Here is a 140,937-nt window from a genome sequence, read left to right as displayed (position 1 = left end):
GGTGCACCCGGTCTCACTCCCGACACCGTCCAGCATCTCCGCTTCTTGCGAGCACCTCTCGCTTTTTCTGGCTTTCCTCCATGATGAGTGGAGACTCCGTCGGTCAGCGCCAGCACTAGAAGTTCTGATATCGGGCTCCATCCCTAAGGATTCAAACTTGGAGCCGAGGGGTCGGTGCTCTTCCTTGTGTTGACGCTTTTCCTCCTGATTGATGCACTCCGTTGTCCAACATCAGCACTAGGAGTTCTGGCTTCCGAGCTCCATCTTGCGGGAATTCTTCTCAACTTGGGCCGCAGGGTGATTGGAGGATATTTCACCACCCTCCAGGAGGCTGCCTACAGCCGTGGACCTACAGTTTATAGTGGAATCCGAACCACTTCGGGCTCGGGCTCGACCTCACCGAGCGAAAAATCACGAATGAAATTTCCCTCAGTGGGGATCGAACCCACTCCCTCAGCACAGCGTTGGTTTAGCAGATAGGTGGCCCAACGCCTCTACCCACTAGACCAACTGTAGCAGCTGGCCCAAAACAGCTGTATCTCGGTGAAAATAAGGCCGTTTTTAAATCTGAATACGGCGTTGGAAAGGTAAGGAAAAAACCTATCAAACAATGCATTGATATTTTTTCAATAGGTGATCGTGCTGAACTGTTGTTTTGAAGAACCAAATGCACTTTTCTCGATTTACACAAAAACCACGTTTTTCGGCACAAAATTGCTCATAACTACTGAAATAATGCACCGATCTCAATTTTGATGCCGGATTCTGAAAGGTGATAAAATTTTGCATCAAAATACATGTCGCTCATAGTTGTAAAAATTGTTTAGAGTTATCTCAAACATTCAAAGAGATAAAATATATTGTCAAATCTTATTTAAATCAGAAATCTACATGCTCGTTGAGCGACCAGTTAAAATTATTTAAATGGGCTAAAAATTTTTTGGGGTTAATTTTTAGGCACATGGAAGACATTAAGATTGTATAATCGAGGTTTTGAAAAACTTCGATTTTTTGAATCAGTCTAATATACACACACGTTGTATTATGTACTCTCTATCATCCTGTATTATATTATTATCATATATATTAAGCCGTCGAAGCTGCTGCGCTGCTGGACCAAAAGCGCCCGCGTGCCGCCAAAATTTTTAATCTTCGTTATCATGATTTTTATCCTGCTATCTTGTGCTTGAATGAATACGTATTGTTTTCGTGTAAATTGTTATACTCACTAGACTGACACTAAGAATAAAAATTTTTTTCTTTCGGCCCACCCTGTACGGAAAGATGATTGTTACCCTAAAAAAATGATCTGTGCAAAATTTGGGGACTGACAAATGATTTTAACTCGTGCCTCCACGAGACTTTATGATTTTAATTTTTATGGATTTTTTTAAAACTACAGATTTGACGGTTGCTAAACTCTAAATAATCTACTGTTTTAAATGTTTGAAAATCATAAAACATATGTGTTTTAACGTAAAATTTCATGATCTTTCAGAATGTGTCATCAGAATTTTTATTTAAACCACGTTAAAGGTCTTTGGACTACAATAGTTGTGTTTAACTGTTTGAACTGTTTAAATGGACAAAAAACTTTCAAATAATCTATTGAAAAAGGATATCATATCTATTTTTCATAAAAAAATATTTTTTCACTTTTAAAGTCTTTTTATTACTGTAGCATTTTTTTTATTATTTTTAATTTAGCACTAAGATTTTATTTTCTATAATTTTCTTTAAAATTTTTCAAGATTTTTCTTATTTCATATGTTGATGCTTTCATTATCAATTTTAATTCAAATTTCAAATTTTTTTAGATTTTTCAGATGGTCTAAAATCAGAAAAAATCCCTATTTTTGGAAGGAAATCATTTTTTAAGATACCTGAAAAGGGATGTAGAAAATTTTTACAGATGATGGTGTGCTTATCAATCAAAGAATCCAATACTTATTTTTTAACTTCTTTTATTTGAATTACTATATTTAAAATATCCACATTTAAAAAGTATTGTCAACAAGCTTATATATCGTCCCAGAGGCATTTCGTCCAAATTCGCCAAACAAACGCGATGCAAGTCTTTGTTCTTTAGATTCTCGAGGAGCCTTTCGCAGGAGAGATCGGAATAGTCGTCGCCTTTCAACTCCAAAAACGCATCCAGTGCCCAGCGCAGAAAAAATCCTCTCGTCAATTTTTCGCACAGACTCAGAAGGCAAGCCTTTCTGGATACTACGGAGAAATTAGAAAATCTGTCCGAGTGCGCTAACTCAAAGTAGTCCATATAAGTGAGTCGTTTCTCCAGCTCTTCTTCTCGTAAGCGGACCACGTCGCAGAGTGAAAGGTCCGGCTTCAGCATTATTTTTTTCGCATCGACGGCGAACTGCACGTCGTCGTACCAAGATTGTTCCAGATCCGCCGACAGGAACATTTTTTCCCTGGTCAATAGTTTCATGAAGGCATTGCTCCGGCTCAATTTGTAGCCTCTCCTCTCCAGGCGTTCGACGCAACTGAGAACACCCGAGGCCAGTCTCAATTTCGAATTATCCTCGTGCAGCCTGCACAGTCTGAGTCTCTCGGTGAAGTGAGCGAGCGTGGGAAAAACAAAGCACGACAGGCCGGCGCCTCGATCCAGGAGTATATCCACCAGGTCTGGGAAGATATTCGCCACGGCCACTTCCAGTGGCGTTCGCCCCTCCTCGTCGCCATCGTCGAGCTGCAACTTCCGTCCGACGTCGTCGCAAATCTTGAACAACGTCTTGGCCAAACTTTCGTCTTCCTTTCGTAGGCAGACGTGCAGAGCAGTAAGTCCATCTTGGTTGATCTCGTTGGGATCGGCGCCACGTCTCAACAGATACTCGGCTGCCGTCTTGTTGCCGCTCGAGCGCATGAAAGCCAAGTGCAGCGGTGTGTTGCCCAGTTTGTCTCGTGCATCGACCAGAATCTTCCGATCCAATTCGTCGTTGACTGAAAAGAACTCGTCTATGAAGCTGTATTCGTCGTTTATCTTGCAAATCATATGCAAAGGTGTCGTTCCATCCATGTTAGTCGAGTTCGAATTGGCTCCGGCTCTCAGCAGCGCTGCCACAACGTGTTTGTTGTTCCCCAAGGGAGCCAAATGCAGCGGCCCATCTCCCGTGCAGTAAATATAAAGTGAATATCAAGCATACCTTCTTGGAGGTCGGGCATACACAAAATGAGGGAGATTCAGTTCACGCTAGAATTGAAAAACACTCTAGTGAAAAAAAAGTATATAAATTTGAGGAATGGGTTAGTATCGTGGAAACAGCAAGAATTGATGTCAGTCAGTATCCCCCGTACAAGGTCCAGCTTGTTAAATTCAACATGATTATAGATTTTAATGATCTAGCTGATAAATTAAATTGGAGTAAGACAGCGATTAAAGACGGCAAAAAAGTTTCTGTGCCTCTCGGAATATCTAAATTAAAAGTAGTTCAGATTTTAGCTGACAACACGAAGCAAATAAAATATAAAACTGCATTTGAGAATGAATTTGAAGTTCATACAACAAGAAAAGAAAAACAAAATGTAAATGTAAATAAATATCAATCAAAAACTGCATATAATGCCGTACAAGGCATTACAAAAGCTAAAAAAAAAGATTTAATTACTCTTTGTAATACTAATGTAATTCCACGAGATTATCATGAAATTTACGAATCTTTAACGATAAAGATAAACAACGAGCCAGATAATGACGAAGAACTGTGAAATAATTATTCTAAAATTTAGTTATTGTTGAAGCTACTATGAAAGATTGAAAAAAAATAATTTTTGTATTATAGATCATAAGTACAATATACAATAAAAGTACAACTTTTTATTTTTCAAGCATTAGTGAATGTATCTTTTATAACTAACTCTATTCAATAAATTATAATTTCAATAACTTGTATGAGATTTTTAATATATTAAAAGACATCAATGCTGTGATACAGCGAGCCTGTATGTAGCGCCACCTATAATCTAAGTTAAAAGTAAAGTACATGTACGCTGATAGCGAGATACAGCTCAGCTCTCGACGAGCTAACACCTATACGCTTGTACGTTGAATAATAAATTATTTATACACATAAGTTGTATTTCCTTATATATTTTCACTTTATTACATTGGCGACGAGGTAAAAAGTGAATCGTGTGCAGGTTTATTTGTTTTTGGTGTCTCAAGAAGCACGGTGCTAGACAAAGAAAGGTTAGAAACGGAGCCGCATAGTGGTTATGACCAAGTTTGGTCTAGAGGACTCTTTTACTGAACCAGGAAATCGAACAGCGGACGCAGCAGCGGTCCTTGTGCAATCAGCAATGACGAACGACGTGAATGTGGAAGAATTTGTTCTTAAAAAGACATCGTACGGTACATTCGTATCGAAAACGGGGTTAGAATTTGTCCGCGCGGCTGACAGTAGCTACGTTCTTGGAAGTACGCTAAATTCTCAGCAATCAAATGCGCCGGGCAACCGATCCGTCGTAAATGTGAGTGGCAATATCGGCAAAATAGAAGAATTCCAAGGAGGATCGGACTGGAGCATTTACAACGAGCGTTTGGAGCAATACTTCAGTGCGAATTTTGTCGAAGACCAACGCAAAGTTTCAGTGTTACTAACGTCGGTTGGATCGACTGTCTATAAAACACTTCGCGATTTGTGTAGTCCAACATTGCTACAAAACAAAACCTACCCGGAGTTGTGTGAAATTCTCAAAAAACATTATTCGCCACGTATTGCTGTTTATAAAGAACGTAGGCAATTTTATCGACTTACTCAAGGACCAAGTGAAAATATTAGTCAATGGTATGCTCGTGTTAAAAAAGGCGCTGTCGAATGTCAATTCGGTGCGGAATTGATAATCGCATAAAGGACCAATTCGTTAGCGTCCTAAAAGAGGGAAAGATTCTCGATCGCATTTTTGAAGAAAATCACACAACGGCGTTAGCAGAAACGCTGGAGATTGCGTTGAAAAAGGAGGCATCGCTCATGCTATCTACGACCGCTGCGGAGATAAACAAGGTTTATCAAAACAAGAGTCAACCGGCAAAGTCAAGCTCGGATTCCAAGAAGTCAAGTGGCAAGAGCGACAGTTCCAAGCAACAGCATCAGCAGCAGAAGCAGCGGCAGGTTTGCAACGCATGCGGTGAGGACAATCACGATTTCCGGAAATGTAAATATAAAAAGTACAAATGTAAAGCCGTATGCTAATAAGTCTCATGAATTACATATTGAACAAGGATTAGTCCTATGGGGCTACAGAGTAATTATTCCTAATAAATACAGAGAGTCATTATTAAAAGAAATTCATGTTACCCACTTGGGGTCGAGCAAAATGAAAGCTCTTGCGAGGCAATACTTTTGGTGGCCAAATTTGGATTTAGAAATTGAAAACTACGCAAAAAATTGTGATACGTGTAATACTGTCGCGGCTAATCCAAATAAGTCATTCTTGATAAAATACGAGCAATGTAAGAAGGCACTGAGCATGTTCACTGCGATTTTTTAGGTCCGGTGTATGGCAAGACGTATTTTATAATTATGGATGCTTACTCCAAGTGGCCTGAAATCTATTGTATGAGCAGTATAACAACTGAAAATACTTTAAATAAGTTAAGACCCTTATAAAAATTTCCTATAGGATCTCGCGAAATTCCTACAGGAGTCCTATAGGATTCCAGTAAGAATTTCGCGGGATCCTATAGGAAATTTTTATAAGGGGAAATTTTTGTGCGAGATATGGCTTGCCGAAAGCGTTGGTATCAGATAACGGAAAGCAGCTTGTGTCAAACGAATTTGAAAACTTTTGTCAAATGAATAAAATTAAACATATTTTGTCTGCTCCTTATCACGCATCCACAAATGGTGCGACTGAAAACGCAGTAAAGTCATTTAAACTTGGACTGAAAAAAGCCCTTTTAGATCCTAATAATAAGCAAGTTCATGTTGACACATTAATTTCGCGTTATTTGTTCGGGTACAGAGTCTCGCCTCATTGTACTACTGGAGAAACTCCAGCCAAACTCATGCTTGGTAGAGAATTAAGAACTCGTTTTGATGTACTGAAAGAAAGTATGACCGAAATTAAACATGCTAAACAAATTGACAACTACGCTGGTAAAAGGCAAATCGTTTTTTATGTCGGGGATATTGTGTGGATCAAAGATTATAAGTGCCCTAGTAAACCCACTTGGGTCAAAGCCGAAGTAATCGAATGCTTAGGGCCTAGAAATTATTTATGTAAAACTTTAATTGAACGCTTAATTCACAAAAGACATGTGGACCAAATGCGAAAAGGCTCTTTGTTAATAACAGATGAATTTACAAAATTACATAATCATTATGATGAAAAAAGTCAAGAGATTGAAAAAAACATGCCTAGAGCAGAATTAAGCGATCAAGCTGTCTCAAGTGTTCCTATAATAACATATACTCCTAATGTGATTCAAAATAAAATATTAAATGAAAATAATGAGAGTGAAAAAATATTGTTAATCGAAAATGATGCGAAGATGAATGATGAAAAGAGTGAAAAAAATGAATCGCAACCAGTACAGCTTGCAAGCAAGCCTGACACGGGTGAGAGTATGTGTGTAAGTGAAACTAGTGAGAACTTTGAAGCAGTTAAAAAACCAGAAATAAAGTTAAATATTAATGAGCGACCAAAGAGAACTGTAAAGCCAGTCAAACGTTTAATTACCGAATGTTAAACCAAAAATTTATAATTTATAGTTGCAATCTAAGGGTAAAGGTATGTGATACAGCGAGCCTGTATGTAGCGCCACCTATAATCTAAGTTAAAAGTAAAGTACATGTACGCTGATAGCGAGATACAGCTCAGCTCTCGACGAGCTAACACCTATACGCTTGTACGTTGAATAATAAATTATTTATACACATAAGTTGTATTTCCTTATATATTTTCACTTTATTACAAATGCAAGTAAACATAACCGCAGAATACACGATCGTACACGGCTTCGAGGTAGCATCGCGCAGAACGCGGCCACGAACTAGCATCTTGCCGAACGCAGCGCCGAAGTAGCAGCTTGCCGAATGCGGCGCCGAACTAGCAGCTTGCCGAACGGCGCGCTGAAGTAGCATCTTGCTGCTAGGAGCCATCGAGAAGATGATGAAGCATGAAACCTTTTTAGGGCGTAGAGTAAATTTTTTTATGATAGCATTGCAGCGAAGAGATTTGAGTGTAGTGAAATATTTTCAAGAGTATGTCAAGTTGAAAATCCACGAGGTCAGATTCAAAGATGGAAGATGTGCGCTTCATTATTTATTAAAAGAAGACGAATATAGCATGGAATACGATGTCAGTGGCAAGTTGATCAAGGAAGTTGGAGACTATTTTTTGGAAGATTCAGTGGAAAATCACCAAGACGATCACGGTTACACCTACTTTCACGCGGCTTGCATGACGGGCAACGTGGCTGCAATCGATCGATTTTTGAGCCAAGGCGTTGACGTCAATCTCTCGACGTACACGTGCTCGCCGTTGCATATAGCGGTCCAGTACAAGCAGACGGACGCTGTGAAAATTTTACTGGATAAAGGAGCAGGTTCGAATGGTCTAGAGAGCAATAATCAGTCGAGGCCTCTGCACTCCCTGGCTAGGCCTAGCTATCTATGCGAGTGCCCGCATTATTGCCATTCTTGTGATTATAAAAAACCAGCCGATGAGATCGTTGCCCTGCTCATCGAGAGAGGGGCAGATTTAGAGGCACGAGACAGTCAAGGAGGCACTCCACTACAGGCGGTGGTGTCGTGTTTCGACCTGGAACTCACCAAGGCCCTTCTGCAGCTCGGCGCAAGTTTGAGTAGTTTGAACGGGCGCCGAATGTTTGGCATGCGTTTTGAATCACATGCATTCAGGTACAATGATTTAAATTTGAGAATAATCGATATGATGAAATTACTGCAAGTAGCCGGCTACAAAGTGGATTTTTATACTAGATTTAGGATGATGAAATGTTGGATGAGAGTTAAAGGAAAAGAAGCCGACTATTTAATGCCCGACCTTGGTAATGAAAAATCTTTGACCCACATCCTGAATAAAACAAATGTGTTAGTTTATTTAATAAATGGCATTTACATGGAAAAAAAAGTTAAACGTTTTTTCTTCTCAAATTGGACAAAAGTGGACTGGAAATTCTTTGGCCGTCACTACAGTGAGCAGTTAAGCGATGAAGTTAGCCTTGAAAGAGCACAGTTGAAGAGCATCATGCTGAATGAAAACGTCTCACTCTACGATATTTGCCAAATGAGATACGACAAGGGTTACTCGATTTTGAAAAAAATTAAGAATTTCCAGATACCACAACAATTGGATGACTTACGTCATTCTAAATTTCTTGTGAAAAGACATATAGCAAATATTTTAATAAGGCCTCAGTTGGAATTGTTGGCAGCCGATGTGTTCATGACTGATTATTTTGGATTAAATTTGCCGTACACTGTTTGCCACATTATTGCCAGCAAAATGAGTGATAATGATCTATTTCGTTTATGCAAAAAAACAGACGAAGAAAATTTAATTCCGTCTTTGCCAAAGCGAAAAAGACGACGCATGTGTCGAACGAAGCAGCAATACAAACAAGAAATATTTTAACAATTGTACATATGTAGTTGTTTTACATTTTGTTGTTGTGTAAAAATAAAATATTAAAGAAAAAATTCCTATATGACCATTTCATTTTCGTACCCCAAACTCCAAAAAAAAAACCTAGAGATCTCTAGAATTTCGTGTAAGTTTCGTGTTCTTTTCATTTGGAGTCATTAACTTTCATAATATTCGGTAAATCTCTACATTTTTTTCTTTCATGATAACAACAACAAAAATCATGAAAATTCATTCATTTATACATTAAAAAATCAAGAAAAAATTTAAAAAAAGAGGCTTTCAAAACGATAAAAAAGCCATAACTTTTCAACTACAGTAGATGCCGCTTATATGAATCTCGCTTAATCGAATCCGCCGTTTATACGAATCAAAACGCTTGGTCCCGATTTCCCTCTATACTTTTACATGTTAATTAAAAGTCCCGATTTCAGTATAATGGAATCAAAACCCGTTTATACGAATCAAACGATATTGAACCGTCATCAAGTAAACAAATATAAAATTCGAAATTCACCATGCCTAAAAAAGATTTAACGTTGCTCCAGAAGAAAGAGTTACTAAAACAGTACGACTTGCTCGAAAAGTGCAGTCAACGTGAAGCAGCAGCAAAATTAGAAGTTTCACAGACGCAACTCAATAGGATTTTGAAAAATCGTCATGACCTAGAAGCGGCTAACATTGAAAACGGAAGTTTAAATCGTAAAAGAAAAAGGTGTGGAAAAGACGAAGATGTTGAGATAATTCTTAAAGTCGTTCAAAAAATAGTCCGCACTAATAAGAAGCAATCAAAAATTGATGAATTTTTTGTAGTAGCTTCCTCCAAGCAATAAGTATTCCATTGACGAGTAATAAAATTTGAAAAACGGTTAAATTTGACAAACCTATAAACGTTTTTTTTTATTAATATTTACAATTTCTTACTACATCGTTTAATTGAATCAGCCGTTTATACGAATCAAAACGTCTGGTCCCATCGTGATTCTTATAAGCGGCATCTACTGTACTCGGTGGATTCTAAAATAAGCCGCGATTTACAGCGGGCCAAATTTTACGTTCGATTTCGTCGTGTACACGTGGCGCTCGAAATCGGGCCCAAACCGTAATGTATGCGTAGCCTGTGCAGTCTCGCACATGATTTTACGTCTGTCTCTCTTTCTTTCCTGCGATTTGCCGAGGTCACGTCACTGAACCTGTGACAATAGTATCGCGTATAAGTACATTATATTTCATATTGGCTTTGCGAGAGAGAGCTGACTCGTGCATTACAAACCTCGTACGAAACTAGATTTAATTTACTTTTTCACGCGACCTTGTGTAACTGGCCCTGCATTGTGGCGGCACGAAGCTGGCCGAGGCGTAATAGTCGAGAAATAGTGCAAAGTTACAACGATTGTCCAATATTCTTTTGGAGAAGGTAAGAAATCGGTATCCAAACTGAATTTTTTTCAGTATCCTTTACAGACGAGGCCCGTGCCGCGAAATAATGCAGAGAAAGGGAGAGAGAGAGAGCCGGTTATATTCACGCTCTCGAGTATATATATTCGTCCCTGATCAATTAAGCAAAGCTCGAGTTATTTCGCACAATAGAGCGCGCACAGCTATAGCTGTATAAATATATGTGTGGAAGGCAGAGCTGCATACGACCCTTCTATTTATCACCGGTACAGCAGCCTTTGCTGCCGAGGCAGACATATATATAGCTGCACATCATACACATCACACACACATACACACACACACACACACACACATACATAGACACACATATAGACTATTACTTATTTACTTATTCATAAGCCATTCTTCATCCATCTATAAGCAACGTTAATACGGCGCGCGTGCACATACGTATACATGTAGTGCACACAGCTTCTTCTATGTCTAAGTATCTAACTCTCTATATACATATATTCGTGTGCCGCCTGCCTCTATTTATCATTCCCTCTGTGTTTAGCAAACTTGAATCGTCGTCGTCGTCGTCGTCGGTGCTTTTCAGTCTCTTCGCTGCTATACGCCAGAGCTAGCTATACCGAGAGAGAGAGAGAGACAGAATGAAAGCTCAATTTCAAGCGAGCTTTTCAGTCCAAGTCACATACAGTGGCGCTGCAGCGTCGCCTTGATCATTCATGATGTTTGATGATTTCTCTTGCTGTGCAGCTCGCGCCTCGACCCCCTCCCGATCGCGACCAACTTTTTCTTCCACCCTGTAGGTATGTATACTTGGCTCAGCTGCTGGGTCGGATCCTTGACAATGCGCGAGCGAGCGAGCTTTTACTGCATATCGCATTATTATGTGCTCGACGCGCTTTACGATTATTTAAAGGGCGCAATTATTTCGTTGGATAAATACGATATTCGCTGGGCGGTCGAGAGTCATTATTCGGATCGTTGAGTTTGCTTGCAACTTTATTTTTTCCCCATAATTCAACGAACGCTTGGAATTTTGCTGGAACTTTTTTTTCAACATATCAAAAAATTCATTTTTTTCCCGCGTCCCGATTATTTCTGATTATATACCAACCATGGCAAACGGATTCTGTTTTTTTTTCTCCTTTCGGAACGAGAGAGAGAGAGAGAGAGAGAGAGAGAGAGAGCTAGAGAGAGAATCGATTCGTTTTGGGAAGCACGGGCGAGCTCGCGCGGCGCAAGCTGCAGTAGTCGATACTTTAATTCCCCAAGAAGATCCAATTTCATGCTACGAAAGATTCATTGTTCAATTTTTTCGGGGCCAAAGTCTGTGTGAATCTATTTTCATGCTCGGCAATTAAAACTGGTCTCAGCTCTCTCTCTCTGTTTTAAGTTGCGAAATCTTTTTTTTTTCCTGAAATTTTCAAGCTGCTTAGAGAGCATAAAAGCGCGACGATTTTCATGGCCGAAAAATGAAGGATTGTATTACTCGACTGTAAACAATAAACTTCGTGATGCCGATACAAGTCTGTTGCACCGGGAAGAAAGTCCCAAGAAATCCCCCTTCTCCTTAGCTTCGAGTTTTTCACGCCATATATAAGGAATACGTCGAGCGTGTGCATTTAGCGTGGTGCAGGTGCAAAGAGCACGCTCCACTTGACCCTAATTCCCGATAAAATTAAAATATCACGCAATGCAAAGCTCATACAGAGTATCAGTGTGTGTGTCGTGTAGCACGTAAAAACGTTGTCTTGCTAGTTATACATCGATACACACACTAGATGTATTCCATCAGGGGGAGCGAAACTTTATCGTTTCAGAGCTTTAATGGCCCCCCCCCCCGGCAGACGAAACGCGGGTCAGGCAAGAGTGTCGACGCGCCTGCACGGGCGCGTCTTCTTCTTGTCTCTTTTATTTTCAAAAGCTTTATGAATTTCTCGCTCGTCGCGTCGCGAGAGAGAGAGAGACGCATCGAGGCGCGAGCATACGTCGCTTTATAAACGGTTATTAGTTGGGAAACATCGGGTGCACCCGACTAACTGAACGGAGTGAGCTACGTACATGGAAGTCGAACCGAAAATTTCGAATAAAACGTCGTGTCGGACTTTAGCCGCGAGACAAGAAGAAAAATCGCGTTCGAGGCACACTCGATTTGACAGAGAGAGAGCGAATAATACATTTAACGACCAAATAATTTAACGACTATGCGCGCGACGCGTGCAGCAGCGTCGCGGGGTCCGCAATCTAATCGCTCCAACGACGCGCGCAGTTACAAATTATATGAAATAATGCATCGTTCGTATTATATATATGCTAGGCTCTATTTATTTGTGCTCGCGCGTCTAGGCTACGTACATACGTATAATATACCCAACGACAACGCGAAACAACGTCAGCGATGAATTCGAAACAACGCACACAAACGCACAACGGCCTCTGTGTGTATACATGCGGTATATAGTGCAGCTGCACACTGGCTGTATAATGGCCGGCTTTGGGCCAAGTAGCGGCAGTAGTAGTGGTAGTATCGCGCTGCAGTGCAGCTGAAAATAAACGTTACAGTAATCAATAGCTATCGTTCTCGCGTGCGTATGTACACGTTGTATATAATGCCCTCGTACTCCTCCTCCCGCTCGGTTTTATGCCCGCGCGCACGACCGCCTACATGAATATACATAAATAAGCGCGAGGCATATACGGGGATTCGATAGATGTGTATTATACGTATAGTACAGAAGAGAAACGTCGCGACCGATTCGCGTGCAGTCGGTTCATTGAAACAATGAAATTTTTATCATCGCTTTCGTTGTGTTTATGTTGATCGTCGGATCGGCCGGCGTGGCGATCGTGTCGTTGGCGTTTAATGTATAATTTATTATTATTATTCTTTCGAGCCAATAACGATGCCGAGGCTGCTGGCCAACAGCGCTATTACAATACGATCCCGCGTATCATCGATCTAACGGGCCCGTTCGAATTATACATATACGATTTGTCAACACAGCTATTGGTTTGATTCGATGCCTGATATATTCTGAATTAATTTCAATTTATCTGGTAACGTCGTGTACATTTTTTTATTCAAAGCGACTGAGGAAAGATACGAAAAAATGGGATAATTGATTTCCAGTAGCACCTCCCCTGATGTGTAGTGCGAAACACCCGTTGTAACTTACAAAGGTGCAAAAACCGAAAAAACAAATATAAGAAAAGAGTATAAGCGCACGCTCTCAGCGGAGTTTGACTCGCGCCAAAAAGAAGGGATTGAATGGGATGGATTTTTAATGGCTCCTGGGTCTCCTTCGTAGAGAGAGAGACAGAGACAGAGGCTTTAGTGCAGCAACGGTGGTAACTATGTCGCGCGAGTTCAACCTGGCCTGCTAAAGTTGCCCTGGTAAATTGCATTTCATACTTTTTAGCTTCCTTCCTTTTGTTATTCCTCGGCTAGATAGCTCGTTGTAGTCGTCGCTACTGCTGCTACTGCTGCTATGTATGTGTGTGTGTGTGTGTGTGTGTGTGTGTGTGTGTCTTGCCAGTCCTCCTTGGGAAAATGAATAAAGTTTGAATACTTCTCAAATGACTTTCTAGATCCTGGCATCTGCCCCGGCCCCGCCGCGCTTGGATATCTTATCTTGCCCGGCGCACGGCGCGGCGCTTGTTTTTATTTTTATCCGTATCTATATACCTTTAGCCCGCGTAGTAAGCTTCGCAAGATTACTCCGCGAATAAAAATATTTAAAGAGCGTAGTAGCTGTAAAAATACTATTTCTTATACTATCCTCGCTCTATGTATATATGTCGTCCTCAGCCCCACCGTATATACTTTATTATTAAAGTACAAGCGAATGTCTTTTACTGCTGCAGTTTGAAGAAAATCTCTCTCTTACTCTCTCTCTCTCTCTCTCTCTCTCTCTCTTTCCAAGTAAACAAGTCACTTTTCTTAGTTCAAATAATGCACAATTTTTTGCACTCGCCTTTGCGAATCAAACACGAACGCGAAAAAAAAACAATGTATGAAGTACGTACTTGGACAATCGATACTTCATTAACAGTTATCGAAACTGCTGCTGCTGTTGCTGCTGCTCTCATCTCCGCGCAAATAATTGATCAATTAACTTCCCCGCAAAAGGTACTACCTGCGTGGGAGCGTAAATTCCATCGAGGCACGCGCATGATAAAAATGATTGTACATTTTTTTGAAGAGCTTGCGACTCGAGTATTTTAGCACCAATTTTGAAAAAAAATATCTCATTTCAACTTCGCGCTAAAACTGCGTAGCTCTCGAGTGTAAATCATTTCGTGGATTCAATTGTACTAGACTATTAGGTTGACGGGAGAGGAGAGCGTACAACGACTGAATTGCTTAATGGACGCGCGAAACGAGCTCCTCGATAAAATTTCAAGTTAATTTTCACATAAATTAAATTTTGTAAGTACATAGCAGTAAAAAGAAATAGAAAATAGAAAAGCTTTGGATATAATTAACATTTAATTTTTTGTTAGAATAAAATCAAGAAATGAGTCGTACGAGAAAACTGCATCTTTTCAATAATTTTAATATTTGAAAAAGTAAGACTTATCAATCTTTTTTTTACTCAGGGGTACATAAAAAAAATTATAGTCATGATTTAATACTCATTATGTAAATATTTATTTATTAAAATTTAATGAAACATTCTTTACTTCGTCGTTTAAAAAATATACTTTATATTTAAAATTCTGTTTACTTTAAAAATACAGTCAGTTTCGCGTTTGATTTTAAAATAATCTATACAAAGATAGAAATCCACATTTGTTTTCATGATTAAAATGAATATCACAATATAAAAAACTAAAGAATATCTCAAACATGTACACGGTACAAAAAATATTTTACAATGACAAATTAAAATTAAGAATCTGCGGTAGTTTCTTCCGAAGAATTAATTCTCTGCGTATAAAATTGTTCTCCAAACCACTCTTTGTTGTGAATTTCTAAATAGCTCAAGAACATATCCAAATTTTTCAAAACTACTTTTAATTTCTTTTCTGTAATATCTGATGCTTGAAGGAGTTCAGGTAACTTAACTAGAAATAAAATCAGCATTCAGAATTTGTGAATTTATTATGAAAATATAAAACTTACCAAATAAACGTGTTAAATGAATTGCCCCATAAATCATTGACGGTTTCGGTTGACTATTAGTATTATTTGGCATTAACCTCCATTTATTTGATTCTTCTAATAAAGCATTAATTTGAGCTGAATTAATGACAGGAACATTTGATATTCTCAAACTTACTCCTCTTGGACTTGAACATCTAGAACTTGTACTTGCAAGACTAAAAAAAATTATTAGTTACTTCAGCTAAAAATTTTTTGAAATTCATGATGAAAAGTAGTTTTTACCTTGACAAATTTCCAGTTTCTTGTTTTATTTCTTCGGCTCTAGGAGGCTTTGGTTCTTCACAATATAAACGACTCGATCGTAGCTTACGTTTTGTACTACGAATGGCTGCCTTTTCCTGTTCAACTTCTTGCTCTTTGAAAGGAGGTAAGTGAGCAAATTCCGTTTCTTCTGTTGCTTCTTCTTTTACATTTGTATCAGAGCTAAAATTCCAATGGAAAAAGTCTAGGAATAATTCATTTTTATTTAAATGAAAATAAATGGTAATAAATGCTCACTCTGTAGTTTCATCCTTTGTTGACATTTCTGTGGGATTGGTGACTATTGGTAAAAGTTTCATTTGAGCATTTTGGTCTTTTTCAGGAGCATACAGTAAGAGGTCACTGAGAGTGAAATCAAAGTATACTCTCAACCCATCAGCTACCTCTCTCACAAGATTTATTTCTGTAATTGTTTTTTCCAATGTATTTTGTATTTTATTGTTTCTTGATGGTTTGTCAGGAATGTTCGTTAGATGAGTTGTAGTGTAATGCTGTACCCATGATTCTAAAATTGTAATAACTGTTGGTTGTGCTGGTAATACAACTAGCTAAAACAAAAAATGATTGAGAATTGTAATTTGAATTACCATTCAAACCTATAAGTTTAAATATTGAATATAAGTGAACAAACCTTATTTTTATTATGTATCAAGTCATAATCTTGTTCCAATACTTTTTTAAGAGTATTACTTATGTCAATGTCCACACCAGGTCGTGTACTTGCGCCTGATTGACTGCCTCCGTTACTTTCATCATCACCAGATGATTCTCCATATTCTGAACTACTTTCAGAATCTTCTGTAACAATATCCTTGGGCATGATAAATTATTATTAAAATGTGGGAAAAATTATACTTATATGTGGTAATTATGTTCAAGCACTGAAGGTATTCGTGAAATTCACTTCAATTTATTTGTATATAGTCAAGCAGAACTAAGATAAATCAGTACATCATTTATTATTGTTTATATTCTTACCTCTGTATCATAATCTTCATGCTGCCCAGAGCTGCCATCTTCAGATGATCCTGTAGTTCCAGAAGCAGCATGGCTTCCAGTACTTCTTGCTCTTCTCTTTACTTCAGTACCTGATTCTGAACGATCCGAATGTTTATGACTCCGTTTCTTACGTTCACGTCTGTACAAGTATGCTCCTCTAAAACAAAATTTTTGAATAATTTTGAATGCAAATTCTAGAATAGAAATTATAATTAAAATGTACAATTGCAATTGAGCTTTTTGAGCTAAGTCCCTTTGGAGTTGGCGATTTTCTTCAGTATCTTTGAGCACATATTCTTCTGTTACACAACGATCCCAAGAAGAATTCCATCCCTAAATAAACAAATTTTTCCAATGTTTTATCCAAACTTTTAATCAATACAAATAAAGTTTACCTGAAAGTGTATAAGATATTCAACAGCTTTTCTTCCTCTTTGGTCTTTATTAACAATAACATCAAGAACCTAGAGTTTAAAATTTTAATTACTTATAATTGAGTATTCATGGTAAACTCAATTAAAAAATTTTACAACATTACAACATCAAAAAAGCGGAGGCTTGCATTTTAAATTACGCGGAAAATAATGTTGTAGGTTATTTACCTTAGAGTCGTAAAGCACTTTAGCTTTAGTAGGATCAGGTTCGTAACACAAAACTTTTTCGCCGTCGGAAAATTTAAACTTAAGACCGCGAGTCGACACCATTTTGACACTTACGAAATGTCAACGACGATACCCAAACCCGATCGTAAAAAACCAAATAAACAACGATCAAGTTGTTGATATTTACATAGCTTGACAGTTACATACTGTCGAGGCTTAAAAAAGCTAACCAATGATATTTCGACGCGGCTGTATGCACTAGGTGCGCTCTGCTGCACGATGCAGAATGCGCATCCTACCCTTTCATTACAAGCACGATTTTAAACTTCGGCCCCATTTCCCACGTATAGATGGGAATTTTTTTGAATCTATCAATTTTGACTTTAAACTTGGATTAAAGAAAAATTGTAATTTAAAGTTTTGAAAACTTTTGAAACAAAAAATTGGAAGTTTTTGAGAAAAAATTACTTTTGGGATAAGAGAACTTGAAAAATTAATGTAAAAAAATATAATTTTTTTACAATCAAGAAACTTTTAATGACCCGAGGGTCAAAGGTTTGATTATTATCTAACGATAAAGCAAATTATGCGTCACTCATTTATTGCAAACATACACGCCCATTCAATTAAGGTACTACCTATAATTATTTCGTGGTTCAATTTATTTCAACGGAATATAGTTAATATTTTTAGCACCGGTGATAAATAAATAATTTTACATTAAATTATATTACCAGTGCTTTTTAAAACTAAATTTTGTCACGATAACTCACTTTTTAACAATTACTCGCTGCGCAGCTCCTGAGCAACAATGTAGATGAGGCCGATTTAAATATATAGAAGTTTCATGTCCGGTCTCTCTCTATGGGTTCGGTTCGAGTCGGGGAGTAAAAGCATTATCATCATCATCATGTAGCACTGCGTACGCACACATACGGACAGACGCAGTTATCGCCCGCAAACCGAATTATACTAAAGTTGACAGTACAGCTTTTGTGTACCCACATTCCAACTTATAATGGCATTCGATCGCGCTCGTCCGTGACTTGATGAACGCATATTTTTATACTAGTTCGTGTGTAGTTCTTTGATATCGGAGTTTTTTAAATAAACGATCATGGCTGAATTGGCCACGCTCCTCCACCAGGAGATCCCCGAGGGAAGACACAATCTCGCGGACAGTCATTCCAATCTCGAACGAGTAGCCGATTATTGTGAAGCCAATTATTTTCAAGCCGAAAACAAACGGATCGCTTTGGAGGAAACAAAGAATTATACGACACAATCTTTGGCAAGTGTCGCTTATCAAATTAACACGCTTGCTTACAATTTTCTTCAATTGTTGGACTTGCAATCCACTCAGCTTTCTGAGATGGAAAGTCAAATGAATCATATTTCGCAAACTGTCATGATTCATAAGGAAAAAGTAGCTAGGAGAGAAATTGGAGTACTGACTGCCAACAAAATGACATCCAGACAATACAAAATCATAGCTCCTGCCAATCCAGAGAAGCCAATCAAGTACGTCAGGAAGGGTATCGATTACAATATATTGGATGACATAGGACATGGAGTGAGAAGCGCTGGTACACCTAGAACTAAACAACGAGGAGGAAGCCAAAGCAGTGTGCAAAGTGTAGGATCATCTTCGGCATCTGCCTTGGCCCCTAATTTGGTGGGCCCAGCACCAACTACTAAGCCCCCTACACCACCTCAAGCAGGAAGAACAGGAACTTTGAGCAAAAGTTCTAAAGAATATCGCACCCCTCCAGCAGTTGCACCTCCTCAAGTGCCAAGTCATTATGCACCAAACTATCCTTTGGGTCACCCACGAAGAGAGAGAGGTCCAGGTTACAGTACGCTTCCATTACAACATACTACTCAACATAATAATAATGCCAATGCAACTATGCATCATATAAGTACACAACCACAAGTAGGAACTGTACATCCTGTCCAAAGTCATCCACAGACCAATTCAGTAAATGTTCACAGCATAAATGCAATGCCAATAAATAACACCTATACTCAAGATCACGTTAATATGCCTCCTCCACCTTCACCATTGATTACTAATGAAGATATGTCAGATTATGGTAGACATGGCACTATTCATAGATTTTCTCATCAAAGTAATCGTCATGAAGGCAGCAGTCCTCCATTACCTCCACCTCCTCCTCCAGATCAAGATGAAATGTCACAGTTTGGTAGATTATCTCATGGATCTATGAGAGCGATTGTTCCTGAAGAAGATGATCTTCCAGGATGGGTTCCAAAAAATTATATAGAAAAAGTTGTTGCTATTTACGATTATTATGCAGATAAAGATGACGAGTTGAGTTTCCAAGAAAGTTCAGTAATTTATGTATTGAAGAAAAATGACGATGGCTGGTGGGAAGGTGTTATGGATGGTATCACTGGATTGTTCCCTGGAAATTATGTTGAACACTGTGTTTAATTTTTAAACATCTCATCAATAAAATGGGTGAATACACTTAGACATTCATATCTATGCATTTATATTATAGTAAATTCATTTAATATTGTATCATAGCTTATTATTATAAAATTATTACTTCAAATTATTCATAAGAATTAGTTTAAGTGGTATTGAAAAATATTTAAACAACTGTTTACTAAAAGTATTATGATAATTATACAGAAACTTTGGTAATAATACATTTTTATTTACAATCAAGTGACATTTTCAAGATTGAAAATTGATTATTCTGAATGATTTATGTAATCCCATATGTACTGTGTTAATAAAAAACTAAATTATCAGTCTATAAAATAAGTCTATATTATTTTAGCCATTTTCCATGAAGTTATCTGCATATCTATGAAATTGCAGATAATCAAGTTGTTATTCATGTCCAGAATGACTTTTTTTTCTTAAAATTGTTCGTAGTTCTTTGATCTTTTTTTAGTGGCCTGTATAAATATATATTTATTGTTATTTTATAGAGTAAAATGAATTTTATATACCATACTTTTTTATGAATTTCCACTCAACCAAGTAAACAATCCCTTCCAATGTTTAACTTGTACCCTTTATACTCAAAAATGCAAAAAATTATTTTATAAAATATTTGTGTAAGGAAATCATAAAAATGTCCTGAAAATTCTTAATGATACATTGATCAAAAATAGATTTGGCCGAATTAAAAAAAATGATTAAAATATTAGCTAATAAATATAGACTAGTATAGATAAAGATCGTAATAAAAAAATCATACACAATTTCTTATTCAATCATCTTTATTCTAGCAAAATAATAGTTGATTCAAAACGTATCTTTTTAGTTTTTACTAAAGAAAGATTAAACAACGTCTAGTTAAGAAATACGTAAAGCAGCATAAGCAATTTGTAAATTGGTTTTTACAATAATGCCGCCAATGAATATTTTTATTAACAACTTTTACATTCAACCAATTCAATAATTATATTCTCTGGTCAAAAATGATACAAAACTTGAATGCATAAGAATTGAAAGCTGTAGTTACTTTATCTTAAACCCACATGACACAAATTAACAAAAATCAAAACTACATGAACATTATAATTCGTGAAATAAACGTGATGCGATATTTTGATGACTTCGTTCGTCACCAAAAAACAGAATTTTTAAAATAATACTCACAATTATTTTCATATAAATTGAACATAATACAAGTATCCACTGCAATTATTATTAAAAAAAAAAAAAATACTAAACATATACATAGTGATGACCATTTTTTATGTAACAAAAGTTGAGTGACTTATTTAGCATTTATAAAAATGACATATATTAATCATCTCGTACAATCACAATATTGAATTATGAAAATTTTTCCCATGATCAAATTCATGATCCAAAACATTTTCCAAAGACATAGTTTTCTAAAATTTCACTACCATGTTTATTACTTTCAACATCTTATCAATACAAATCAAAACAATATTTTATTTACAAAAATGAAAGATTTACAGACCCATTTGAAGTTTTTTATTTACAAAATATATTCCTCCAACTACGTAATTCGCCTATTAACTTCAACATTTCATTACTTATTTATAAATTTTTATTTTCATTGTTTCCTTAATTAATCGTTTCACTCTTTTTACTGGGAATAATTTTTTTCCAATATTCTTTTTTTCCATACTTTTAGAAAATCATTGGGTTTCTAACTTCTTTTTTAACACATTAAACCTAAAAAACTAGTATCTTTCTACAAACTTCAGATAATAAACTCTTAAAATTTTTAATTTTGTTATTATCATACGTTTATTTCGAACAAAGTATATGAATTATACTCTACGCAACTCAGCAATTTGATCATACGTTCCTTTTGTATTTTTTTCTGTACAAAGTAATGTGTACGTCGCATTTATTATTTCATTCATTATAAATTTCTATCTTATTTATCTCTTATTTATAATATATATATATTTAGATACTTAAATTGTAGATATCAAACTGTACATCTAGCATCACGGCAGTTAACAGTCAAAATTTATTATATGAATTTGGCCTTCTAACGCAACACTGATATTTCATGATTTTTTATGCAGTGAACGCAATTTAAATTTCATGTTTTTAAAATACCAAAAAATTGAATTTTCATCTTAATTGGATATTTTAAACAAAATTGATGAAAGTTATATTTTTCGTGAAATCAAGATCTTATTGATGCTTCGAAAAAATTAAAAAAATGTTTGATCTAATTAATCTAAAGGTATGAATTTTTACAGATCATGAATCAGAGATTGACTTAAAAGAAATTAAGACAACGATTTAATGGAGATCTTACCTGCACAAGAAGATAGAAAAGCTTCTGTGACTGATCACAAGCAATTTAATTACAAAATACATTCATTTTCAATTGCCAAGCAAGCATAAACATTATAAAAGTCTTTCAACAAGGTATTTTTATAGAATATAGAATAATTCTTAATATATTATAAGATTAAAATGAACAACTAGTTCAGCAAGTCTCCATATATATTTTAATATAATTATTTATATTATTATTCTATTTATGAAAATGTATTACATTCATAAAACATAAATGTCTGTTTTCATTCTTTTTACATTAAATGAAAAATGTTAAATCATTTTTGAATAATTCAACATATTTCGATAATAAAAAATAACGCAAATGGGTATATATCATTATTTTTATAACACGGAATTATAAGTAAAGTAACAAACAATCATTACAAAGATTTTCTCATAACGATTGACCTTAAGAGAAATTTTCATTTCATCTAATGATAAGTATAATTTATGTAAATTGTCAACAAGTTAATTCCATTTAATTATGAATAATATAAATTGATAATAATTGTAATAATTATAATGCAGTATCAATCTTTTTGAAAACTGCAATCATTCATCCGTTGTTTCACAAGTCATGATGAATTCGATTTGGTGCTTTTTAATATATTTACACATAATAATAATCACCAAGTGTTATCCGACCACATGTGAAGAACATAATTAGTTGTAGTAGCAGTTGGTAATAGTTGACTAGCCTTGACAAGTGAGACTAGCTAATCACTGTCAAGGTCACTATCCGATGGTCATTTGGGATCTCGAATAACTTTCCGTCGTTTGGTCTGAGGTTCATCCCCTGCAGCAACTAAAAAAAATTTTTTCCACCACATTTTATCATGGGTATTCAAGTGCAATTTTACACTATTATAATTCCTATCATTATTTATTTTAAATATTATTAGAATTAATATTATTATTTATATTGTTCTTTTGATAAACGTTTTAAAACAATGTTCAAGAAATCAATATTACTGTGGAATATTTAAAGCTCAATGTGTTTCTGAATAATAAAATAATATCAAAAATTACTTGAATGAAAATAAAATTTGTGTAATAAATTGAGTATTCGATTAGTTCATTAATGGATATGATGGAAATACGGTAAGATTATGATGATAATTATGAACAAGCACGTAAATTGCTTGCAGAAAAAAAAACAATTTCATGAAAATATTTGTTTTAAGATTATATTTAGAATTAAACAGAATTGTTTTTTACATACATCATTACAAATAACATTAGAATTTACTCCACTACAAGATTTTAATACAAGTTGACGATTAAACTAATAGACTCAAATAAAAATAAAAACTTAAAACAAATATATATGTTTTTATTTATTGATGTCAAATGCTATATTTCATGATTTCAATTATTGCAAATGAATATTCGATGGTATGTTTTTTTCTAATGTTAAAATATTTATCGCACATCCATCTTTTATATTAAATATCGTTACTTTGAATATCATAAATAAAACAAATTAATGTTCGTTTTCTTCAAAATCTTGTAGAACACGGATATGTTTGTACAATATATTTATATATACTCTACTAAAAAGAAGACATACATAAACATTTATCTTGCCTTTATGTCTGTACCTCAACAGTCATAATGCTAAAATTCTTTCATTTACTTAAAAAATTTGATCCATGCATAGCAATGACTGCTATCAAAGGACGTAAACTGTCTCATTACAATGTTTTACTTTATTATATTTTATTTATTAACTAATATATGCATATTTTATATATGTTAGTATTATGCAAATGTTATACATGCGCTTCATACGATAACGATACAAAGTTTGAAGCAAATAATTAAGATATATAATAATTGTTTTAATTTATTAACTTCAATTTGATTTGCAATATTAATATATAGCTAATATTTACGTTCAGTTTAGTAAAATTTCACCTATAAATGTATTTGAATGAATTTAAAAAAAATTTTAAATTTAATCTTTATTTACACAAGGATTTAATTTAATTTAAATTTAATAATTTTTTGTGGTCAACACATTCATTCCATAACATTTTTGTATCAAACTTTGTCGCGTTAGAGTTAACCAACGTACAAACTATCATTGGGAAAAGTCACGGTTTTTGATCGGTAAATGTTTCAATGATAATGCATAATGCATATCTGTGTCATTACATTTCCTTTCAAATACACATAAATATCTCTATATTGTATATCGTAGCACTTTGACTTTTGAATGCACATATATCACAGCAGAAGTACATGATTTTTTGAAAGAAAAAAAAAATGAAAAAATTGAAAAATCTAACAGAAACTGACATGCATCTGGTGGAAGTGATGGTGGATAGATTGATAATTATTCGATTCTTCCATTTAAATAATATTTACAAAAATAAATTAAAGCTAGCTAATTTTATATTATTATATTACACCATAAAACTGAACATTCTATGCAAATTGCACCTACAGTAATAACTTTTACTCGTTCTCTTTGATCACTCCTTATGTAATAAACATTTAGGCTAATAAATCTAACTTATACAAATTTTCAATAGAGGTTTGTTAAACATATTATTTGTCAACTAATAATATATTTTGTAGTTATTAGGTATAATTATATGTACATAATTTTACTTAGTAATTCATTTAAAAAAATTTGTTCAGTTGCAAAAATTTTCATACAACAATCTAAGCTCATTGTGATTTCTAACCATTCTTAATAAATTATTGACTCTATCCTTCATTATTTCCACCAATAAATGCATTCAATTTAACCGCTCTTTAATTTATTTACATCGATATAGCTTCTTTTATAATGAATGTGAGCATTTACAAGCTTTTTTAATGTCTCTTTTATTCGCGTCATCGTTATCATCATTATCAGTATTACTCACCGGCAGCACCACTCCTGGTTTTTCTGCGATTGGCTTCCTCAAGAGTACTGCTGCGAGAAGTTGCACCTCTTGTGTTACCAGCAGGTGGAGCCGCCAGAGGAGACGCCGTGCTTTGACGTACCGATCTCCTAGTGGCAGCGACTTCAGCTGGTTCGGAACTGTTATTGCTGCCACGTAGACGGTCCTTCATTACTAGACCACCACCAGGATTACTACTTGCAGTAGTTTGATGATGTTGTAGACTTGGACTATTGCTTCTTGTTTGGTGCTGCGTTTGCTGTAAAGCACTTTGATGTTGAGATTGAGCTTGTTGAGCGTGCTGTTGTTGCTGTTTGGACAACAGCAAACGCTGGGCACGTTGAGTTACTGTATTGTTTTGCTGAGTGCTGTTGGTGACGTTGAGTTGGACGCCCGTAGCTGCACCACCCGTACCTCCAGTTCTGAAGAACAAATTACAATTTTAGTGTTAATTCAACAAACTTAAATTATAAATATACACATTTTTGGGAGTTTTCAACGAGATCATTTTATCAACAAAAATAAATTAAAAATAATTCAGAAACGTATATAGCTATAATAATCAAACTTATATACTTTTGATCTTTTGGTTTAGGTGATCCTGTACAGGTTTCATCCAAAACTTTCGATTTTGCTTTAACTGGATTTTCGTTATTATGCTCATCATCAGATGACTCAATGTCCACAAGCATTGGCCCTAGAAGAATTCAGGAATTTTTTCTATTAAATATTTAACTGTACTCATGGTAAAACTAACCAATTAAACTTTCTACTATTAAAATGATGGAACAAAAACAGTAAAAAATTCTACAGTCTTATAGATACATCAAATGTCATCAAAATATATGCAACATCAATACAATATTGAAAGGTCCTTTTAAAGGTCAACTATACATGGTCTGGCTTGAAAAAGTTTGAGTAAAAACGATTTTAATGAATCAAACATGAATTACCGTTTTTCATCTATCAATAAAAAATTGAAGTTATTGCCAGATATTTCCATCTGTGTATAAAATGATTACTAATTTTTACAATCTTTAAAAATATGAAGATGAAATAATGTATTCATGCTAAGTATAAAAAAATTCGAATTTAATGAGATACTAAGGATTGGTATAAATCAATTCCAGTGCTTGATTTCTGTAAAATTACCCCAACCATAGCAGAGCTAACTGAATTTTTCATTAAAGTGAAGTGAGCGTGGGAAATGTAAATGATTGGGTACTCTTACAAAACATGATATTTAAATTTAAAAAAAATTTACGTTTTGAATTTTTTAATTTATGAACTGTGCGTGAATACTTTTTTTGAATTTTTCAATGAAAATTTTATTTTTAAAGATGACAACTAGGAAAGATAGACACCTTTTTTGCTTTTAGACAATATGTTGATGCCCTTTTTGACCTGTGTGTCATCCTTGCCAGTAGTGAGTTGCCTCTTAACAGGACCTCCTGCGCTCTCATCTACGCCCATGCAAGCCTTAATAAGTCCGGCTGCGTTCTCCGAGCATTTCCGTTTACCTGTCCTCGGTTGTTCCTCACTATTGGAAGTCCCGCTGCTCTCACTTTCCTGCCGCCTACGTTTGCCGCCCACTTTGGATGGGATTGCCGCTGAAACGTTGGCCGTAGTCAACCCAACAACTTTGGTTGCCGCTTGATTCACCAATTGTTTCGTATTCAGCTTTGCGTAAGGTGATATACTCCGTCTCTCACTTTGTACTTTACCAGCTCGACCTTGCTCCACCGATTTTTGAGATCTAGTGCGCAGAGATCGTTTTTCCCCAATTTGAGAAGGAGTTGCTGTATCGTTATCGATAAGCAGTTGCTCTAGTAGCGATGGCTTGTTATTATTGCCTTTCTTATTTAAAACAAATTCGTCGCTGTTAACTTGCGTTTCTTCAGCTTCTTCGATACATATAACATCTTGACGACCCTCGAGTTCTTGTTTTCTCCTCCTCTTACGCTTTAACTGTTCTGGAGTGGTTGTAGTACTTGGCTCTGAGCTGCTCTCTAATTCTCCGGAAGTTTGAGGAGCTGGACTTGGGGTATCGTCTCGCTGCATGACAACCGGGTTGGAATACGTATAAAGTGGCGGTGTAATGCGTATTGGCTGAGGATCATCGTCGCATGACGGCGACGCAGGAGCATTCGATTCGCAATTACTGGTCACATTCTCACTAATCATTTTTGTAACTAGATCTTCTGTTGCCTTTTGAAGACTTACAGGTGTTGCCAAACTTTCGTCACTAGTACTAGATGGTTCTTCGGTCGTCATCTTAGTATCTTCTGTTTGGTTATCGTCTGGCAATTTTATCTCAACTTTTACTGGAACTTCTTTTTGTTCTATCACAGGAGACTCTGTCCGAGGTTCCTGCCTCGTATCATCAATGATTGAATCCTCCTGGTAAACTTCCGTTTCAATTTCGATTTTAGATGGAATTTCATCGATTGCTGCTATTTCTGATTCTTCATGGGTCTCCACTTCAACACTAACATAATTTTCTATTGTCTTTGCCGTATCCTGATCTTCTTTTTGATTATTGTAATTACTATTTTTAATATTATTATTATCGTTCACACCTTCTACTTTTTCGATACTTTCAACTTTCACAATTTTATCTTCCTCTTTTGTATCTATTGGTTCAACTTTGATTTCTTCAACTTTCAACGATTCCACTTTTACCGATGTAATATCTACACTCTCAACTTCAGTTTTTAACGAAATGTCAGCAATATCAGGCTTTATATCTTCCGATGTTGATACACTAGGTTCAGAGACGAGTATTTCACTTGCAGTTTGCGGCTCGAGTTTTTCATCAAGATGATTTTCGGTGATGTCTTCAGATAAATTAATATTGACACCAGAACTATTATTACAATTACTGCTACTGTCAAGTGGTAAGGAAGGCACATCGTTGATTTCTATCGCAGTTTCTGTAGATTTCACAGACGCTACTACAATATCTTTTTCAGGTGTTAATCGTGTTGAAGGTACTGTGGAAAGCGGACTTGGTTCTAAAGCTGTTTGTGAAACTGATGAACCAGTAGGCCTATGTATGGGAGATTCCCCCTGATTAGGAGATTTTTCCGACAAGGCATCCATCGACTCTATTCCGCTGTCTTCAGCAGCTGTTCCGCTATTGGGTTGAACAGTGACTACTCCATCAATGGATTGATTTTCGATTAATTTTTCTTTTACCTTCGTTTCAGTCGAACCAAGATCATTTATGGGCAATGTTGATATTTTATCAACTGAAATTTTTTCCGGTTCATTTGAACTTGATTCTTCTGTTTTGCTTGTTACTGGTAGCTCAATAATTTTATCCAAGTTTGGAGTAGTTTTTATTAAGGTTACTCTTTGAACAGTTGCTTCAATTTGAGTGGATCTATTACTAATAATTTGGTGATTTGGTAAAAGTTTTTTAGCTTGTAAGGCCGTGACTGGTGTGAGTTTACTGATGTCGTTCTTCGCCACGGTTGCTAGTGTATGGTTTTTCAGTTTCTGACCACTACCAACTAGAAGTTTAGCCGTTTCAATATCCGCTTTGAGCTGCTGTTGTGACACAGATGATTTTTGTTGTAACTGTTTTTGTGCCAATGAAGACTTGTGTTGTTGGAGTTGAATATTTAACTGCGATTGAGATTGCGATTGCGGCTGCTGTTGTGGCTGCTGTTGTGGTTGAAGTTGTGATTGTGGTTGCGATTGTGACTGCGATTGCTGTTGCTGGATAATGACTTTTTTCTGAATTTGCTGTTGTACAACGATTGTCTTTGGCGGTTGTTGGGTTGAAACTTGAGGTTTTTGTTGTTGTTGTTTTTGTTGTTGGGGCTGTGGCTGCTGCTGTTGTTGTTTTTGTTGTTGGAGCTGTGGTTGCTGTTGTTGTTGCTGTTTCTGCTGCTGTTGCAGTTGTTGTTGCTGCTTCTGCTGCTGTTGTTGTAGTTGCTGCTTCTGATGCTGTTGTACCTGTTGCTGCTTCTGTTGCTGTTGTACTTTTTGCTGCTGCTGCAGCTGTTGTACCTGTTGCTGATTCTGTTGCAGAGGTTGTTGCGTTATATTTTTCTCGCTAATAGATACTTTGTTGTCTACATTTGTTGAATCAGTAATCTGCAGAATATTCTTTGGTGGAGAGGCTGAGACTTTTTCTATTTCGTCTATCGTAACACTCGGGTTCGTAACTTTAGTTAAAGAAACAACAGTCGGATCCAAGCCTGCCAGCTGACTCGCCAACTGCGATGTTCCAGTTTTTTGAGATTCCATTTGGTGCAAATCTGACTCATCGAGCAAACTCAATTTTCGTCGTTTTGCTTGGGTGGCGAGATCTTTTCTTAAACCATTTGGTTCTGGTTGCCGAACACTTTTATCACCAATTACTCTACTCGGTGTTTCAACTTCAGTAGATGTTTGTTTTACTTCGGTAATTTGTTTAATGGATGAATTAAGTTCGTTGGTGCCAGCAGGTGCGGGCTCCATTGATTTTATTGATGTAGTTGCTGTTGTAGTAGATACCGTCGATGTGGGTGGTGAAGTAGTTGGAATTTCATCACTACCCTTTGACGAAATTTTACGCCACTTAATCTGACTATCGACTAATCCACCTCCTGACAATAAGTTTTGCTCACGTTGCAAACCGTCACCACTTCCTTCAGGGGATATCGACTTTTTCTTTGTATCTCTTCTTTTCGTCTTACCTGAAAAAAACAAAAAATTAATATTTTAGATAAATATTCAATTTGCTGTCATATTAATGAAATTGTATACTTTACCTCCTCCAATTTTATGTTCGTTTGTATGATTAGATAATTCTGGTTCAACCACTGAAGATTGCACTTGAATAACATTTTTGATTATTGGTTGACTTTGCGGCGAAGTCTTGAGCTTGGGCGGAGATGGTACTCTACTATTGACGGTAACTTCATCAACGTCACCGATAACTTTTGTAGGGCTAGATCTCAATGTTTGCTGCTGAGGCAACTGTTGTTGCTGTTGCGGAGACTGTTGTCGCTGCACAAATTGTTGCTGTAGCTCTAACGGCGAACGACTACCACTATTGCTGCTTGGACTGCTTCCTCTACTGGTGTCTTGTGTAGAAGAATTAGCCTTTAACATATTTGTATGAACAGTATTATTTATTTTTAACGCGTTACTCAAGCTATTCATTGTAACATTCGCCACGGGCGTTTTCGAAGCCGATGTCGTAGCCGATGTTATCATATTGAATGTCTTTTTTTGTAACAATTTGTTTCCATCTGTTGTCTCTTTTAATTTTTTTAATTTTCCTTTTTTCTTTGTGCCAGCGTCACTATCACTACCACTTGTGTATGCACCCGAAGAAGACGCACTGCTAACTGTGACAATCCCACCAACAGTTGCATTAGAAAATTCCTTTTTCTTTTCTTTTTTGCCAATTTGTACTACTGATGCATTTCTTCCTCTCAAAGAGATATGCAAAGGAGGTACCCGAGGTTCTTCGCCGGAACTTTGTGACGATGGCGACATATTGGCTGACGTGCTTGTTACGGGAAAAGTCAACGCAGTTGACATCGTCGACGAAGGCGATGTTTTTATGGACGATTTTTCAGCTTTACGGCTTGGCGATGCATTAACAAACGATACATCAACTTTGTATGCTGGCATCACTGGCTCTGACTTTTCAAGCTTCAATCTGCAAAAATACAGAGCTTAAATGTAATTATTTTTTCTTTATGAAACTTTTGGCTTGAGAAAAAAATTTTTACTTACCTCAATTTGATTTTTTCAGTCGGCATAGGACTGTCTCTACTAGATTTTATCCTATTGAGTTTGAGACTGTTTTCACTTGCAGTGGATTTAGCTGCATTTTCCGAATCAGATTGATCAGTATTAATTGCATCATTACGTTTTGATAAATTACTGTCCGCATCGTCATCAGAAAATACCGAATTCGATCGATCATTTGATGGTGAAGGCAGGGGGAAAAATTCATCTTGATTTTCTATTGCACTTTCAGGTTCAGACTCAGAAGACTCGCTCGGCATTGGTTCCATCATGCCAGTCAATGGATTAATTAAATATTGACGAGGTTTTCCTGACGACGTCAATTCAATATCCGTTGATGACGTCGAACTGGCTGAATTTGTTGTTAACGATGTCGAAGACGTATTAACGGATGCTTGAACAGGTGAGCTTACTGAAGTGGTAGTAACTACAGTAGTTGATACGGAAACATTGGTAGAATTTGTAGGGAGGCTCTAAAAAATGTATGATATGATTTATAAATTTTTTCCAGACGAAAATATATCATCGACAATAATTTTAATTAACATACCAGCGACACATTTGTGCTTGTCTGAGCAAAGGCACCGGTGGAAGCCGAATGTATAGTAGTTGATGAAGTTGTGTTGGGAATGTTTTGGCCTGACGTGGGTAATTGAGTCCCGTTGACTTCCTGAGGATTTCGACTCAATATGTTTTGACTTTGACCATAACGAAATTCATTCGTCGATCCCTGATTGACATTGACGTTTTTTACTTGATTATGGTGAAGTTGCTGCTGAATATTAGTATGCTGTTGGTAAGCAGGCTGAGATTGCTGATTTGCGACAACAGGCTGAACTGTATTTTGCACTGGTTGCGGTTGCTGCACCGTCTGCTGTTGTATCTGTACCTGCGGCCGAGAGTACTGTTGAGTCGTTTGTTGGTTCACTGTTGTACTGACTGACTGCATTGTTTGCTAGAAATAAGCAATGTTTTATTGATAAAATTGTTACAAAAATGTATGTTATTCATACTCTTGTACATACTCTTGCCTGCTGCACTCCAATTTGAACCATTCTTTGTTGATTGACATTAGCTCCCACAGTAGTTTGTTGAACCACAGGATGCTGTTGCTGTACAATTTGTTGTCCACTTTGATTCAAAGAAGATACTTGCATCGGTTGGGATCCAACAACTGGTTGCTGTTGAACAGCTATACTTTGTTGAGGTTGAGACGGCCTTTGATACACCTGTGTTTTAGCCTAAAACATATTTTATTTATTAATTATCATGTATCAAGTAGTATTTGAATAAAGAATTGATTTCATATAAAGTTGATGTACCGGTTGACCATTCACAGGAATTTTAGCAGCTGAACCTTGTATTTGCATTTGTTGTTGAGACTGTTGTTGGACTTGCTGAGGTTGAGATTGAGTTTGTTGCACAGAAACGCTCACGTGAACAGGAGTGGATACAACAGGAGTACTATTAGTCATTTGATTTACACTTTGGACAGGTTTATATGCCACTTCTTGTCTCACAGGGAATTTCTGTGGTGTTTGTACTTGAGCGTGAGTATTAACCGTAGCAAAAGCTGAAGGACCATGGCCTAGCTCAGCGACGAGAGGCGCACTCGAAACAATGAGGTCTTCAGTTCGCAAAGTGTCAAGACTCGTTGGTGGTGAAGGTTCTTTCCTTCGTACTGTTGGTTTTTTCTGTGGACGTATACGATTGACCATCGTTGAACCTTCTACCACTACAGGAGGCAACATTTTCTGTTGCTGACTATTTGCATGAACATCAGTATTCGTCGAAGTTGACGGCACACCATCATTTTGAAGCAAATTAACGAGAAGAGGACTCGACAATGCTACTTGGTTACCACCAAGAGAGGAAGCTTGATTTGGGATAAAGGTAGAATTTGTGTTTGGCGATGGACTAGATGCCATGACATTCGGCGCTTTGTACTGATTTGTTCCCATGGCAGCGACCTAAAAGAATGTAATAATCAGTTATAAAGTGATTTAAATTGAATATTACAGATAAAAATTTATTAAAGATTTGTTTTACCGTCTGTGGTACTGTATGATCTGCTTGGGAAGATGTGACGGTCTCTTGAACAGCCGGATAAGGTGGAGGCGGTTGGCTGTGTTTGAGCGGTATCGTTGGCGTTTGAGGAACAGCTGCTACCGCAGGGGCATTTTTATTTATTGCTTGTGCTGCATGGGTCATGCTAGCAAATGGGAATGGCCCATAGCTCGACCGCGACGTACTTCCGCTTGTACTCGCAACAGCAGATTGAACAACGGAATTAGCGCCTAACGCAGTCGAAGCTGTCATTTGTTTTTGTTGATTTGCAGGTTGCTGCTTATTCAAAAATGTAGGAATAGGCTCGCAATCTGTCGGCGCCACAACGTTTGGGGATCGAAACTGGGGTTGTTTTTCTGTAGATGGACCTATAAAAAATGAATAATAAATTATTTTTAAATGTTTTTCAAAATTGCTTTTATGAAACAAAATAAAAAGTTGTTTAAGCATACCTGCAGATATAATTTGAACAACATTCCGTAAGGCCAATGAAACATTAGAAGAATTACTAGGACCTGGTAAAGAAGTACTACTGTCTTCTGTACTAGATAAGTTAGAAGAATCATTTTGAGATTTATTTGCACTTTCTTCTGATGATCCTGAATTTAAAACTATCTCTTGAGGTTCACCTCCATATCGGCCTGCTATTGTTAACGATATCACCTGTAAATAAAATTTGTCATGAAGAATTTATTAAAAACAATTTTGTAATGATTATAGATTAAACTAGCTAATTAAATACTCACTTCGCCTTCTACTTGTACTGAAAGTATCCCAAGTTGTGTAAGATTGGATGAGCCTTGAGCTGCAAGTTCTCGCAACCGCAAAGCAGCTTCTTTCGGAATAGAAAATGTGACTCGAACTGAGTTCCATGGTTCAACTTTGTTTACTATCAAACTTTTTTCCTTATCTATATTAAAATAATACATGAAAATAATTAGAGTTATGCATTCAAAGTTTTTTTTTCTTTTTTATAAATTCTTTGTACCTTCGCAGACAAGGGAATTAAGTTGGTCAACAATAACTTTGAACTTGTCTGGAAATTCTGGATCATCAATATTACCTTCACAAGTTATTATTGTTGTGATTAAATCACCATCACTATCAGCCGCCATTTCTAGAATATAAATTATTATTCAATTTAGATAATATTATAAACAATGCCATTATTATTATAAACAATGTATTTGTAATAATAATATTAATATTCATATTAAAATTGTTTACTCACCAACGATAAATCACATAACTACATATGTAGTCTTGAGACTTTTATATACAAATGTTTGTGTCTCTGTATGGAGAGATTCTTCTGTCACAAATAGTGACCAACAAATCCAGCAATATATCCACCTGGATTATTTTTCCTGCAACCAAAATTGTTGTTTAATTAAATATTGTAAAATTAAATTGACATGGCTCAATTGTTGTATTAGAAATTATTGCTCCAATTTTTATCATAAAAATTAATTAACTAGCATTCATTCACATTTACTCTAAGCTTAATGCACATCATCATTAGGTTCATTATATAGCGAAAAACTATAAATCTTGGAGAAAATTGGTACATACAAAATACAATGCCTAACAAACTTTGGTAGGTAAAAAATAAGCTCAACAAGAATAACCTCTATTCACACCGATGCTCTGGACACGGAGAGCAAAATGTTAGCGAAGTCGGCGTAGCACACTCATAGAAGCAACAGATTTAACGTCACCAAACACCGAAGAGCGATGAGAAACTCTAATGCACGGCAACCAGCTAACGGTAGCACCGGTCTGTCAAAAACGGAGCACGAAAACTTGCAGACAGTTGACGAAGTCCAAATAACGCGACACGCGCTACGCGAAGTAAGGACACAACAAGCACACCAGGTCGCTGCTCGCTATCCCATATATACACTACTTACACGAAAGCATCGTGTACTTTATGCATATACACACAGTCACGAACTCTAGACCACCACACAGATGCGTATACACAAGGATTGTGATTATATACCGAGAGTAGAGTGTAGGCTTCCGCGTAAACATGCGCCACGAGTCGCCTCGAAATGCAGACAACCAACGGATTATTAGAAGGCGAATTTTGGGCAATTTCAAAACGGAGCAATCGGACTTTTCATCGATAGCAAAGGCTCAAAAAACTGCACCTTTCAACGGGATCATCGCAATGCCCGATCGAATCGGTCGATTCGAAACGAGAAAAAAAAAGAGCAAGCAGAAAATAAAAGTTTGCACAAAGCGCATATACAGCGCGAGTGCAGCGCGAGTGAAAAAGGATAGCGATATAGCAGCAGCAGCAGCAGCAGCGCACAGCACGTGCGAGAGTGTGTGCGCGCGGCAGTTTCTTTGTACGTGTGAACACGGACGTGAGCCAGAGAGCAACATACACAATCATCAACACACACGCACGCATACTCGCGCGCACTTTTATCGTGTGTGGTGGTATACCGAGCGTGTATACACGCGAATGTGCGTATGTATACAAACGCAAGCCTCGAGTACGCACACACACATTGGCGCGTAGGTATACATACACATAACACAATACACATACGCAGTAAGTGTATACGCACGCATACACCGACACATAGCCGCGAAGAGAGCGCACAAGCTGCATAAGAGTCAGTGTACGTGTGTGTGTGCGTGCATATAGACAGAGAGTGAGCGAGAAAGAGATCGGGGGGCCACCATTTTGTACCGTCGGTCCGGGGGAGTACGGAGGGTTCTCGGCTCGCGGAGTCTCTCGTTTACGTTCTCTCTTTCTCTCACTTTTTGTTTTCTCTCTCTCTCGCTCGCTTATAAACTCTCCCTCTGCGTCTCTCTCTCTCTCTCTCTCTCCCTCTGATACCATATACTCTTTGGCTTTTTCTCTCGCTCCGAAACATAACATCAACACAAATTTAGAGAGACTCCAGGTTGACACACCGGACGTATTGAACTCTCTCTCTCTCTCTCTCTCGCGACAGAGAGTACGAGAGTAAGACAGAGAGGCGAGATCGTGTAATATATACGAAGCCTTTGCGTGCGATTAGCGCCAAGAGGTTACAGTACGATATCTAACGAAGGAATAATTACCCCATGTTAAATGGCGTAGCCAGTGCTCGTACATGCAACAATATATTACGCACACGCACGTCGCGCGGCGTATACACACATGCATATTTGCGTGCACACAATCACGCACGCAGAGACTCGAGACTACGATATACATACATGCATCGGGGTACAGCGTAAACGCCAAATATTATGTGGGCACACATAGCAAGGGAGACAGGAACTAATTAAAATTGGGTGCACGAGCTGCCAAGGATGCTGGCTGCAACGAGCCCGAAGCCACTCCGAGAAAGAGAGGCAATGCAAGTGCTGCACACGCAATTATTCGTTATATGCATCGGCCACGAGGATGACACAATGGGGGAGCGACGACGACGATGGCTCTGTTATTTTTACGCACCTTCGTCTAGTCCTCTATTGGGGCTTGAAACGATCGACGGGTTTCGTCGAAGAAGACGACGACGACGACGACGACAATGCTGACGAGCCTGCAGTGGCAGCGCAGTAGTGGTACAACATGTTGCTCCGATGTATACACTCGGAATCGAGAGAAAAGTTATAATATCATTATCCCCCTTGCTTCTCTCTCTCTCTCTCTTTATATTAGCAGCACTGCACTACCATAGCATAACGATTATATTATTATTATTGCAACGAGGAGCTTCGGTCGAGCTTCGATGCGGCGACTACTGCGATCATCGTCGTGTGTATCGTCATTCATGAAAAACAAAAAATCGACGACGACTGCGAGCGCCCACAACAATTGTTTTATCAAAGTTTTCGTTTGCCAATTGTCTACAGCTGAGCCAGTTGCATCAAGTGCAGCCTATGGCTTGCAATGTTTTCAGCTGCTGCTGTTGACGGCAAAACACAAGAGCGCGCTCCTTTCGCGGTATCTCGCTCGTAGTTGCCTATTATATCGAAGCGACACTTTTTTCCCCGTCGACTGACTCGACCTGCTCACCGCACACACACACGCGCACGCACGTTTTCGTCCGAGATGCGTGTCAGGAAAATACGCGGGGCTTTCCTCAGCTATCCGGTATACATGGACAAAACTGTCCTCGGAAACGCTCACTCGTCAGTTATCAACACGCACACACGGACACACACGGACACACACCAACAACTCACAAGTCACTTTATGAAGAGTGTGTATATGTAGCTAGCTGTGCTGATGCCTGTGGTGCTCTATCGCTGTTGCTGCTGCTACTCCTCTTTGGGCTGCGTTAGCACACTTACGCGTAGCTGCACGGCTCGCGACGCCCCGTAGATCCCGCGTTCCTCGGATGTCAGCCGCGGATCTTTTGATCGAGATTGACCACCGAACTTAGCGATCGTTGGCCCTTTTGCACATTATAATCTGGTCGCGAAACGACGACGAACGAACGCCACGGGGGGACAATAACAAGGTGCCGCCATTTGCCAAGGCGGCCAACTGACATGCGCAAATCAATCGCCCGCGCCGCCACCACTGCCGACGACGACCACTACCGTAAGCTCACGCCTTACATACACACTCGTACACATGCGAAATTTCGCACTCACCGATTGACACACACATACACAAGCCCGTACACATACCCGATGCTCCTCGACTCGACTGCGTTTTTGCGGGCCAAGATATGGACTTTTGCATGCGCCTCGACGCGAAATGCATCTGCGCTCGTAGGCCTTCTGCGTCGTCGTCGTCGCGGTGGACTGAAATTGTTGAAACGTCTGAAAGCAATTTCTGAAGGACCGTCGTCGTGCGGTCGCTGCTGCTATCTCGCGGCGATTTTGCTCATCTCTATGTTCTCTTCATGTGCATGCAATATTGCAATATGCAACTTGCATATCATTCATTACATTATTGAGCTTTTGAGATTGAATTTTCATTCAATTGTAGATGTATTCAAAAGTAAATTGTTCAACATTATTGCTTAGATTCTTGGGTTTCATGATTGATATTAGATATTGGGTCCTTAAATTAATACAATAACTTGAACAAAATTCCTCTTTATGGTCTAACAAGTTACAACTCCTGTTACTTTGTTAATTAATAATTAAACTTATTCTTACTTTTCTAAATAAAACTGGGTTTTAATGCTCCAAATAAAAGTAACAGATTAACCCAAAATTACAAGAATTAAATCACCTTTTATATTCAAATATATCAAATGCCAATTTCCAATGCAATTTCTAATTGTCACACCTAGAGCTTGTTGCGTTCATTTGAAAAAGAATTAAATAAAATCTTTTGAAATAAAATTCAACTGGATGAAGCTTAAATATTTTTATTTGTATCAATAATTAACATGTTGTCCTGTTCATTATTTGACAACCTTAATCGACATTGAATCTAGCAAAATAATCAAAATTGTAAAACAATATTACATTTCACTATATATTTACATTCGGATAAATAATATTAATTGGGACCGCAAGATTGCATGAGACCAGCATCGCACATAATTTTAAGCTGCTTTTCTGCATCATATGTTCTGTAAAAAATATATTTGATTATTTAAGTTTTCCTTTGTAAAACAAATATTATCAAAATCACTTGTAGTAGAACTCACTTATAAAAATCAGCATATGCTTTTTTCCTAGGAGCCATGACTAGACCATACCACAAAACTCCAGAAAGAGCTGTTACTGCGACAGCTCCGACCAAACTGGCCTTAATTTTGGCTTCCAAAAGTCGTTTCAATTGGGGCTTTGGAATCGCACCAGCCATCTATAAAAAATTAATAATCATTGCTCTTTCAATATTTTGTCAGAAAAAAACCAATATTATATTCTGGCACTAATATTATTTAACCACTCAAGTAAATACATATATACGTAATATATATAGTCAAGATCAATAAAAATGCTCAACTTTTGAAGAATATACACCAAGTACTTTATACAAAACTTCAGTTTCTTCGTGTCAAGAAAACAACGAAACACTCAAACATGAAATAATAACTAACTGACATTGTGAAACATTATGAATGTTTCCAAAAAAAAAACCTCAAAAATGTATACAAGTTACGTAATAATTTATCCGTGCCATGTTGATAGTCTTTATGTAGATGAGTCAAAACGACAGTATAAAAGTATAAAATGTTTATAAACCTACCTTTAATTCCTTTTTGATAATCAAACACAAAAATTTTCGACGATGAAAAATCTACTGTGCAGAAGGCAGACAGTATATACTATAGATAATAATTGAGAATACAGACTACAGCTGACACACTTGAAGTTGCTCGAAATTGAGGTTAGACGGATTCGATACATCGATATTCGATACTCTCGAAAGAAAAGATGTCAGTATGAATTAAGAGATAAAAATTAATTTTTAGTTTTTAAGGAAATAGTCAATTTTTTAACAGTTTAAATAATTTTCACCATATTATTTTAAAACTTTTTTTATTTTAAAACTAATATTATTTTTTTTATTAAAAATAAATTAGACGTTCAATCACAATTTTAGCTTGAAAAAGAGCACGATTTATAGTTTCAAATGTTGTTTTACTAGTGCATTATTGTATCATCCAACTCAACAATTTAGACTGCTCGAAATCAATTCAATACTTCATTTACGATAGATTACAATAGACCTTGAAAATTAAAGAAAAAACTAACAACAACTTATGGTATATATAATAAATAATTTATTATTATAAAATTTACAGTATCTTATTAATTATTAAATATCATATAAATAATTCTACAAATTTTACATGAATGATGTTTTTGTAGTTCTGTTACAAAGAAACTAAAAAATAAGTTTTTAATCAATCCAAATACTAGATTTTTCATTAGCTGCTGCTTGATTTTCTCTTCTAATTTTAGATGATATTGTTGATTTCTTCAAGTTTTTCTTGATCAAGTCTTTCCTCATTTTCTTCTGTAAATCTCCTCTCACTCTCTGTTTGATTTCTTCTTGAGTAAGTTGGACTTTTTTACGATACCGTTTGGAAGTCTTTTTCTTTGTAGAAGTTTCAATTTTTTCATTCATTTCTTCACCAGAATTATCTTCTTCATTTGATTCATTACTATGATCTTCTTCACTTGATTGGTTATTATGATCTTCTTCATCTTTTAAATTTGTAGCATCAATATTTAAGCCCCCAATTTTTTTTTCTAAATCTTTTTCATCAATCACTCCATCTTTTTCTTGAGACTTTTCTGATGTTTCTTCATTTTCACTACAAGATTCTTCTTCACTGCTATCATTTTTATCCTCATTTTCCTCAATTTCTACCTCGGATAGATTTAAATTTAATTTTTCTTCCGCTTTGCATTCTTTTATCAACTCTTGGAATACTGGATACATTGTAGATTCGTAATCAAATCTTCTTCTAAAGAAATCTCGAACACCTTTGACATCTCTGTTGAAATACATTTCAGCTTCTTCGTTATCAATTGATATCATTTGTGGAAAATCAATCATAATTGGTTTCCCATCATCTGTGATCATTATATTAAATTCATTGAAGTCTCCATGAACGACACCACAATAAGCTAATTTACAAATGATTTTCATGAGGGCATCGTAAAGCTCGTCTTTATTTTCAACATCCTTTACATTACATAAAGGTACTCCCTCAATAAGTTCCATAATAATACAATGTCTATTATAATCTATAGGTTTTGGAACTGGAAATCCTCTATCATATAAAGCTGTCATGTACAAAAATTCTTTTGTAGCTGATACTCTTGAAAGGTATAACCAAGACATGTAACTTCTTTTTTCATGATAGTATCGTTTGTTTTTGACTTGCTTGAAACATGTTCTACCTAATCTATGAAGCTTTAAACAATAAATTTCATCGCTATCTTTTTTAGAAACTGTGTAAATGTTTGACTCTTTTCCAACGCCAATTTGAGTACCAAACCTGTCTATGAGATCTCTTGCTGCCAATGCTTTCAAAGCTAAATAGTCGTAGCCCTTATTAGTTAGTCTATATCCTTCGTATCTTCTGTTACGTTCAAAGCACAATAGTTCATGTTTCACTAATTCGTGAAGAACTTTTATTAGTCCACCACGAGGAAGATTTGCTATTTGAGCGATCAAAGCCAAATTGACAAGTTCGTGATTTTTCATGCCCATTTCAATAGCTGTAAGCACTCGGAAATCTTCTCGAGATAAATATCTCATCATCTTCACGTCAAGCTTACCCATGATTGCTGAACAATTTTCTTCACTTTGTAGGAGTTAAATAGCCCTTTATGACCAAAAAAAACTGAATTATATTGTTTTAGTTTTAAGGCCGAACACGTGTTCTGTTTGATGTTCACAACTCGCAACTCGAACTGGTTTTAACTTGCATGGCCTGAAAAAAGGCTTTCTCTTTCCAGCGCCGGACCAACGCTGCTCGGCGAGATTGTGACAGTCACAGCTCCTTTAATATGAACTGACTGTCTTGAACGCTGCGCGGCTTATATGTTTTTACTTTTTACACAACTCTGTTAGGCTACGTTTTTTTCCCAGAGTATGAGGTATAGTGAAGTATACAGTTACAATAATAAAATTCAATGCTTTACATTTAAAATATGTTTTATTTTATTTTTTGAGCATTTAAACATCTTATTGAGATCTTTATTTTAGTCTTTACTGCATTATTAACATTAATTTTATTTTTTTCTGACTTATAAATATATATTGTTATATATCTTTATTCCATTTATTATTTTACACTAACTCACTATGTACAGTAAAAAATGTATTACAAATAATTATTACAAAACTGCTTATAATAATAAAAAATATGCAGGAGGAATCATCATTGATGTATCACTATCATGAGGTTTTAGATATAAATATTTTTAGTTAATTGGAATAAATTCAAACGCTACCTCTCAACTGTCTAGCAATTTTTCTAACAACACGTTGTCTGAGGATGTTTTCTCTCCAAAATACTGTAATACAAGATAAAATTGCTCCTACAAACGTAAAACTCTGAAACTTCCAAAATGTTCTTTCTTCGAGCCAGGCAACTTTGTCACAACTGAAGAAATAAAAGTAGTCAAAAGATGATGCATTGTCATATTGAAAACAAAAATTTGCTGTAAAACCCTTACCTTCTAGTAATTTTTTCACCAGATTTACATTCTATGATTTCCTTATATCTTGCTTTTGTGCAAACTCCTATACTTTGACTGGCTATTTCAAATGCAGAACAAGGATGACATTCTGATATTATTTTAAACTCTTCTCCTGCTTGACAGGTTGTGTTATCCTCAATATTGTCAACATATATTTTTCCTCCTGGACTTTCTGTCCAATGACTTTCAACAATTAAAACCAAAACTGTCAATCTACAAAAAATGAAGCTCCATTAATTTAAATGAAATTATAACTTAATAATAGAAAAATTAAAAAAAGTGACTTACCCTCCTAAAAGAGTCATACTCAACAGCATGCGTTTTTTTGAACAAGATTCTATCATGGTGACTGTGTGATTTCATCGACATTGACTGAAAAAAGAATGAAAAAAGTACTTTTTAAGCAAATTGAATAATCTGTAATTTCTCACAACAAAAATAGAATAGGTTATGATTGACAATAAAAAATCATTAAATTCATGAGCTACAATACATATTTTCTATTTCATTTAAAAAAAAGATACACGACTAAGTGAAATTTGTGTAGGTATTGAGTATTTTCACAAATAGAGATCTTTAAATCGCGTGTTATTGTTTTGGAAGATACACTGGTTCAACGAAGCATAAGCTGATTGTTACCTGGGCTAAAATTGACGTCGAGTTTAAATAAACTTGGTACTTTTGTTTTTCATAAAAAAACCATACAACCAATGGAACAATTAGTTGACGTTCCTGTGTTTGTTTAGAATCGTACGAATAGGTATAACCAGCTCAGACGTTTGACGTTTCCAGGTGGATTCACGAGCAGACAGAAACGCAATGTACACAGACTTCGCACACACACACACTTATCACACGTATGCGAATCAATGAGCGCGAGAGATCTGCATATTGGACTTTGGACTTTCAACGCAGACTGAGCTGTTTGTCAGCGTGGCTATATCCACTGCTGCAGTTGAATACATGCAAAAAATTCGCTGGACGGCACAATGCACATCGAAGTCCATCCAAACTGCGACTAATTTCTGCGCTACCGATCTGTGGTATTATTACCCATAAATTGGTGCAGCCATGGTACTGCAGATTGAGATCTGCTGCTGCAGTCTTCGCGGTGGTCATATAATATAACAAATGTCAGGACGCGCGTGCAAGCTTGAATCGAGATCCAGTCGAGCGCTTTTATTCATACCGACAGACGACGCGAGCTTCCATGCGTATAATTGTGAAAAATAGCCGGAACGAGGCCGTGACGTAAGGAAATTTAATTGATATGATATTGTCCATATAATATATGAAATCATTCGAATCTTGATCTATTGTCATTCCCGTCACGCAAACATCGCGTCCAAGCATTTGAAAATGATTGAATAACAAAAGCTCGTTGACAGATATGTAACAATTGTACAGCCTAGTACCCGACACATAAGGTAGATGTTCACCTTCGGCACATTTTTTATTAGTCGAGCCTCGAGTAATGTAAAAAGAAAAGATGAGGAAAGAAAGTGTATCGAGGCAAAAAGTCTCGAACGAGTTTAATTTGTGTCACGTGTCATGCGTAATAATAATAATGTGTTTACGCCTTATACACACCTTACACGTATGTCGTAGCCAAGTATAATACGCGTATGTGCTGTGCATTATAATTTGACCAATGATATGTGTTGAGACACTGATAAGAGCGACTCGACGATGCGGCATTATAGTCGTCCTCCATATCTTGAATACTGTCTTACAGTCAGTTGTATATAAGTGTACGAGCGCCTTAGTATATGCTCAGCTCCAAAATTATAAGGTGCATTATTTGCATTAGCATAATATCCTATCGCACGTACACATACAGCAGACGCACGCGCAGCGCAAGTCGAGTGGTCACTTCGGAGCGCGAGAGAAGAGCGGCGACACGGCGGCGGCGGCGGCTACACATAACATAACGTGTGCAAAACACACACATTACACATCTATACTCATATCGTGCATGTGAACGCGTGTGTATACAGACGTGTACTATTATACTCATAGGCAGAGTTGCATTCAAGCTGCACATCGGGCTGCGCGCGGCCTTATGCACGCTGCTGCACTGCAGTATTATTTGTACGCTGCGCTGTGCTGCTGCACTTCGATGCCTATTGTGCACAGGGGGGACTTTTGAGACATTTTGACGCGTGTGTATGTGTATACAGTTGGCGTTTTAAAACTCAAACGCGAGACTGCTGCACAGAGTCCGCGCCAGCAGCAGTGGTGCGATATTATTGTGCTTTTTTCTTACCTACACCACGTTATATGCTGCGCGATAATATGACAGCAGCAGCGGCCAAGACTCCTCGGCTGTTTCGCGATAAAACCGAGAACTCGTTATTATAGTGCGCGACGACTGTGTGTCATGTGTGCTGTTGCTGCAGTTCTTCTCGGGATTATGAGCTGCTGCGCGTAACCACCAGCTGTCTGGCCCGGGTTTACGACGCTCCAACACGCCCCAGGAGAAAATGGCAAAGATCTTCGCTCCAGCAGAAGCCAATTTACGTTCGAACTCCGACAGCCTTGCCAATTACTCACTGCCCTGCGAGTACTGCGCTAACCTTACCTTTAAGCATATTCACGATTTCATCAGGTATTTACTATTGTACTATTTACATCTTGAATGCGTCTCTCTCTCGCTTGCTCTCGTTTCTATTTGATTACATACTTCATTAGCCTATTTGCATCGACTTAACTCGTATTCTTTTTCTGCATTTATATAATCCTTTGAGTAAAGTTTACATTGACGCACCAACTGTTGTTTATTTATGCAATTTATTTAAACTCGTTGCAGACACTTGAGAGAAAAGCATTGCAGTCAGGAAGGTGGTTCCTTCGTCTGCCGTTATGGTTACAACCAGGTCTGCTCCAGTTTGCCAGTCGAAGGTGTATCCGACAAAGATTATATAGCTCATGCTGCTAAACACGCTGCTAATATGCAGCAACAGCAGCAGCTCAAAAAGAGTAATGGCCAGATGCTTGTGGCTACCTCCGGTGCTGCATCTTCCACTGGTAGTGCCTCAACTTCTTGGTCAGTTTATTCTGCTGCTCAAAATTTACCCGCTGTTCTCAATGATCCCTACAAGGGTAAACAGAGTAATTTTCTTACCAAAACCTGGGGTGATTCTTTCATTGAAAAAACAGATATACCTAAAAGCCTTTATATACCAGAAATCAATGAACATCACTTTGATTCTTACAGAAAAAGAATCATCAAAGTAAGTGTTTTCATTATGTAATCAAGTTATTAATACAATTGAGATTGATCTATCTGTATTTTGTTTTTGCAGAGATACGATAAACATCTGCGTTTAAAAGCTAACACAAATTTGCCACCAAACACATCTATTGAATTACTACATCATTTTCCTAATCTTAGAAAAGTCAAATCATTAGGGTCTACAAACAATGGACCTATAGGTAATACTTAATTTATACATTAATATCTATTAAATTGATAAATCATCTAGTAAATGAAATATTATTTACAGATCATTCTCAGTTTGACTTTAATAGTATTCCAAGAATATTTATCAATCCTCATCTGGACCTATCAAAAAGGCAAAACTTTGATGAGGTGTTTCCTTTTTCAAAAGAAGGATTACTTGGTGATGGAAAAAATATTGTTTTTAATGTTAAGCAGATGCAAGAGAAGGTTTTTATAATTTTATTTCTATTTGTCATTGTAATTCCATTGATTATTATTATCTAATTATATTAAAAAATTTTTTGCAGCTAACACATTATTTGGATATAGTAGAAGTAAGAATAGCTGAGCAAGTAGCATCAAAATCTCAAGCATTTTTTCATGCAATGACATCACATGATGTTCTAATGGAACAACTGACTGAAACTTTAACTGTTTTAAAAGCCTTACGTCAAAATATACATAGTATAGATAATAATATTGTAAAGAGCTCTTTACATGTATTCAAGTAAGTTTATCATTGATAAAACATTCATATTAAGACAAATTTAAATTTTAAAACTGAGCTCCTATTTTTCACAGGCTGGAAAGAGCCAGGTCTAATCATCTTTTGGTGCTAGAAAAATTGAAACTCATTGCGACAGTACATCAAAGTCAACCTATGATACAATCATTATTATCAACACCTGACTATGTTGCTGCCTTAGATGTTATATCAACTACACAAGAAATACTAGCTCAAGAATTAAAAGGAATTTATGGGTTTAGACACTTGAGTTCTCAATTAACAGAGATGGAAAAAGTTATTAACAAAATGTTGCATACTGAATTTGAAAGATATGCGACAGCGGATCTGAATAGACCATTGAACGGAGATTTTACCGTTTTAGATGGGGTAGGTCATTTTTTTGCTGTTTAAAAAAAATGTTTGATTTTTTTATTAAAATTACATTTTTCAACAGGATAAATTGGTATCAATTATCTCCGGCCTATTACGACAAAAACATTTTCAATTTATTGATAGTTATAAGGAAGAAGCAATGACGACAGTGAGAGCAATTACCAAACAGCGTATAATAGAGGCATTGGCCGACAGCGATTGCTGTAGTGATCAACAAGCAGCAGCACTTGAAGTCGGCGGTCTTTCTCTAACTGAGAGACTTAAACTTTTAGACAATTCAATACAGGCCTTGACTTCCCTTCTATACCGCATTAAGGTTGATAATAATTGGTTAATTAATTAATAACAAACGATCGAATATATTATAATAAAACTTTTGAAATTTTAGGCTGTCCATAATGTGATGAAAGATACAGCAAATTCGGCAGCTTGTAAATCATCGACCGATAGACCCAATGAATCGATGATGGATCGACTTTTAACAGACGACGATCACGAACGAGTTATAACAAAATTGAATGATATGCTCGCATCTTTGTGCGATTATTGTCACGAAAGATTGGGTAATTTAGTTTCTGCTAGTCCGAATGAAAATGAAAAAGAAAAGCTGTCAAATGACACGAATAGTTCTTCCAATAAATCTGCTGAAAAAGACGTAGCAGCATCTGCAACTGAAAATTTTAGTGATAACAATAAATCATGGTTGAGTGATAGAGCAACAATGAATCAAGTATGTAAATTAGCTAATTTAGTGGAAAAATTCACAGAAACTTGTGAAACTTTGTGTGGTAAGCAGTGCCTAGCATTGCGATCTGCTTTTAAGGTAAGTGATACATTTTTATTACTCTTAAAATAAGTAGTAAGCTCGGTTAAAAACGTATTAATTATTTCATAGGCACAAGCAAGTAAATTTGTGCAGAAATTCCATTCTGAGAGGAAAATTAAATTAAGTCACGTTCTCGACTCAGAAAGATGGAAACAAGCCGAAGTGCCTCCAGAGTTTCAAGCTTTGATAACTTATATACACCAAAATGAATCTTTTCCTTACGAACTATCGCAAACTAATGTCATTAGAACTAACAAAATTGAAAATTTCATGTACGTCGGAAACGAAAAATTTGCCATCGTTGGAACAGTTTTGTTACTGATTCAAATCATTCATGAGTACTGCAGGTTTGTTAAATTAAATATTTTAATCATTGTGAGTAGTTGATGAATCAGTAAATTTTTTATTATTATCGTAATTCAGAACGGCGAGTGAATTGACAGCCTTGTCGGGAATGTTGGGAAGAAATTTGGCTGAGATACTGCGGCATTACAACTCTCGTTGTTGCCAACTTGTATTATACGCTGGAGCTATGCAAGTCGCTGGTCTTAAAACTATCACTAGTACGATATTGGTCTTGGCTGGACGAAGTTTAAAATTAATTTTGTGGATTATGCCTTATGTGAAGGCTCACTTTCAAGGTATTAATTTATCGATTTTTTTCAACATCGTTGAATGGGTTAGATTAATTTGAAGAATTTTCTCAGCTTTAGCAGAGCATCAACCAAACGTTCCAGGCATGCCTCATGCTAATGGAGTTTCACTGCTGGATACTGTAGAAAGAGATATACGTTCTCACATCCAAGAAATCGAGGGTAAAATTTTAACGATAGTGGATAGCTTATTAGCTGGACAGATATCAACGTGGACTGGGAAGCCTCCGGTTCCATCACAATCGTTTAGAAATATATCTAAGTCAGTAGATCTACTAATTTTTTCATTTCTAAGCATTTGATTCATTTAGACGATTGAAACGAAAATGTTATTTTTTTCCAGACACCTGACGAAACTCTTCGAGGCTGTTTCGAGTATTCTACCAGCTGAGGAGGTGCAATCGCTTTATCGAATGGTCAACAAAGCTTTCAAAGAAAAATTGCGTGAGCAGCTGCTAAAAAAAAATATTACGAACGATGGTGGTCCTCAACATGGTGTTGTGACTTCGGAGCTAACGTTTTATCTCGAGACGTTGCGAAATCTCAAAGTTCTGCCGGTCGAAGAATTGAATAACAACTGTCTGAACGATGTGTGGACAAAATAACACGCAGAGTTAGTGGTTTACTGTGCAATGAGTTCAATGAAGGCTCGATCGGTCAGATGACTGCAATTGTATATATCATAGAGCCTTATCAAGTGTGAAAAAAATTGTACAAAAAAGTGAATTTTAAATTCAATTTGCTAATGTATATAGTGTAATGATGGTATGCTCAAAAGTTTTCAAAGTTCTGAAGTAGTGTAATAAGATTGAATGCGGACACGCGAGAAAAAAATAATGCATAAGGAGTATAAGTATTGATAGTTGGACCAAGAATGGCTGCTTTAATTGATTCTCAAGCATGTTGATATTGTTGAGAATTATTCACTGCCATTGAAATCTCACGATTTTTTATTGATTATTTTAGCTGCAATATTTAGCATGTACGTTATAATTTTTGTCCATTACTTTAATTCTACGCATACAAGTGAGAATGAGGCGGTAGGGTGATTTTAAAGCTTTCTCTAGTCTGCGCTGTAAAAATTTACTTTTAAAAATTAGCGAAACATGCAGATGTAATAATAAAAGTGCTATTGAAGAAAATTCGCAAGATGCGTGGCAATCAACCGAGATCTGCCTTTACTTAAATAGCAAGTAAACATTGATTTTTACAAAACATCACAACCGACGGATTCATCACAAAGACTGATAACTTCTAAATGCAGTGTGCAGTGCTTATTTATCAAAACCGCTCCATCGAATTGAAAACAAAACGAACGAATGATCGTTGTTGCTATGCATCAAATTATGATTCCGTTTTTTATTGTAATAATATTAAGCACCGCACGCGATTTGTTAAATCAATTTTCAAGTATTTTTCACCTTGGTATCCGAATTGTTTCGAATTCTCTCACGCAATGAAAAATTCTAGTCCAGTGTAATCCACGTGCATTAAGATTTATTCAATCTCATCGAAATTTGTAAAATCTTTGAGCTGTATAATAATTTTATTGTAGATAATGGAGGAAATGTGTCTGTGTGTGTATCCTCGAAGCACCATTGCAATTCCAATTTCGAGGATTCACGATGATTTGTAAATTACGCATAGCGAGTAGATGTATTCAACGAACGTCGTCGCCATGACGATGACATTTCAAAACACGCGCGCGCGTCTAGTGATATTATACAGTGTTATATAGACAACAGTCACTTCGGTATATTAGTACAGTGTAGATATTTTTCATCGCGCACACACACTTTTGTTATGTTATTTACGGACGACCGAAAATGACAGGCAAAGCGGCGTAAGTATTTCGAATGCGCGACTTATGTGAACCGAGAGGCATTTTGAAAGTGTCCAAGTAGTACCTACGCAAAGATATTATTTCAATGTTGTATACATATGTAGAGTTATTACTATATTGTAAAAAAAAATAATAGAAGTTTTATTGCATCGGGGCTTTCGTTCTCAGATAATATTATACATTTTCATTCTCTTTCACTTTGTTAGAAAAAATTGGAAATTATCATTCCACTAATTTGACTAATGCTGTGCGACGAACGAATGAATAAATAATTAATATCTGTGAAAATTCTCTCTGTTTTTATTCTCGTACGATATCCCATCGATATTTCATCATCCTTTGACTGTCCAGCAGTAACAAAGAGACGAAAGAGAACGCGAGGGACGTGGCCCTGCGACTGGCCACGCAGGAGGAAAAGCGTCGGAAAAGCGACCCGCACGAGAGTCGCGAGAAGTCGCTCATCGTGCTCGGCAGTCGAGAAGTGGTGAGTTAGTTGCCGTAGTTGCAAAAAAAGTTTTTCCTTCTAACGAGCTGTATTATTGACACCATCCCCCTCGTTACTGCGCGTCGCAAGGGAAAAACAACGATGATTTATCGCTTCTTGGAGAAAGAGGACACGCCGAAGCCGACCCTAGCCATGGATTACGCTTACGGGAGGAAGGCGGGTAAAAATCTAGTGAGTGTATATCAGATGACACGCTCGATCGTCGGCAAAAAAAGCCTCGTTACAACGCAATTGTCTCTCTCTTTCGCACACGTCGTCAGGTGAAGGACATCGTCCACGTGTGGGAGATCGGACACTTGACGCCGTCCCTCGTGTCGGCTGCGATGAAGGGCTGCTGCCTCAGTCACTCGCCCCATCACACCACGGTGCTCCTCGTGCTGGACCTCGGCAAGCCCGAGACCCTGTGGAACACCCTGGAGGACTGCCTCGAGGCGCTCCAAAAAGGCATGGAAATGAGCTACCCCAGGGAGCTGATCGAGCAAGTGCTGAACGAAAAATTGCGCGGTTTGGCGGAGCGCAGCGGCGGCCAACAGCAATCGCCGCAACAGGCGGTGGACGAGATGAGCGAGCCGTTCCCGCTGAGGCTGTGCCTCGTCGGCGGCAGGTACGACGAGTTTCGCGGCACCGACGCCGACGATCGCGAGTTCATGGGTCGGGCGTTGCGCGCCGCGGCCCACGCGCTCGCCGCCAGTCTGCACTATCACTCGGCCAAGGACGCCCAGTTGCTGCGGAGGAGCAAGGACATGCTGTCGAATTACGGATTCAAAGGTCAGAGCCCGTAAGTACACACAAACACGAGCCTACGATGATAATATATAAGAGAGGATTTATCGAGGTCCTCCCCGACGCGGGTAAATTAATTTTTTGTCTGCCGTGCTTTGGCCGCAGTAAAACGACGGTGATCGATCACGAGAAGCCGCTGTCGGTGGCGGCCGGTGCCGACTCGTTCGCCTCGATCGAGCTGTACGATCGACCGGCGGCGACTGCGGCCCTGAGCCTCGAGGAGATCAAGAGGATCTACGTGACGCGATTCCCCCAGAGAGCCCGAGACCAGGAGGACCAGCGAACGAGCAGCGACGGTGCCAACTACGATCGCGACGACGACCTCGAGCATTTGGCCAACGACGAGAGCTTCGCCGAGCCGATCATCGATAGGCTGGTGCTGCAGAGAGAGGAGGTAACGTTCGGCTTTTTGTACACGAGACTATTTTTGGCGATTGAATAATGTTATGTTTTGTGTATCGACTCGCAGGAGATAAGCGTCTTGATGCACGACATGCAGGAGACACCGACGACCAACATCCCGATTCCCGATCCATACTGAGCATCGCACCTTGTTCCTATATAAAAATGTACGAGCTGCAGATGTCGTCAATAAAATTTTTACTGTTTCAATATGCATAAGAGAGTCATTTAAATGATAATGAGTTCTGCGAATAAAAAGCACGAAAGAAGTAACTAATGAAAATTTTTAATTTCTCGAGAGACCCGACTGACGGACGGTGAGTGCTAATCACGTTTTAAAGTTGATCCGCGCAAGGACTCTCTAGAAAGTCCGATCGTGTCATGTAAGAGTCTAAAAATATATCAAATGCATCGCACACAAGGAGGAGGACGTCTGCATCCTCGCACCTTCTCTCTGCGCGAGCAAAGCTCGATCGCGCGCGACACCAGCTGCAGCAGTGTCAGTAGTCAAGCTCGGAGAATTACACTTACTATGTATCTGTGTGCGCACACACTCACGGCAGGAGGGAGGATTGATGAAACTTATAAAGGTCTAAGCCGAGCAAAGAAAGGACTGCACAAAGGTGCGCGCGTCAGCTCGTCAAGGAAGTGTCACCCGCGTACAGTACGGAAGTGCGCGGAATAGATACATAGGGATCGCAGGATCGAGTGCGTAGGTGGGTATCCATACAAAAGGCAGTGCTTCGACGAGGCAACGATATATATATATAATGATATCGGCGCGAGGAGGATAACGTACACGACGTATATTCATAATACTACTGTACGTATATATGAAAATAAATAAATATAGCGGACGCTTGCGCGAACGCATGCGCTCGGTGGTCCCCCGCTGAGAGAGAGAGAGAGTAGCTGCCAGTCACAGTGTGATACTATACACAGCGACTATCCATCGGTGCTGGACTTTGAGCTCTAGGCTCTAGGCCTCGGCTCAGTATCAGTGTTTGCCTCTGCGATAGAGGCTACGTTATCCTTTCTCGTTGATATAGTGTCGCGCGCCCCGTGACCAAGGAAAATATGCTACTGCTTTAGTGAGATACAATTTTCACGAGTTCGAGTTATAAATATAACATATAAATGCCAGGCGTGTGACACAGTTGGAATAAATTTGAACGCAAAAAAAGATGAAGCGAGATCAGGATTGCTACTGCAAGCGCGACTACTGCTACCCGACGATCAGCTTCGACGGCTGCCTCGGCCAAGCCAGCAACTGATCCCCGACGTCAGGTGAGCTAGCTAGATTGCGGAGCTTTTCAGGTGTGTGTGCGAGTGCGAGTGCAAGAGCGTGGTGCGCTGGTGCGATCGATTACGCGCGCAGGAGGATGAGACGAGGGGCCGGGTCGTACTACTATTACTACCACTGCTGCTGCTGCCGCTGCACACTTGCATTATCCTCGACAATTATGCTGGATGATTAATAAGTTAATTACGCTACCCGTGAGCTTTTTTGAACGCAGGTTACCTGCTGATCCTGGCCGAGGATCTTTCGCGCCACAGACCACAAGCGTGACGCAATTGTGTCGTACATACTACACTATATATAATATTATGACTAGTGTGTAACGATGACTTTCGTTTAAAGGGCCGAATAATATGTATAAATAATAGATGTATCGTTTGCGCTTGACCTTGATCGCTTCGTGCGCGCGCCAGAAACCGTGTGTCTGTAAATGTGTCTCGACGTTTTCTCCACTTCTCTTTTCTCTATCTCTAACAATCGCGTTCATTCATTATTAAGTCGTCCAAAAAAAGAGCCGCCGACTGACAATTAGCACCTCGATATCCTTTCAGCGAGGCTCCGCGTATTGCTCTTCCTTGGATATAATTCGCGAGCGAATGTGTGCGATATCATACCTGTCTCTATTACAAAACGAGAGAGCGAGAGAGAGTCAAGAGCGCCACGAAGTTTACAACAGAGAGGATCAAAAGACACGCTTGAAAGCCGTTCCGTTACGTTGTAATAATAATGTCTATATGTATATTATAGCTGTAACGACGACGACGAGTAAATACGCCAAATTTTCCGCGCTCTGCCGAAACTCCATACGCATATAGCAAACTCGCGATGCGATTTTCCTTTTTTTTCTACTCGAACTCGACGCATAGTAGCAGTATAGTAGACAATTATCGTGCGCGCTTTCGTAGGAATATGAGCGAGCGCGGCCACACTCGACTGGCTTTTTTAAGAAACGGCAAAGTGCCTCTCTATATTGTGTCTGTGCGTCGTGTGCGCGCACGCGAGCAGGCATTATTATACGTATATGCAGTTATATACGTATAGTAAAGTTCATCGTGTATGTGATATCGAATGCGCGCACAATGCGAACCTGTACACGGTGTGTGGACTGTTACGAAGATAGAGAGCTGCGAGTAATTCAAGCAGACATTTCCATGCACACACGTGCTTTTCGTATATGAAAACATCGAGCGACGATTTACCCGTGACTCGTCTCGCTTGTCTGTATGCGTTGTGTTTGTATTTGTATTTCTGACGCGTTTGTGTGCGACTAAATAGAGCGTGTATATATCTACTCCTTCGAGAATTATTGTGCGTATGTATGTGTCTGGCGTAGCAGATAAAACAACGGCATATTCTTTTAGCCGTATCTTCTTCTGTGCAATAATTTACATAAATTAACAGATGCATTTTTTGGAGCTGTCGCGTCGGCTATAAGGCGACTATGACCTAATGAACGGAAAGGCATGTCGCTGTCAAAATAACAAACAAATAATAAAATAATATGAGTAAGCGCCCTGACTCAAGCTCGACGACAAAAAAGAAAAAATAATTTGAATCTCCAGGATGATTTCGTCGATATTATTATTGAATCGATTGACATCATCGATGGCAATTTCCGTACGCGTCAACCCAGGCAGACGCCTCGTGTCCCCGAGAAAATGCGATTTCTCATCCGATGTTCGTCACCCTTTTTTCTTTCCTCGAGACAACTTCTTTTTTTTGCGGCTTTATACTTCGATCGAGACGCGCATAGAACTTGGACAATTCGATAAGCAACGACGGGGGAAGAAGAAATCGGTAAACTAAATTTCCTCGATCGAATCTTCTCAATTGGTTACCTAATAAAGTTTTTTCTTGCCTTACTTTTTTATTTGAGAAAAAATGTCTTACTTTCTTGCTCGACATTCCATCCTGTACGCGACAACTCGACTACATACTCGATTCGATCGAACTTTGTTCGCGAGCTTGCGTGATCCAAAGCCATCGGATACACACTACATCCACGCTATAGGCTGCTGCTGATGCGGGCAGCCGATCGTCGATTGTTTAAACATCTCTGCTCTATTCGCGAGTTTCCTCGGATGCACACCAGGCCGCGCCCGGCCTTAAAAACCAACGTTCGATTTTTCCCTATAAACAAATTGTCGCCGGGAATGCAGAAAAGGAGGCGAGCCAGCTGCGACGAGTCATAACTTACTTGGCGTGGAGGAGTGCCGCGATCAAGAAGGCGGCTCCTTCTGGGCGAGACCGGGCCATTGCACTTGGCGGTCCGGTTGAGCCTTGCGGCTACCCCTAAAGCGGGCAGCCGAGCGCATAATTTTTGGTAGTCGGGATGTGCGTTCGCGCTATTCCCGGATAAGCTCAAGTCGAAAAATAAATCTCTCTCCTCTCGAGGCTAACCTATTTCTCGCGGCCGCGTTTGAGGTTTGTTTGTTTTGTCAGTTGGGGTTGGATGGAGGTTATTCGCGATGGAAATTCTCAACTGTGAAATGTTTTTCGCCGTCGTCGATCGGATATATCAGTCGCTATGAACGAGGCACGCGTAAGTATATTCAACAGCTGATTGCCGATAATAAAAGTATTTACACTTTAACTCGCAGTCCATTTGGCAGCGAGGAGGACGAGGGCATTATCGTAGCCGTAAATTCATTCAACGGCACTTTGGTTACGACTTTTTTCCCGAGAGCGAGATATAAAAGAAAAAAGAAACAAATTCCGGGAGCTCCGATGACGTCGTCCACATCGTGGGTTAAAAACGATCGATTATGTCGCGCGACGCGAACGCACACAACACATTATAATTCGCGATCGATCAAACTATAAGAAAGCGAGTAAAAAGCTCGTTGCAAAAAGAGATTTGCCCTGCGGTATATAAAGAAGTCTTGGCTGCCGCTCGCAACTTATAAGTGTGTTGTGTGTGTGTGTCGAGGTGGAGATATTGATCCATCCTCCTCCGGAGGCAGCGGCAGCGAAAGCAGCTTGCGTAGTTCGGTAGTAGGATAGAGGTTGTATAGGTGTAGGTAAAAGGTGAGCTGCTGCTACTGCGGCTGCTGCTGCTGCTGCTGTTTGCGCGAGCTTAGCAGATCGCGCGCCAGAGAGAGAGAGAGAAAAAGAGTTGGCCTGTGTGTGTACGTGCGGGCTTGTAGTTATGTACTTTGCGGAGAAGAGAGAAAAAGCACCGCCGCCACCTCACGCCGCCGCAACACCACTCGCATCGTGCCATTTTACGTATATTATTCGCTTTTAGGCTAACGCACGTACAAACACACGTATACGCATTTTTTCGAGGTCGTTCGATAGCCATTTGTTTCGTCCGAAAAATAAATAACGCTGGAGCCGAAGAAGAGGCGCGTGCGAAAGTTGAATAAAAATAAGCGAAAAACGAGCGATTACCTCTATCCTTGCCAAAACAGCTATACAAACTCAGACAAACAAGCAGCCCGAATCGCTGCATATTATCGCAACGATTAGCCGCGAGACGACCTCCAAACGTTGGCCTAGTCTTTCGAAGCTCTCTCGCGCGTAGACGTATATCACCGCGAGGAATTATCTTAAAACCAGACCAGATATTTTTTGCGAGAGGACGCGTGACGAATCATAAAGTACGTGTCTATATCCACCTTTTCTCGTGGATCGAGCTGCTCGAGCCGCTGTGCGGTGCAGCTTTTAGGAAAATCAGCTGACCGATCCCAAAATGCTCTCTCGGGTGCATAGTAGAAAATCGTGTAGGTACGTACGCGTAGCGAATTGGCAATTCTCGAAATCAGCACTATTGCTCTCTTGCAGCTTGCAGCAGTACAGCTACGAGCTTTTTTTTCATATCGTATCGATTTTTTACGCGCTCTCAGAGAAACACGTCGCCGCAATGTATACACACATACACACACACATACACATCTACCTGCATCGGACATAATTTTCTCCGCAGAGAAGATATTCAAGGTTTCACGATCTATTTCCAAAGAAAATAAACGCGCGCGGCTCGCTGCCGTTGTAGTTTTTCTCCATCGTCCATTTCATATTTGTATAGTAGTTGCAATTTTTCAATCCGAGCGCCTGTGTATAATACGTGATCCGAAAATCGCGGACGACTGGTGAGCGCAATTTTTGCAAACAACCCCGAGCCGTGTGCACGGCGTAGGTGCATAAATAAGCACGAGTCCATTCCGTCGAAAACAAGAAGAAGAAAGAAAGAAAGAAAGGCTTGTTGCGGCGGCAAACGAGGCCGCCGCGTGGGTGATTTTCATATCGATCGAAAAGTGCTAGTAGTCCGCGCGCCGTGTAGTTACATGTGCAGTACCGAAGTGTGCATCCTATACGTGCTCGGCGTACATAATAATCACGAATGCTGATCGCGTGGGCTTGCGATTCTAGAGCTGCCATGTATACGTACGTTGCAATCGCACATTTGTATAATGTAGTTTATACGGTGTACACGAGCCAAACACACACAGGTCAACCCGAGTACATATACGTTTTTTATCATAAAATCGACGAGCAAAAAATGCACTTAAAAGTGCTGCCCCCCACGAAAGCGATATAACTCCGTTTTCACGAGGCTCGGAGCTTTTCATCCGCCTCCGTTCTAATACGGGGCGCCGGCGGTGCAGTCGACAACACGTGCACACCTGCAGGCTCGTAACGCGATGCGGTATTTTCCAGGCGCGCGAGATCACGCGTCGCGTCCAAAGTATAGGCCGCCGCATACGGGCGCTTGATTAAAACACGTCGTCGCGTCGTTACGGGCTTTTTAATCAGCTCCGATCGAGATGCTTGCAAACTCATGCGCCGTGCGGAGAATCTGGTACGAAACCTGCTCACTTTTTCTCCGAAACACGAGCGTACCCGTCGAATCGCGGTGACACTGTTTAACCAAATCAACGTCTCTTATTAACATATAATCGGTTTATTGATCGGCAGAAAATTAATTATTCGCGCATGACTTGATTCACATATTTATATATTATATAATAGAGCAGAGCAACTATACGCGTGATTGATTAGCGGCTAATTAACGAGTCTATGTTATCCATCGTTCGGCAACACGTTCGTTCGTCACGCGAAACTCGGCAGCTTTCTGCTCAAGCACTCGGCGAGCTTGTTGAACAATTTTTTGCCCTCTTGCGCGACGACCAGCAGAGCTTTGTTCGAGACGCACAGCCCGAACACCTGCGGCAAATTCGGGATGTCGACGAGAAGCAGCGTGGCTAAGATATTGATGTTCCTCACCAATGTCGGAGCCTCGGTGATCTCCACGAAGCCTTTCTCGAGTTTGGCCTGATAATTTTATTTTCATCACTTTTTAAACTATGCATGCTAAAAATAGAGTATTTCGTTCTCACTTTGACGGTGCACAGCAGAGCTCGGCCGAAATTCTCGAATCTCGGATGCTTCCTCAGGCAGAATCTGCCGTCCTCCACGAAAATGCCCATAGATTCGACGGCCAGTCCCGTAGTGTTTGACGTTTCCACGATCGCGTGGCCCGTCTCGTCGATCTTGTCCGTGACGCATCGGCTGCCGTTGACGAAGACGTTGACCAGCGCCGACGCCAGGGTAGAACTGACGCTTGGTCGGCAATCCGAAGTCTTGAACACGCGAAAGATGGCTGCATTTTCCGGCGGATCTAGCAGTTGCTTGAACTGTGCGACGATGATTATACGATTTTTTTAGGGATTCAACCTTGTACCTTTTTTTCATTTACTCACGCTATTGTGAATACTCGTCAGTGCTGAATTTATTTCATTTTTTACCATGTCGGAGCTATTTTGTACCAAATTGGAAAAATTTTGCAACAAATTTCCAGTGTATATTAGCAGATTGGGTTCTTGCCGTGAACTTGACTGTCCATCGATGGGCAATATATTTGCAGTGAGCTAAAAATTCAAATTATTCAAATGATTTCACTCATCTTTCAAATTGTTCACCGATATAAAATTAATTTCAACTTACATGAATTAAAACAATGTAGCATAAACACAAAACAAGATTCATTGTTACGGAAAAAATCTGCAATAATTCAACAAATTACGTTTGTTCAAATAATAGTAATTCAATGATTTTCTCGACACGAGCACATTTTATCGCTTGAAAGTAAATATTTAACAAATATTCGTTAGGTAATAATGCCGATTGTACATTTGTTTCACCTCAAAAATTTGAATTAAATACCAGGAGAAGCGATTCCGTGCAAAATGAAGTGGAATTTATCGGTTAATAGTCTTTTGTAAGACTTGAATTAAAAATTGTTAAATTTACAGATAACCCACTGATACAGTTCGATAATTTGATAAGTGAACTAAACGTAGAATGAAACAAAAATCAATCAGAAAAAACCAAATACATTCACTGCCTTAAAAAATACGACTGCACTATGGAATGTAATACCAATAAGCACTTGAAAAGCGTCAAGACGTAAAAATGCAATAAAAAACCCCTCTTCGGTAGAAATGGAAAAAGAGTATAGACTTTGAATGAAAAAAGATTGGTTGTCACGACATATTCATATGTGTAATTTATATACTTTATTTATTTCAACGATCTAATACACTTTGACTATATAACCTGCAGGCGAATGGCATGAGTATAAATAGGCTAAAATCATCCTTTCAGAAAAATTTCCAGGTAGACTATTATTATACCTCGACCTTGAGGCGATCCCCACCTCTAGCTGCCTCCAGGTTAATAAATGATTAACAATTGCAATCGATATTTTTATCTTAAAATAAATTGAAAATTGATAGATTTTTAGAGTTTGATGATTATAAAAATGATTTTAGCAATATTAATTTTGATACATTAAAGTCAATCAATACTCTAGTTATTAATTTAATAAAAATTAGTACAACATCGAGTGCAAATTAAAAGCGAAAATTGTGAGAACAGTTTTCATGTATGACAACAATTTTCAATTAATACAATATAAAATTCTAAAAAATACTGGTTTTAAAAGTAATTTGTACATTTTAATCCTCCTCCTCGCAATCTTCATCTTCGTGTCCTCTTATATTATCGATGATTGCAGTAGTTTCTTCAACTATTTCTTCAATTTCTTCGATTCTTTCTTCTTCACATTCTACCTCTTCATCGGTACGATTCTCTATTGATGTATAATCATCATTTGATTCTGTAACGGATTCTTCATCATTTGACTCTGTAACGGATTCCTCATCTTTTTCTTCTTCACAGTCATCTTCGGATTTTCTTTGCTCTTCATCAGGTACGACTTTACGGTGATCTTCATCTTCAATGAGACTTGTTTCTTTATCTTCAATTACAACTTTAGTAGCATGATCGGCTAGCTCGACGATTTTTTCCATTTCGGGTTTAGATTCATTTTCATTTTTTTCTGTCGAAGTTTCCGTCGATACTTCAGTTACATTTTCTTCATGATTTTCATATACATGATCATCATATTGTTTCTCCGTCACAGCTTCAGTTGAAGACTCGGACTTTTCGCTTTTGATTGTGGTTTCGCTTTCGTAAATTACTTCCTGCGTTGTCAATAAATCTGCAGTAGTTTCTTCAGTGACTGGAGATGTCTCTGAGTTGTTCTCAACTAATTTTTCAGACTTTTTCACTATTCCATCTACAAAATCTTTTTCCATTGAGAAATCATTCACAACAGTTTCAGATGAATGATCAAGATTTTGTTTTTTCGTCACCGCTTCTGTTGAAATTTCGGGTTGTACAGTTGTGGTTGTGGTTTCACTTTGGTAAATTACTTCCTGCGTTGTAAGCAACTCGGTGGTGGTTTCTTCTGGGGCTAGAGTTGTCTCTAAATCGTGTTCGAATAATTCACCTTCATTTTGTACTTCTGGCACAGCTTCGGTCGAATACTCGATTGAGCTTTCAGTTTCGTGATGAACTTCCTGCGTTGTAAGCAACTCTGTGGTGGTTTCTTCGGGGGCTAGCGTGGTGCCTGGGGTAAGTTCTTCGATGTCAGAAATGACTTCTACTTCTTTTTCTAATTCTTCATAATCTCTGCTTTCTAAATCAAAAGTCTCTTCTGTTACAGGACTTTCAGTTGAAGTGCTTGGTGTGGTTGCCTCAGTGGTACTTAGGGTAGTTGCTTCAGTGGTACTTGGTGTAGTGGCCTCAGTTGTACTTGGGGTAGTGGCCTCAGTTGTGCTTGGGGTAGTTGCCTCAGTTGTGCTAGGAGTAGTGGCCTCAGTTGTGCTTGGGGTAGTTGCCTCAGTGGTACTTAGGGTAGTTGCTTCAGTGGTACTTGGTGTAGTGGCCTCAGTTGTACTTGGGGTAGTGGCCTCAGTTGTGCTTGGGGTAGTTGCCTCAGTTGTGCTAGGAGTAGTGGCCTCAGTTGTGCTTGGGGTAGTTGCCTCAGTTGTGCTAGGAGTAGTGACCTCAGTTGTGCTTGGGGCAGTTGCCTCAGTGGTACTAGGAGTAGTGGCCTCAGTTGTACTTGGGGTAGTGGCCTCAGTGGTACTTGGGGTAGTTGCCTCAGTGGTACTAGGAGTAGTGGCCTCAGTCGTGGTAGTAGCTTTAGTTGTTGTTGTAAGAAGAGGCGCATTTCTTATGCACCTTCTTATGGCCGTACTACTTCTTCCTGACTTCATAGTCAATTGCGTTATCCAATCGCTAGGGACACAATTCGGCATCACTCCAGGAAGCAAGTACGACATACTCTTAGCGTAACCCAGATTGAACACGACAGCTGGAATTTTTTTCGACACAACCCAAGTTGCTTTGGTTCGAGCCTGTAAAAATTTTTTTAAAAATTATCTCTGAATCCGATAAAATACCTTCTCAATAGAGTCGAGCAAAGAAAATTACCTGAGCAATGCATTTGAGACCCGTGGGCAACATGAGAACACCGCTCGCTTCTTTCACGCACTTTTGACCTTCCTCGTTGATCTCGTTGAGGTTCTCCAAAGTTAGTTTCACATCCTTTCTTATAGATTCAAAAGAGTCATCGACGAACGTAAATTTCTTTTGCAAACAAAAGTCCAGCATACGTTCAATCTCCTCGGATTCATGGATTATGTCTATGATCATTTTTTCGCAAGCCTTAACATCCTTTTTATCTGCGAGGGTTTGCAAATAACGCAGACGAGCCCGTGGCTACCATTGACAGAATAAAATATATATCCCAGAATTAAAATCGATACGATAATAATAAAAAAAAAAAAAATTTTATACTCTACTTACTACCTCGGTTAGGACAGCCAGACGCCTCGCAGCGTTGGCCTTAACTTCCGCGGACGCGTTTCTCAACTGCGCATTGATATCGTCCGAAATCTCCTGTACGGTTACCGTGTAGTTCTGCAGCTTCTCCATGGACTCCTGGACCATTTGTTGCACGCCGTTCTGGGCACGCTCGAGCTTCTCGAGCATGCTGTCGTACGTGGGAAAGCCAATCCATTCGGACCAGAATCCATGGGCCGACTGGATCTACGATGGACAATGTCACAAAATTATTTCACTTTGTAAAAAAAAAAAAAACGAAAAGAAAAGAAGGAAAAACAAAGTATAACAATCGCCAACTTACGTAGAACACGTTGGCAAGTAAGAAGAGCGCGAAGAGCCTCATGTTGGCTTGTTATTTTGACTGATTATTCGCGGGGAACTAAATATACATTTATACCTTTTTTCAATCGAATTGCCGAATCGATGTTCATCGTGTAATAGCAATCATTTTTCAGTGAAGCGAACCACAAACAGCTGTGCATTCACTAATTACATTCACATATTTCTGACCCAAATATCACGGGCGAACTAAAAACGCATATCAAAGTGGCTAGAAAATTCAATTAGCGCCTACAAAAGTTGTAATAGCGCGTCGCACGTGCTAACTGAACAAATAATATATTAATTATTTTTCAATAATTAATTTCCTTAATTGATCTATCTGTGACATAATAACGAATGACTTGGTAATTCGACTCGGTATTCTTGATTCGTGCGCGCGCTGTGGCTTCTGTGTCGCCGCTATCAAAAGGCCATTGTATTAAAGAAACTACTATACACAATGAGTGCGCCGAGCGTACGATAATTCGACAGCTCGGTAATACCTCGAGATAATAGGCGATTTCTTTTTGACAATTGGGCGAATTACGGACTACGAGATATGTTTGCGTTCATATAGCGGTGCGCTTCACTTCTGGAACGATCATGAATCAATTTGCATTGATTATAAACCTTTCGATATATTGGTCGACGTCGGATCGTACGAGCGCACATCGTTTTTAATTTTTCTTTTATCAGTCGATCGATTGGCATTCTCGCGCGTGAAATTCGTTGAAAATATTTGATTTCGATCGTGTGTGTGATGCGTTGGGTAAACATACGATGCTCGAGTGCGTAAGTAACACATAAATCTAATCGATCGCAGGAATTGCGCAGCTCCAAAGTGCAGGAGAAAGAGAGTCGAAGGGTGGCGTTTTTTTTTTTTAATTGAGCTCCGCCACGCCCTTGATTAATTGTCTATTTAGTATCGCATTCGTAGCTCGTCTCGATCCAGCGAGATACGAGCGAGTGGCCATGCATTTATTACGTACTATACACACATAGGCTTTGTAAAAATGTATTATAATCGCACAATTGCTAGTTATCAAGCGACGAGAGCGAGAGAGAGAGAGGCAGTCAGTGCCCATAAGGTCTCGAGGCTAGTATAAGCCGTGTATTGGAAAAAGTGGCTTGGACAGCACTTATACACCGAGAGAAAGAGGCACTCGAGTATGCGTGTAGATGCTCGCACATATACGCATACATGTACATGTAATATGCGTACGTAATGTAGCAAGTAAAATTTTTAACCCCTATTCGCGTTCCCATAGAAGCGGCGCGACGACGACGACGACGACTACGAGGACGATGATGGGGTGTCGTGGGAACCTTCGTCTTTTACTCGATATACATACAGCGCGCGTACGTGTATATAAGTGCAGCGCACTGTACGCGTATTTTTTCATCCACTCTCACTCGCTCTTATATACTTGGCTTATAACTCGCGCGTACCTATACATGTATGTGGTATTCGACGAGGCGCCATATACGATATTTCTTTTTTTTTTTTTAATACGCAAGACCGAAAAAAGGCTTGACTATGTATTCTGAGAGAGAAACTGCGAGAGCGCGACAATCGTCGAGTCGAGAGAAATGCATTTTTGATGACCATCATTGTCGCGCGGGCACAGACCTGCATCATGTGTGCTTTGATACTGTATTGTATGTATTTTAAACGATTTCTCTCGCCAAGCCATCGAAGCGTGTGAGAGGATCGATTCGATCGAGCGCAAAACCTACTGTTTTAAATGTGCGAGTCGAGGGCTGTTTGTTTCTTTGCTTTTTTTTCTTCGTCACTCGAGTAGGGGGATGACGACGAGTGACGACTCGAGGAATTTGCATATATAGATGCCGGTGTATTCTTACTTTATTCATATGACGTTCAATCGACTCGATAAGAATCAAATTACCCTCGCGGATCACTGCATACTGTACATATATACAGTACATACTATGCGCGAGTCTCTCGACGAGCGTTAATTTAGCGGAGACTACTCGAGTCCTGTCGCGTACTACACATAATATATCATACAGCCGTCGAGTTAATTGGAATGATTTCTTCTGCGAAAATATGTTTAATTAATGCGCAGAGCCCATAGTAATACACAAGTCTATCCGCGATATAATTATGATTTATATAAAGTTCGTTTGCAGCTTGTATATTATGTGCATTATGCGGCGTCAATAGGATTAGTGCCGTGCCAGAGAGATAACAATCGTTTCTCCTCTCTGCCTGCGCAACACGCGTACGTATATACGTACGTATATACGTATATTATCATAAATAAAGAGCAGCAGCGGCGCAACATGCACGACATTAAAACGCAACGCATCTTTTTTTTTCTCCCTCTCTCACCATTTATATGATACGTATAGCTCGAACGCACAGTCACGAGTATTATCTCGGTTTATCTCGAGCTTATCCAATCGAATTAATTAATTGCCTCTCGCTACACAGCGAAAACTGTATCGTCGCAATATTGTACAACGAAAGTAAAAAAAAAAATGTTGCTCTGATTTCAGATTCTCGGAGCGCTGCGCGGGAGAATCTTCGGAGCGGCGGCCGTACAGTAGCCGCATCAAGAATCACTGGTGAGTATTATAATACATACAATATAATGTAATCCTGCACTTTAGTACAGCCGAAATTTAGTACAAGGGAGGAAGGAAGGAAGGAAAAAATTCGCGTCCTGAGAAATGAGCAATTTTTCCCATAATTTTTGTCGCATGCGCGCACTTTTCGTGTGTATGGGAAAATTGAATCGGTAACATAGCTCCGCAGCGTACAGCCGCACAGGACTCATCCGTGCGCTGCGTATAGGAATTTCGTGTTTGTTGATATTTTTTGCCATGGTGTTACCACCACGCTCACCGAGAGAGAGAGAGAGGCACACACAAAGCGATTTACCTGAAATTCACTCGCACATAGGTATGTAATATGCACGAGAGTATAGACGAATGCGTATAGACCTGACTCCCCTCGAGCGTATGTAATATAAATCGAGGGGGATAGGGCCAGAAGTCATAGGGTCGTCGTCGTCGTCGCGCACACATATTTGCACTCCTAGTATACAGTAATATACCTGCCTTGGAATTCTCGATCGAAATGTGTAGGTATGTGCGTGTGTAATAATATACATTTATAGGAGTGTGTCGTAACGTTCGCGACAGTTTGGCTGGACTAGCAATTACGGTACATTTCGATAATTAATACGCAATTATAAGTGTATTGAGCAATGTGTCGAATAAATTTTTTTAGAGAATTTTTGCTGAGGCATACATATATGAGTAATCGTAGGATATAATATATCGGGTCCTGCACACGACTGTTCCCCCGAATCTCCGAGAGAAAAATCTAATAGCCGATCATAGGTTCAGGTGTGCCTGTGCTAGATCGAGCTGTGAGGCGTCCTACACGCGATGCGAATTTTTTTTTCCTCGCTTCCACGCACAAGCCGCGTCTTCTCTCCTTTGTGATTCCGTTTCTTTACAATGCGGCTCCTTCTCTCGCACTCCGCGACTCTCTTTTCTCTCTCTCGGCGCACGCACACACACACACGCACAGATGGTTGTGTATAGGCATTACCAGGGCTCAGAGAGCCGAAGGTATTATACAAGAGAGAGAGAGAGAGTAGGGGCAGCTGTACGCGCTATAAGCTTCCTTACTTGCACGCAGGTATATATGTATAAGCGAGTACGCGCGTACTTGGCCTCCGCCTGCGTGTAGTACTACATCGATGCTCGTATCCCAATGTACACACATACATAATGTCGTTGTTGTATGTTAAGGCCTGCAGCCTATATGCTATATATAGCAGTACACACGCCAGCCTCAAAGATATACGAATGCTCTCGTTCAGGCTCCGGTCTTCTTCTTCTTCTTCCCTCTTCCTCGCTCGTACACCTATATACATATACTTTTATGCACGCGCCGGTGTATGTGTTATATAGGTACATCTTCCCGAGCGTAGCACGTACACCTATATACCTATAGGGCCCCTTTCGAAATATCATCGTTTTCTCGCTCGCTCTTCCCAGCAGCACACGGCATTTTTTTGCCTTTTAGCTCTCGTGTGCGGCAGCGGTGGTCGTGGCCCCAGAGGGGAGGACTAGTTTCACTGCCGATTTGCACGAGCCGCAGCGAGTAAAAGCGAGAATAAGCAGCGGAGAGAAAGAGAAAAGAGTCTGCGAGTGTATATATGCATCGAAAGACAGAGAGAGAAAGAGACAGAGAGAGAGAGAGACAGGGAGAGAGAATCGGCTGCAACCAAGTACGCGTGAAAAAAAGATGCAGGAGGGGGTCAATGACTTTGTATCTCACTCGATCGAGAAAATGCGGCCCTTTTTGTTTAATTTTTCCCTTTTTTCCTCTGTTACTCTCTCACGTCTACATGAGGGGTCGCGCACTTTGACACCTTGTAGGATATTATAAACCGGCGTGGGATACATCGGCAAATGCGCGTACCTGCGTACGTCCTTCTTCGATCGCGAAGGACGATCGGATGCCTAGAAAATGATCTCTGCTACGGAGTTCATCGGAAAATGAAAACGAGTTCGTGACTTGTATACATAGCATCGATCTTTATACCAGGAAAAGCGTAAAAAAGCCTCGAGAGTAAAGCTGCAAATCTCATTTCTCAATACGTATGTATAGGAAAAAAAATCGGTAATCGACTCGTCGTTGCGCGCGCGCCTGCAACATACACACCTCGCGCTCCGCGCGTGCTGCTACGCACAAGACTTCGAATGAAAAACAAAAAAAAAATCAACTCGCGCCTGGCATACACTTATATACGGGTATTATATGTAAGAGAGGATATTTAGCGCGATGTGCATTTACGCAAGCACTGCATCGAACGCGTATGCTACATAACCAGTCTTTTGAGTATTTCTCTCTCTCTTTCTCGTTTGCCATGGTATACACACGCGATCGCTGCGAGTCGCGCGACGTATATGTATATACCTGTTGGCTCTGCGAATTCCAACCAGTCCAGGTAAGCGAGCATAAGTAAAGTATACGTGTGTGGCTGTGCTCGGGCTCGACTGCTCTCGCTCTACAGCCCTGGCAACGGTCAAGCTCGTCGTCGTCGTCGTATAGATGAAGGGAGCAGTCGAGGTAGGGGGAGATCACTCCGTCTCTTTCGCGCTGCTGCTGCTGCAGCCTCGGCTCGTCGCTATTTCAAACGTGGATGGAGGGGCCTTGCGTGCTCCAAACTCTCCCGCAAAAGACTCGGCGCAGTCGGGTCGCAAGCCGGGATCGGGCCGCATCTCCCCCCGTGTATTATATACGTTGTATAGTACACCGTGTCGCGCGGGGCCTTCGGTTATAGTCGTCGTCGCGTGCGTGCCTCTCGTTCGTCCGCGTAAATATCGCGTAAAAAATCGCGAATTATCGATATTTCGTTGTGCATCACTTCGCGCGCGTCCCAAAATTCCCCAACACGCACATATAATTCGAGCGCAAATGTCAAAGAGAGTGTAAACCGACGTTGGGGCTCGTCGTTGTTTTTATTTTTAAATCTTCCAAAATTCGTTCATCGACTCTGCTCCGATTCGTGTGTTTGCGCGCTCGAATTTCTGATGCTACCGTCGAGTGATCTCAACTGTGATACAAAAATACATATCATCGAATCCAAAGTGGCCGCGAATTTCAACGAATTCCAATGATCCAACAGTGCCTGCATACATACCTATATAGCGTACGAGTAGTAGTGAGCGTGGAGTGTGCATCGTTGAATACATACATATTTTACTGAGGGGGCGCTGCCATCGCCACAGATCACACAACCGCCACTCTCTTTCTCTCTCTCTCTCTCTCTCTCTCGCGCCAAGGCAAACTGGCAAAAAGGCGACTTTTGAACGTTACGCGTTTCTGTCGAAGCGAGAGAGAATTTTGCGCTTCGGCGTCATCCAGCATCATCGGCGGCGAGCAGCTCTCGCTGCATCAGCGGCGGCCCGAAAGCTCGCGCTTCAAAGTCAAAAAAGGAGTCGCGAGCGCGCGAGTCCAGCAAATTTGACAGTTTGAAAAGGAGCTTGTGTTGGTTCGTTACCAAGCCGAGGGCATATGTGTTGTGTATATATATATGCGCTTGTGTCAGTGTGTATACCAGTGTAGTGTGTATGTGCGCGCAGCCAAGCGGCAAGCTTCAACGGAAAAACGTGGGAACATTTGCCCGTAACTCCGCGCGTGCAGTATACCTAATACATGTGCCTATCCTGCGAGTACTCGCGGCGGCGGTTGTAAATTCAAAACGAGCCTGGCAGCACACGTAGCTTATCGTTGGGAGCTGCTGTTGTTGTTGTTGCTGCTACTGATGACTTATTAATTCCGCGAGTGTGTGTGCGTGTATACTCCCACTACAATCACTACTACTACAACTAGCAGTGAATGATAGGCCCGAGGAAGGCCGCGAAGACGGAGGTGTGCGTGTGTGCGAGCTCGTTACTTACACGTTACGTCGGGCGCAGGTGATATGCAGTGCTCGTTGGTGAACGACGTCAGCCTCGCCGTCGTCGTCGTCGTCGTCGCTGTGTTATGACGCGCCGATCGAACAGCAGCGCACGGCACGACACGACCAAGAAAGTCCCACAAGTGCTTCTTCTCCACGACGATACGTTATTTTCGCAAGCCGAGGGTGAACAACCCATCGCAGCTCGAGGGCTATACTCGATACCTCGTAACGGTGGTTGTGCGTATATAAATATCAGTGGCTGTGTATATAAGCAGTGTTTTGCATTATGAAAGATTGATATATAGTTGTAAAGTGTCTCGAGATAACGACAAAAAGTTTTTTTATCAATTTGTGTGTCTGTGTCTCTGTGTGAAGCATAATAAAAAAAGTGACGAATCGATTTGGAGAAGAAGAATAAGAAATAAAAATGGGTAATCATCCGACTCATCATCAGCCGCTCGAGCGCGGCACACGTGGACATGGCCTTCGGCTCTCGGTACATACATATATAATATAAAATGCACACTATACACGCTAATTATATCTCTCTTAACATTTTTTAACTCCTTTTTCTCGCCTCCTACTCTCAGCGTGCAAAACCACATTAATATACGCTATATTTATACGACTTTGGAGCTCTCTGTTGTGTGCGTGTGTGCTATATAACTGTTTGTTTTTGCCCGCTGTGTTTATTATGCTTCGAAGCTACAGCGGCACCGAGTTTTTAAATGGCGAATATGGCAATATTATTTACGTGTAAGAAGTGGCTCGCTCGCTCGCGACGACGATGATCGCGCGCTGTGCAGTGCACATTTTTAGCGCACGCAGCCATCGGAGTCATCGAATATCATGTACTATAAATAAAACCTCGAGCTCTTTTCATATGTATAATTCGTGTGTGTGTGCCTCTCTTTTTGCCAATATTATATATGCGACGAATTACGCCATTCCCATAATAATGTAACGCTTTTAATCGGCGCGTGGAATTCTCCTCGCACCGCCACCTTCATCGGCCACAGAGAGGAGAGAGGATATTATCAGCAAAAAAGAGAAAACGACGACGATGACTAAAATATAATAATCGAAAATTGACTCTCTGGGCTTCCATGACTGATGCACACAGGCACGACGATATTATATTTGCAGGCGCGTATAAATATAGATGCGTCACGCGCGCGTCGATGTGTTTAATTACTCGATTATGTAGCGCTCCGAAAAAGCGATATCGCGCAGAATGAATAGAGTATATAGTATCCTATCTGCTTTGATACCATATAGCTATATAACACCGTTATTATTACAATGACGCGCGAGCGCCGCATACCTATATATGCGCTTTTTCCCGAACGAATACTGCTGATGCTTTTGCACGCACACATACATACATGCACGCATATGACGCGCATTCGGATTCGCGTATTTTCCCCTCTCTCTCTCTTGCAATTTTTTTGTGCCTACCTCGCATCACAGCTCGTATTGAGAACTAAACGATACCCATGCGCCCCCTGGTGGATCAGTGGGGAATTGAGGCAGATGAGTAAATTTTAAAAAATAACATGTAAAAATGGGAAAAACTGTAAATAAAAAATGCTAGCGATAACAATGTTCATGTTTATCATTCTTAAAACAAAGATCAGACCCTCACATAATATTAGAAACAATAAAATTCTTGAAAAGTTTGATCTGCGGGTCTTGAATAGTAAAATGAATGTAGCAAAATTTCGCGGGAGTTGCCGTCGCCACCGCAAGTTGATTGATATTTGCGATTCTTTTGTTTTTTATTTATCCATTATTCTACTACATTGTGTTCACGCTCATCATATCATAAATATATTATCGAGATATAAGCTAAAAATGAGTAATATAAAATTAGAAATAAGCTTTGAAGATATTTATACGATATTAGGGGATTCAAAGCGACCTATAGTCGAAGGTATAGCCGTTTTATTAGCCGATCACATTTTATTGTGCGTACTATAAAAATAATTATGCAAATGTTAATTAGATAAGCATTTAATGATTGATCTTCAAAAAGGATTTGATACAAACCTGGTAAAAAATCTTCAGGTAAAAAGTGATGGTTACATATACGAGCATGCACTGATAAATTTTTTACTTTCAGAGCCAGTAGCCACTTAATTCTGAACGATCTTTTGGTGGTTTATGGAAACTAATACAGTCTTCGTGTGCCTTTTTTTGTACATCCCTGTACACTGCAATACACTGGTTTTTTAAGTTTATCTATGTCAAATATAAAAAAATTTAGTGAATCTTGGCAATGTCAACAAACGAACGGCAAATGCTCAGCAGACACCAGTAGGGTGCTACTTATGCTGTTTTCGAAACTGCTGTCAATCGTGACTTTTAATTAGTGTTATTTTAAAAATGTGACAATTTTTCAAGAATGTTATTGTTCCTAAAATTATGTGAGGGGTTGATCTTTGTTTTAAGAATGATAAACATCCACATTGTTATCGCTGGCATTTTTTATTCACAGTTTTTTCCATTTTTACATGTTATTTTTTAAAATTTACTCATCTGCCTCAATTCCCCACTGATCCTCCAGGGGGCGCATGGGTATCGTTTAGTTCTCAATATACAACCTGTAAGGCAAGCGCAAGTACGCGTGTAATACCGGAGCCCCCGTCTATGCTACATATGCAACGGCGTAACGAAGCGTATTTCATTAAATACGTACACACGTACGTATGCATCGGTATGGACGAAAAATCCTCGCGCGTATCTCGCAAACTTTTTAGCCCTTTCGGATCCTTTTTCTCTCTCTCTCTCTCTCTCTCCTTTTTTTTAATTGCACGCGTGCGCGCAATCCGATAACGCTCGACGAGTCGCGCTACGGACGCTTTTTTTTAACGAGGCTCGAGTCGAGCAAAATTGTCAGAGTTAAAAACGACGCTAGGCTGTGAAGCCTCTCTACACCTATACATACATAGGTATGCGACGATTGCTAGGGTGCAGCAAAAAAAAAGCCATAAGGGGTAGAGCACGAGAGAGAATCGAGGAGAAAAGTCGCGCAAATTCGAATCGCTCGAGCATCGCTGCTACCGCTGCCTCTCTCGTGCCTCCATAATGCGCATTTTTGTATATTATATATATAGAAGCCTCACTATATACTCCTCTTGATCCTCGACAGCTGTAGATTTTTTTCTCCTTCCTAGAAAAAAAAAAAGAAAAAAAAGTTTTGACGCGCCAGCAGCCGCCGCCCGCGCTTCAGCCGATGTAGTACTGTATGTGCACGCTCGCGAACGCGTGCCATACACATATATATCGCAGAGATACTTATACGACGTGCCGAGTACTACATACCATAATGCACGAGGAGGAGTGTGTATGTGTGTTGGCGGTGACGACGACTTATCCCCTAAAAATCACGATTCGCAGCTGTCGGAAGCTGCTGCTATTGCCGCTATACGCCGGCTTTCGTTCGTTTCTCTCCGCGATGCCGATGATGATATTTTAAGAGCTGCTCTATTCCTCGAGCAACGTACTTTTTTTTTCTTTACTTTTTCCATATACAACGAGCGTACATGCCGTACGTATGTATGTTGTATATGCGCCTGTTTAGCCGGTGGCCGACCTGGATGAGACGTTGTATGCTTACTTACTACGCAGCCGTGACTCCATTATTAGGGTTGATTAGATAAACTTTAATGGCTGACGATTAGCAGAGAATATTCTTCCTCGTCGTAGTCGTATTGGTAGATAACCCGGCCACACATTGCCGCGCTATCCGCGTCTCGATCTCGATTCTCTTTGGTCTATATATCAATCGTAAATACCTGCGTGATAAATACGCATTCCACGCGACGACGACGATGATAATAACGAGCGGAGAAACCCGATTGACGTTTTGTGTATTCGTATAATAGTTGTAACAATCGGGAAAGAGAACGTCCATTACAATGACGCGACTTCCGCATTGGGCATTTAATCGAAATCGGAATTTCGGGCCATTTACCGGGACTATACAAACAGCGTACGTATGTATCTAGGTATACTAATTAACGATCATCGATAACTTCTCTCTTCTTCGAGTCATCGTGTAAATGCTACGTCTCGAAGAAAAAGTGAAATTCTCTCTGTCTATCGACAAGGCGCGCGCGACATCTCCCCGCGGAGCATCTGCGCTCGAGCCGCAGCCGTATAACGCAGCGATATATGTTTATTCAAGGCGTCCTGTTTATCACTGCCGATATTATATGGTCCCAAAAGCACATATTTACGCGCATGGGATATTTATTAATAGACACGGGCGCACTTGGAATCGGTATGTACGTATGTATGTGCGGTAATTCTAATCGCCTCACGTGTTCAACACAGAGGGAAAAAATATGGAGCAGTAGGTACTTACTGGTAGACTCCAAGCCTGCACTTTGTGCTCGGAGTCGAACAGGCTCTATTTAAGTTGCTGCTCGAGGCATTGGGCCGCACCGGCGATCGGCCGCGAGGAAAGAAAAAAAAGAGATCGGAGCGAGAAAAAAAGAAAGGGACGCGAGTATGGTTAAAGAGCCGTAAGTTTGTTTCAATTCTCCAGGCCAGGTGAACGATCAGCGAAAGAAAAACAATCCAGTCGTCGACGACCCGTGACTCGCTCGATTATTATATTCCGGCTCGATCTGTATGTATACAGAGACAAAAGTCGGTTAAGACGTTTGTTTCGTGAACACGTCGATTTCCCGAAATTCGACTGCACCTTTTGCTCGCCTCGCTGAGTACTTGGTACACTTATAACTCCATGTAATATAACGGAGCCCCGAGAATATAAACATGGAATATCTCCACTTGGTGTGTACATGTATATAGGCTGTGCACAATCGGCCATTAAAGCACTACTGCGCCTCCTCTCTGTGCAAGAGCGAGAAAGAGAGAGAGAGACGAAAATTGCATTAAAACGATTATTGCACAACAATAACAGAGCTCGACGAGAGAGAGAGAGATGATATAGGCAAAGTCGAGTAATGTACGTGCTACGAGTGCAGCTCGGAAGGTGTGGGTCGAGAAAAAAAAGCACACGGACAAACTGACAGACAGTTAAGTCGGACTCTCTGACGCGCAGACAATCGTATAATACGTATTATAAGACGCACGCGGAGAGCTCGCGCGGACACTTGCAGTTCAGAAAACGGAAGTTACAATATATAATGTATGCTAGAGAGAAGAGAAGAGAAGCGACTCGCGCTCGCGAAACAGTAAAATATATTATATAATTGCGTAACTCGCGTCACGCGCTCCAAGCCTTATTATATTCATTCGCGCGGTTATATATCCTCAGCTTGGATCATTCATTCGATACAGCAGCAGCAGCAACTGGATGCTTAATAATAATGCATGTATTTTCGAATCGAATCGAATCATTGAAAAAATTTTTGCGCTGATCCATCTCGGCAAATCGACACGGCGCTCATGGGCGTACTATTAAACAACGACGTAATGATATAACGTACGAGTCCAGGCAAAATAAAGCCGCGCGTTATGCCGTGTGCGGTGTTTATACATACGCCGAGTCGCATATGAGTGTTTCTGACTAACTTTTAAAATTGCACGTACTGATGTGTAAGTCAGGTAATTTACCATGCACAGTTCTGAAATTTTATCAGGGTCTTTAAGAAGACTTAAGAGATCTACACTTTTATTTTTGAGCGTTTTGGTGGCCCGTCCTTTTTGTATCGCACGTTTGAAAATCGATTTTACTCTTGAGTCAAAAAACGTACTGCGAATAAAATAAATTTTCGATAGCTTCTTAAAAAATGGACTATTAACCAAATGATCTGAAATTATCATGTTACCTTCCTTTATTCACATACTTTAGAAAAATTTGTGACCTGAACTTGATCCTCCTAAATTGGAAATTTCCCAGAATGTTTTCCGCGCGTACTGGATTATTTGAACTTTTAGCTTTTTTTATACATTTTCATTTTTTACAATGGACTATTGTTTTTTTTTATATCTGTATACATGTTTAAAAAGGGCTGGAAAAGACGAACAAAATGAGCCCAACCAGAACTCTGTCCCTTATTTAATAAGAATTGTACGCTGGATTGAACATTCGATAATCCTGCGTTAATCACTTAAAAATTTTTGAAAAAAATTTTTTTTTCATGAAATTTTTTTCTACTATGAATAAATTAATTAATTTATAAAAAAAATTTTTTTCATGGGAAATTTATAAACAATTTTTATAAAAAAATTTTTTTTTTCATGAAAAATTTTTATAAATATATTTTTTTTCATGAAAAATTTTTTTCTTATCATGAATAAATAAATTATTCAACAAATAATTTTTTTTCACACACTTTCTTTTTTTATTTAAAAAATTTTGCTATATCATCAAGGGCAAGGCCGTAAAAAAAAAATTTTACATTTAATTCATTTATAATGACTACGCAATTCGCCTACGTAGATAATTATGTGCGGGATGATATAAGTAATGTCACATGAAAACACATGAAAGAAAAAGGGGTTTTTTCGCTTCAAAAAGTGCATAAGGAAACTTGAAAAAATCCAAAGAAATTTAAGGTCATGTTTTTCAATGCATAAAACAGAGAAAAAAATTTTCGAGTTTGATATTGGCTCGTATCGCCGTATATAAATTTTCCAAATTTTTAATTATTTTATCTGAAGGCCTGAAGCCCTCGAAAAATCTGAAGAAATTCAAGGTGCTTAGTTTTGTTGATATGTACTATTATGAATTTTTTCAGATTTTTTAATTACTTCAGGGCTTCAGAATGAATATAAATAAAGAATGGACGTTTATAGGGGTGGAGGGGGTAGGAGGGGGGGATGGGGAGTAAAATTTTGGCTTTAGGATTTTTTTACCATGTACTATAACATATCAAAAGCGCATCTAGATCGGTGTCATTCGAAAATTTGAAGAAGTTTTATTTTGACCCACATTTAAATCGGGTTTCCCAAATGGACTATGGAGGAAAATAAAGCCCAAAGTTATTTTTGGGATTCTTTGTTGATAATATTCAAGAAAAATTCATTCCGGATACTGTGCCGCTAAATTTTTCATCAAAAAATTTTTTAGGCGTTATTTTAAAAGTTAGTCAGAATCACTCATATAGGCCTGTCTAGCTGCGAGTTCGCGCCTTCGGGTGTACACACCACTACTTGGCAAATATACATACGCGCGCGGCTACGTGGATATTAAATTGCTATGCTGTCCGAGCTTGGGTAAAACGAGCTAAGCGAGTTTTTTCTCTTTTTTCCTTAACGCTAACTCGTCGTCGGGTCATCTACCTTCTTTTCTCCCTCTCTTTCTCTCTATACTCTTCCTCGTTTTTGCGCCGGTATATAGAAATTGTCAACTGGAAACTCGATAATTCCTCTGGAGTATACCGCCTATGACGTGCATAAACATCATAGAGGCCTACTTACGCGATATTTATTTACGTTAATATTATTACGAATCGAATTCGCTCGATCCTCGACGCAGGAGAAAGTGTAAAAATCGTTATACTGTAATAGGCGCGCACGAATGCCGTAATATCTATTGAAGACTGCGAAAATTCCTTCATTCATGCCTCGATACATACGATATATGTATCCGGGTAAATGTCTCAGGAATACGTACGAGCGACGATCGTTGCTGAATGACTGGCGAATGGAAAATAGTATAATAACGAGCATAGACGCGTTTTGCATTGGTATACAAAGTATCGGCAAAAGATAGTAAGCGTTATAATACAGCCTACGCAGTCATTCAGTCAGTCAGTTAGTGTGTATGTATGTATGTATGTATGTATGAGCGTATAAGCATTCTCTATACTCTCGAAACGCGAGCGAAAAGGGGATCGAACTCAAGGCTAACCAGATGGCAAATGTGTATACAATAATATATCTATATTTGTGTGTGTGTGTGTGTGTGTGTGTGCTGCCAGAGCTCTCGAGTCTCGGAGCCGATATCTCTCTTTCTCATACTCGTATAGCCGTTGTTGTATATGCTACTGCTTTTATCCTTCGAACTCGGAAAAATGACCCCGGCGATGAGCAAATCGACTCGATGCCGCTGCTGTCGGCTGCACTCGTATGGATATACGCATAAAGTGCAAATTTCGAAATTGCGCTGCACAGCCGATGAGGTGTTGTGTATCGCAATTGTCCCTCTCTCTCTCTATACAGTCGATTTGCATGCTCATCGCGGCCCGCAGCTTATAGACTCACGCGCGCGCGAAAGAGAGTGCAACATGTGCCTCGGAGCGTATCCGCCCACGCACAGCAGCAGCGGCAGCAACAACAACACACAACTCGCACTCTCTAATCGTTTATTACAAAAGTGGCAGAATCGGCGCGCGCTGAACGTGTGTCTGTCTGTGTGTGTGTAGCTGCTGCCACATAATCATTAGAAAGTGTGCGTGTGTACACATACACAGGCACGCACACGAGGCAGTCGACAGCTCGACGCGCGCGCTAATAATACAATAATAATATAATCGCGCGTGTGTGTATGTACGAAGACCGAAAGTTACGCGACCGGTGCGCGCGCGAGCTTATGTAAACGCCGACTTATAAGCGCGCGGGTAAAAAATGTACACACATTTCGATCCCTAAACCGATTCATCCTGCCAGCCATAGCTATAGCTGCAATCGGCGCGCGATCGGCTCCGCATATATATAGAAAACGAGTATACATAAAGGCACTCGTTGTGCTCGCGAGCTCGTACGTCTATATAGGCTCTTTCCCGTTCGCGCTGCTCGCGCATGTTTATACATTAAAGTTGCACCTGTTTTAAAGGGGCTAGCTAGCTAGCTATACACACACATCCATGTGTATAGTGTAACGCGCGAGCGTATATATGAGTGAAAGGATAAAGCGCGAGTTGATCGCGTATACATGTAGGCAGGGACGGATGCCTCGGCGACAAGTGCCCTCCGTTTCTCTTTTCTGCCTGCACACACACTGTGTATAATGTATCGGCTTTATTGGCTGCATATGTACAGTGTCGTATATAGCTAATGACCTTTGGGCGCGAGAAAAAAGACACGATGATTTTCATTGGAAGCGATAGCGCGACGCGTGTGTTTCGCGATGGAACGTCACAGCAGCTCGACAAAGCTCTCTTGTCTCTCTTCGTCCATTCATTGCTCGCGTGTAAATACATCTGGCATTTTTCACAAAAACGTCAAACGTCAACTCGCGGAGAGCAGCAGTAACATCGCACAGTAGCAATCGAAAACAATTTTCCATTATTATATGTACTTTTGCTCTTTGGCCTGCTCTCTTTATCTCTCTCTCTCTCTCTCTCTCTCTTTCTCTTTCTCTTTCGCGTGTGGCGATGCAGCTGGCTCAAGGTTATTCTTCTTTTTACTCTCTCGCTTTGTGTGTATATGCGTGCACGCGGATGAGTCATTTATAGACGCGCATCTGAAACGTCTGTGTGGATGCACCTGAAGTAGCAAAGTAGAGCTTATTATTTATCCGCGAAGCAAAATGCTCGTTTCCTCTTATACCTCCTCTATGCGTATACGCGGATGGAAATTTTCGCGCGCTCGCATTTTTATTTTCTCGTAAATACTTTGGCTCGGCTGCTCGTCATATTACACGCTTAATTTACGATGATACGAGGAGAGAGAGAGAGAGAGAGGTAAATGTCCGGTTTTTTGAATGGCATTGAATGGGTAATTTTTTTTCTCCGCTTCTTTTTTCAAAAAGTAAATTACGACGATCGAGAGTCTTTTCTTGAAATTCTCTGCAAACTCCACTCGCAGGAAATTAGCCATTGAGACGATTTTTATCATAATGCTGTAGCAAAAAATCATCTCTCTCGTTCTCGTTTTCTCGTTCTTCGCGGAGATACACTCGAACGAAATCGAAGAAAATAAGCGAAAAGCGCAAATGTACGCGAGACCTGCGCAGATCGGCAATCGGACTTTTCAACTTTCTCAGTTAAGCAGTAGAGAACTGGATCGATGAAAAAAGATACAAAGCTCTAAGAAACAAACGAGAGAGAAAAAAAACAGGCGCCCGCGGCGGTCTATATAGAGTCACGCCGCTCGTTGCACCACTATACGATCTGCTCGTCTAACTTTTGCACCGACTTTTTTGTAGCCTGAGCTCATGCAACGAGCGAATTCTTGGCGCATTAGTCGTTCTCGACACTTGTAAAATAAAAAAATGATAAAAAAAAAAAAAACAGAAAAAGAAAGTCACCCGCGCATGATTCAACGTTTCGTCCTTTCACGACTTAAAAAGAGATTTAAAATTGTATATACAGGCTATAATATAGCAGCGCAGAACGAGATCATCGCGCGTTATCTCTTACGTCTTTATTATATATAAGTCGCGTATTAATAAAGAAGTGTGTGAATGTTCGCACGAACGATACCATCGCATTGATTTCTATTAAGGAGTAATGAATACGAAAAAATAACACGAGCACATAAGGTGAATTCATCATCCGCGTGCGAATTATGCACCGAATGCGGTCCGATTCGACGATGACGCAAGGCCTCATTATAAATACGAGTTTGTAACGGACACAACAATGAGCTTCGATAAAAAAAAAACAGATTAAGTAATTTTGTGTCATTCAGGCGCAGTCAGCGACACACGATTGACGACGGCATTATTATACGCGTATCTATAATCGTTCATCGTCGGTTTTGCGGCGGTGGTAGTATAGTAGTGCGCGCCGATTTTAATCGGATTTAAGTACAGCAATATGATGATACACACTGCTGCGGCGGCTCAGCTCTCGGGGGAGCGACACACAACGAGCAGCGCAGATCGGGCTAACTTTCGCACATGCGAGCTAGCTGCTGCCGCTGCCTTGTCTTCGCTCTGCGCACACAAGTGGCCTTCTTTCGAGTCTGCCTCTCTCTATTATCGACGATATCTCGAGTGGAAAATATCCGACGCGTGCCGGTTTTCGCCTTCGTTATTATTATTTTCGTTCGTTGCAATTTTTTCATTAATTTTGCATTTATCGCGACTCTGAAATGTTGGCTGTGCGTGATCACGCGTTGCGCCGAGGAACATCTTTGCGTCTATGTTTTTTTTCTCTGCGTCACGAAACGATAATAATTACGTATGTCCGCGCGGCTAACTGCACGCCTGGCTATTCATTATTTTTACAGCGTACTTGCAATTTTGTAACTCGTACAAAAAAAAAGAAATAACCGGCTGACGTCAGTTTTTTCCACATTCATTAATCCATCGCGCGTCGTCGTATACATGTTTTTCCACCTCGTCGAATCAAGCCAACGGCAGCAGCAGTGTGACAAAACTATCATGACAAAATGTCTGCGGGGCTCCACCGCCGCCGCCGTCGCGCGCATTATAATATATAATCTGTGTCACGAAATATTAGCATACAGCGGCGCGTTACAGTAATGTAATCACATACACACATACATATTTTTTGCGCCGCAAGATTTTACGTAAGTTTCATAATGTGCATAATTGTTCAAACGTTCAATGTCGTTGTGTGTCTGTGTCTGCTGCGGCTGCAATTGCGTGCTGCATGCTCAGCAGCAGCAGCAAGGATCGTAAAACAAAAAAAAAAGAGAGAGAAAAAGCACGAGGTCTCGGTACGTCCGCACGGCGAGCCAACCGACCGGAACATCCCATGCTCTTGGAATTAGGCGTTTTGTCCTGTTTTTTTTATTTCTATCCTGCGAACGCACTATACACACGGCAAATAAGCCACGATCGCATCCACGCGGTCGCGTTTGCCAACTTGTGGTCTACTCTCGTATTATTATAATACGCGTCAGCGTGTTCCCGTTTTTTTGTTAAGCCATTGTGTTGTATCCAGCGAATCGTTTACAATGGATATGACGCAAATCAAAGAACAAGTGGCTTATTAAAAAAAAAGAAAAAAAAACGTAATCAATTGATTATTTATCAAGTCGAAAGGGTAGCTTATTTCTCACGCGGCATATGAATTATATAGCTGTTAATATTAAAGGACACAGACTGGTCAGAAACGCACGTGTTATCAAAAGAGAGCTAGTCGGTGCGGTGGTGACAGGACACAGCCCAAAGCCATATGGCACGGCTCTTTCAGTTCGATATATGCAATTTCGCGCGACGTAATAAACAGAGAGAGAGAGAGAGTCATTTTCAGGCGCGACACACTGTCGTCGTCGTCATCGCCATCCCAGTGGATCTATTAAAAATTTCTCATCTCGCTCGTGTCCGATTGCAATATCCCTCGGAGCGGACTCGATTATAGAGCCTAGGAATTAGGAAAACTCTCGAGACTATATACGTATAACACAGGGTGTGTGTGAAACGACGTCGGTCGGAGCGTCAAACGCATATACACGTATCGGTGAAATATTAAATCTTGAGGCGTGCAATAGACGCGAGAATAATAGGACCCATGCTTAGACATGTGCATCGCTTCTCGGCACGTTTTTCGAGCCGACGCATATAATAAATACACTGTAAGGGGGGTTGTTGCCTTGTTGCTGCTGCTGCGCCTGCGATTCTTTGGGAACCAAGGCAAAGATTCGATCACAGAGGCCAAGCAGGCATTGGCTCTAGGCCCTTTTTCTGTCTCCGGCACACACACACACATCTCTTTCTCTCCCTCCCCATTCGCCTTGCAGATCTTTTCTCTCCCTTATTGCGCTCCGACGACGGCGGACGAGTTTCCTTTTTTGGCCGCTCCGATTTGTATTGTGTATATGTACGAGGTCCCTGACTAGAGAGAGCCATGACCCCTCGCTGCGCCGCGTCTTATGTAAGGATATTTTCTGTGCGCAGGTATATACTATATATAGGTGTATTATCGCACGCTGGCGCGGCGCAACGTGTGAGACGCGCCGAACGATATTTATGGAAAAGAATGACATATTTTTTTAACTACATATACTTGAGAGCGGTAACGAATTTATTATCGAAGCTACATGACAGTTGGCGACAAAAATTAAACATTACGTGCTTTGTCGACTCGTATTTTATCGACCAATTATAATGGACATGTGCGTGTAAAGGCGTACAATGCCGCAATCAGCGATTCTCGCCACCCCAAAGCCCTTTTTTTATCACGTGTACTTACTATACTACCCCCGGCTCGACGCTTCAATTATTTCGTTCCACCCTCGGCGCTACTCGATTGTATAAGAAAAGACACGTACTTGATCGGATGATTATGATCATTAGTTGGATATGAAAATTAGGCAAAAAAAAACACGCGTATCCCTAATTCCAGTTTGATAGACTGTAATCCGGTATTGGTAAATAGTACATATTCCATCAAAGTCGATCAGAGTTTGCTATCCGTACTTTGTGTATCTATTCCAAGATTAAAAACTTGATGTTCGAAGCGATGCAGGGATTATTTAGAGTAGATGAATACAAGATTCTCGTGAACAAACAAAAAGTAATGATAGGTAACAACATTTATAGTAGTTATGTACGCTTTTGCTGCGAGAACTATATAAGTAACAAGTTATATAGAGTTATGGGCAACTTCAGCAGCAGCAGCAGCAGCAGCAGCAGTGTGTGTATGTACACAACTCACATTACCCAAGTTCGCTTTCGGAGCTCGGAGTCTCAGTTCTTCGCTTGGCTGTCGAAACTCTGGCGCGTGCGCCGTGGTGGCGCCTGTAGATAGGCTATATAGCTAAAAAACTGTCTGCTACGCCGAGTTCTACTTGTCATTTGTCAGTTTCACACTTCTCTGCTGTGTTGTTGTGCTTGTGTTTGTCTATATACCTGTATAATATAAGCGTGTGTGTCGTTGGATACACCTGTGATGGAATAGTACTCGTTTGATAACCGTTATAAACGATTCGCGAAAAGATCTTGCCATTTTCCATACGAACGATGTGAGTGTGAGTAGTCGTCGTCTCTTGTCTGAGTGTGTGGTATGATGTATTTCAACTGTAAACAGCTACAGGGATTTTCCCACTGACACATTTCTTTATTTACATTGTGATGTACATTATTCGAGACGAGTTTTTAATTTTCCCATTTCTTTCATTCTGTTGCAGAAACGAGAACGATCGCCCGGTAAAAGAATGGACCGGTTGAGGAGGAGTTTTCGCGACAGCTTTCGCCGGCGAAAAGAGCCACACACACCCGAGGCCAGTAAACCACATCTCTGGCAGTCGGACGAAAATGCAGTACGCACGGCCACATGCGCTTTTCAAGTCAAGGTATTGATACTTTTTCCTCATTTTTCAACCTTCTTTTTCCTTCAATTTTATCTTTATGCCAGTTCTCTAAACTGTATGTTGATCGATTTTTTTTCTGTGCTCAAATAAATTTTAATATAAAAGTTGATGGAACTTGGAATTTATTTATAAAAATTCATACAAAGAAAAAATATTTTTCTCATTATTAATACTTATGGAGTGCAGTAAGATCATTTTGCCATGTCCCAAACTCCAAAATTTAATACCATTCAGTATGGTAACATTTCTTTCTCTATGATTCATTACTGTTGAAACTGAAAGTATGATTGTATTATTTTGCTTAATAACTGACATCTTCTTCTTATAAATATTGTATAACTTGATTGAATTTTGAACACACTTTACTATTCCTATAAAACATAACCATGTATATATTTACAATGGTTGGACATAGCCTCAAGTTCAATAATATCCTAGAAATTGAAATAAGATAATTAAAATGAATTGTAGTTAAAATATATACTTATGTTTTTTATTGTTTCTAGTATCTGGGCTGTGTAGAAGTTTACGACTCTAGGGGGATGCAAGTTTGTGAGGAAGCTTTAAAAGTACTTAGGGTAAGCATATTGTTTTGTATTTTATAAAATAATGATTTCTACATTTTCAAAGTACTAATGATTGATTATCTGGACTTGCAGAATTCTAAAAGAAGGCCAGTCCGAGCAACATTACATATTTCTGGAGATGGGCTACGAGTTGTTGAAGATGAAACAAAAGGATTGATTGTGGATCAAACCATTGAAAAAGTATCTTTCTGCGCACCTGACAGAAATCATGATAAAGGGTTTAGTTACATCTGCAGGGATGGTACCACAAGACGTTGGATGTGCCATGGGTTCTTAGCATTGAAAGAAACTGTAAGAGCTTGAAGATATATTATATGCTTAGCAATCACTTGATCATGTTTAATAACAATGGATGCATGGTTCACTTTTCTAGGGAGAAAGATTAAGTCATGCCGTGGGCTGCGCTTTCGCAGCATGTTTGGAAAGAAAGCAAATGCGTGATAAAGAATGCAAAGTGACTATGACCTTTGACCAAAAAACGTCTACATTCACCAGAAGTGGTAGTTTTAGACAACCCAGTTTGACGGAACGACTGCAGGACAGTCGAGAGCGCGCTATAGGTACGAAACAAAAACATGTCACCCAAGAGAAACAAAAGTATAATCTTGTTTCATGAAAAACTAATGATCTTGCTATTGTCCACACCAGACGTAGTACCAGTATCCGCGCGTCAGGTGTACAATCCGTTCGCGATCGAGAGGCCGCACGCGACGCCTTCGATGCTCGAACGACAGGGCTCTTTCCGTGGTTTCAATCAACTGAATCAAGCCTCGCCGTTCAAGCGTCAGTTAAGTTTGCGCGTAAACGACTTGCCGAGCAACTTCGAACGGGTACGCAGCCACAGCTTGGAGCCGACCGATCTCGCGCGCCTGCCACAGACCATGCCACACCAGATCCCCGTCAAGCCACCAGGTAAGAAACGAGCCCATTTTAACTCGCTTTCAATTGGATATTTGCCGTTGTAAAAGATGCAACGCAATTATCTGCGTTGCTTGAGGGATGAAAAATAAAGAATAATTGTATTTTCCTTATTTTTCGGCAACAGACTTCGATGGATATAACGAAGGTCGTTACTAACACGCACTCAATGTTTAACTGTATTGCCATGAATATATTAGCTGTGACTCATCCTTAGCGCAGACGTTAAATTTTTGTTAATTTCGTACATAAAAGTTTCATCATTTAGAGATTGTGTTTCTCATTCTCTCCTACCGATGTCTCAAAAAAACATCAACCATGCTGCATGAACGGAAGTAGTACTCACACTCTTTCGCAAAATTGCACAAGTAATCTGTATACCGTTAAATATTTTTCAATGCTTGACCGTACTCTTGTTTTTTTTTAATAGTGAGTCCGATACCCGAGATATCACCGAGTGGCCACGACAGCGTCTCGGCCATGTGTCAGCAGTTGTCGCGCGGTCTGTCGCTGCTCTCGAGCAACGACGATTACGCGCCCAGCATCACGAGCAGCAGCGGTGGCACCGCGTCGTCCGTCGCCAAGAAGCTTTTCGCCAACAACATGATGAGCAATAACATGATGAGCAGCAACTTGATGAGCAACAATATCAGCAACAACTTGAGCAACAATCTGGTCAACAACGCAACTTCTGCTTTCTCTGGAGGTACGATTACGTTTTCATAATGCGTATAGTAGGCTGCTCATAATTCAGAGATAATTTAGAGAAATGCAGCAAGGGTGTTATTTTTTCCTAAAACTGATCGATCGATATCAATGTACTTGCAGTAACCAGCAGCAATTCTCTTGATGATCTCAAAATACAAAGCGACCAGAGTTTCGTCAATATAATAGCCTCGATATTCGATACGCCAGCAGCCAGTCCAGCGTTCAGTAACGCCTCGACCACCTCCATCGGTAATACTCATCAGGTGCAGCCATCGACGACCGACTCGCTCGCCGGGGGCCACTCGTCGCTTCATAACCAGCAGCAGCAGCAGCAGCAGCAGCAGCAACAGGCTCTGTCGACTCAGAGCGACTCGTCCTCGTCGTCGCTCTCGCACATAGGCCAGCAGCAGCAGCCGCCGACCGGTATGCCGAGCCTCAACGACTCGCCGTCGTCAATTTCTCAGATCGTGCATCAGCCCGCCGCCGCTGCTCTGCCTATGCTGAGCGACTCGTCGTCTTCGATGTCGCCCATATCGGCCGGCAACAGCGCCGTGACCAGCAGCATCTCGGGCATCGGTAATTTGAATATCTCGTCCGTGTGCACAACGCCGGTCACGACGTCGAGCATTCCCGTTGCAGCTGTAAGTTGACGAAAAAAAAAATTAAACTTAATTACAGTAGGTAGCTCGAGAAACATTTTCTAACGATCGGCTCGTTGCAGGTTCAAGCGATACAGAGCACAGGTAACCTACCGAATCCCGAGCAGTGGCTGGGCAGCGTGACGACGCAAGTGGCCGCCGCGGCTGCTGCGTCGAATTCCGCTCCGACGACGACGTCGGTGAGCCAAGTGCAGGCTCCTCCACTTGTGCCGCCTGCCGTTGCGCCGCGCAGAGCACCCCCGCTGCACTCGCGAGCTATGAGCCTGGGCTCGACTCAGGCCCCGTCGGCTGCCCCGAGGTCCGGTCCCGCCGATCCGTTCGACGCCGAGTGGGCAGAAATCGCCGCGCGCAATCTTCGACAGGCGTCTTTAACGAATCCCTTCATCGTGCCCAATACAACGCAAGCTTTTCAGGTACGAACTTGCGATTTGCTCGGAATTTAAAATTGAAATTAGCGTGAGAGTTTTCTTATTGTAATACCAATTTTATTTTAATCCCACAGGTGCAATTGTAGCGCGAGGAGTTAAAGAAGACGATTGCTGATTATTTTCGCACCGACACGCAGTAAAGAGCAACGCCGAGTAATAGTGGTGCAAAGCACGATTTTTCATCATGAAAGCTCCTCTTTAACCACTCGCTAAAATAATTAAGGATCAAAAATATTCGCAATAAATGAAGCCAAGCCAACTCAAGCTTCGACGTTTTTATTACGCTAAAAACACGATCGAAGTGCTTTTAACACAAAAGAGAAAAAAATATACTTGAAGCGCGCGAAACGCAACACTTTGAGCGTGTTTAAAAAAAAACTCTATGCTCAGTGAGAAACAAAAAGTTATAAATATATATTGAAATTTTTAAATTGTATGAAAATGATACTAACAAAGCGACGTCAGTTTTGTTTTTTCCTTTGCGTGATTCTCAAAACATACTTTCTTTGACGCGCAAGATGTCTCTGAGGCACGAAAGGAGAATAAGAATGTTGTTGATTATAACTTGTTGCATTTGTAAAAAAAATGGATTTTAGGTTACCGAAGCTGAGTAACGGAATATATGTTCGTGTTATTGGCATAAGTTTAACGTGTTATTATAAAGAAAAAAAGTTATATACGACACGTCGATCAAGTATTATATAGTGAATGTATAAATTTATCGCATAGAACAAGTGTGAGAGAGTTATATAAGCGAGAATGTGTGCCATTTCGCTGTCAGAAAATTAAATTATTGTATTTTTATGTGTATATATATTTTTAACGGTATCCTTTTCACAAAGATGAGAAATGCAAATTTTTTTTTACAATTGACAATTAGCGAAAAAATTCAGAGTGTTATTGTAAATTAAATATTCAAGGACGAGGCTGACGTCGATGCAAAACTTCGTTGGGTTTTATGCATTTTTTGAGAAAAGATCAACCATAAGCGTTGACGTTATAACGAAAAAATTTATGAAGTAGGAAAAAAGATTATTCAATTGTACAGAACTGTTCGATAATTCGCACACATTTATTTTAGACTGCCTATTGTATTTAATTACCAGCTTGTACAGAGTTTGCAATTACTTAATTAAAATTTAATTTAGTGGATTTTTCAAAGTATCTTACAATACTTAGTGAAACGTGATACTTAATAAAAATCGAAAGTACAGTTTATTATCATAATTTTCCAACATCTTGACAAACTGAGAGTTAGGTGCACACATCGGTTCTGTCTTCTCTGTGAAAAAAGATGGAAGATAAAACGTCACATAAAGAGAACAATGTCGCCAGCACAATATAATGAAAGATGAAAAGAACATTTATGCTATGTACTTATTATATTATTAATGATGCTTATATAGACAAATATAAATGTATATATGAGATGTTGACATATTCCATGTACTTAATCATTTGTTTTATTTTTTATTTTATTATTAAAGCATTAAATTTCATTTCGTTAACGAATCAGCAAAGTTTTTGTTTTTTCGCAGACCCTTTTTTCATAATTCGTCAAACAAATAAGGTCAAGGTTTTTCACTTGACGCATTGTCGATATTATTGAATATTCACTAATTTCTATATTTAGTTTATATTCATACTGAATATCAAATCATCATATCAAAATAACGACGTGACGATAAATCTGTGTCTGTGAATCTAAATAAATCATGAGTAAACTCGACATTAACGAGAATCAATGATAAAAAACTAACAAATAGTCACTCCAAATGTTAATTAGCAAAACGCCATTAATAATATGCATCAGTAAATCTCAGGTTCTATTCCAAAACATACAGAATTTACCAAAGATTGGGATGAATCGTAATTTTGTTCATTTTTTGTCTACCATACATATCAGCCTCTTTGTAAAAATGTAAAACACTTCCATGGCAAGGAAAATTAAAAAAAATATATACTCATTTATAAATAGTGCTTTGCATAAAAAAGAGAAGACGTTGACTAGTTGAAAATATGCAATAAAAGTTTTCAAAAAAATTCATAGAACTAATAATATAGTAAATTGAAATTACTAAATCGAGTCTTTTTGTTCCTAGAACAATATATTTGTATAACTAGCACCTAATAACTTTTATTTGCACCTATGACTATATTAGTAATCGTTAGGACAAAAAACAGTATAAATTATTATACTACTGAGACGCTCTGATATAACGGCATAGTTCAAAAAAATGTTTTCAACGGGCACGAGTGATTTACGTATCAAAAACAAAAAAGGAACAATTGTCAAACGATGCCCAAGAAAACAAAAACAATACAAATAAAATATATTAATATCGGACAAGATCTGTGATACGCTGAATGAATCAGTTAACTAAATTGATAATTCACAAGATCAACACCCTCGAGCTATTTTTAATTCGGTAAAGGCGAATTAAAAATTCTCATCTCGAGAGACGCGTCGGAGCTTGTTTTTTCATAATTTTTATTGGAAAAATGATCTCTTAAAGTAAATTTTTTATTAAATTTTAAAATCCGTTGTTTATATTAAAGAATAAACATGCCTTCGAGTATTAGTAGGTGATAGAGAATAGAAATACTGAGTTTCGCACAATATGAAATTATTATAGTTGATAAAAATTAGATACAAAGCAAAATTATAATATATAGTTGATCGTATCGAGGATACTTAACGAAGGCATTTTGAGAATAACGGGACGAAAAAGCCCAGCGAATAATATACATATTGTTGTCTATTACTAATGAAAAAAAGGGAAGTACTATACGTGAAAGCACTTAGAATGATGTCAAAAAACATAATAGATTTATGAAATTATAAAATTAAAAAAAAAAACTAAGCGATGCAATGACGATTATTCGAAATGTTTTTTTCGTCGATGACAAAACTCGATCGTTTAGATTATTTTCTCAATCACTCCGTTTACCTTCACGAGATTTTTTGTAAATTAATTTTGTACATAAAGTAACTTTTAAATTTGTACAATTAATGAAGCGAATATTTTGCTAGTGAACTAATTTCAAGTTGGTGAAAAAAAACAACAACAAATATTCTGCCAATCAAAACGCTGCGCTGGATATTCGATGATCGTGCTCACAGAGAAATAAATAAATTATTTTTGATTCCATATGTACCAGGTGCGAAACACTTTCCGATCGATTTTAAAAAGTAACAATTTTTCACGTCAATTTGCTTCTCCGCAGCGGTAAGGGAAAAAAAATTATATTTTTTTGTGAATGGTATTTTTATGCGAATGAATTGTTAAAACATATCGAAAAACTTGGTACAATTTTCATGATTAATCTTATAAAATATAAGCCTATTTTATCGAGCAACGATTGTATAAACAGAACTACGCAAGAATAATTATTTTAAAATTCAATCTGTCTCAATGTCTCTCTATCTCTCTTTTTCTCACTCTGCTCCGTAAAAATTTCAATGCTAGTTAGGTTCTAGACCACGTGCAGAAAATTATGTTCCAAAAAAACAAACTTATAACAATAATATATCGACAAGTTCTTATTATAACGAATTGAGTTGAGCAGACTCCAGGCAGCTCGTGATCGATTGTTTTACATTATATGTAATTTGTTATACTCTGGAAAGATGTCTCTTTTGTAAATAATAATAAAGAAACGATGCATCATCTCGCAAAAGCAAGGAGCTATACTTACATTATGTGTATGTGTATTATCGATCGACGGCTACAGGCGATAGATTAATTGTGTCAGTATAATACTTATTATGAAAAAAAAGTATAATTTTTACTCGCAATTGTATGAGCCTCTGAAATTGAAAAGTAAGATTCATTATTATATATGTCTGTTGCGATTATAAATCCTCTGGTATTTGTTATTTATCATGCCTCCTTTTTTCTTTACATCTTTGAAAATTCACTCGACGTAGCGCCCATGGGTAATTGGTCATGAGGGCGGGCCGAGCTTTGGCTCGATTCGAGGCCAATTGCGCGTAAGGAAAATCGCTCGTTCGAGATCACGCGCTGCACACACAGGATGTCCATTGGTATGTAGCCCCGCGCACGCAGCCGATAATAAAGTCCGTATTATCGGTCATTAAGTGCAGCAAGCCGTGTTTTAGTCCTCTCTCGTATATATCTTTTATATACCTACGCTTTTATCGGCGCGACTCTCGATCTATGTGACTCGACGCGCGTACAGCGTATTGGGAAAATTGAAAAAAAAAAACGACGCACACGTTCGACATTTCACAGTCGGCGCAACTTTTCGGTACACTCGCATGTACGTGTACGCACGAACGGATCTGTTTTGCAGGTATAACGCGGCGGGAACATAATTTACCGTCTCAACTGTGCTGCGCTGCTATAGTAGCTGCGTTGGAGGGCGAGATGAGTTTTACAAGGCCCGGAAAACGGATGTCGAGGCGAACAAGCGCCGAGCCTAGCTATACAGCTTTAAATTGTCACGCCGTTTCCGATTAGTCGAACTTTCGTGCCCTATTGAATATGAGCCCTGTCGAGCTGTGCTCTCTCTCGAGCTCCAAAGGAAAAGTTTTGCGTGTCGAAACTTTGGGCTTTACGGATCCGTGTACGATATGCATACGCGAGTGCGATTATATAGGTCTCTCTCGCGCGCGAGCTGTGCACTACTACTACTGTGTTAATCTTTTTCATTACACCTGGCGCACACACTACACACAGTGAAAACTCGAGAGCTGGATGGATTACGTACAGTTGTTATCGATATGTGTGTTTATTATTTTTTTTTTTATTAAAATGAATACTTTTGTTGTAAAGATTAATCGAGTATAATAACGTGCACACACTAACAACGAAATTTCATTAATTATAATTTATATAAAAAAATATAAAATCTATACTTAGCTTATAATCTAACATTCTCGTTATCCATTAATTAACATTGATATTATATAAAAAAAATTTTTGGTATTCTACTGAGAAAGACGGAGCGAGTTTCGATAAAAATATATAAACAATTGTAATAACGATGCCACAAGGGAGGAGGAGGGTAACGATTAGGTATTCTCCATCGGTCTTATCTGGGCTTCCTGGTGGTCCATCGGATAATCCGGCATGATTATCTCGAAGGAGCTGACGTAGGTCCTCGGTGAGTTTGGCTCCGGAGAGATGTCCATCTGATCAAAGAAACGATATAACGTATGATATCGTAGGTAATCGAAGTATGTATGTGTAACCTACCTTGGAGTCGTAGTGATCTTCCTCGTCGGTGGAGTAGAGCGAGCCACCGGCGCTGCCGCCACGGCCCTCGGAGCTCTCGAACACGCTCGAAACCGTGGACGAGTCGTCCGACTGCAGCTCCATCGCCTCCATCTGTTGGCTCTCCTGCGAGGCCGTGGAGGTCAGTATGAGCAGGCCCTTATCCGCCCCGTAATAATCGTGCTCGTTGTTGATCTCGGCGAGGAACTCCGAGGCCAGGGTGGCGTCGAGCAGATCGGCCTCGTCCTCGTCGCCCATGTCGAGGTCGCGCAACTCCTCGGGCTGATCAGTGGCCACGTCCGTGTCGTCGCTGTCGAAGGACTCGCAGCGCAGACGCCAGCACTGCTTGACCTCCCTGAGCCGCCTGTTGTTGGACTCCTCGCTCGACTTCATCAGGAGCACGGCCATGCTCGACGTGTACACATCCGTCGCCTCCTCCTTCTTTTGGTCGTCTTCGTCGTCGTCGTCGCTGTAGTCGTCCTCGGTCACCCGTCTCTTTTTCCAGTATCTGTCGACTTGCTTGGGGATCGGTGAGAGGTCGTTGTCACTGCGCACAAAAATTTTGTTTACATTCAAATCGCGAGCTTATTTTCGCTATATTCAAGTATGAAACTCGATTTATTGTTGAAATCGAGCGAGGTTGTATATAGTGAACACTCAAATTCACGAGGTTTTTCTTTCTTTAGTAAAAAAAAAAAAAAAAATGGTAAGCATACCTGCTGATCTTGTAATGCTGGACAAGCTGGGGTGCCTCTTTGACGTAATTATTATTCTGATCTTCCATCGCTGAAGTAGTTCGAAAGGAGCTTATAACGATTCGACGTTTGTTTACGAACATTTAAAACTATACTGATCCGATAGTCTGTCGCGGCGATCGAGCGGAAAGTCGTCGGCATGTATTTGTTCATTAGTAAACATAAAATATGTAGCAGAGAGAGAGAGGGGGGGTTGCTGCAGGGCGACGACGAAATTTCTAGCACCCAACCGATCCGAAAGGGAATCTCGTCTCTCTCTCTCTCTCTCTCTCTATCTCGCGCTTCAAGTACGCATTTGCATGATTCAGAAGCCTAAGAATTTGAAAGTGCACAGCAGCAGCAGCATTCGGCAGAGCACAAGTGAGTGAGAGAGAGAAGCCTTTTAGCCGGGATGAATTGGTAATAAAGAGCTAGCGCGGGAGAGTGGCAGCAGCAGCTAACAAAAAAGGAGCCAGTGAGAGAGAGCATTATACCAGGAGCACGATGGCTTTTAAAGTAAATCTATATATAGCAGAGCGCAAGTTGACCATTGGCCCGAAGTTTTCGAGGACGGCTGCTGCAGCTCTCTCGAAATCCTCTTAGCGCCGGAGTTACGAGTTCATTGGGAGCACCACACGCACACACACACACACACACACACACACACACACACACACACACACACACACACACACACACTCGTCACTCATCTACTCGCGCGTATATATAGTAGTGCAGTATATGCCGAGGATAGAGAATGCGAATTTGCGATGAAATTCGGCGCGTATGTGTACCGGTATATATATGGCAAGTCTTGTGTCCGAGTGTACCGACGCGGAGCTGTGTTGTACACAGAGAGACCACCGCACTGTGCCTATATCGTAAGCGGCTTAGCGCCTATACGCAGCCTGTGGCCCTGTTTTTTTTTGTTCCTCCCTTTTTTTGGTGTTTTTTTTTGGGGGCTGCTAGCCGATCGATCGACCGCAACGCGTGTGTGTACGAATTCGTTTACAAGCGTCGCGGCTAACGGACAAAAATATTCGCGCAGCTGGATTATGATCGTGGTACACCCGTGCGCGTGTGTGTTTGCGTACACAGAGCGCGACACAGTACACACATGCAGGTGCGCAGCAGTACTTGACTCACATCCGCGGCGACGGCGCAGCGAAACGAGCAACGAGACTCTCGTATTCTTCCGCGTCAACGTCGAGCTACGTCTCGAGTGTGTGTGGGTGTGTGGGTGGTGTACAACGCGGCAAATATTTGACGAGCTTTTGTGTCCCCCGAGTAGTAGTGGTGGTGTGCAGCAGTGCACGTGCTGCTGCCGCTGCTGCTGACGCTTTACTTTGCTGCCGGCGACGACGAACCACCACTTGCGCATTTCTCTCTCGCTCTCTCCTTTGGAGCTTATTCTTGTTCCGCTGCGCATAGTGTCAGCGAGACTATATTATAATGTATATCGTGTACGCAGTTCTGTTACAACTATTTTTACATAAAAATCCTACCTCTCTTGTTTATTGACTTCTTATTTTCTACATCATTTGTTATTTTACATCAAATACGTGCGCAAATGTACTTTACATTATTTTATATATTTTGCCGATCGAATCGACCTTTACCACGAGTGCAATACAAATGTTTCAGCCGTCGTAGTTTTTCACCGCCAGCAGATCTGGACCTGCTATCAGTATAGCGAAATCGGTCGAGTTGTCGGTATCGCTCGCCGGCTGCTTTTGATAATATTTCGGCATGAGTTTCTTGGATTCATCGTCCGGTAGAATATCTCGTACCATTTCTAAATAATCCTCCAGTAGATGCTCCATTCGATTGGAGTCGCCGAATTTCAGGGGGTACATCTGTTCGGGCTCGGCGGGACTGCCACCGTCCCAGTAGAGTATCTGCGCAAAAAAAACTCACGGTGTAATCTCGAGCTCTCTTTGCGTTCGATCGTCGATGTTAACTACTCACTCTTATGTAAACTCGATCGTCTTTGCCTCTCAGCTTCTCGATGGCGATGCAGCTGCCGAACTCGGGCAGCATCGGGCCGTTCGTGGGCCTGTGAGCCCTCAGAAAGCAACCCAGGTTGAACTCGTGGGCGCTGTAGAGGTACATCTTGACTCTGCCGTCTTGCGGCCGCTGTATGTTCTTCAGCGCCTCCTCTAGGAACGGGCCCGTGCTCAGCTTCTTCATCGTGTCCGTCGTGACCATCGAGTCGTAATACTTGCCCATGATTTCCTCGAGCGTCGCAAAGTCCTCGTCGCTGCACCAATCGGGCCGAGGCAGACCCAGCGCTTGGGCGCACTTCAGATTGCTCGTGATCAAGATCGGCGACAGGGGCCTTCGACAGGTCATGTGGGTCGCCTCGGTGTAACGCGCGTAAAAGTCTTTGTACTTGTCGAATTGCTTGCGAAAGTCGGTCGACTCGAAGACCTCCCGCAGCAACTTGCGATAGCTGAGAGAGATCAATTTTTTTATTTCAATTAAAAACATTTAGCAGAAATCGGTTGCGTGTGGTGTCAAGCGGTTGCGCATACTTGGCCTCTTGCACGACGCTCATCAAGATGTCTGTGCTGTGATGGACGTAGTGCACCGGCATCGGGACCCAATCGAGTTCGTCGTGCCATCGGGTCTTCTGCCTCGGCGGTATCAGTCCGGCGAGAACCAGCTGCAGCGACACTCTCGTGCGTTCGCTCTCGGTGCTGCGCGCGTAAAATTCACCCGTTTCCGGATCGTCACCGAGAAAATCGGCGTATCGTTTCCTCAACATCTGCCCGAGTCTGTACATTCGTTGCATGCCGATCTGTGCGCGTAAAGAAAAAAGATAATTCAATTGATAAGTTCAAATCGTCACGCCTTTATAAAAAGTATAATACGACAATAATATTTACTTTTGTCAGCTGACCGTAGCCGATGCCTCGATAGACGTCGTCGTACGGGTCGGTCTTGTAGACTTCCCATTTCAAGGCGGCTCGATCGCCGTGTCTGAATAGCTGCGCGCAAAGTCAAACGAATGGATATGGAAAAAGGAGAAGAAAAAAATTATTCATTCGATATCGTCGTCGTTGTTGTGATTATTATTACGACTTACGAACTGCACTTGCTCCACTCGGAACTCATCTGGAGCGGAAGCCATTATTACCGGAGAAAAAGTCGATCGATTACTGGAAAATATATGCAAAACTGATAAATACGATTATACGTAAATATCGTGTAAAAGTGACGATAATGTCGAGCCGAGAAAAACGTCCGCTGCCGAGTTATCTGTCGAGATTATAATTCGCACGATAAACAATTTATAATGAAAAGGTGTTGTTTACACAAAGCAGACAATGTGATAAATGTTAATAACCTCATACTTGCTTACTAGTTCCTATGAGGTGTAGCGATTGTATAGATCTTGCAGATGCAGCTGTACTTTGATAAATAACTGCGAAACGTGCAGGAATCTCGCGAGACACTCTCCAAAGAAGAAAAAGAAAAAGAAGAAGAGGCCGCAAGGAATAATATAATCAGAATGTATATCTTATCGTTGTACAGATAACGAAGCTGCAGTGTCACCAGAAACAACGATTAAGGCGAGCAAAATGACACTCGCAAGTTATAAATAAACCTTTTATTCGGCAGCTGTATTACAAAATAATGCTGTAATATTTGCTCCGTAATACAGAAGTGAATGACGATCCACGTCGATACAGTAAGAAACGGTCTTTAGGCATGGCTTAAAGTCGAGCATTTACATACGGGTGTCGTACTTTTGTCTCGCTCGCAAATAGAAGAGACGTTATGGGTACGAAAAAGAAAATAATGCTGATACATCGTTGGTGTTGGTTCCTCTCCTTTCGGCTTTCTTCGCGCGTATCTGTCTCTTTCTCTCTTTACAATTTACAGTAGCAGCCGATACATCGAGTCGGCCACAAACTCCGCTCGCGCTCTTCAGGCGTTGTTCATTCGTCGCCGTATATATACACACAGTCGCTGCGGCAGTACAATACGATCCACTGCTGCAGCCATTTGTCCCGTATACGCGCGCGAGGAGAGGGAGATTGCGGCGAGTTGTAAATTGGAATTAAATTGCGAGCCGGTGCTAATGTACCGATTTAAATGCAAATGCGCGCGTAACCGAGCCGCAAGCGTCTTTACGATCGACGCCGCAGTCGAAGAGACGCGATCGCGTCGATATAGGTCGATGAATCGAATCGCAGAGTCCAGAGCACTGACTTTTCGTTGCGCAATGTGCTCATCTCCTTTTTTTGGAGGAGGGGCCGGGACAACTGCTGCCGAGTGAGGAAAACGAGCGTTAACGAAATCGCGGCTTATCCTCGCCCGGGCGTGTACACGCGCACACAGCTTAAAAAAAACATTGAAAATTCTCGTGCCGAATGGCGCCTCCATGCGGGGTCCTCTCTGAAAAGAATGTGTATTCGCGCGCGAACACACAAAAGCTACTACCTAGTACCTACTGCTATGTACGTCCGCGTAGGCGCACACTGCTTGAAAAGCAGCAGTCCGGGGAACGAAATACCTTTATCTTCATTAACTTGCGCACAATGGCCTGCAGCAGCTCGGCACACACAGCCCGGGTTTCAAGTTTCTCTCACTCTCTTTACGCCGCACTTTTTGCTCGCTTATACGCTGCCGAGCTCCGCGCGTACGCGTTTCACTGCTAATTTTAACGGTATTTTTCGCCTCGTAACACGGCTCGAACTTTGAAATCTTTTCGCGAGATTTGAGTCGTTGGTTCGTTCGAAGAGGGTATATATAATAGAGGGAGAGAACGACGACTTTTTGAAACATATTTTTTGTGCCACATCTCTCGACTCTGCTGGTGATCGAGTTACAGGAACGCGACGTGTCCGGGGCCAGCTCCTACTCCCGCGCGCCGATTCAATAATTAACTTTTATAATAAGTTCAAACAAAGGCGCAACAGCAGTCGGAATGAAAATCCCTAGTCCGACTAGAGCTTATTATTATAATAAAGAGCCGTGTGACGTCACTACTGTACACTCGCGTCGTCGCTCCGTCGCACCGTTATATACGAATATGAAAATCCAATCAGCAAAGTAAATATAAGAAAAAAAAAGAAAGAAGAAGGAGATGATTTCTCGCTCGGCAAATGACGTTCCCCCGCGCGCGCGACATCCAATTAATCAGCCATCAGTCGCACGAGTCTCTACCTACTCCTCGAAGGCGAAGGGAAAGGATATAGACGACACTGTGCAGTATTACAAGGGTGTGTGTGTGTGTGTGTGTGTGGCCACTGTTGATTTTTCGTGCCCGAGGCGCATCGTCGGAGATTATATACGAGCGGCGCGGTGCTCGACATGTTGGCTGCATGGCCTCGTCGTCTTTATCTCGCAAGTCCTCTCTCGTGCCGTCAGTTTTCGATCTCTCTCTCTCTGCCGGGGCTAAGGGATATCGTTCAAGGGGTTATAATCCGTAAGGGACGACGACGGCGACGTGGAGCCGGCGAGAGGATGAGTTTTTCAATTACTGACCGGTTGACAGCGGCTTTCGTATACGCTCGTCAAAAAGACATGCGCGTCGACGACGTTTTCTCCATACGCAGGAGCTTATATACGTCCCTCTCGCGTCGATGGAAATTCATTGTTACACGGGGGGCACTCACCGTTACACACGGTGCGCACTCGATCAATATAATTATACATCCGAATTAATCTCGAATCGCCCATTATAATCGCGAGCGATGTTCGACCTTCTTTTTTTCTTCTGTTTTTAACGATCTATAATTACGGCAAGTATATAGGTATAAGGGCGATAATTCAAAACTAATTAGAAAACATTTTTCCGACCGATAAATAATTTAATCACGTCCATCCGTGGCTGCTGCTGCTCGGCTGAAGCTCTGCGCGCGCGGCATAAGTTTATAATAAACTCGTTGACCATAACAGATCCATAATGGGCAGGGGCTGATGCATAATTAAGGTGTATTACAAATTTTAATGAAGTTTCCCAGCGAAGCAGCGAGGGGGTAGGTAGGTTGGTTGGTAGCTAGAGCGTAGTAGGGTAGACCAGTTCTCTCTCTCTCTCTCTCTCTCTCTCTCTCTCTCTCTCGATAATGACCCCCGCGTGTAAAAGTTTTAATAACCGGCCGCCACCGCCACCGATTGGGAAGGAAATATCGTCCCGGAAAATAGTCCGGGGCGAGTTTAGTGCGCGTCGAGGAATACATCGACCTCCTGACGGTGCTGCCCTGGCAGCGAACGTACGTCGTGTATTCGTGCGCACGATCGATTTGTAATTAACTAAGCTTCGCCAGAAAGAGAGAGAGAAAGATAGATAGAGTAAGGCCGATTTTTATTCATTGCGAAAAAATGACGTTGCAACTAGCGCAATACAATAGGCAAAGCCAAACCCGCGCCGCTGCAGAGTAATTATAGAAGTTTTAGCGAGTGTATAAGCGCGGATATAAAAAAAAAGTCCACGTCGGCGGCAACGGCGGTGGTGCGCTTTGATCAGCGATGTCAGCAATCGACTCGAGGGAGTTATTTCGATCGATTTTCGGCTAGCGGCAGGGATGAATATATGAACGTCGTGCGCTTATGCGCGCTATATAGTTGCGAGATTCGTGTGTATGCTGGCTCGGCTTGGAACATGTAATGGCTGTTGACTCATCGCGGACACACATGGGAAATCAGTCGCGATTCTGCGGTTGTATATTCGATCAAAAGAATCCTAGCTCCACTCCAGTGGTATATACTGCTTATCAAACTTTGCTCTCTCTTGCGAGCTTCGATTAGCTCGGCGGTAAATTTTCACTCCCGCATTTATAAATCATATTCCGCAGCCCTAGAATATACCGGAGCAGCATAATATGCACTATAAATCGCGTCTCAAAATGTAAAGGACGACGACGGCGGCGTCTTATCCAAGGCTCGAAATCAAGCTCGCAAAAATTTATAACCCTTCTTCGATCATATACTGCTGCTGCTGCAGTGTGTTATAGCACATGCTGCTGCTGCTGCTGCACGCTCGGAGCAACACATACACGCGCGTTTCCTCCTTGGCAGTTGAGGAGCGCATGTATACAGCAGCTGACAAAAGACTCGAGGAGGCGTGAAAAGTTTCGCCTCCCCGATGAGAAAGTTCATACAGCAGGAAACAATTATCGAGGAAGCTTTCAGGTATAGAGCGAAGAACAAAAAAGGCACGCACAGCCGAACGCTTTGTAATTTTTTTCATACCTTTCGTCTACTGCTGCTACGAATGAGTGTGTGGGGCTCTAGTATACGGTGTGTATAATAATAAGAGGCAAGGATATATGAAGAGAGGGCGAAACACGAATAGTAGAGGAAAGCTGCAGAGCAGCATGTGTGTAGGTATATTATATCGATCCCGTTTGCAGAGAGACTAAATATTTGCCAGCTCTGCGGTCGTGATATTCAGGGACCTTCTGAATTATGAGCCACAGTCCGCAAGTCGAAGCACTGCCTCAGCTGTAAACACACGATTTACGCGGGTCATAGCTGGCTCCACGCGACGCGGCGCAGGCCGATGCGCAACCGGTGTGCAGCAGCAGCTAGCTAGTACGCGGCATATACACGCGAAAACCTTCTGCGCGCGTGTCCGGTAGTATTAGTCTTGCCTGTGTGATATTTTCGTTGAAAAATGAAAGATAAGTCAAAATGACATTAGCGCGCGAATCCTCCGAGGCGCCTCACTTGCTGCCGCTGCTTTACCTCCTGTCGGAGACACACGTGTACGTGTATACGCAGGAGCTTGCGTGACTTAGGTCTAGAAATTATGGGGCAAAAGCTCCAACGTCTCTCGACTTAAGAATGCGGGACGATGCGTCGTCGTCGGCGAAACACACACACACACAGACACACACACTGCGAAACCACACACGAAACTCTACGTCGCGCACTGCACGAGCCCCGGCTAGCTGCTCCTATATACCTCCTGTGCTGTACATACATAGTGCGCCGAGGCAACTTGCTCGTCGCGCCGGAACTTTCCTTTGCGCGCACACACACACACATACACGTGAGGGGCTGGAGTATAAGAGTGAGTTCGGGGCCAGACTGTTGTAAACTACACGAGTCAAGATAAACGAGCCACGCGTAGTACTGCACACTTGCGCACGGCGAGCAAAACGTTGTATACTCGTTGTTTTGGTTTTTCTCTTTCATTTTCGTCGTCGTCGTTGCTGGCCGCTCATCGATTAAAATACCTGGCCAGGGGTATTTATCGCTTCGGGGATTGAGCTACTGAATTCAATATGCACTAAAGGAGAGCCGAGGTGCAGTGCACACACACGCGCGGTATATATAAGCTGTCTCTCTTGCTCTCTCATGGGATGGCAAACAATGAAGCGGCGGCGGCGGCGTGCGAGACGCGCCCATAGCCGGCATTGCATCATTACGAGGCGGTTCACCCCTGAAACCGATCCAATTCCCTGTATATATAGAGCGAGCCTCTGCCGCAGCATATCGCGTACACAGCTATGCGCCTTCCCTATCTATATACATGTATACATAGAACCATATCATCGAGAGCCTTGAGAGACGAGAAACGCGCAAGAATCGATCGGCAGCTCGCATCGTTGCGCCCGAAACATCCTACGTGGGCTCCTTGGCGGCTCGACTCCTTCCACGTGTGCTTGCGCTTCGTCTGTCTATATGTATAAGCACCTGCTGCGGTATATCTGCTGAAACGGATGTCTCGGTCGTCGCGTGCGCTTCCAAACTGCGATCCGATCGATCGATCGATTCCCCCGCAAGCCGCCGCTGCTGCTTTGGTCTATCGGTTATTTCTTATTCGTTCTTCGATTCCTGAAATTATTATCTTTGTTAGACACTTCTTGAGATTTACACTGAATATTCACTCGGTTAATTTCTATTTGAATAAAAACTGGGTACTTTTAATTTTGGCATCTCGCAGCTTTGATGCGCTACTCTCGAGCGTGACACAAAAAATTTATTTATCGTCCGGATGTGGGGTGGTTCCAATTATTAGTCAAAGATGAACGCGTCTCGCATTATAAAGTATTTCCGCTTTTAATTGTACAAAAAATCTCATATAAAAGCACGATCTTCGCAGTCGCTTTAAATTGCGTTTGCAGCTCTCGAGGAGTAAATAGCCGCCATGAAGTTACAAGCGATTCTGTGAGTGTTTTTACATTTTTCGAAATTTTTAATACTTTATCATGTTTTTTTCCTTTTATAGATAATTTGAATGTTATTTTTTTTTCTAGTCTTTTATTCGGCACCTTAGCGCTGACGGCCACCGTCAAGGCCGATTGGTCCAGATATCCTTATCTTTTTGATCCTTTTGTCGAGGAAGATCGACAAGTTTTTACATTGCTTTCGGCGTTCGCCGACAACTTGCAACGTCCTATATCTTCACCACTCAGATGGAACGTAACCCTCGAACATGCAATGGAGTTATTTGAAGCAATGCGTACTCCCGATTATCGAATTAAGAGCGGCCACGACGATTTCGTAGACCATAAAATTTATTTCAACCATAACACGAGACGACTGGAGTACGTAGAAGATTACAAGATGAGCCGAGTCAAGCAGCAAAACACACTGTCGAGCTTCCGACTTTTGTTCCACATAATGAGGGCAGATATCTTGCGCAACATCGAGGACAAAACCTTACGAGAGAGGATGGCACGGGCGATTGGCTCGTTTGAGGATAACCACTATACTGATATTCAGTTTTGGCAGGTTTTGTCAGGCCTTCAGAAATTCGTTGTGTATCTCAGTTCGAACAAAGATTCGAATTTTGATTTCTTGTTTAGCCCGCAAATTAAGGATTCGATCGAAGAATTCGCACCGGTATATGCAAAGATTCTTGATCATTTCTCCAAAAACCCTCCTTTTTAAAATGCGAAAGAAAAACATGTTAAACAACAAATAATAATAAATAAATGTATAAATTAATAAATACAATAGAAATAAAACCAATTGAACCTTTTCTTTAAAGTTATATTTCATTCCTGTCAATCAATTTTTTAACGTGCATTCTAAGCTGCCGCAGTTCCTCGATCGAAAACTTTTAGCACTAGTAAAAAAATGTGATCAAATTTCTCGTGTCGTACAAATGTTGTACAAAATTTCCAGTACTTGTAACAAAATTAGCTCTCATTGCCGTTAAGCCAAAACTTTGGTTGACATAACTAAATGGCTTTTTTTCTATCCTCGACTGCGAGTTTCGTAGTGCAAATCAGTAACATTTTTTCCGCGCGCTTGACGATAAAAAAAAATGTGTTTATCGTCCGGATGTTGGACAGTTCTACTAACAAAAGCCTATTAGTGAAAGACGAACGTGCCTCCCGTAGTATAGCACATTTCCGCTTTTAATTACAAAAAAACACATATAAAGGCAAGATTTTCGTATTCGCTTTGAATTGAGGTCACAGCTTTTGAAGAGTAATAAGCTCATCATGAAGTCGCAAGAAATTTTGTGAGTACCTCGAAATTATTTCGATTTTTAATTCGTCGTAGTATTTTTTTTCTTTTACCGATAGTTACAATATATTTTTATAGTCTTGTCTTAGGTACCTTGTTGCTGACGGTCAACGCCGAATTATACGATTGGCGCAAATATTTTAATGTCTTTGAACTTTTCTTGGACGACCATATATACACATACTTGGATAAGTTCAGACCCGATTTGAGAATTCCTGCACCTACACCACTCGATTATAACCGAACTCTCGAGCGTGGAATGGAATTACTCGTAAAAATGCGAGATCCTCATTATCGAATCGATTTCGGAGACATGCCAGTTTTCGGAAAATATGCGCAATACAGACATCACGTAATGATTTACGACTACAACGTTGATCAATTGCAGCATCCCGAAAAGTTCGACGTGAGCAATGCCAAGGAGGACGAAGCACGGATAGGCTTCACGTTGTTGTTCAACATATTCAAGGCGGATATCCTGCGCGACATCCAGGACGAAAATTTGCGAAAGAGAATGGAAGAGGCGATCGGCTCGTATTACGACAACTATTACAACGATCTTGAATTTTGGCAGGTATTGTCGGGCCTTCGAGACTACATCTTACGCGTCAACGATTCGAACGAGTGGGATTTCTTATTTAGCGACGAGATCAAGTTGGAATACGGCGAGAAGACCTTTAAAAATATGTTCCATGATTTACGCGATGAAGACTTTGTAGTTGACTTAATCAACAATTTACAGTCAACAGGGTAGTTTTGTACAGGAATCTAGCATATAGCTGAAGCGGAATAATTTTCATGTAGCTGTGCTTCGTGCTGCTGCGAAGAAGAGTAAAACATGAAAAAAATATATAATAAATGCAAATTACCGAATGAAAAAAGTCATCATTTTAAATTTATGTCAATCAATATTTTCCTTCCTCGTAACAACTGTAGAAGCAATTTTTTTCATAAACTTCAATAGCGATGGACGTTACAATTTCCATACAGAAACGCAAATACTCGACTCGTCAAGAAGCGACCAAAAAAAATCATCTCCTCCCCGGCCCGGACGATGAGTCGTGTTTCGGGGATTCTGCAGGGCGCAATAACAAGGAGAGAATGACGCGCCACACATGCATTGTCAAGCCAACTGCTGCGTCATCTTAACGAGACGTAAGCTCGTGCACGTGTGTGTATTTGTCTGTGTGTGTGCCAGGGTCTGACTTAGCTTCTTGGATTGCGCGTCGACAATCCATCCGAGAGACATGCACAACTGCCCATTAACTCGGCTGCTGCATGGGGGGGCCTCTTCGTCGCCACTGCCGCGTACCAATTTAACGAAGCATATTGCAAGCTGAGCGCGCGGCAGCTCGTGTGCGAATTGCGCCACGTAATGTTCTCTCTCTACACCAATGCACACACACACATGCTCTAGACGTTATTAACCCTGTGCTAAGGTTGGCCCCTTTGCCCTAGCAGCACTACCTACTTGGCTAAATGTGCTGAGCAGTGCAAGCCTCGGCGAATGATTGGTCGCGAGCTAGGAGCTCCAAGATGGGTGTCCCTCGTTACGCGTCTTGACGCGTCGATTTGCGCGTTCGACGATCGATGTGGTTCGGATAATAGGCGGCCTCGGGAAATTTTTGCATTCAGCGGCTGTAATTACGAGAGCTCGGAAGTATACGAATACTACTACTTATTACGGATTGTTCTTACGAAAATCGTTTTTAAAAAAAATTGCGGACTTTTGCGAAAGAAGTACAAATTTTTTTTCCTCAGATTTTGGGGTTTAAAAAGAAACTGGATGGAAACGTTGAAAAACGAGATGATACTTTAATCCCTTTTGTAGATTTTTAATTTATTTTATTACGTTTGAAAATAAAATATAATTTAAGAAAAATTTTATATCGTTTCATTCAAATCGATTTTAGTTCAAGCTTCAATTTCCTTCATCCGAATAATTAGTGAGCTTTGAAATGAATTGGTTGTCAACATTTTGGAAATTACAAATAACTAATAAATTCATTTTAGGTATTGTGTCAGTATCAAGTTAAAAGAAAAAGGAAATAATTTCTTTACATACCTAATAAATAATGTAACAAAAAGAGCTAGGTCCATGAACTATTTCCAAAGTGTTTATCTTCACTGTAAAAATACGATCAATGATAAAATTTGTACAATAAATGCAGTTGAACACTTTTTTCACGGAATAAGTAACCCTTTATATTTTTGAAAATGCGTATCTCATTAGGTAAAAACTTCGTAATCGAACTCTATCCTTATCGGCCCGTCTATGCTTACATGTGACGCAAAAAATGTATTTATCATCCGGATGTTGGATAGTTCTATTACCAAGAGCTTATTAGTAAAAGATGTCTCTTTTTTAGTATGTTTCCGTTTTCAATTATAAAAAATGCTCATATATAAGCGAGATTTTTGTCGTTGCTTCGAATCGCGATTGCAGATTTCGAAGAGCAACAACCAACATGAGGTTACTAGCCATTCTGTGAGTTTTCAAACATTTTTTCAATTTATAATCTCTCGTCGCATTTTTTCTTTCTTTTTTTTTTTTTTTTTTGATAATTGAAATGTTTATTCACAGTCATACACAGAAAGGTGTATGTTCCAAAGAAAAAATTTCTCGAGAAAATGATAAGTGTCTACAGCCGCAAGGATAATTCAAATGCAAGAGTTCAATTGATTAAACAATTCGATAAAGAATTGAGGAATCCTAAACCTACACCACTTGAATATACTAAAACACTTGAACATGGAATTGAATTGCTTGAATTCTCGGATATTGACTACAAATCAATCAATATGGAACTTACAACTAAAGATAAGCTGTTTAGCCAATGGTTTGGCTGGCGATATGTGTACATAATGACGGAGGAAGAAATCTTGAATCTTGAAACCTTGAAGAAGATTGAAGATGAAACCTTTCGAGAGAGAATGTCTCTGGCGATTGACTTATGGGACGATAACTTCTGGGTTTTGCAAGACCAAATGTTTCAGCGGGTATTGTATAGACTTTGGATCTACGTTATGCAAAATAATCCTTCGGACGACATCTGGGATGATACGCCCTATAATAACGGTTATATTCTCAAAAAGTTTGAAAACCTCTATGACAGATTATCATATTTCATGGACCCAATAAAAAAGTACCGATGATTTTTAATTTGACAAAACTATTCTTGGAGTTATCAATTTTTACAAAAATTTCATTGCGCAACAAACATTTTTCATTCAATTATTCATACACTGAGAAAAAAAATTCATTGATTCAATGAAACGTTTAATTGAATACAATCTATGAAATAATTCATTCATCCAACAAAATATTTAATTGTTTTTACTAAAGTTTCATGAAAACAATTAAATATTTTGTTGGATGAAATAAAAAAAGATTATTTCAATGAAATTATTTCATAGATTGTATTCAATTAACCGTTTCATTGAATCAATGAATTTTTTTTCTCAGTGTATAGGGTACTGGTATATGGTACATGAAATTTTACAGTGTGTTACTCTTAAAAAAAAAAGAATACAAAAAAGTAGACCAGATCTCCGATCTCTCTGGCAGCATAAGCCAGATACGCTCTCGCTTTATTTCGGTAATGGAGTGAAAAAGCCATCTGAATATGTAATCTTTAATCTGACGCGCGGTCGCGACGCATTTCTGCGAAACTCGTAGCAATTTTTCCGAGTGTGTATACATAAAAGCGAATTATTTCTCAGCTACTTTCGTGCCTTCTCTCTCTCTCTCTCTCGCTTTTTCCCTCTTTGGCTTCGAAAACTCCTTGCAATATGGAGAGCTCGTGTAATTGCGAAAACATTTCGGCGCGCGAGAACCGAAATTTTCTCTCTCCGCGCGGGCGGCATTTCTTTTACCTGGCAAATGTAGCAGACAGGTATACTACTGCAGGCAAAGCAGCTGGAGCAGTACGCGAAAGCAGCGCATTAATATCAAGAAAGGTCGACGCGCTACTCTTCGGTTATATCGCTCAAATATGCATAGAATTTTTCATCGAGTATTGCAGTTTCTGAACTCGACGAAGAAACAAGTCGGGTGAGTAGCAGCAGCAGCAGCAGCAGCAGCAGCAGGGAACAAGCGCACAAGAAGGGTGAATATCTGTTGTAGCATTGTTACTGCTATTTGGAATTCTTATCTTTTATACCGTTGGCAATTGCTTTGCCACCTCCCGCGCGCTCTTTATTTTATCTCATATTCCGTCTCTCTTTCTCTCTTTATATTTCTCAACCTATTCTTGATTACATCCGAGACTGCTGGTGCTTCGGGAGCTTCTTTTTTTGCCGTGTTCGTTCCTTTTTTTCCTTCGGATATTTCCATATTCTTGCAAATGTAGAAAATATGAGGCTCTTTTGATATTCCTCTACCTCCCTCTCTCTCTCTCTCTCTCTCTCTCTCTCGACCGAAATATTTCTTTGCAATATATTCAGCGGGCAAATTAGACTCTCGCAAACTTTTCGGATACCTGTTGCCGAATGCACGCGGGTAACAGTCATGCAAAAAAATGGACACCCGTGCGAGAGTGAGTTTATTTTCAAATTACTCGTTGTCATGCTTAATTTTCAACAGAATACATATGGAGGGTGGAGGAAAAGCAAAAAAAAAAGAGGAAGAAGATGAGGAGAAACATCCCTGGTGCTGTCTTTTGAGTCCTATTTTTCGCTCGGCAAATATTTTCCCAAGTCGAGCTCGGCTTCAAAGCTCCATATGCTTGCGACAATCTATATATAGCACCGTAGCATACGCTCGCAGCCCTACTACAGGCACGGAGAAGAGCAGCAGCCAGCAGCAGCACATGAGACACACACGGAAAGCCCCAGAGGAATTGCATTAAGTGCTTCGAAACTGCGCACAGGTGGAGGAGGAATATCGAGGCCTCGCTCGCTAGCTGCTGCGCGACGTCACTATACTATTGCTCTTCTGCGAAACGCGTTCGACCTAATTATGAGCGCTACCAGGCTCTATCCCCCCATTTTCCGTTGCACAAATGGTCGATGCGGTCTGCACGACGAGCAGCACGTACGCTATATATGCTACGGGGGTGGAAAACGATATTCCTCCCCCTCGCGCGCGCCTATACACATATACAACGGCCAACCATATAGTTGCTGCGTGTTGTATCTTGAACAATTAGTAATTCGATTCGCTCTCGTCGATTTTCTTCGTCGTGTTCTTAAATACCACTACCGGTGGTGCACAGAGCGTTGATTGCAATTACGCGCTCGGAACTCTATTTTTTTCTCTTTCTTTTTTACATCGCATAGTACTGCATCGCAGAAAAGCTCCGAGTATTACGAGTAGCCTAGGTGAAGATATATACATAAGATAGAACTACATGTCCGAGATGATGAGCGTAGTACACCGTCGTACATATGGTACAGCATCGATGCGTATATAAACACGTATGTGCGCGCGGATATATAATGAAGTCGAGGGGCAACAGGTTATACAGGCGCCACACCACACATAGCTCTCGAGAACGAGAGCGCAGTACGGAGAGAGAGTCGAGATAAATGACTGGATGAGATTTATACACACACACAAACATGGCGCACAAATAAGCTTGATTGTGGTCGTGCACACGTGTGTTACGTTATGTTCATGGTGCCTTATATGTAGAGCTGCCGCCGCGTGAATGATGAACTTTTAAGCTTCCGCGCGTACGTATGTATGAACGTGTATCGTAATCGTAACCACACGATCTCGAGGCCTCGAATTTATGTACGGCTCGTGTGTCGAGAGAGCTAATTCTGCGAATAGCGAGCGTGAATTATAAACGAAATTTGAAGCTCATGCGCGACTAAAAAAGACCCACGTACTGTCATTTTTAATGTACTGCGCGCAGGAGAGAGAGAGAGCTTTACAAAAAGCTCTCGAAAAGAAGTACATATATTCAGATATATATAAAAGCATTAATCCTGATTGAAAGCAGTGCATGCATGTTTGTGCTTGTACGTCTCTTTACTTTTCGCGCAGCAGCAGCAGCAGCGTATATACAGCAACCGAAAAGCTCGGCCTCGGCGCGCGTATATTATTATCGCTACTACGAATAAGAGAAGGAGAGAGAAAGATACATCCTTTCAGCAAAATAATCAGCCTGATGCAAAATCCTCGTCCCATGCTTTCGGTGTCTCCGTCGTCGTCGTCTCGCGTCAGGTGCTGTTGCTACATGCGTGCACTCTCATTTGCCAGTACACAGCAGCTCTACACTATCTTGCTCAGCGTCGTCGTCGTCGTGGCTACGTTTTCTTGACGACTACACAAACGACGACGACGACGGTATACGAACACGTTCGCGGAGGGTGTTTAATATCTATAATGCGTCTTGGTGTTACATAACGCGCGCGTGTAGTTGCTAGGACGACTTTTCCAACTCTCTCTCTCTCTCTCTCTCTCTTACTCTCACGGACGTTGCGCAAGCCTCTCGTGTTGCAGCGTGTCTCTATGCCATATACTGCTTACGGGCTTTGTCGAGTGGGGGTTACGCAAACTCTGCCCGAGCGACTACTCGTTATATATTATTGTTGTTGCAAGCCTGACTCCTGTCGAAAACTTCCCTACTAGCTGACGCCGATGCCTAGGCTGCTGCGCACTAGGTACACCAGCAGTGACGTACGTAATTCATTATTTACGCATTCGAGGGCAACAATAATTATTATTGGACTCGTGCGGACGCAAGCTCCGCTAGGATCGATGTTCTGCACTGCACTTGCTGCAGCAGTGAGGGTTGCAACAACTTGATTGAGATCCAGACCCTTCGAGCTCGAGCCATTGTTCGTCATGCTTCTAGAGCCTGCATCTTCGGTAAATCGAGCTCTCTCCCTTATATATACGGTCCTCTATACTGACACAGCAAATATCTCCTCTCTCTCCTTCTATCTCTCTCGGATGTGCATCACGCAGTAATTTTCACCGAGACGCAGAGACAGAGCGAAATCGAGACCGCGTCTGTATATAGCCGAGGCTTTACGTAGCAGTCAATGCACTCGACGCGCGGCATATTCTCAAGGATCGACCGTACGACCGAGCCTCGAATTAGCTTCGTCCTGTGCAGAGAGGATGAAGAAGCGCCCGGCCTCCGCAAGCCCCAGCGTAAAGCGGCTTATTACCGATTGTCGCGCGCGCTGACCATTCGGCGAGACGAGATTACCTATTAGTCCGGGTAGGACGCGCGACCGCAGAACTCGATTAAGCCATCGCCACGAGCCAGGCCCTGCTGCATTCTTCCCTCGAGTCTTATACGCGCGAGCGACGATATTTCAATTTGCCTAGTGTGTGTGTGTGTGTGTGATTGTGTGCCAGCTATGTAGTCGAAAGTACGTCGTTAACAGCCAAAGGATCGGCAGTGTTGTATAGTACAGTCATCCCCGATCGATCTGTCCTTGCCGCTCTGTTGCAGCGTCGTCGTCGTCGTCCCTCTTATATGTATATAACAATCGACTGGGGAGGTAGGGAGAATGGAAGGTCGAGAGAGAGAGACGAGGAGTCAACGGATGTGACATCAGCAGGTGCAATTTCCCCGGGCAAATAGCAGAAACCACTAAAACCAAAATGGTCCAGAATATTATTCGGCTTTAGAGGACGTAGTACATCTGCAGCGCATCGTATTTGTACGCGTTTATAAAGCTCGACTGAGACTTACTTAGCGCAGCGACGGAGTATAATACTGCATCTCTGTGAATATATACTGTGCACTTGAGATGGATTTTTTATTTCAAAAATATCACAATCGTATTCGATAATCTCCGTGATACGTAAAAACATATAATTGGCGAGAGACGAGCCGTTTATCAATTTTCCAACGACTCCGAGAGAGTTACTCGCACTCGTCCTCCTTTTTCCTCCTCCCGCGTTCGTACACGTACTGTACTACACGAGCTTAATCCTTACCTCGTTCAGCCAACCTTATAGGTAACCGTGTACGTACGAGAGGCGATTTATTTTCTAGTTATAGCAAACTGCTACACTACTCTTTTTTTCCTGATTAATCGAGCCCCGAGCTGCTTTTTGTGCGCTGCCAAGCCCATATAATGTTAGCCCCGGTAATATCGGCCGAAGATTAAAAGTTTGCCCGATATCCAGGAGAGTAGCAGTAGCTGCAACTTTTGCCGATCGACTGTGTGTATCGGATCGTTCGGGATTTTCTTTTCTTTCTCCCTTCGTTTCTTTTTCCTCCCCTATAAATTGATCCAACTGCAACGAACGCAAGACGTAGATCATAATAATAATTCGCCAGGAGCCCGAAAATCATTTAGGCGTAACTTTCGGCCTACCGAATGAGTTTTATCGATATTTACGCTCTAATTGCTATCCGCCGAATGTTCATCTGCGGAAAATCTTTGGTGCAGCTTTATTGTAAGCATCCTACGCCCAGCGCTAGACTGCGGCGATACACTTTGCAATGTTTCATTAAAAGACCGTGGGTATTATATATTTAGTCGGGTGCTCTTTGTTGTTTTTGTTATTAAGCGTCGAGACTCCGCGCGCGAGTTGTATGCATTATTCATGCATAGCAGCAGCCTAATATCTTTTTTATCTTACGACTTTCTGGATGTACCTCACCTTCCCTTTTTTTTACTTATCATTTCGAAACCGCCTCGTAGAAAAAAATTATGTTAGCGCGAGAGCGCGCGAGAAAGAGAGAGAGAGAGAGAGAAAGAGTGAACAGGCTGCGCCCTGCGAGGTATATATATACTCTTCTTGTAAGCAAGCGCAGTTTGAAGAAACAATTTTGTGGCTTTCAAAAGCTGGCGTGGTGGCGGTGGAGGTGGTGGTTGCGGCAGTGCGCATTTGCATGACGCCTTGCTGCTGTTTCGAGCAGTTTTCAATCCACAGTGTCGGAGCGTGATGCACTCGACCGTGAAACAGATCGTTTTTTTCAGAATAACATGTGCATCGTGGCAAAATGCTTCCGTCGCTCTGAAAATCTTGATGTTTCTGACGTAATAATTTTTCTACTCTTTGTAATAAAAAATTAACAAGCAAAGAGGTTTCAGGTAAAATTATCACCTCCCAAGGAGTTCAAATCATCTGGAAAAAAAATCTTTCTGTATTTTATGCCGAAGTCCGCTCGCATGAGGAAACGCACTCAGAGCTCCATGTCCATCTAGCGGCCAAAGTGGGAGTTCGGAGATGGGTTCGTTAGTGTGACACATAATGTGGCGCCTCTTTACTCACTCAGACGGCTTACAATCAAAATTTTCAAAATTGTAGTCCTATAAACGAATCGTAAGGCCTTGCGATTAAGAATGAGACAAAACGCTTCCTAACTCTCTGTACTCACTGTAGGACGAGAAAATAATAAGTCCTGGGTATCTTCGTGACTGAATTTCGCATTGACTTTTTTTTGGCCATGCTCTTGGGAATCGAATTTTGTCTACCAATTATATTATTTATCGAGGAGCGCGTGTCGCGCTCCACCTGGCAAGTATGACAGGAACTAAGTAACGACACGCCGCTACTCATATACAGCCTATTCGTTATTCTGCGGTAATTCTCTTGTCAGTGCAAACAGTTGAAAATAATTCCAATGACAAAAAAAACTAAAATAACTTTTAACTCGAAAGTGTAGCGACAAAAAATTACCAAGATTTATGTGTCACTTTAGGAATAACCGGAATTGCTCATCCAAGACAATTCAACACTCAATCGAGAAAAAAAAACCAACTCAACTGAGTTCCGTTGTGTTTTTACGTCTAGAGTTTTGTCCACGCTCCCCACTTTCGGCTGTATCAAATCTCAATTGCGCTGCGGATAATTTGCTGCGCGGGCACCTCTGAACCGAGATTATTCATTTCGTGCAATCTGGCTGGAGTCAATAGCGCGCGCGCGCCCCCGAGCACCGACAATATCACGAACTCGACGCTGATTTATTTTCCCAATTATTTTCAGCAGTCTCGAATTATGCGCGCTCACCGCGGAATCGGGTAATCGGTTTTTGAACGCATCGCTCTCGCTATATATCGCCGTTGCTTACGAATAAAAACACAGTGAAAAACGCTACGAAAAAAAACATACTGATAAAATGCCCCGAAAAAAAACACAGCTCATTGAATGCTGTGAAAAAAAACACACCTCATCGGAGCGCCACGAAAAAAAACACACCTCATTGAATGCCATGAAAAAAAACACAGCACATTGGATACCGTGAAAAAAAACACAGCTCATTGGATGCCGCGAAAAAAAACACACCTCATTGGATGCCGCGAAAAAAAACACAGCAGAATAAAAACGCAACAAATTTCGATTCGGTGTGTTTTTTTTTCGCGGCATCCAGTGAGCTGTGTTTTTTTTCGCGGCATCCAATGAGCTGTGTTTTTTTTCGCGGCATCCAATGTGCTGTGTTTTTTTTCATGGCATTCTATGAGGTGTGTTTTTTTTCGCAGCGCTCCGATGAGGTGTGTTTTTTTTCGCAGAGCTCCGATGAGGTATGTTTTTTTTCGCAGCGTTCCAAAGAGGTGTGTTTTTTTTCATGGTATCCAAAGAGGTGTGTTTTTCTTCACGGCGCTTCGATGATGTGTGTTTTTACTCGTAAGCAACGGCGATATACGTTCGTTAAAAAAACCAGCTTTGCTCGCGATGTATAAGTAAGTACATTCGGTCGCAGGCGTCCAAGTCGCGGACTCTAGTTTTGATACATATTCAACGACTTTGCTTGGCCGATCATTACGATATCTAGCTCTCTGTGCGTCTATAGACCCTCAGTCCACACTCGTAGCTCACGGCGTGCATATGTGTGTGCGAGCGATGTAGAGCTTCGCCCCGTGGGTAGTCTCCGTGTACTTCGAGGCCTCTCTCTTTCTTGCGTACGCGGCACGACGAGGGGAGAGAGAAAAAGCTCGGCGTGGATCGTCGTCACCTGTTGCTGTGTTTCTGCTGATGCTGCTGCTGCCACTGATGTGGGTCTCTATATCGAGTGCTGCTGCTGCTACGTGCGATAATTAAGCGCCGCGAGAAATGAGCTAAATCTTATTAACCGCCCCGTGGATGTGCCTCGAAGAACAGATTTTCGGTAAGTACTACGTGTTATCGGTGCGCCGAGCAATATATACACTTTCTTTAGAATTTCTCGACCTAACCTGCAGACACACGCATTTTCACCCGGTCTACGTGCGGAAAAATTATTATTTCGAAAATACGCAGCGAGCGAAATTACAATTTTCCCGCCTAGCTCTGAAAATTAGTTTCGAAGCTTTATTAAAATTGCAAATATTGTCCTAGGCCGCTCGCGCGCGCGCGTGTATAATAATTATTATTATTACGCGCGTAGCTCTTCGTTTAGCTAACTCGTCGGCGGGCACAGAAAAAAAAACTGTAAAAAAATAAAAAAGGGAACTTTGCAGAAGCAGTAGCAACGGGGCAGCGTTAAGAAAAATGTAAAGCACGAGTGGTATATATAGCGCGGCGCAGACCGGATCATATAATAAAAAGCGTTCAATAATTCATGAGAAGCTCTTTTCACTGAAAAAAGATATGCATCAAATGGGTGTTATTAAAATTGCAGGAAGTATGGATTCGCACGAAATATTAATTTTTTTTCAAGTCAGTTCTGCCACTGCACTGTGCACTGCTGCTCTTTCAACGTGTGCGCGTCGGTCATTTATTTATTCATCGGATGAATAATGAAAATTGGTGGCAAGGTTCTATTTCCCTTTTTTTTTGTTGCTGCTGCTGCCTTTTTGAGCTCGCTCGGTGGTGATGCGGCGGTAGAGGATGACCGCGCGCTCGACGCGTAACTAGAACGATTCTATAGTCTCGAGAATCGGTATGTAAGTTAAATACAGCCAACTGGTCAGCGGTCAAGTGAACGGAGCGACGATTATTGTTATTATTAATATTGTCGGGTGCTCGCGAGCGAGCCTTTGTTGGAAAATGTGCTGGAATGAACGACCAAGTTTAACTATACATACAAAATGATCACCGATCTTTCTTTTTTAGAATAACAAACGTCGTCGTTGCGAGACACGAACGTTTCAGGATGACGTTTTTAGTAAACACAACGTATTATTATCAGTAAGGTAATAATTTTTTTTTTCCTGTAAAATCTCAGAATAATTTATCAATTTGTGAGTTAAATAAGTCAGTCTTACCAATGAGAAGAACAAAAATTAATGGACTTGATCTAGAATTAGCTCGTTTATGTGTATGTTTGCTCGTGCTTTCGAATTATCTATTCTCAGGCGTGTCCCCACCCTTTCTAGGCATAAATAAACTCATTTCCAACTGGACAGCTATATGTGCTTTTAACAAAGTCGCTGTACGTAGTGTAGAAAGTTAATTCGTCGTGTGCAGTTTTGTAAAATTCATCCGACACTCGGGCGCGTACATTGTCTCTCTTTCTCGCGCAACGGCAGTAGCAGCGGCGACTGCAGCAGCTTTGAAGCTCAGCCGGCGATTTGTAATTTTAAATATGAAATTTGATGTTTTATGCATGAATACTTCCTCTTCCTCCTGCTCGTTGCTGCGCACGCACACACACTTCACTCTTACTCCTCTAGACAGAGAGATTCTCCTCCGTGGCGGTGGCTTTCACCTTCTGAAAAAATATATTCCTTTCTCTCTTGTCGAGTTCTCCCATTAAATTTGACTTAATCCGCTGAATTCACAATGTTCGCAGTATATATCGATCGAGCTGTATACAAAGCAACGAGAGAGAGAATATTTTGGGCTTTATATACGTAATGGTAAACCATCGTGCAGCGATCCCAAGTTTTGCGCACATCCCCCCAAAAGTGCAGCAAGTACAACTGCTACGAATCGCACGCGATGTACTGAACACAGCCCGCCAATTTTCCGACACCTCGTGCTGTACGGCTGATCGACAAAATTAGTAATTAGTCGAGTGGAAGTTCGATGCTCTCGGCTGTAGCTACAGACATATTATAGAGTAAGGGTAAACCCGATCCTAGCGATCCGTACATACCTATTTAGCTCGCGTATTTAAGCTAGGGGGGAACCTGAGTTATACTAAAATACTCAATCTTATTATTTCTCGCTTCTCTCCAAGCCTCCTTCCCACTTTTTGCACTGAGAAGCTTCACTAGCGACCGCTAGGTGGCGCAGCGCCGGCACCCACAATCGACTTATCCCCGCCAGGGCTTAACTGTGGCCCGGATCGTTCAGCTAATTCTTAAAATCATTAATCTTTGCAAAGCGTTGCTGCCGAATTGTCGGCTAGACTTTACGATTCGGGCTCGTAAATCAGGTTTCTTCTAATATAAGGGTACACAGGTTCCTTAGCGTGTACATGCCGCAATTCCAAGCATCGTTTTGCTGCTTGTTGGAGACGTCGATCATCGAGCTAATCGACGTCAAGTTCTCCTACAAATCCAGCATTTTGAGTGTCCCTTTAGGAAAATCGTAGTAACAGATCGGCTTTAAACTATCGGCTACATAAGATCGCCATACTGACGACTCCTGCCGAATCATCAGCACGGCGATCCAGTGCATCCCCGCAACGTTGAAGGCCTAAGCCTTTGCAGTCCTTGCGCGATTTGCCAAGTTGGACCTTTAAGTTTTTGGTTGTGCTCACGACCTATAACATATATCATCAAATCCTAATGGTATTACGAAAACGTAAGACCAATTCATGTTACCCTAATTCACCTCGAAGTCTGTGACTTAGTCAACTATGAGCGTTGAAGGACATCTGGCGAGCACGCACAAGTCAAAATTGCTGGGATCCAGCGCGCAACAGTTGGCCAACCATGCTCGTCCTTGCTGCCAGCGTAGTGCCGCAACCTCTTCCTCAATTTGAGGTATTGGAGGTAGATCGGGCTGTCCTCATCTGGTAGTTCCTCGGACATTTCATCCATTAAAATCACGTACAGACGGGTATTCATGTGTTTACGGACCAGCATGTGCATCCGGTCCATAACACGCTCTATCGTCGCCTCTTCGTTGTTAAAACGGTGCCCCCTTGTATATCGGTGCCAGTTTCGTACCTTGCGCACCCCACCGAGGTGCTCGAGCGCCGTATCGACGATGAATACGTCGTCCTCGTAGGACCACCCATCATCCTCGTGAGTGTGAACCCCCTGATGGGTCAGCCCTCTGCCGATCTTCCGCCGCACTTCTGTTGGCCTTTTTCGCCAATGGATATACTCGCTCGGTCAAGTATCCTTCATTCTTTTGCCGTTGTCCGAACAGATCTTGTATTGGATCTACAACTTTTTGACGTCTCAGCATTGGACCTCGGCCTTTACCAACTTGCCCAAACTATCCGAGTTGACGCCGAGCTCAGCTGCCAACTTAACTGAACGGGATGGACCTTGCTCCTGTCTGTACATTTTTTTTGCAGCAACGCAAAATTTCGGCTGTGTGTTTCGTGGCCGTGGGTAAAAATGCTATAAGTTTGAAAAGTCACGGTAGAAAGGAAATAATAAGTTTGTTGATTATTACCTAACATAGTTATCCTCGCGTTACAGATCATCTTGTCCTTCTCCATTTCCACCACCTCCTCCTCAATTACCTTCTCAATAAACACCTCTTTGGGTGCTGGTGACTTTGGTAGTGTCGGTATTGCTGGCGTTAGCGCTGCTAACGATGGAGATACTGGCGTTGAGGTTGATAGCAACGGCTGGCGTCCATAGTCGCGGCATCGAAGTAGAGAAGATTCGGGTCCGAAGGCCACCATGGCTGTCTCTTGCTGCCGGTGTGATGGCGCTATTTTCGTCGCGCCTTGAGAAACAGGGGGAACTGCTCCTTATCCCCAATCACCTGGCTCTCGTTGATTCCCGTCAAGACGCCCAGCAGCTTGTGCGCGAACGCCGGACTCAGGAGCTGCTGCACACGCTCGCCCACGCAGTTGACCGTCTTGTCTTCGCCGAATAGCCCTCTCGCCATCTGAGCTTCCCAATAGCTCCTTAAGCGCAGTTTCTCGGCGGTGTCGAGACACAAGACAAGAGCTCTGACTTCGTCCAGTAACCAGATCGAAATTCAGTGGTCGATTCACTATCAGTGGATCGAAGAGTCTGCAAGTATATAGGGTATGCAGACTTGCTTGCTGCGCATCTGCTTGCCCACAACTTCTTTGGGGACATACATTTTAGAAACTCGAGCATCAAAGCACAGCACAGATACAGAGTATAGTAGTAGTTCGTCGTCGGAGTGACTGAGCTCTAGACGCGCCTATCTCCTTGTGACAAGCACACGATGTACACGCAGAGCTCTGTATACGCGAAGCTAGCACATGTTGCAGCAGTAGCAGCAGCGGCACAAATCGGATCAACGAAGAACGAAGAGCCCGAGCTATATAGAGCGATAACTTGAACCAATTTGGTGCGGGAAAGTACTCGTCAAATTTTGCCCTGATATGTAGCAGCAGCAGCACAACCCTAACAGGCACGCACACCCACAACAACGACGACGGAGGACCAAAAACAATGATCGCGTGAAACTATAACACTCTCTGCCTATATAGCTGTGTGCTGTCGACGGCATAATCGAATATAACGTCGACGGGGGGGATATTGAATTTACCCAGGAAAAGTGCTCGTGCATGGGCTATTCCTGAACGCGAAACAATCGAAAATACTTCATTAATTTTGAAATTCCGAACACACAAAAGTTTAAATAGTTTAAAGCTCGCATCGTACGGGCTATTTGGTTGCGGAATTTTTGCGCCCATCTATACTGTACTAGCCCAGCCCCCCCGTTGTTGTTTGTTGTGGCCAACCCATAGCTGCACATCTTGCGCGGCATTTAAAAAAAAAAATAATAATAAAAACGTGTAGCTCCATCGTAAAAATCACGTAATTTTTGCCGCTTTTGATGTCTTTATCGTATACACACACGCGCATTCGATGCGGATTTAATACGCGAGCATTACGCGGTTCATTATATCGGACACATAGGCGGCGACGAGCTTTGATCCTCGTAAAAGTCCCGGCATCGAGGCTATGATTTATCGGATATATATACCCTATGCGTATTCGTGCCCGTTTTTTTATGAACCATTAAACTGCTCACGGGATATATAGCGCCTAAATATCTTTGGAAATAACGACGGCACACGATCGATATTCTCTAGCCTGACTCTATTGTCGCGCGGGTGTACCATATTTGCGCGCTAGCTATATTTTTCCACAAATTTTTGCATCCCACCGGCCGCGCGAGCTGTATACACAATCGAGAGGGCGGGACGACGCAGTGGTGCGCGCTTTGACCCGTTCAAAATTTATCTTATACGATATATTATAATAATAATAAAATAACTTTTGCCGAAAGCTGTCCGTGCGTTACTTCACGGGCGTGGATCGTACAAGGTACAGAGAGTCTTTGGTGATTCAGCCCCACGCGCGTTCCTTACACTGTGCCAAATCGATCGAGTCGGTGCAGGGCAGGTATATACACGGCGCGACGTACAGTCCACCTATATATACATAGATCGAGTCGTACGAGTAAATATCAGCTGTACTTAGTTTGTGTAGATGTGTGCTTGGGAAACGTTAGCGAGCGAGAGAGAGAGACACAGAGTCGCGTGTGCGGCCCGTTTCGCAAAGCGATTCGCAAGGCGGCGGCGGTGGCGGCTCCTCGTTATATACCTCCACTATATATACCGACGCACACGCTAAGAAAACAAGTTCGCCAAGATAATTATTTGCTTTGAAATCGTACTCGTCGAGTAATGGGCTTGCCTTTACTTCCGCTACCGCTGCTGCTACTGCTGGAAATGCGTTTCCGCGCGCGCGCAGAGAAACCTATAATTCGAGTAAACGTTTTACATGGTATACAAACGCGCGTATATAATAATATAAAAGTCCTATATAGTGTCCCCGCGCGTGTAGTACCATCGCGAACGATCGATGCCTTCTTTTTTGGCCTCCTGGTACATATAGTATACAGAGAAAGAGAGAGAAAAGACGAAAGAATGATTTATCAAGACGAATCCAAAGGGACACCGATCGAGCGGGGAGGGGGGGGGGGGGAGAATCGTAACAGTCGCAATCGCGTAGGTACACGTTGTGATTTCTCCCGGAAGCCGAGGCATTGCGGCGCTTGGTCCGCGTCCCCGAGGCAGTCACGTCTCTCGTATCCAAGAGAGAGCGAGATTCAATTTGCCATCACCAACGCCGAGCATAGCGTCAGTCCCTTTTTCTTTTCTTATGGTTCTTATACTTGGCGTGTGTCCGAGCTTGCGAGCTTGCGCGTGCGACCTTATTTTTTTCTCTCACTCCTCCATCTCGTCCCGTATAACGTCATTTACCATCCCTTATATATATTGATTTTGATCGGCGGGTCCTCCTCGGCTATGGGCGCGAGTACTTTATTATATCGTTCCCCCGACGCGACGCAATCGAAAGTAATCAACGCAACGGTAATGTACTATAAATCCTTTGGTCAAGACACAAAGCCTCGTTACATTAGAGCAGCAGCAGCAGTAGCAGCAACTCTCTCCCCTGTTGCCGCGGAGCGATCGATATAGCTCTCTGCTGCTGCTACTGCTGAGCGCCCGGCGGATGTGTACATGTGCTGCTGCTATGCGTGTGTAAGTGTGTGTATGTGTTTCGAAGCTCTAGCAACTGCATCGAATAATACCTGTAAATTCGCCTTGCGCGCACTTTCCCACCCTTGGCAGAGAGTAAAAAAAAAAAAAAAAAGAAGGGAATCGTGTGTATCTATACATCTCTTATAAGAGAGTGTTCACAGACCGTTTCTTTTGCCGCCCATTTTCTACACCCGCTCCAGGAGAGCCTCGCTCTCCAGCAGCAACTCGACTCGAGAAAAAGTTCGGCCCGAGTGATTACGTTGAAAGCAGCACTTCGTATACACCACTACTCTCTCGGCCTGGTAGTTGTTCTCCCTGCTTGAGCTTACTGCTGCTGCTCAGCCTGTGTAGTATGTGTTCGGCTACAATGACCAGGTGATATTATACATATAAATAAAAGCTCTCGGACCAGCCGAGAGAGAGAGAGAGAGAGGCAGAAAGGCCAACAGTGCCAAGTGCTGCGAATATATGTACTGCCACTATTGCTTTTGTGCTTTCTTTCTCCCCCTTTTTTAGTTGCTCTTGTTGTTGTTGTTGTTTTTTTACACCACCTTCTGGATGGATTGTTTGTCGTTTTAGTGGTGGCTGTAGATCGATTTCCAACCCGAGAGAAACGACGCGTGGTAGAGACTATATACGTCGATCGACTGGCGGGGGAAGTGCGAGATTACAAAGTAAAAAAAGTTGGACGAGAAAATAAAGGGGGTTGTTGGGAAAATTTAACGAACCGCGAGATAACCCTTGGAATATGTATATTACGCCGAGGCATGAGTTCATTCGTGGAGCAAGAACAGCTATTGCGCAACACAACGAAATATACACAGTTTTAAGTAACGAATTCCAGAAAGCCTAATCATATTACCCGCTATAATACACCACCACCACATATGCAAGTCTAACAAAGTTCCTCGAGTGCCAGGCAATTTAGGTAGGGTCTCTCTTTCTCACTCGGCTCGATTTCTTCGGCCCCGTACGTCCCGCGCGTGCGATATTACGTCGAGACAAGTCCGACACAACTTTTTGGCATTGTTGCGTGGCGGTGGTGTTTGGTGGAAACGATTGCGCGCCGAGCTTCGGAGAAACAATGCAAAAAGTTCATGATACCCACTTGTTCCGGCGTCATTCTTACCGCGGGGGAGCGAGAGCTACACGATTATATACGTACAGGGCGGAATGTATGGAGAATATTTCCGTGCAAAGTCGCGAGCTATGTCGCTAATTTTGACCACGCTGAGACGAGAGATTCTCCGAGATATAGTATAGCTAGTAAGGTTGAGCAAATGATCTGAAATATTTATCGCATCGAGCTTCGCCGCTATGAGCTCTAATGTAATTATAATCCAGCGCGCGATTATCCGCCTACAGCTATACGAGCCCTATACCGCAAGTAGTACGAACAAACGAGCGACCAGACGTTATTCCGCGTTTTCGCCGAGCTGTATCTATGGCTGCACGCCGGGGAGATATAAATAATTTCGTGTACTCTTTGCCCGTGAAACAAGGACAAGCCCCGGAGAAAAGGTTTAATTCATATAGACTAGATTAATTTAATTATCTTCTTGCATATTACGCGAGTGATTTTCGCAATTTATTCAAAGAATGCCTGCACGTAAACTATTGTTAACCGGCATCTGGATAGTTTCGTCCTACTACCAGTTTAGACGGTTATTGATTTTATGATGGTAATTATAAAAAATTGAATAATTTATTCCTTGTTTCAATTAATATTTCACGCGGTACAAGAGTTCAGATTCTATTTGTATCTATTATTATCCACGCGGGCTTTTAAGACCGAGTTGAAAATTCATCAGTGGAGAACTTGTTTTTTAATTCCAAGTATATTCTTAGCATCTTTATGCTCGGTAAAATTAAGCATGACTCGGGGAGTGGAAGCGACACACATTTATACCATCTCAATTCGAATTCGTGGTGGTAGTATTTTTTCCTTCCTTCGAGAAAGAGACTTTTTTTCGCATCAACCGAGCGGAATGCTCTATATATATTTTTTTGTTTTGTTTTACAAAGTACGTATAATATATAACTCGAACGTTTCGACGAATTTTTTCCAACAAAAAACTGGCAAGGGGGCGAGAGAATACGCGAAACTGGGTCGTTTTGATTTCCATTGCAGCTATATTGCACGAAGGGCTATATACAGGCGCATGGGAGAACCAGTGCGCGCGGCTCGGCGCGTGCGAGCGAGCGAAAATTTAAATATTCAAGAGCGGCCGAGCGTATCGCAGCTCTCGGGGCAAAGATAAAATTCAGGACGCGCCGCAGCGCAGCAGTACTTATGATACATGTATTAGCGAGTGGGATATGTGTGCGATTGACTCTGATCGTTCGGATCGGCTTGTTACAGCCGATATACATATTAAAAGGACCCGAAATTGCCGAGTTGTCGGGTATAGGGCCTGTATACGGAATAATATTGCGGTTTTACCCGCGTACAGAGAGAGAGAGAGAGAGAGAGAGAGGACGGTAAAATTCCGCCGCGATATATACACGCGCGTGTATACGAATTTCGGCTAATATATCGGTTAATTTATGTATATGAAGCCTCCCGCGCAGCAGCAGCGGCAGCAGACCCTATCTGCCTTTTGCATGATTTATTCGCTGGATAATACACATCATGCGGGCTGATTTATAAATGCGCGCGCAGATCTCGCGGGCGAATCTCGAGTGTACTGCCGCCGCCGCTGCTGCACCTGTAAAGCCAATTATTACGTATTTTCGTACCATCGTGCACCGCCGCTACCTCCTCTCTTGGTATAAATTTGTGCGTGTAATGTTATATAAAATTTAACTGAAAAAGCTCTTTTTCTTATCAATATTAATGGCCCCGGACTAGTGGCAGAGAAGAAAAGAAAGAAGGCAAGGAGTAGGAGGAGGAGAAAAAAAAAGAGAAGCTTCGTACAATAGCTTAAAGTTTTGATCAGCTGGGATGATTTATACTTGTTTAAAAGTATCATCATTGTAATAAGCTTCGAAAGTAGAAGGGAAGAGCTTACACCACTTTCAAAATTCATCATTTAATCCGGCACTTCTCTCTCTCTCTCTCTCTGGGTGAGACTAAACTAAAATAAATTTGCTAGTCTTTCTCGTTAAAAGTTCGCTAGAGGGTGCTTCAGAGAGCCAGCGAGTCTCTTATGTATATGGAAACGTCGCGTCGCTGCAACGCGAGAGAGACAGAGAGACACGAGAGATTTGCCGCTGCTGCCTCAGCCAATACCGTCAAGACTTTTTCTCTGGGCCTTGTTATAACAAGCAACTTGAATATCATTACAATAAGTCCTGTAAAGTAAAAAAAGAAGAGGCAAGTGGCTAGAGAGAGAGGACAATTTAACGGCTCGAAAACTACATATATATCTCGCGCGTCCGAGTTCCGAGAGCGTCGGTGGGCGAACGTGAGCGCCGAGGAGACTTGGGTTTCGAACGCTATTGCAAAAAAAGTTTTGAAATAAATCAAGCAGCCAAATTACCGTTCTACTACTACTGCTGCTACTACTACGCGCCGCGACGGTGGCTAAAGTTCTCGTTACTTTTTTTTTCTCTCCCTTTTTTTTTCGTATAGCCCTGCCCACGCCGCGTAGCACACACAAGCGTGTAGGGGTTAAAACGTCCGAGTGACACTTGGAACTTGTATAAAATCTTCCTGGTTGCGTCGCATTCATATACCTATAGCTTGCACGCAGTTACAGTCTTGTCAGGGCAACACACAAAGTTCGCAACTTAATTAGGGATGTCTCGTGCTTTTCCTGGCTCGTTCGGGACGGAAGTCTTGACATTCCACATGCCTGCAATTCTTTCTCTCTCTCTCTCGCTCTCGTTCAAGGAGAGAGAGAATGTCTTTGGAAAAATATTTTGCTCGTCAGACACGAAAAAATATGTATTTCGCGTACGGTAGTCGTTCTTTGTACCGGAGCAGCTAGAGACTAAGACGACGATCTTTGACCATTTTCTGCCGAGCCCTCCTCGTGCATGCGCCTTTGTCATCGTATACGCGTTTAATGAAAGGCGAAAAAAGTTATATCGCTGACATTTTTCCGCTAAACGCGAGCGAACGAGAGAAGCAGCTGCAGAGACCCGTCCGTCCGTCCCAGCCCAGCTCAGCTCAGCCTGGACTAAATAACTTTGCTGCTGCGCCGCGAAGGGCAGGGAGAGTACATGTCAGCCGAGAGCGACGCGGCCTGTCTATTCGGGCTTATAGCCATTAATCAAATATGCATGTGCGCACGTGGAGAGATCTATGCTTAGCCGCCACCGTCGCGTCGCAAAAAGTTGATGTGCATGGCACGGGTCGATAATGTGCCGCCGCCGCCGCCACCCCCGCACACTCCATACTCGTACACATATTCACTCGACGCGTTTTAGCTTCGACCACGTGTTCCAAGGAGGCGTAATTTCGCAACTCGAAATGTATATACGCTATGGTACGCCGAGACTATAAGCTCGTCGCATTATCCGCTGTATGCCTGTGCTACGTTGCGGATGCCGCGCGCCTCGCTTTTCTTTTGCTACGTGCGCACATACTTTGTTTCCTGCGCTTCGAGGCTGCTGCACGTAATACCCACCGGCAAAACTGCCTCCTCTCTCTCTCTCTCTCTCTCTCTCCTATACACCACCGTACCAGCCCAAAGTCCCTTGTGCAATTTTTCTAGCCGCTCATCTGTGTGTGTGTTTTTTTCCGTCTCTCGTATACTTTCGCTGTACGTCCTCCACCCCCCACGCCCGATGTTCTTGTTGTACTGTCATTTTTACGATCTCCGCGCGTCTGTCGACTCTCCGAGTCACCCGTGTATATAGCCACACACGATGAAATGCAAGACTCGCTGGGTTCGTATCTTTGCTCTCTCTACTTACGTATTTTCAACGGGCATATTACATTTCTTCATCCGTTGGTGGCAAAATTCCAGCAAAACATTTCGCTGCTTACTCGCGAGTAGTACAAGTGCGTATAGTCGAACAATATGCAAACCATTACTTATATTCGTCCGCATGAGGGTTCGATCGTGAATTATCGTAAATACGGTTCGCGTTTGAGGAAATGAAATCAAAGAATTTGGGAAAAGCTTGTTGCGGCAAAAAGAAATTCTCTTTCTCGCCCTACTGTATACCATCTATATTTCGAGTAACTATGCCGTGGGGGAGGGAAAAATAACGCCCGGAAATTTGATAAAATAGCGAAAAGAAAATCGACGCACGGCTTCATTCGGCATTCAAGACAGGCGAAGTAGTACAATTTTTCGGCGCAAAAAGAAGCGTAAAAAATTGCTCCCAGAGCTTCGACGAGAAATCAGAGATTAACGGGTACCTTCGAGCACGCATAGCGGAGAAAAGACGCGCGCCCGACTTTAAAATGAGAACAACCGACGCGTGTGCGACGAGCCAAGCCGATTCTTACATACGTGCTAGTGTAAGATTGTGTGTGTGTGTGTGAGGTACACTGCACCATGTGCATCTGTAGGGCTCGTGACGCGGTTCTTGAAGGGCTACATACACACGTACACATACACGTGGACGACGACAAATCAATCGCATATAGACGTATAACAACTGTCACGCCCCATCCGCTACCGCCACCGCCGCGGCTCGAGCGAAAGAAAATGCATTATAATGCATTGCGCTACGTGAGTTGCGTTTTCAATCGGGGCGGCGAATTTATGATTTTGCAGCTGACGCGTCGGTTGCGCGGGCGGGTGCAGCAACCCGCTTTCTGGCAGAGATTCGACGAATCGTTTCCTCTCACGAGCTTATTTCTCATTTTTTTTCATTTTATTTTTTTTCATTGAGTTTTAGCGCGTGAAATTGCCTCTCAACCGATATATCGTTCTGAGATTCGCTCGGTATCTATTGTAACTTGTCTCGCGCGGGCTGCAATTTTTTTTATCATAATTGACCAACTTTTTACTCCTTCCCCCCTGTGATGCACCGACGTGCGCGAATTTCGGAAAATTGGTATTCGGAAAAGGACGAGGATCGTCCTCACTTACACACAACTGTGTTGAATATTTCGAGTTCGTCCGGGCAATTAATCTCGAGTCTCCGAGCAGCAGCTCGAATGGCAAAAAATGTAACCGAGGACACAGCGCTACTCGTCACGTAAACTGCACAAGCGTATATATAACGAAATTCATTTGATTCGCGCTACCTACGTGCGGAGCAGTATTTAGTCGTCGAAGCACGCGCGTCAAAGCGTCTTTTGGCATTTTCCAAATATTACGTAGCTAAGCTTTCCTCTCTTCCTCTGTCTCCTCTTAACTATTAAAACCAAGTCCTGCTTGAATAGCTTATACACTCGAGGTAGTATTGCTCGCTCAAAAGCGCGTATATTTGCCCTGGGTACTTCCCTCTTTTCTGCGTGCGACACGCGATAGTTTTCATTTGCTCGCTGCTTGTTTGTTTTCCACCCGACGATATATGTGTACGTTTCGTTTGCTCTCTCGCTCGTACTACATATATCTCCTTTGATGTTACGCGTCGGATGATTTTAGCGGCTGCACTATACACGAAACTTTCGATTTTTAAAAGATTTCCAACATGTATATGCGACGCTGTAATATAGTGCGTAGTTATTTGCCAAATTTTAAATCGTCCCATCCGTCAATGACGCGCATCTCGCTAACGCTGCACAAATCCACGAGAGCTGACAAGTGTTGGTGTGGCTTGCGGCTTGCTTGCCTATATACCGCTTGCAGCTACCAACCATGAACTTGCACAGCAGCTATACCATATACCTCCTCGAGCGTCCGTCACTTTGAGCTTCGTTGCTCGCGAGGCAGCAGCTTGATCGAAACAGCAGCGGCATAATCCCTTACACAGGCGATCAGTGTTTGAAGAAATTACGATGATCCGGTAGCAGTGACTAATCGACGTGAAACGCGCACCCAGGCTATCATATAGACGGCCTTTATAAAACGTTAAGAGAATTTTGATGAACACATTGCGATGTAAGCGTGGATCATATCCGTGACAGATCGCTCCGTGCCCGGATAAATAATATATATCTAACTGCGAGAAGCTCACCGAACCGCTCCATCCTTTTCGAAGCAGCAGCTGTCAATGCGAAAATATGATGGATGAAAGACGAATGGGGCGTTTCGTACTGGCGTAAAAACGGATTGTTCCTTTTGGTAATGGAGAGCAAGAGAGAGAGAGAGAGAAATGAGAAATAAGTCGTCTGCGTCGATTTTTTACTCCTCCCATCCAACGATATAATACGTGGCGTGCGGCGCGTGGCTGCGTGGAAAACGTATATTATATTCAATATATAGATCTATTGCAGTGCCACGACGTATCGATTCTTCGCTCGCTCACACAAAATTATTATATTTTCTGGGCAACGGAGCGCCGCGGTGCATGTGTCGAGGATCCCGTCAATTATATTTATGTTGCTGATTTTGCGATACACAACCCCGAGGTTTCCTTATATAATGTAATATACACGTGCGTTTCTTAGAATAATGTCGAATATAACAAGAGTTGCAGGCAGCAAACAAAGCCAAAAGTCTATTAAACTCGTAGAATGCGAAAAAGATCGCGTCCTTGGAATAATCGTGCGGCGGCTTGGTACAGGGCTCCTGGGGAATATATACGACAAAGGAATAAAGACAAGGAGAGCTATATAGCCGACAATTCGAAATTCAAGAATCCTCAAATCGCACACAAGCCGAGAAGCGCATCACTGCCTACTACAGAGAGAAAGACATTCCAGGAGGGCCGCGTATGTATCTCTGCCCTCTTCTTTTTCCGCGTCGTCCTTCTATTTCTTTGCATCGGGCGGCACAAGCATAATGGAATCGCGCGCGCAAGTGGTTATTGAAATTCTTCGGTCACCCTACCTACTACTATGCGTGCAGCGCGGGGATTGAGTCGCTCTTTCTCTCTTTCTCTCCGAGGCCGAGGAGGAGCTACAGGCTATCCCTCGAGGGTGCGAGTGACGTTGAAATACCCTTAGCCCATCCTGTGCGTGCGGATCTTTTTTGCCTGCTGCTGTGCCCTTTATATATATCTTTGGCAGCGAGGCACGAGGACCTTTTCGCGACAGACACTTTGTCTTTTATCTCACTTTCTTTCCTTGTCACCCGCGCGCGTTGTCTAGAGAGAGGGAGGGAGGAAGCCGAAAAACTTGTAAATTCAAAGTTTGCGAAGTTTCAACATTTCCCACTGCTTTACGCGCAGCTAGATAGTAATTAACGAAATGGAGCGATTCGTCATTCACGCTTACATACAGAGGCGTCGATAAAGACCGGGTGCAAAAATAAATAAACTCTCGAGGCTTTGAGAGAGAGCGAGAGAGAAGTCGAGAGTGGGGAAGTTTATATACGTACCGAAGAGCTGATGTCCGACGAGCAACATCCAGTCAAGCGGCACTTATCGCTCTCTCTCTCTCCCTCTCTCCCTCTCTATGGATATAAGCCTCGCGCGCAAATATTTTTCGTTCGGTCAAGCGAATACATCTATCGTATATATGTTCGATGCACATTACCCGCAGAGATGATTTTGGTCGTCTCTAACTGTAGTGTTACTGTTGCTGCTGTTACAGCGCCAGGGAAAATAGTCTGTATCGAGTTTACTCGACTACTAGTACAACTATCTATCTGCTGCGCGCGATACTCACTGGCCTGGCGCGCGTGGATATGTCACACGAATTGCTCGCGCGAACGGAAATCGAATTATCTCTCTCTCTCGCTGCGAAGCGCTAACGAATCATCATGCGCGCGAGAGCTAGATCGAAAGATCAACACACATACACACACACACTCGTGTCCGGTTTGTCTATTCCGCGCGATCCGAACTGTCAGTCGACGCGAGGCCGCGCGTATATACACTAGTCACACATTTTCCCCCCGTTTATTCGATGCAGCAGCAGAGAGTCAACAATGTGCATTTCAATTTGTTAACTGTCGACAGCTTACCTGATCTCGTTCGGTTCGCTCTCGAGAGCCCCGGATATTATTACTAATATTATTATTCATAATATTATATTTAATCTCTTTTTATACATCGATTAACAAAATTTGTCCAAGAGGTTATTTTGAGAGTACTGTAATTGTGTAAATTTCAGGTGTTTCAACGAGAGAGGACAGCGAGAGCTTTTTTCATGCAGGTAATACAATAAAGACTAAAAATAAATTATACTCGATTCGGTGCAGTTTTAAAAAAAATTTGATCGATATGTTTTCAGAGAATTACATTACCAAAAACAAAACCAGAGCTCGGTTACTCGATTAGCTTTTAATGACAGAACTTAATGACATTACTTTATCGACATCGTGCCAATAAACGAACGATGCTGGCGTCCCTCAAAGCCATGTTCGTCAGTCTGGTGTTCGTCGTGCCGTTGCCGCCTCATAATCACGCGACGACGACGACGACGACGACATCTCCGATCGACGGCAACAACAATCCGACGATCGATCTGAACGCTTTGAAATTTCGCGCGATGCACCACCACGACGACGACTGTCACGCTCGAACTCCATTGCTGCTGGTGATGATACACTCGGCGCCGGCCAACAGCGACAAGCGTAACGTCATAAGAAAGACCTGGGGTCAGAGGAGGTCCGAGGTCGCCGTGTACTTCGTACTGGGCCGCTCGGACGAGTACGCCTCGAGACTGGACCGGGAGAATCAGCGGCACGGAGATCTGATACAGGGCAGCTTCGAGGACACCTACAGAAATCTCACGTACAAGCACGTCAGCACGCTCAAGTGGATTACGCAACACTGCTCGAGTAAGCTATATATAAGTCGTTTTGCATTCGTTATCGAACGATCGTCGATGTCTCTCTCTCGTTCACAGGTGCCAAATACATTCTCAAGACCGACGACGACGTCTTCGTGCACACCCAGGCACTGCTCGACTTTCTGCGCGATCCGGACCTGATCGACGGCCAAGACGAGCCCGTCATCCTCTGCTCTCAGCCGAGCTCGCTCAGGGTGCTCAGGAGTTGGCGCTCCAAGTGGCACACGACCCCGCGCGAATACAAGGACAAGTACTATCCGCCCTACTGTCTGGGCTGGAGCGTCCTCTACTCGGCGGAGGCGGCGCGTCGGCTGTACGAGGCCGCCGAAGGCGAGGCGTTCTTCTGGATCGACGACGTCTTCGTCACGGGAATACTGGCCAAGAAGATCGGGGTGAGGCCCCAGCGGATGGCGGGCTTGGTGAGCAGCAAGCGAGACCTGAGTCGGATCATCGACGACTCGAGGGCCGTCAAGAAGCACATACTGTTTCCGCCCGACCTGTCGATCGACACGATAAAGACACTGCACTGCATCGTCACCTCGGTAGACGATGACTGACGTTGATCCATTGTTATTTAATTGTATTATAGCTACGTAATGGAAAAAATAATTGTAATTATAAATAAAATCGATATTTTTGCACGCTCAAACAGTTGGCGGTCGAAATAAGTTCACACGTCTCTTAGTTCAAGAAGGGAGGCGATAGCCGATCAAGAGAAAACAGCTCGATGTCAATTTGGCTCGTTCATCGTTTTATATCAGTGCGTAGAGAGCGAACGATTATCGACGTCGCGCATAATACGCTTTTCTTTGATATTCTTCGCGTCGGCGTCGATATGAAAATTTAAACGCGTGGGTGAGAGGGCCATTAGTGTCTGAGCAGCAGCAGAATATAAGGGTGGCAGAGTCGTCGATTAAACGAGAAAATAGCGCGCGCGACGGATCGACTGCTGCCTATTTGAATAATTTTCGAATGTTCATCTTCGTCTTTGTCGTCGTTGGAATGAGAGCTCGGACCAAGTTCCTTTCAACCCGTTAAGAGACGAGCTATTAAGCGGCATACAAACATGCTGCAGTAGTAGTAGTATATAGAAGCAACAGAGGAGACGCAAGCAAGCACACGAGTATTCGGGATATATAAAAAGATGGGGTGCTGCAGCGCAGAAAACGAGCTTTTGCTGCTGCTGCCGCTGCCGAGGAGGAGAAAATAAGAAGGAAAAAAACGAGAGCTTGGCGATGCCCTAAGGCAGCAGTGGCGTACAGCGCAGTGTACATAAACTCTGCTCTTTTCTCTCTCTCTCTCTCTCCTCTCTGTCTCTTTCTCTCTCGCAGCTTCGCGCGCTACGTATACGAGTATACTACTACTACTACTACTACTACTACTACTACTACTACTACTCCAGTAAGCATCCAAGTGAGCAACTCGTGGTTTTATCCACGAAAGACTGTACCCGTACATACCTATATAGCCTTACGTAATACATATATAAGCTACATATGTCCAGCGTAATACCTAAAAGTTGGTCTCGATCGGGCGACGGTCGTAAGTCGCCCAACGACGACGACGACGACAGCGAAGAGATATTCGATTAAAATTTTCCTTTTATTCGTTTCGATAAAAGTCGCCACGATCGAGCTGTCACCGACAACGTATCCTCAATAATGCAGAAATCGGTCTATTTTCTTTTTATCGCCTCTCCTCCCTCCTGCCACAATAAAGTCTTCATCTTTCTCTCTCTCTCTCTCTCTGCGAAAGATTGACCCTGTTCTTTTGGTCGATATCCGTCGTTCAACGTAGTGGCAAGTGACACCTGTCCGCGGCTGAACTCATCGCCGGCGCGCACGACTCGAGCGATAGCCATCCGACAGGCGCGCTATATAGCCGCGCGCGCGACGCTACATTATCCAGCAGTAGTAGTTCGTTGCTGCAACTCGCGTCACTGCATTTGATGTGTGCCTGTATGTGGGTGTGTATGTAGGTGTGTTGTCGGGACGCTGCTGGGAAATTCATGAAACTCTGACATCGCCTACTCTACCGGTATATAGCTCGCGATCACCGCCGCTTCGGCTTTTCGATCATCTCGTCCGCGCGCGATGACGACGTGCAAGTACGATCGTACGTGCGTATGGCAAATCGTCAAAACGGACACGTCACTCGACCAATTCGAAAGAGAGAGAGCCGATATTATGGATGCGTGGGTTGCGCTTTTTTGCAGCAGCAGCAGCTAAACGTATGCACACGGAAAAGCTGCAGCTCTCTCTCTCTCTCTCTCTGGCCCGACGATCACCGACCTGTTGCGTACGCCGGACTTTTTTTTCCTCATTTGTTAAAGATTTCACTTTGAATTATTTCTACGCGTACTGCTAATTCTGAATCATCCTCACTTTTTCTATGTCTATTTTTTATGCAACTATAGTACGAATATTAAGCACATACGTAATGACCTAAAACTGACTTTGAATACGATAATACTACTTTGAGCTTTCGGCCACTAGATGGCGAGTACTTTTTGCTTATACCTCCAAGTGGCAAAGTAAAATTATTCATATAAATGAAAGCACGATCATTCGTGAGATAATAGACTCAATCGTATACTTGATGAGTTTCTTTTTTAGACTTCTTTTTTTCTTCTTTTAAAACAGCACAAAAAATGAAATTACATAGATTGATTTCTAATTTGATGATAATTCTATACTCGAATTTAAACATTTCAATTAGAATTCACCGAAAAATTCATAAAAATTTAAATATAATTAAATCCAGCCTCAACCACTAGATGGCGAGTATAACTTTATCTGTAAATCTGCAAGCGGTGTAGTCGGGACAAGGTTTCATTTGAAGCTTGTTTCCTATGTTTCCTATGATCCTATGAACTGCGGTTATTCAATTTTAAATGAATTTTAAAAAGCGCATTTAAAATGTCCTGAAAATAACGATTCAACTGCTTCGAAAAATTGAAGCTGTTTTTCAACCATTGTAAACGATAATATCACTTTAAGATTTCACAACTAGATGGCGACCACCTTAATCTCTAAACCTGCAAGTGGCAAAGTCAAAATAATTGTATAAGTCACAGCCAGTCAAAGTCAACTGTAATATAAGTCAGTTGAAACCATTTTTGAATTCAATATTTATGGCTTGGATTTGTTTGATTTTCATACGAATTGTATCGCAACACTGGCAGAACCAGCAGCCACTAGCAGCCAGCAGCCAACAGCAGCGGCGCTAGCCACAGCGACAGAAACACACAGGCTTTTTTTAACCTCTGTTCGGGAAAAGAGAGCGAAAGAGAAACGTCATTTCCGTGAGAGCTAGCTAGAGCCGAAGCCGCACCGGCTGGAGTTCAATTAGTATCGTTCGATGGGTAAAACTCTCGACGCAATAACAGCGGTAAATCATCAAAAGCCCAGAGGTTTTGCGACTTGTCCATCCCCGCGCGCGACAGCATATATACATGCGCTGCACACCACCATGTGCATGTTGATCACTAACACTATGTAGCTCCGGCCTGTGTAGAAATTTGCACAAAACATCTGCTGCTACTGAAAGAAAAAAAAAAAAAAAAGAAGGGAAAAAAGCAGCCTTCGCCGCTTGCTCGGGATAATTTTGTGATCAATAATTCCGTAACAAACTATTTTGCGGTTCGACGTTTTAATTAAAATTCTCATTTTGTTGCCCGGATTCACTTTGCCCTTTTCACAAAGAGGAGAGCTTAAGTGCTCAACTTGATTGTTTCGCTTCGACTGCGCGACGGCCGAGCAAAGGAACTTTTGTCGATATTGTCCCCGAGAGCTAGTGCGTTATACTTTTTTTCATGCGCGCGAACATTACAAGAAAACGAAAAAATAATCACGTGGTCATTATATTCGTTACATCGATTAATTGAAAATATACATACAAATGCGCTGGAGGGCCGATACTCGCCTATGAATAGGGAATCGATCGTCGATGCACAAAACTTATTTATACACGTGCGGTTTCTGTTTTATTTCGTTTTTTTTTCCTCGTTCGACGAAAGAGTAATATAAATTGGAACCATGTGTGTGCGGCAGTAGTGTATCGACTGATTAATAATTCAATGCTCTCCCTCTCCGCCACGCCAGCGTCGACATCGCGCGTACAATTTCGCGATACACACGTTATGTATATATATCGACAGTAGCAGCAGCACATCGATGTTATATATTCGCTAATACTAGTTCGGCTCTATTTGCTACCTAATGGTTTAATCAAGCTTGCAAATTGATCTCCTACGTACGGGTACAGTACGGTACTGGTGCGGCCCAACTATAGTAATTACAAGCCTCATTAAGTCTCGTTGCGATCGGCAGGAAAATTTAAACTATTCTCCGCGAACTGCTGTCTCTCGTTGTCGGGTCTGATCTCCCGTGAAAAAAAAAGAAAACGATAAAAGTTTTTTTTTCTGTCCACGCGCCTAGATCATTGGAAACCCGCTGCTGCTGCCACGGCAGATCTCGTCTTTTCGTTCGACTCGCCCGAGAAAACCCAAGTATATACAGAGTCTCGACGCAGCGAAGGCGGATGAAAAAAAAGGAGCAAATTTAGAGCTTGCGTCGCAGATGTAATTGTCACTTGCGCGCGCGCGGCCAATATATAATTCCGTCGCTAGCAGCAGCAGCAGTCTCGCAGTGCAGTGTGTGCGGCTAAGAAACAGGATATTGACGATGCTCCGGCGCGCGTTCTTTCCCTTTTTCCTGCTCTCGTGCTTTCCCGTCCCTACCCCGTCCTGTTTACATCTGTATTAGTTTACACTCGGGCTTTTTTCGCTTCTCTTTTTCGCCTTTTTCCAACTCACTCCCTACCTTTCCTCCTTTTTCTTAAACTCGATACTCGACTGTATGTGTGCTAGACTCTCTCTCTCTCTGCTTCGGGTACATTTTTTTCAATTTCTGCGCTCTGCTTTACTCTCGCGCAGGTAATTCGCGTCGTAGCGGTAGTAGTAGCTAGTAGTACAGGCGAGAGAGAGAGAGAGAGAGAGAGAGAGAGAGCAAAGCATTGCGCGCGCGTACGAGATTTCGTTTTTCTCGCAGAAAGAAGGAGATACGTTTGCCGTGGGGAAATCTGATTCCTGCCTCTCCTGCGACTGAAACCAGAGCTGCCGCTGCTGTTGCTGTTGCTGCTACGACTGCTACAGCCGCTATCGCACGCATATACAACAGCTAGCTAGCTAGCTATACAAAGTCGATGCGCATTTCATCGATGTGCCGTTGGTAGAATTTTTTATTAGCCGCCGCAGTATAGACTCTCGCGAGTTCGACGAGGCGTTACATTATTCGTTCTCTTGAGTCACGAGTATAAACAGTCGAGCTGCCGCAGCACGCAGAAAATTGACTTGTTATTTTTTTTTTTCACTGAATTATCACATCGGCCTCGTGACGTACTGCATCAGAATCTCTTTTATACATTCGCGAAAAACGAGAGAAACAACAGCAGCTCGTATAAGTAATACGATCGGTATACGGGGTGCAGAAAAAAAAGAAAGAAAAAGAAAAAAGGCAAAGACCGGCCGCCGCACCGCAAACACGCACGTAAACAGCAGCGGCTGGGTATCTACCTACTAGAAAATGTGTGTACGTGTAAGCTCGCGCTTGCAACCGGCAATCTCGAATAGTTTGCCGTACGGTGGTTTAGCTCCGGAGCAGCAAGAGAGAGAGAGAGGATATTGCATCGGCGGCTCTCTTTATTGCAGTGCGAGCAGCAGCAGCAGCCGCCCCCGTAAGGCACGTGATGCTCTGCCGCTGCTGTTGCTGGTATACACACTCTTGAAAAGCCGCGCGGCGGCGTTTGTATAAAGAGTAGAGATCTCCCCGGCACGGGCTACACACGGATGGACGGTCAACGCGCCTCTACCTATATACGTGTATATGCGACGTGAACCCACGCGTCAAAGAGCAGAGGCAGCCAACGAAAAGTTCCTCATCGCCGCCGCTTCTTTGTCCACGCTATACTATATGTATACCACATAGAGCTCCAAGGGCATTTACATGAGCGCGGCTCGAATTAAAAAATACCCACGCGCGTAAAACTGGAGCAAAGAATATGGGGCTGCAACAGCTGTAAACAGAAACTACTATATGCATAATCTGTCGAGTCGGTGGCGGTGGCGGCGGACTACAACGTACCGAGTGCGTTTTATGGACAGGTCGATGCTGCTGCTGTTCGAGCATCGACCACTTCGTAGCACCCGTACACACACACACAACATGAAACAAGCCCTGTTTTGTCTCTCGTATATAGTGTAGCCAATGCCGTACACACAGGATGACTCGCTCGTTTTATTTTACTTGAGCGCGCGGCGACGCACGAGGCTGTATACCCGGTGAGGAAAGGCGCGCATCGGTAGCAGCAATACGATGCGCAGTCGTAAAATTTAATCGACGATATTTCACGTGGCCTGTGCAGTGGCAGGGTGGACCCGCTTTACTCAACTCGGACTGCAGCTGTGCTGCGTGCGCAAAACCACGTGCCTTCGCCCAATAATTGTAATTCGCCGGGCCGCTATTAATATGTTTTCGCGTCGCACGGAGGAGGAAAAATAACATTCGTGCGCGCTCAAACTGCAGCAGCAGCTAACTGGGCAGGTATACGCACGTTATAATCTCTCTGTAGCTGCGTATATGCATAAAAGGTGAACAAATTTTCAAGCGTTAATATCGCGTGCAGAAGCTCGCGCGGCCAAGACCATAAGTGACGATACAGTAATGATAATAATAATGATCATAATCGTGCACGATGTAGGAGAAGGGGTTAATGAGCTCGGAATCGCTTATATATATAGTTTGGGTGGCGTTCAGGTCAATCCGCTTTAATTCGCGCTTGCGAGCGAGAGAATGAAATTCCCGAGTTCAGAAAGCTCAGAGCGAGCGAGAGAGAGAGAGCAGAGAGAAGCAACAGCTGCGATTAAACATTAACAAGCGCCAACGAGTTAAGGTAGCCGGGGGTATTCTCTCTCTCTCTGCTCTGCTCTATCTCTCGTAAAAGGCAAATAACAGAGCTATATAGAAGCTCCTTACTTCTTCTCGCGCTCTGGCGCTAACGCGGCGATCTTCTTTTTGCGCCCGATGCGCTATATATATGCGCTAGCCCGAGCTTTACTGCCAAACCCGACTTATACCGTATCTGGATACCGTGTACGTGTGTATATACAAGATGCAAAGCAATTAGACTCCGATCCCTCGACGCGGCGGCAGCAGCAGCTTCTCGCTCGCTCGCTCGCCTACGTCTTTTATATTGCGCATTTTAGCCTGATCACGCTTGAAAAGGCGGCCATTAAGCTGCAGGCGAGCTTATGCTCTAACGACTGCGCGCGCCTTTTATATTACACCGGTATATACCGGTGTGCTGCACGGGTTAAAGGAAAATGCGCCGCTTCTTCGCTCTACACATATATACCTACGAGTTAATTCTATTGATTTACAGGTTTGTAAAATGAAACTGCTAATGAGCTGAAAATAATGGTATAAGCTACGCGGCGCAGTAATTCAATAACAATGTCTCTCCTCCTCCACCGCCGCCGCCGCTACTATGTATTATAGTTTTCGCAATCTCGGACCGAGTATTGCCGGAGCTAAATAACTCATCTCTCCCTCTCTCTCTATCTATCGTCGCTTTTCGATACCCGCGCCTGCAGTGGGTATATAAATAAATAATTTCAAGTGGCCCGCACGTATCACGAGACGATATGATCGCGCGCTTATAACACACATGCGGAGGCTAAAACGCGCGGGCCTCTATAAATGCGAAGCTCGCTCCTCTCGTGAATGACACTGTATAGCTGGCATAGAGACAGAGAAGCAGCAGCTTTTGGCTCTATATCTCGCATACTAATGAGAGAGAGAAAGAGAGACTAGCGGCGTCACAAGAGAGGCCGAGGGTGACATTCAATGCCCATCTATGCAGCTTTAGTATTTCGCCCCGCGCGCCGTATAATAGTCCATTTCATGGCCTTCGGAGACTCGAGCGTATAGAGACATACACATACAGAGAGCATCAACGGGAGTAATATCTTTCGCATTCGGCCCCTCGAGCGCCAACAGCAGCTATGCTCTCTCTCTCTACTCTGTAATATATAGTATTATACATAATAAGCTTCTATATATCTGTGCCTCTCGCGTCGCTCGCGCCTGTGTCGAGGCTTGGATAGCAGCGGCAGCGTCTTATCACGAGGCGTACACCTGTCAATTTGCGCAGCGTATTACAGCTCGACTCGGGGCTACACACTACGGTACTCCTACGGCAACGTACGCGACGCTTTGGCATTTTCGACGTTATTATACACACACACATACGGAGTCTATACGAGGCATATCGAATTTCATTCGCGAGCCATGAAACTGCATCTCTTGCTCGAGCGGGTTCGCGTATACGTACACTTCGGAATTATAAAGTTTAGAGCCCGAAGTGAAATGCGGTGTATAACTGCGCGCATCGATTGTTTATGTATGCTGTACAATGCCAGTTCGAAAAGGGGATGCACACGTGAACGTATGAATGAATAAATAAACAAGTATAAAGTGCCATTTTGGAGCCTCGAAATCGAAAATAGGTTTCTCCGAATGGAACGAGAGATCGGCTAAAGTAAGAAGGCAGTTCTCTTCTTCTTCTTTCCTTTTTTTTTTTTCATCGGGCAGAGAAAAGTTTTTGAGCGCACCGCCGCGCGTTCGCGACTGCACAAAAGTAGTCCAGTGGCGGTATGCCTGGTCATGCATCGAGCGCGCGATAGCTCTCCCTCTCTTTTACTTGTCCTCTAGCCGGCCCCCGCGCCGTATCTAAAGTGCAAAAGTCCTCGCGGTCAATCCTCTCGTAAATCCCGAATCTTATTTATGGGCACTTAAGACCACCTTTAAGATCGTGTGTAGATGTCTGTGCGGGTGCGCGGAATAGCTAGGTGAGCTCTATGTGTCTTTTCAGTTTCGTTTTCCGAACGAATGTGCGCTGCAGTTCGATGTCGAGCGCGCGCGCGTGCACTACACTGCACCGTGGACTATTGAAAGTTAAAAACAATTCCTCCACGGGTAGCGGAAACTTTTTTTCGAGATACCCTAGCTGTATACAATGAATATATATGTGACGATGTCCCGGTGTTTTAGGACATTTTTTAATAATTTGTTCGTTATCTATAAGAAATTTAAACTTTATAAAATAAAAAGTTAATACGTTTTGTTGAAGTCATTCCGACTTATTGAAAAAAAAAATTGTACTGTACACTAATAGTAAAGACGAGCGCGGATTCCATCCATTAGCGCCTTATCTGCAGAATACACGATCTCAACAGGAAACGCGCAGGCACATAAGTACACGCGCCAACTACATTAATAATTTCGTAAGCTCTCGCGCGCGCGAGTATAATCAGCGAATGCGATTACGAGCTAGATAAACGATTTTTCGCGTACTTTGCAATCCTCGCTCGCACGTAATGCCGCTGTGCGCTTTTCGACCCCCAAATTCCAAAATCATGACGCGGGGGGCAGAGGAGAAAACTCAATTCTGGACTGCATAATCCAGCTTTGCACGCGGTGGCGGGGGAGGACTTGGAAAACGAAGTACCAGCACCCATGTGTGTGTGTGTGTTGCTACTGCTGCTCAAAACGAGTGAAACTGGCTCGAAAAGCGCTCGGAACATACAACGCCGCCGCCGCTTCGTTATGGAGTTTCGAACTGTTCCGGCGCGCGGGGGCCTGCTATAGTCTGATACCGTTGCGAGAAAGGAAATACTACTGCAGGCTGCAGTGCACGGCTGGATGCATTTGGAATCTCGTTTTCTAACTCGCGCGCTACAGTTACGCTACTTAGCAGTTTGAACCTTTTGCCCGGCTCGTGTGTTTCTGCGCGTTAGCTTTTTTTTTGCTTTTTGCGGTAACTTTTGTAACACCTCGCAGTGCCCGATTATACTCAGAGTTCAAGACAATTATATGAAATTTTCGAATATTTAAATGTATTTTATTTCATCAATTTCAAGTACAGCTAATTTAAGCTCTACGATTTTTTTTAACAGAAAAAAGTGATCCTGGTAATGGTAACATTTCAGTAGAGTTAAGATGATTGTGTAGGCACATTTTCCTTGATTGATCATTTAAATTTCATGAATGGTCTTACGGCCCTTCGTTCGCAAATGTTGAATGAACTTAACGTCGATTTATTAAAAGGCATCAGCGTCAAAAATTGTGCACAAAGAATAGAGAGAGAGAGAGAGAGTTTTTTTGCTTAACAAGGGCACCATCTTAAAATGTTTTATCTTTGAAAAAGCTAGCAGCGCGGCAGAGGAAAAGCCTCGCAGTCAAAAAAGAAATAGCTCATTAAGCTCTTGTAGAAAGAGAGCAGTAGCAGCAGCAGCAGCGGCGGCGCGATGAGCGACGAGTACACGCAAACGTCTGCTACGAGAGCACGAGAGAGAAAAGAGCGCCGAAGCTTTGGAATGCCGACGATGCTGCTTGCTGCTGCTGCTGTAACACGACTACAAAATGAAGATGAGGCGAAAATCGAAAATGTAGAGTATCACATCATACAGACGCGCGCCGCTACACGATGGAAAGACGAGAAGCTGCTGCTGCTGCTGCTGCTCATGCTATATACTCGAGGCGCCCCTACCTTAAAGATGCAACGCGAGCTTTATACATATTTTCAGAGAAGAAAGAGTGAAAGAGAGAGAGAGAGAGAGAGAGAGAGAGAGAGAGAGAGGCGAGACGAGACGCTGCTGGAGCTTCTTCCCTTCTCTTTCTCGACTTATAGATGCAAAAAGCTTCGTGGGCAAAAGGGAGCTGCTGCTTGCCTCGCTGGCTGCTGACTGTAGATCAACATTTGAGAGTAAGACACAGAGAGATGGCTGCTATATGCGTTGGGAAATTTACAAGTGCGATTCCATTAGTTTTGCGAAAGTGAGAGAGAGCGAGACGTTCCGTGTTTACTGCCGGGCACGCGATTTTTCATACGGCATATAGTTTTATATCCGTTTGCGCGTGAACGCGTACAGAAAATCGATCGACGCGGCCCAATCCTTCCGAGTAATCGTTTAATAAGGTTAGGAATAACGTCGCTCAAGGTTTCAAGGTGCGCAGCAATTTTTGGTGAAACAAAGAGAGAGAGAGAGAGAGAGAGAGAGAGAGAGAGAGATGCTTTAAAAATATAGCTCTAATTGTACATCCATCACATTGTTTCTTAATTTGCCGAGGATATTCTCTGTCTCGTGCAATCCAGCAGCTCAGCTCTCTCTCGGAATGCCTCCGACATCGAGCGGCGCGCGAATGCATTTTTTATTGGACAGCCGTCGCTCTCGTCCGTCGAGACAGCTCTCAACGGACGCAGCCGACTACTACTACCGCTGCTATACTACTCTCTCTGCCTCTCGCATCCTGCACAGGAGCCAACGCGTTACGCCCGAGCAGTTTGTTTCAGCCCTTCGCTTCTCTTTGCCTCTCTCTCTCTCGAATGTGCGTGTATA

At 41.6% G+C, this 140,937-nt stretch overlaps 13 protein-coding genes and 1 non-coding gene across 29 annotated transcripts; 6 read left to right on the top strand and 8 right to left on the bottom strand.

Annotated features, from left to right (window-relative positions):
- Window positions 1-14,733: 14,733 nt before the first annotated feature.
- Window positions 14,734-17,269, bottom strand: LOC106648550 (male-specific lethal 3 homolog). Its single transcript, XM_014365502.2, has 9 exons — window positions 17,065-17,269; window positions 16,858-16,926; window positions 16,686-16,795; window positions 16,442-16,619; window positions 16,095-16,274; window positions 15,701-16,011; window positions 15,425-15,625; window positions 15,161-15,357; window positions 14,734-15,102 (listed from the first exon to the last, which is right to left on the bottom strand). Exons 1-9 carry the CDS (start codon window positions 17,164-17,166, stop codon window positions 14,927-14,929), a joined length of 1,524 nt encoding a protein of 507 aa, XP_014220988.1. The 5' UTR covers window positions 17,167-17,269; the 3' UTR covers window positions 14,734-14,926.
- Window positions 17,270-17,953: 684 nt separating this feature from the next.
- LOC106648548 (abl interactor 2) lies at window positions 17,954-19,631 on the top strand. The gene has a single exon (XM_014365500.2). It carries the CDS (start codon window positions 18,182-18,184, stop codon window positions 19,520-19,522), a length of 1,341 nt encoding a protein of 446 aa, XP_014220986.1. The 5' UTR covers window positions 17,954-18,181; the 3' UTR covers window positions 19,523-19,631.
- Window positions 19,632-22,176: 2,545 nt separating this feature from the next.
- Window positions 22,177-37,165, bottom strand: LOC106648493 (serine-rich adhesin for platelets). The gene is made up of 16 exons (XM_023459598.1): window positions 36,796-37,165; window positions 33,833-33,968; window positions 33,590-33,718; window positions 33,348-33,511; window positions 33,054-33,264; window positions 32,584-32,969; window positions 31,857-32,504; window positions 31,560-31,775; window positions 31,085-31,489; window positions 30,520-31,007; window positions 29,544-30,442; window positions 28,724-29,468; window positions 26,145-28,669; window positions 25,357-25,477; window positions 24,763-25,202; window positions 22,177-22,691 (listed from the first exon to the last, which is right to left on the bottom strand). The coding sequence occupies exons 3-16, from the start codon at window positions 33,714-33,716 to the stop codon at window positions 22,633-22,635; spliced, it is 7,434 nt and encodes a 2,477-aa protein (XP_023315366.1). The 5' UTR covers window positions 33,717-33,718; window positions 33,833-33,968; window positions 36,796-37,165; the 3' UTR covers window positions 22,177-22,632.
- A 756-nt stretch (window positions 37,166-37,921) lies between these two features.
- LOC106648619 (cytochrome c oxidase subunit 6C) lies at window positions 37,922-38,893 on the bottom strand. Its single transcript, XM_014365649.2, has 3 exons — window positions 38,768-38,893; window positions 38,223-38,380; window positions 37,922-38,144 (listed from the first exon to the last, which is right to left on the bottom strand). Exons 2-3 carry the CDS (start codon window positions 38,378-38,380, stop codon window positions 38,072-38,074), a joined length of 231 nt encoding a protein of 76 aa, XP_014221135.1. The 5' UTR covers window positions 38,768-38,893; the 3' UTR covers window positions 37,922-38,071.
- Window positions 38,894-39,316: 423 nt separating this feature from the next.
- On the bottom strand, window positions 39,317-40,975 carry LOC106648492 (serine/threonine-protein kinase RIO2). The gene has a single exon (XM_014365418.2). It carries the CDS (start codon window positions 40,817-40,819, stop codon window positions 39,425-39,427), a length of 1,395 nt encoding a protein of 464 aa, XP_014220904.1. The 5' UTR covers window positions 40,820-40,975; the 3' UTR covers window positions 39,317-39,424.
- Window positions 40,976-41,344: 369 nt separating this feature from the next.
- Window positions 41,345-43,594, bottom strand: LOC106648568 (protein JTB). Of its 2 annotated transcripts, none has more exons than XM_014365530.2 (4): window positions 43,333-43,594; window positions 42,031-42,114; window positions 41,719-41,955; window positions 41,345-41,645 (listed from the first exon to the last, which is right to left on the bottom strand). In XM_014365530.2, the coding sequence occupies exons 2-4, from the start codon at window positions 42,084-42,086 to the stop codon at window positions 41,483-41,485; spliced, it is 456 nt and encodes a 151-aa protein (XP_014221016.1). In that variant the 5' UTR covers window positions 42,087-42,114; window positions 43,333-43,594; the 3' UTR covers window positions 41,345-41,482. The 2 variants fall into 2 exon arrangements, with proteins under 2 accessions (XP_014221016.1, XP_014221015.1); XM_014365529.2 differs by lacking the exon at window positions 43,333-43,594 and adding an exon at window positions 42,382-43,177.
- Window positions 43,595-43,667: 73 nt separating this feature from the next.
- Window positions 43,668-49,736, top strand: LOC106648673 (vacuolar protein sorting-associated protein 54). The gene is made up of 12 exons (XM_014365747.2): window positions 43,668-44,350; window positions 44,552-44,975; window positions 45,048-45,177; window positions 45,249-45,412; window positions 45,493-45,692; window positions 45,767-46,079; window positions 46,147-46,401; window positions 46,474-46,908; window positions 46,981-47,258; window positions 47,335-47,552; window positions 47,619-47,826; window positions 47,908-49,736. Exons 1-12 carry the CDS (start codon window positions 44,226-44,228, stop codon window positions 48,167-48,169), a joined length of 3,012 nt encoding a protein of 1,003 aa, XP_014221233.1. The 5' UTR covers window positions 43,668-44,225; the 3' UTR covers window positions 48,170-49,736.
- LOC106648674 (cytoplasmic dynein 2 light intermediate chain 1) lies at window positions 49,322-51,349 on the top strand. Its single transcript, XM_014365749.2, has 6 exons — window positions 49,322-49,407; window positions 49,759-49,891; window positions 49,982-50,083; window positions 50,173-50,690; window positions 50,801-51,089; window positions 51,165-51,349. Exons 1-6 carry the CDS (start codon window positions 49,391-49,393, stop codon window positions 51,234-51,236), a joined length of 1,131 nt encoding a protein of 376 aa, XP_014221235.1. The 5' UTR covers window positions 49,322-49,390; the 3' UTR covers window positions 51,237-51,349.
- Window positions 51,350-52,036: 687 nt separating this feature from the next.
- On the top strand, window positions 52,037-87,328 carry LOC106648631 (protein numb). 8 transcript variants are annotated; one of them, XM_014365673.2, is made up of 12 exons: window positions 52,037-52,384; window positions 64,440-64,508; window positions 82,334-82,498; window positions 83,023-83,094; window positions 83,176-83,394; window positions 83,477-83,663; window positions 83,752-84,015; window positions 84,149-84,169; window positions 84,452-84,727; window positions 84,850-85,370; window positions 85,451-85,801; window positions 85,891-87,328. In XM_014365673.2, the coding sequence occupies exons 3-12, from the start codon at window positions 82,361-82,363 to the stop codon at window positions 85,900-85,902; spliced, it is 2,061 nt and encodes a 686-aa protein (XP_014221159.1). In that variant the 5' UTR covers window positions 52,037-52,384; window positions 64,440-64,508; window positions 82,334-82,360; the 3' UTR covers window positions 85,903-87,328. The 8 variants fall into 8 exon arrangements, with proteins under 8 accessions (XP_014221159.1, XP_023315342.1, XP_014221157.1 ...); XM_023459574.1 differs by lacking the exons at window positions 52,037-52,384; window positions 64,440-64,508 and adding an exon at window positions 68,009-68,864 and having other exon boundaries at window positions 84,937-85,370; XM_014365671.2 differs by lacking the exons at window positions 52,037-52,384; window positions 64,440-64,508 and adding an exon at window positions 68,010-68,864 and having other exon boundaries at window positions 84,940-85,370.
- LOC111693816 lies at window positions 54,587-54,752 on the top strand. Its single transcript, XR_002763491.1, has one exon. It is a non-coding gene; the product is annotated as a U1 spliceosomal RNA (small nuclear RNA).
- Window positions 57,308-58,918, bottom strand: LOC106648632. Of its 3 annotated transcripts, none has more exons than XM_014365677.2 (5): window positions 58,782-58,918; window positions 58,347-58,403; window positions 58,103-58,270; window positions 57,740-58,036; window positions 57,308-57,674 (listed from the first exon to the last, which is right to left on the bottom strand). In XM_014365677.2, the coding sequence occupies exons 2-5, from the start codon at window positions 58,386-58,388 to the stop codon at window positions 57,453-57,455; spliced, it is 729 nt and encodes a 242-aa protein (XP_014221163.1). In that variant the 5' UTR covers window positions 58,389-58,403; window positions 58,782-58,918; the 3' UTR covers window positions 57,308-57,452. The 3 variants fall into 3 exon arrangements, with proteins under 3 accessions (XP_014221163.1, XP_023315343.1, XP_023315344.1); XM_023459575.1 differs by lacking the exon at window positions 58,782-58,918 and adding an exon at window positions 58,544-58,750; XM_023459576.1 differs by lacking the exon at window positions 58,782-58,918 and adding an exon at window positions 58,566-58,750.
- A 3,323-nt stretch (window positions 87,329-90,651) lies between the features above and the next one.
- Window positions 90,652-91,994, bottom strand: LOC106648559. Its single transcript, XM_014365516.2, has 3 exons — window positions 91,773-91,994; window positions 91,039-91,603; window positions 90,652-90,974 (listed from the first exon to the last, which is right to left on the bottom strand). Exons 1-3 carry the CDS (start codon window positions 91,892-91,894, stop codon window positions 90,855-90,857), a joined length of 807 nt encoding a protein of 268 aa, XP_014221002.1. The 5' UTR covers window positions 91,895-91,994; the 3' UTR covers window positions 90,652-90,854.
- A 1,304-nt stretch (window positions 91,995-93,298) lies between these two features.
- On the bottom strand, window positions 93,299-95,536 carry LOC106648490 (testicular acid phosphatase homolog). Of its 4 annotated transcripts, none has more exons than XM_023459531.1 (6): window positions 95,147-95,536; window positions 94,879-94,951; window positions 94,679-94,780; window positions 94,325-94,590; window positions 93,759-94,242; window positions 93,299-93,688 (listed from the first exon to the last, which is right to left on the bottom strand). In XM_023459531.1, exons 2-6 carry the CDS (start codon window positions 94,921-94,923, stop codon window positions 93,431-93,433), a joined length of 1,155 nt encoding a protein of 384 aa, XP_023315299.1. In that variant the 5' UTR covers window positions 94,924-94,951; window positions 95,147-95,536; the 3' UTR covers window positions 93,299-93,430. The 4 variants fall into 4 exon arrangements, with proteins under 4 accessions (XP_023315299.1, XP_014220901.2, XP_023315298.1 ...); XM_014365415.2 differs by having other exon boundaries at window positions 95,151-95,536; XM_023459530.1 differs by having other exon boundaries at window positions 95,155-95,536.
- Window positions 95,537-112,939: 17,403 nt separating this feature from the next.
- Window positions 112,940-130,119, top strand: LOC106648563 (beta-1,3-galactosyltransferase 5). 3 transcript variants are annotated; one of them, XM_014365520.2, is made up of 4 exons: window positions 112,940-113,254; window positions 128,799-128,840; window positions 128,919-129,468; window positions 129,537-130,119. In XM_014365520.2, the coding sequence occupies exons 3-4, from the start codon at window positions 128,985-128,987 to the stop codon at window positions 130,034-130,036; spliced, it is 984 nt and encodes a 327-aa protein (XP_014221006.1). In that variant the 5' UTR covers window positions 112,940-113,254; window positions 128,799-128,840; window positions 128,919-128,984; the 3' UTR covers window positions 130,037-130,119. The 3 variants fall into 3 exon arrangements, with proteins under 3 accessions (XP_014221006.1, XP_023315291.1, XP_023315290.1); XM_023459523.1 differs by lacking the exon at window positions 112,940-113,254 and adding an exon at window positions 114,175-114,260; XM_023459522.1 differs by lacking the exon at window positions 112,940-113,254 and adding an exon at window positions 128,571-128,615.
- The last annotated feature ends 10,818 nt before the right edge of the window (window positions 130,120-140,937 follow it).

This window comes from Trichogramma pretiosum, unplaced genomic scaffold (assembly GCF_000599845.2).
Source record: "Trichogramma pretiosum strain Unisexual culture from Peru unplaced genomic scaffold, Tpre_2.0 scaffold7, whole genome shotgun sequence".
Lineage (NCBI taxonomy): Eukaryota > Metazoa > Arthropoda > Insecta > Hymenoptera > Trichogrammatidae > Trichogramma > Trichogramma pretiosum.
Note: the sequence above shows the minus strand (reverse complement) of the source record. Positions and strands in the feature narration are given on the sequence as shown.

Excerpts from the sequence above, each read along its gene's own strand:
- LOC106648550 (XM_014365502.2), bottom strand. The coding sequence starts at position 17,166 with ATGGTGTCGACTCGCGGTCTTAAGTTTAAATTTTCCGACGGCGAAAAA. Across the intron at positions 16,927-17,064 it reads AAGTGCTTTACGACTCTAAG|GTTCTTGATGTTATTGTTAA; the intron begins GTAAATAACCTA and ends TTTAAACTCTAG. Across the intron at positions 16,796-16,857 it reads AATATCTTATACACTTTCAG|GGATGGAATTCTTCTTGGGA; the intron begins GTAAACTTTATT and ends TTGTTTATTTAG.
- LOC106648548 (XM_014365500.2), top strand. The coding sequence starts at position 18,182 with ATGGCTGAATTGGCCACGCTCCTCCACCAGGAGATCCCCGAGGGAAGA.
- LOC106648493 (XM_023459598.1), bottom strand. The coding sequence starts at position 33,716 with ATGGCGGCTGATAGTGATGGTGATTTAATCACAACAATAATAACTTGT. Across the intron at positions 31,490-31,559 it reads TTGGAGTGCAGCAGGCAAGA|CAAACAATGCAGTCAGTCAG; the intron begins GTATGTACAAGA and ends GCTTATTTCTAG. Across the intron at positions 25,478-26,144 it reads ATTGTCTAAAAGCAAAAAAG|GGCCAATGCTTGTGGACATT; the intron begins GTGTCTATCTTT and ends GAATTCTTCTAG.
- LOC106648619 (XM_014365649.2), bottom strand. The coding sequence starts at position 38,380 with ATGGCTGGTGCGATTCCAAAGCCCCAATTGAAACGACTTTTGGAAGCC. Across the intron at positions 38,145-38,222 it reads GCATATGCTGATTTTTATAA|AACATATGATGCAGAAAAGC; the intron begins GTGAGTTCTACT and ends TATTTTTTACAG.
- LOC106648492 (XM_014365418.2), bottom strand. The coding sequence starts at position 40,819 with ATGGGTAAGCTTGACGTGAAGATGATGAGATATTTATCTCGAGAAGAT.
- LOC106648568 (XM_014365530.2), bottom strand. The coding sequence starts at position 42,086 with ATGATAGAATCTTGTTCAAAAAAACGCATGCTGTTGAGTATGACTCTT. Across the intron at positions 41,956-42,030 it reads AGTATGACTCTTTTAGGAGG|ATTGACAGTTTTGGTTTTAA; the intron begins GTAAGTCACTTT and ends CATTTTTTGTAG. Across the intron at positions 41,646-41,718 it reads GGTGAAAAAATTACTAGAAG|TTGTGACAAAGTTGCCTGGC; the intron begins GTAAGGGTTTTA and ends TTATTTCTTCAG.
- LOC106648673 (XM_014365747.2), top strand. The coding sequence starts at position 44,226 with ATGGCAAAGATCTTCGCTCCAGCAGAAGCCAATTTACGTTCGAACTCC. Across the intron at positions 44,976-45,047 it reads ACAGAAAAAGAATCATCAAA|AGATACGATAAACATCTGCG; the intron begins GTAAGTGTTTTC and ends TTGTTTTTGCAG. Across the intron at positions 47,259-47,334 it reads ATCATTCATGAGTACTGCAG|AACGGCGAGTGAATTGACAG; the intron begins GTTTGTTAAATT and ends ATCGTAATTCAG.
- LOC106648674 (XM_014365749.2), top strand. Across the intron at positions 49,892-49,981 it reads TGCTCGGCAGTCGAGAAGTG|GGAAAAACAACGATGATTTA; the intron begins GTGAGTTAGTTG and ends GCGCGTCGCAAG. Across the intron at positions 50,691-50,800 it reads GGATTCAAAGGTCAGAGCCC|TAAAACGACGGTGATCGATC; the intron begins GTAAGTACACAC and ends CTTTGGCCGCAG.
- LOC106648632 (XM_014365677.2), bottom strand. The coding sequence starts at position 58,388 with ATGAATCTTGTTTTGTGTTTATGCTACATTGTTTTAATTCAT. Across the intron at positions 58,271-58,346 it reads GCTACATTGTTTTAATTCAT|CTCACTGCAAATATATTGCC; the intron begins GTAAGTTGAAAT and ends TTGAATTTTTAG. Across the intron at positions 57,675-57,739 it reads CTCTGCTGTGCACCGTCAAA|GCCAAACTCGAGAAAGGCTT; the intron begins GTGAGAACGAAA and ends TAAAATTATCAG.
- LOC106648631 (XM_014365669.2), top strand. The coding sequence starts at position 68,796 with ATGGGTAATCATCCGACTCATCATCAGCCGCTCGAGCGCGGCACACGT. Across the intron at positions 83,395-83,476 it reads TCTTAGCATTGAAAGAAACT|GGAGAAAGATTAAGTCATGC; the intron begins GTAAGAGCTTGA and ends TCACTTTTCTAG. Across the intron at positions 84,170-84,451 it reads CTTCGATGGATATAACGAAG|TGAGTCCGATACCCGAGATA; the intron begins GTCGTTACTAAC and ends TTTTTTTAATAG.
- LOC106648559 (XM_014365516.2), bottom strand. The coding sequence starts at position 91,894 with ATGTTCGTAAACAAACGTCGAATCGTTATAAGCTCCTTTCGAACTACT. Across the intron at positions 91,604-91,772 it reads CAGCATTACAAGATCAGCAG|TGACAACGACCTCTCACCGA; the intron begins GTATGCTTACCA and ends TTTTGTGCGCAG. Across the intron at positions 90,975-91,038 it reads AAGATCACTACGACTCCAAG|ATGGACATCTCTCCGGAGCC; the intron begins GTAGGTTACACA and ends TTCTTTGATCAG.
- LOC106648490 (XM_023459531.1), bottom strand. The coding sequence starts at position 94,923 with ATGGCTTCCGCTCCAGATGAGTTCCGAGTGGAGCAAGTGCAGTTC. Across the intron at positions 94,591-94,678 it reads GCTACGGTCAGCTGACAAAA|ATCGGCATGCAACGAATGTA; the intron begins GTAAATATTATT and ends TTACGCGCACAG. Across the intron at positions 94,243-94,324 it reads AGCGTCGTGCAAGAGGCCAA|CTATCGCAAGTTGCTGCGGG; the intron begins GTATGCGCAACC and ends GATCTCTCTCAG.
- LOC106648563 (XM_014365520.2), top strand. The coding sequence starts at position 128,985 with ATGACATTACTTTATCGACATCGTGCCAATAAACGAACGATGCTGGCG. Across the intron at positions 129,469-129,536 it reads GATTACGCAACACTGCTCGA|GTGCCAAATACATTCTCAAG; the intron begins GTAAGCTATATA and ends TCTCGTTCACAG.